Genomic DNA, 144,179 nt, shown 5'->3' with positions numbered 1-144,179 from the left:
TTGTATGCTAAATAAAGGAAATTATTTGTGTTTCCGACTCCCTCCTATATCTTTACAAATAGCACAAACCGGCTAATGTGTGCTATAGTTGGCAGTAAATGTGGAGTCTAACACGCATCAATTCACCGTCATATCTGCATTAGAAACAGAGATACATTGATTTGTATGTTTAAGCCTGAATATGCAAATTTGCAACTACACAGAATTTGATCGGGTCCAGAGTTGACATGGCACAAACCGGCTGATTTGACAGCATATGTGGAGTATTATGCGCATCTAATAGTCGACATATCTGCAACAGTAATTGAAATACGTTGACTTGAATACTTAAGGCAGAATATGAAAAACTGCAATTACACTGGATTTCTCTATGACTAGAGATGACATAGCATAGATGGTATGATGTGCGCTGTATTTGGCAGCTCATGCGAAGTATAACGCTGCTTTAATCGTATACATATCAGCAATAGAAATGGAGATACGTTGCTTTGAATATTCAAGCATGAATATGCAATGCTGAAATTACGTTGGATTTGAATATTTCAGCCTGAATATGCAAAGCTGAAACTACGTTGGATTTATCGGAGACCAGAGATGACATAGCTCAAAGCAGCTGATGTGGGCTGTATTTGGCAGCAACTGTGGAGTATATAAGATGCATCGAGTTCTCGGAATGTGTGCTTTAAAAGCGGAGAAACGTTGATTCTGTGGCGGCACTCGAAAAGCCAAATACCACCATTCGACACTAACTAGTGTCGAACGACGGCAGCGCAGTGGTTAACGTCTTAGGTTGCGAACGTTCGGAACCGGGGTTCGAATCCCGGCGACCGGAGTCCGATTTTACTTCTTACGCACCAAAAAACGGAGGAAGAATCAGCAGTACCCCGGCAGCGACATCTACAGCCCCTAGTGACAATTACACCGGACGAGGCCCAACTACTACAACTATCACACTCGTCCAAAATATATATATATATGTCGGAGATGAAAGAACACCGGAACTCCTCCTTGGATTCGCGGGAATACCGCAACTCTGTAACTTAGATTAAACAAATGCCGCACCGATTATTCGAGATTTATGATCATGAGCTTGGGCTCGAGGCGACAATTAGTCGCCGACCGTAGCCGCGGTCAAAGGGATGAACGTTTTATCTAACAAAGGCACAGAGTAACTCTATACCTCTCCTTAAAAGAAATAGTCGTAGCGACACGTGGCAGTAAATACTTCAATAGTTTCTATCCTGCGGCCCGCCACAGGCAGATTTTGTCCTCCGGGTAAGATGATCGCCGGGTGTCGGCATGCCTTTGTGGCGTATGTTTAGCTAACGTGAGGACCCGCTATAGATCTTAAGATTTAGTCAAGCGAAGTCCGTCAAATAGACTTTGTTGCAACTACGGGAAGATAGGAGAAACCTATCATCCACGAGCGTTGCCCCCCGTCAACAACCTCCCCTCAATGGCGGCCAGCATCTCTTTCAAAACGCCGATATGGAGATCGACCAATTAGCAACAGCGCTAATTTCCCTCTCCTTTGGAACGAAAGCTTTCTTTGACGAATCCGAGGATCTCATATCCTTAGACCCACCCAATATAGTTTTCCTCGACGACATCGTCGAGACGGAGAGTCATTCTTTCGTACGATCTCATCGACGAATGACAGTGCCACCTTACAACCAGTGAATACCTCACATCTAGTTAACAAAGAGTTAGACTTGAACTGTGCGAGAACATACGTTTACCATCCCGTGACCGCGGATTCGTTTCGAACCTAAGGTCATTATCACTAGTGCTACGAGTGCTTAATCTTGTTAATAAGCCCGTGCTAATCAATTCTCCGTTGTATCACGACAATGGCTAATTCTAATGAAAATTCATTAAACGCCCATCTCCATAATCCTGACTTCAATCCGACATATATATATCACGCACCACACAGCCACCTCAATTCAAATATCTGAGACCGAATATGTAAAACAGCAATTACGATGGATGTCACACGGTCCAGAGTTGACACAGCGCAATCCAGTTAATGCGCCCTGTATTCGGCAGCAAATGTGGTATATAACGCGCATCGTATGGCCAATGTTTCTGCAAAGCAAGCAGAGATACCTTGATTAAAATATGTAAGGATTAATATCCAAAACTGCAGTCACGCTGGAATTCACCGAGTCCAGTCTTGACAATGTGCAAACGGACTGATGTGTGCTGTATTTGGCAGCAAATGTGCAGTAATACGTGCATCCTATTGTCGACATACCTGCAATGGATACGGAGATACTTTCACTTGAATATTTAGGCTTGAATATGCAAAACCACAAATACGCTGGATTCGACTCGGTCCGGATTTAACACGGCTTAAACCAGATGAAGCGCTCTGTATACGGCAGTCTATGTGGAATATAGCACGCATCGTATTGTCGACATATCTGCAATAGAAACTGAGTCACGTTGATCTGAATATTAAATCCTGATCATGCATTGCTGCATTTACTCTTGATTTCACAGGTACCGGATTTGAAATAGCGCAAACCAGATGATGTGAGCTATTTTTAGTAGCAACTACGGAGTATAACGCGCATTGAATTCTCGACATATCTGCAATCGAAACGGAGTTCCGTTGATTTAAATAATGAGGTGTAAAAATGCAAAACTGTAGTTGCGTTGGGTTTGACCGGACCAGAGTGGACATAGCGCTAATTGGATGATGTTGGCTTAATTTGCAAGAAATGTGGAGTACATGGCACATCGTATTGTCGACACATTTCCAACAGTAACTGAGATGCGTGGATTTGAATATTTAATAATGTATGTGAAAAACTGCAATTACGCTGGATTTGTAGGTAATCGGAAATGACATAGTTTAAATCGAATGATGTGCACTGTATTCGGCAGCAAATGTGAAGTATAATCTGAATCGAATTGTCGGTATATCTGTAACAGAATCGTAGATACGTTGATTTGAATATTTGAGCCTGAACATGCAAAACTGCAATCATGCTGAATTTGACAGATACCAGTGTCGACATAACGCTGACCAGCTGATGTGGTCTCTACTTGGCAGCAAATATGGATTGGTTGTCGGTATATGTGCTATAAAGGCGGAGACACATTGATCTGAATGTTTATTCCTGAGTATGCAAAACTTGATTACGCTGCACCTCACAGGGTACAGAGTCGACATTGCGCAAAGCTGCTGATGTGTCCTGTATTTGGCTGCAAATGGGGAGTATAACGAGCATCTAATTATTGCCATATGTGCCATAGAAACGGAGATTCGTTGATTTGAATATTTAAGTCTGAATATATGTTGCGTTTGACCGGACCGGAGTGTACATAGCTCTAATTGGATGATGTTGGTTTAATTTGCAGGAATTGTGGAGTACAAGGCACATCGTATTGTTGACACATTTCCAACAGTAACGATGATGCGTGGATTTGAATATTTAATAATGTATATTAAAAATTGCAATTAGCTGGATTTGAATCGATACTGATTTTATATAGCGTAATTCGTATGATCTGCACTGTATTTATCAGCAAATATGGAGTATATCGCGCATCCAGTTGTCGACATATCTGCAATAGAAACAGCGATACGTTGATCTGAATGTTCAGGCATGAATATGCGAAACTGCAATTACACTGGATTTGACAGGGTTCAGACTTGACGTAGCTCTAACTAGCAGATGTGAATTGTATTTGGCAGGAAATGTGGAGAGCAAGGCACATCGTATTGTCTGCATATCTGCATTAGAAACGGAGATAGGTTGGTTTGAATATTTAAGTCTGAAAATGTAAAAATGGAGGATTTACGCCTGGATTTGACATGGGCCAGAGTTGATATCAATTTGTCCAACCGTGGGGAGATTTGATCGAGAGGAGGCGTGTCAACGGGAGTCGCAAATTCCCGTTACGATTCTAAGAATCGACACCGCGTATTGATCGATCCCCTGATTTCCGTTAAGATAATAGGGGTGGTTGCGGTGGTATAACTCTGCGACCAACAGTGTTATTGATGAGAATTGTGGATCTCGATGGCCGAAATATTGTTTTGGAAACATTAAATTTACGATGGGCATTACTATTAACGTAGACACATATTTATTTTATAAACGATTTCTAGAATATTTATCGTTACACACTTGCACGCGTCTCAGGACTTTCTTCCATACCCGACATTTTGTAGACTGTTAATCAACCGAACTGTTTACATTCGTCTGTTTCTCAGTAACCGCGCACACACATATCTCCACTCACTGATATCCTCATACAAACATCTCCGCTACGTACTCGACCTATTCCAGCACAAAAATTATACATATCTCTATAGTTATAAAATATGTATTTCCAACAACTTTGTAGAACTACACAAGTTAGTAACTTGTTGTTGTTTGAGATATAGGTTGCTGTTTAAGATATAGGTGTCGAAGAATTGGATTCATCAGATATGAGAGAATCCGGGTAGATATGTTGACTGATCTGAAGTCCTAGATTGAGTACGTATAGATAGGTGGTCTTCGAAGAAGCCTTGGGTGTTGAGAGTATTCGAACCGACATATAACTGGCCTTCCCCCCTTATTTACTTACGGAGGAAAGCTCGGTATGTAGGTAATTTTTGAACGAATAAAGCTGATTCGTTATTCAGTCTTTCCGTTATGAAATGGGAGGACGTGGATCCGCGACACCCTTTGGGTATGACCAGTGTTGATGAATAAAGATAGGAGGAGTAGGCATCCTACCAACGTGGCTCATGGGTGACCTTGTTCAAGGGAAAGTCCTGGTATTTCCATTAGGTCAATGACCCGTTTAATATTATGTAATTACCGTTTATCCCATTATATAACTACCAGCTTTTCCGTAATTTCTAAGAGCGTAGAATAAACATAAGGTCTTTTCTAAGGATTACACATCAATCGAAAACATTTAAGAAATTGGACGTGCAAGATGTAAAGCACCATTTAGAATTACTTAAAAAGTCTAAGATTATGGTGGGTCCTTAGGTTTGTTGAGGGTCATATAAATAACGGTCAGCGGACCCTTATCGGCTAAATACCGAGGGATGTCGCACGGTTCCTATCACGCAACGTAATAGTTGATATAGTGAAAAAACGGCTGGTATGCACTATATTTGGCAGCAAATGTGAAGTATAACCCGCATCGAATTGTTGGTATATCTGTAACAGAAACGGAGATATGTTAATTTGAATATTTGAGCTGAATTTAACAGGGACCAGAGTGGAGTTTTCCTAGAAGAGGTGACCACTTCAACACCCTCCCTGAAACTCTACATCCCTACAAACAATTATATCTTAATATTTTTCTAACTCTTGTCGTAAATATCTGAACCTTGATTTTGTCAATGTCTTCACAAATACATTTGCCAGCTGCCTTTCTCTTTTCCATTCAAATTAATTTATTACTAAATACAAACTACAAGAAGACTAAACAGATCATGTAGAGTTTTTTTTTTAGAAGTGATAGTCACTTCGACACCCTCCCTAAAAACTCTACATCTGTATAAACAATTACCTCTTAACATCTTTTTTATTTGTCAAACCTAACTTTTGTCTTAAATATTCAAATCTTGGTTTTGGCAACGCCTTTGTACATATATCTGCCAGTTGCTCTTCGCTTGTTACATATGTTACATCAATTTCGCCTCTATTGTATAAATCTCGCAAAAAATGGTATCTTACATCAATATGCTTACTTCTTTGATGGAATTCAGGATTCTTAATTAATTTTACAGCACTAGTATTGTCTACACAAAGCATATACTTAAATATCTCTATTTTGCATTCAAGAAATATTTTCTTTAGCCACATAATTTCTTTCGCTCCTGAGGCTGCACTGACATACTCAGCTTCTGTCGTAGATAGAGCTATACATTGTTGTCGCTTACATTGCCATGTGATGGCCGCATTCGCATACTTACATACAAAGCCTGATGTCGACTTTCTTGTTTCTTTGTCACCTGCATAGTCAGCAACACTGAAGGTTTCGAGATTGCCTGCTTTTGTATATAAGTGTCCCATGTCTGCGGTCCCTTTTATGTAGCGCAAAATTCGTTTGACTAGTTTCCACTGATACTCGTTTGGGTTCTCTAAATGTCTCGACGCTATATTTATTGCAAAACTGATACCTGGCCTACTTACGGTTTGTAAAAATATTAAGTTTCCTACCGCTTCTCTGTATGGTGCATTACAATCATTATTGTCTATGTTACTTTCGCTCCAATTAGTCTCGATAGGTGTAGAAACACTGTTTGCCCCATTCATATTAAATTTTTCTAATATTCTTTCGATATACCTGCTCTGATGAATGAATATTGAACCATCTTGTAATCTATTAATTTCAAGTCCAAGAAAACTCTTTACTTCTTTCGAACTCGTAATTTTAGAATTCTTTGTTTAAATCACTGAGAAATTTATCGATTAGAGATTCGTCTGAAGCTACTACCAGTCCATCGTCTACGTATGTGGTCATCAACATTAATTTGTCATCTTCTGTATAAAAATAAAAACAAGGATCTGCGTTACTCTGATAGAATTTTAGATTTAAAATAAATTTTGTGAAACGTTCCGTCCAACGTCTTGGAGACTGCTTTAAGCCATATAGGCTTTTTAGCAATTTACAAACGCGATTCGTACCATCATCATAACCTTGAGGTAGTTTCATATAGATATCTTCTTGCAGACTTCCATATAAAAATGCGGTTTTAATGTCAAACTGTCCAAGGTGTAAATTATTTTTAACAGCAATACTGAGCATTAATCTAATTGTATCAAACCGAGCAACGGGACTATAGGTTTCTTTATAATCTATGCCTTCTTTCTGCGAACACCCTTTTATTACAAGTCGCGCTTTGTATCGTTCCGAATTTCCGGATTTAGCTTTACCGTTAAAACCCACCTATTACTGAGTATCTTTTGATCTCTTCGTTTTTCCACAAGAATCCACGTCTTATTTTCATAGTGCGATTTCATTTCATCATTCATAGCCTTTTTCCATAACTCTATCTTTTCGGATCTCATCGCTTCGTTAAAATCCACTGGTAATTTTTCCGCTACGTACGTTACTGGGCTACCATAAAAATCGGTTCGCTTGATCTTACCTCTATCTCTCAATTGTCTCACATTCTCGCTAGTTATAAAAGGTTGTTTTTCAGTATCACTCTCTGCACTTTCATACGTACATACTCTATCGCTCTGTGCACGAACATATTCGCGCTCGACAATTTTCGGTAAACTTAAATTAACGAATTTTTCAGTTTCTAGTTCGGGCTTAAATATTACGTCACGACTCAATATTACGTTTCTTACGGTCGGCACGTACACTCGATACCCTCGTCCGTCATCTAGATAGCCTACCAAATATCCTTCATTAGCCTTTCTGTCCAATTTCCTTCTCTTTTTCGAAGGTATGTGTGCAAAGCATTTAGTACCGAAAACTCTAAACTTTTCTACATCTGGCGATTTCCCGTACCACAGTTCATATGGTGTTTTCTTGTCTTGTCTTGTCTTGTCGGCCCGATCTTATTTATGACATGCACTGTAGTGTTCATGGCTTCTGCCCATAAAAACAGCGGTAGATTAGATTTCGAATATAACATCGACCGTCCTGCTTCTACTATTGTTCTATTTTCTCTTTCTGCGACGCCATTCTCTTCAGGAGTGTATGGGACGTTAATCGTGTGCTTAATTCCCTGACTTCTTAAAAATTCTTTAACCTCTTTATTTTTGAATTCTTTCCCTCCATCATTATGAATTTGTTTGATCTTATCATTGAATTGATTTTCGACTTCTAGGCAAAAAGTTTATAACTTTTCGATTACTTCTGACTTATGTCGTAAGAAGTAAATCTTTCTTTCTTGCCTAATGACTCGACTTCCATAGGTCCACATACATCCGTATAAATAATTTCGCGAGGTTTAGTCGCACGCTTGGTTTTCTCGTGAAAACTCGATCTATGATGTTTCCCGAACGCGCAACCTTCATAGAAAAAGTTACTATCCTCTACAACTTTTATATTTGAATTCTTCAAAAATTCCTTAACGTGTCTGATGTTTTGATGATATAGCCGTTCGTGCCATAACTGCAGTGTGTCCGCGCTTGACTCCGCTCTATTGCTAAGATTACAAACTGACGGTATGATAACTCGCATATCGACCTTATATAAATTTCCAATAACAGAACCACTTCCTATTATTTTCTGATTTTGTAAAAACATGCAGTTTTTCCCTTCCCTTAGAATACAGAAATTTATACCTCTTCTTGCAACGGATCTAATGGAAAATAGATTTCTTTTCATACCTGGTACATACAAGACATCGTTCATTGTACATGCTACCCATTTGCCGTCCACAAAAGTCTTTACCTTGATTTTTCCTTTGCCGTACGCATCCATGAACGTACCATCGCCGATTTCTATCTTCATCGTGTTATCGAATTTTTCGAAGACGCTGAACCATTCTTGTCGTCCTGTCATGTGATCCGTAGCTCCTGAGTCGATTATCCAAGCATCGTGGTTTGCCACTTGTATCGTTGAGTTGCTTCCTAATAGACCAATTCCGCTGTGATCTCGATTTTCATTTCTGGGTTCCTGGTTGTCTCTCATGTTGTTTTCTTTCTTATTTTTGAAGCAATTTTTGCTGGTGTGGCCTTTCCTTTTGCATGTAAAGCATCTAAAGCAATCCTTCCTTAGATGGCCCACTTTTCCACAGTTGAAACAGCTTGGTCCTTGTTTCTCGTATTCGCGTTTGCTTGACTGCTTCTGCTGTTCCCTTTTATAATTGTTGCCTTTTCTTACCAGCGCCACCGATGTTTCCTGGTCGTCTTTCTTCCATCTGATTTCTTCCGCCATCAACCTGGTACTAAGGCTGTCTAAGGTCTTCTTTTCTTCTTCCACCGAATCCCACGCACTGCGAAAATGGTCAAAGTTGTTCGGTAACACCGATAAAATGCGTGTTATCAGCATTCTCTTGCGAATTTCATTCCCAAGAGCTTTCATCTTCTCCGCTATCAATTCCAACTTTGATAAGTTGTAAGATACATCTTCAGATTCTTCCCATTTAAAATTGAAGAACTGCTTCTGGACCATACTTAGATCCTCATCCGACTTCATGTCATATACTGTATTCAACTTTTTCCACATTTCATGTGCTGTTGTACAACATAAAAGAAGATCCAACGGTTTCCTTCCTATTGAGGTCACAATTAATTTTCTCGCTAACCGATCTGCCTTCAAAAATTTTTTACGGGCGATTTATTTTTCCGCACTATTCCCTGGATGACACAGATTCCCTTCACACACGTTGATCAGCTCGTCATCTTCCTCCAAAAGTGTACGCATGACAAAACGCCACTGGAGCCAGTTTTCTTCGCCACGTAATATCTCGATCTTTGCACTTGCTGATTCCATTTTAGCAATATCACTTACTTTACTAAGTACAATACTTTGACAATTTATTCACTTCGCGTTGCTATCTTATACTTTACAGCCCTGGGCCCATAACCTGTTCAGGTTATTCTGTGTATATAGAGAGAAAGACGAGTGGATATAGTGTAAAGAACAAAATATATATTTGATTTAATAGTGAAATACAGGAATACAATTTGAGCTGGTCCAGATGCGCACGCTAGGAGTGTTACCTTATAACTGAAAAACCCCGAAGCCAAAGTCGCCTGTCTACTGTTTATGGTCTGCCGCCCTGCCATTCTTTTGTCTATATGCTGTCGATGGCTTCAGCGCTTGAGAAGGCTAAAAAGACCAGACGTGGAGTTTTCCTAGAAGTGGTGACCACTTCAACAGATGCCATCACGCAGGTCATGAAGTTTGCCAACATCTGCAAACAGAAGAAGGTAATATGCGTGATGATCGCCCTGGACATTAGCAATGCCTTCAATTTGCTCAGCTGGAAGAGCATATACGAAAAATTTGACAGGAGGAAGCGGCCATGGAAGGTCAAAAGGCTAATTGGCAGTTACCTATCTGGAAGGAAGATCATCGTGAGCAACCAGCACGGTACGGTGGAGCACGCGGTGGCGGCGGGAGTTCCGCAGGGATCCATCCTCGGACCATTCCTGTAGAACTTGGTATACGACCGGTTGCTCGAGAGACTCGACAACATGCCAATGGTCAGAGCAACCGCCTTCGCAGACGATCTGGCCATCACGTGTTCCGTCGGGAAGAACGAAGAGGCCTCCGCCTAGTTCAATACGATGCTAAGGATTGCCAACGATTGGTGCACGAGTGTCGGGCCCACACTGGCGAGAGAAAAGACGGAAGTCATGCTCATCACCAGGTTGCAAGTGCCGAGAGTGGTGAAACACAAGTTGGGCTCTTCGGACATCGAAACGCTCGACCGCATCCAGTATCTCGGAGTTATCATCGACACCAGTCGGAGGTTCGGTGCGCATATCGAGATGGTGCGTAATAGAGCCGACAAGTTAATACGAGCCCTCAGGGGAATACTACCTAACATCAACGGGCCGCCCAGCTTGGCTCGTAGGCTCTACTACAATGTGTGGGAGTCCATCGTAACTTACGGAGCACCGGTGTGGGCTAGAGCAGCGAATACCGACAAGAACAGGAAAAAGCTGAAACGGGCACAACGAACGGCCCTGTGCATAACAACGACGGCATACGGTACAGTCTCCCACGCGGCACTTTGCGTGTTCATCGGGAATCTCCCGATTTACATAAAAATAAAGATGCTCCGAGAGACTTACGAGAGGAACAAGATCCATAAGACCAGAATCGGCGCGGATGACGGCAGCAAGCTGAAGGAGGAAATGGAGGCGATTCGCAAGAAGGTCCAAGAGGAATGGCAGAAGGAGTGGAAAAACTACAAAAACGAGAATGTCACAAAGAACCTAATACCGAGTGCGCTGCTATTTACCAAAAAGAAGATGGACATCGATCATCACAATATGTAGCTGTTAACCGGGCATGGCAACTTCGGTGTCTACAGGAAGAGGATTGGCAAGGACAGCGACAGCAACTGTCTCGACTGTGGAGACCCTAACGACGATGCGGAGCACGCCCTCTTCGCATGCCCGAAGTGGACGGACACAAGGATTGAGATGGAGAATGCTCTTGGCGAGAAGATAGACGTGGACAACCTGATCGCCACGGTGACCGCCAAGAACGAGAGCTGGGATAAATTCAGGCAATTCTGCAAGACCGTCATGTGTCACAGGAGGGTGACAGCGAGGGCCTGGGAAGAGGCAAGGAGGAGAACGAGAGCAACAACAACTACGCGGAGCAGTGAAGGCAAGAATAAAAAACAACAAAAAACCGCAGAAGGAGATCAGCCCAGTATTCTGAACTGGCTGAGAAGATGACATGAGCAGTAACCGCCCGAAGAAGTAGATACAACGGGGCACGAAAGGACAACCCTGATGACTGCAGACAGGTTTTGCCGGGGTTGTCTGCCCTCAAAGCGGAGGAAGAAGGAGGAGGGATTTTTAGTGGGTATGGCAACGACATCCGACCGACTCCCACATAACCCAGTGATGCGGGTCACTGGGCATGCGTAATAGCATTTTCCCCTCCCCACGCAAAAAAAAAAAATTTGGAGTATAACGAGCCTCTAATTGTAGCCATATGTGCCATAGAATCGGAGATACGTCGGTTTGAATACTTAATCCTGAATATACGAAACTGCAACTACGCTGGATCTGGCTGGGTCCAGATTTTACATAGCGTAAACCGGATGATGTGCACTGTACTTGGCATCAGATGTGGAATATAACGCGCATCGTATGGCCAATGTTTCTGCAAAACAAGCGGAGATACCTTGATTCGAATATGTAAGCATTAATATCCAAAACTGCAATCACGCTGGATTTCACCGAGTCCAGTCTTGACAATATGCAAACTGTCTGATGTGTGCTGTATTTGGCAGCAAATGTGGAGTATAACATGCATCCTATTGTGAACATACTTACTATGAAAACGGAGATACATTCACTTGAATATTTAGGCTTGAATGTGCAAAACTACAAATACGCTGGATTTGACTCGTTCCGTATTTAACATGGCTTAAACCAGATGAAGCGCCCAGTGGATGGCTGTCTATGTGGAATATAACGCGCACCGTTTTGTCGACATATCTGCAATAGGAACTGAGTCACGTCGATCTGAATATTGAACTCTGATCATGCATTACTGCATTTACACTTGATTTCACAGGGTTCGGATTTGACATAGCGCGAACCAGATGATGTGAGCTGTATTTAGTAACAATTACGGAGTATAACGCGCATCGAATTGTCGACATATCTGCAATCGAAACGGAGATTCGTTGACTTGAGTATTTCGGTGTAAAAATGCAAAACTGCAGTTACGTTGTGTTTGACCGGACCACAGTGGACATAGCGCTAATTGGATGTTGTTGTTTTAATTCGGACGAAATGTGGAGTACAAGGCATATCGTACTGTGACACATTTCCAACAGTAACGGAGATGCGTGGATTTGAATATATAATAATGTATATGAAAAACTGCAATTACGCTGGATTTGTCGGTGATCGGAGATGACATAGTTTAAATCGAATGATGTGCACTGTATTGGCAGCAAATGTGAAGTATAACCTGAGTCGAATTGTCGGCATATCTGTAACAGAATCGTAGATACGTTGATTTGAATATTTATGCACGAATTTGCAAAACTGCAATTACGCGGGTTTGACACGGGTCAGAGTTGACATAGCGCCAGCCCACTAATGTGCGCTGTATTTGGCAGCAAATATGGAGTGGATGTCGGCACATATGCTATAGAGGCGGAGACACATTGATCTGAACGTTTATTCCTGAGTATGCAAAACTACAATTACGCTGCACTTCACAGGGTCCAGAATCGACATAGCCCAAAGCGGCTGATGTGTGCTGTATTTGGCAACAATTTTGGCGAATAACACGCTTTACGTTGTCGGCATATCTGCAATGGAAGCGGAGATACGTTGATTAGAATATTTCAGCCTGAATATGCAAAGCTGAAACTACGTTGGATTTATCGGAGACCAGAGATGACATAGCTCAAAGCAGCTGATGTGGGCTGTATTTGGCAGCAACTGTGGAGTATATAAGATGCATCGAGTTCTCAGCATGTGTGCTATAAAAGAGGAGAAAAGTTGATTCAAATATCTGTGACCGAATATGTAAAACAGCAATTGCGCTGGATGTACAAGGTCCAGAGTTGACACAGCACAAACCAGTTAATTCGCCCTGTATTCGGCAGCAAATGTGGAGTATAACGCGTATCGAATTGTCTGCATATGAGCAACAGAAACGGAGATACGTCGGTTTGAATGCATGATACAGAATATACAAAACTGAAAATACGCTGGATCTGGCTAGGTCTAGATTTTGCATAGCTCAAACCGGATTGTGTTCATTGTATCTGGCAGCAAATGTGGAGTGTAGCGTGCATCGTATTTCCGACATACATAATATGTATACAGCTAATAACAGCGCAATTTTTTCTAATGGAGGATTCAGCCTATGTAAGCAAAACTGCAATTACATTGGATTTCACAGGATACACAGATGACATATCACAAACCCTCCGATGTGAGCTAAATTTGGGAGCCAATGTGGAGTATAACACACATAAATTCATCGTCATATCTGCATTAGAAACAGGGATACGTAGATTTGAATATTTAAGCCTGAATATGCAAAACTGCAATTTCGCTTGATTTCACACGGTCCAAAGTTGACTTAGCGCCAGCCCACTGATGTGCGCTCTATTTGACAGCAAATGTGAAGCTACCGCGCATAGCATTTTCGACATATATCCAATACCAGTGCAGCAGTTGAAAAGTCGCATCCCGGATGATGCGCGCTGTATTTGGTAGTAAATGTGGAATACAACTTGCATAATATTGTCGACATATCTGTAATAGGAACGAAGATACCTTCATTTGAATATTTAAGCCTGAATATGCAAAACTACAATTACGCTTGATATGTCAAGGACCAGAGATGATATAGTAGCTCGAGCCAGCTGAAGTGCGCTGTATTTGGCAGCCAATGAGGAGTATATCTCGCACCTAATTGACGACAAATCTGCAATTGCAGCGGTGATACATTGTAGTTAATATTCAATAATGGGCCTGTTACGATACCGATAGTATTATCGTGACTGAAACACATTGCCGTCTCAGTAAAAGCATTTTATTTCAAGCTTCACTCTACAGTTCTGAATCAGGACAGGACCGTTTCAATTTCTCGCGAAAGCAAGCAGTCATATTGCGGTACATAGATGAGTTAGAGTCTAATACATTTTACTGGTCCAACATCGATGGAGCGATCTCGCATCGAAATTTTCGGAGGACCGCGTAACCTTCCAAAGACGACCGCCGTACGAGCAGCGGATAAGCATATTTCGTGCCTTAGGCTGCCCTCACCACGTCCTCTACTTCTTGATTCTTGGTTGGTAGCTTTAGCGGCTGCAGGTCCGAGAAATTGCATCTTGACCCGCTTTCTCGTATGTCTCATGTGACGTCTCGCTTTCCGCCGTAGACACTTGTCGGATCTACATACGTTGAACCATTTGCGCGAGACAAGCGCGGCGCTCTGCAGTGTCGAGGAATCCAATTTTCGATGTATCAAGTGCAAAACCTCCAGTGGTAGTTCGGAAATGATATCTACCTTACTTGGCACGAACAAACCATCGACGCGTAGCAGAGATCTAAAGAAACTCCATGTTGCTTCTATTGTGGCGCGAGCACGACTGAAGGTCTGGCTGAGAATGAATTCTTATATATGTGCTGTTCGTCACGGTGCACTGCGAGTTCCGGCTCCGGTGAGAGTCCTGAGCAGTCAGAATCGATCGCATGTGCATGTATCTTCATATAGATCGGGATCACATTATGATTAGTGTTAGATGCGTGAAACGAATCTTCATTTGGATTAGACGTTGTTGTTATGCAATAGAGCAGATACTCACTAGTGCGAATTTGATTTGAGGTGTATGGTAGCGATTTAGGTTTAAAAGCACAAGAGTATATTTAACTATGTAGTTTATTAAAATATACCCTACGTGTACACTAGTCGTATAATACACTTGTTGTCTTGATTCGTGATTACGAATAGATTGGCGCAAAGAAGTATAGACTTAGCTGCTACTGCTCGTGTCACCCTCTCTCGCTACCCTACTCGCTATCTTCATATGTGTTGGAGTTGACAAAAGGCGTTGGGATTTGAATTTTGAAGATGTTCTCGAAAAATCCCAACTGGCGCTGAACTCTCGACCTTGTTTACAAATGTTGAATTTTCGGGTAGTTGACTCGAGGGCATATGATCACGACAAAATCTATGGATTTTGATTAACCTTCGGTAACCGCCTAAGGTTGTCGGATCTATAATAAACTCATCTTTCAGTAAACACGATTTTTTGTGTAGCGGGTTCACTGGACCGAAACCGTTATGAATTTTACCGACGAGTGCCGCTACAGTACCCGCCTGCCAGTGTTAACGTTACTTCTTTTTATGTTTGTTTACCTATGTTAGCGCGGTGCCCTTGCTAAGCGCTTAATTCAAACCCGTTTGAAAGCGGTCAGGAGAACGAACTCTCCTGCCCGAACGCGTGGTATAATTGGTTCTTGCGTCTACGTCGCTTTGTTGCGCTTGCTCGCTGCCTTGCGGTCTGAAGATTTTCCCAGGTAAAAATACGTCGTAGGTTTCTGCGCTCCTTTTCAGATGCTCAATATCTTCCGACACGATGAAGGCGGGTTTTAGACGATCTACGGAGACTTTCACGCTTTTGTCCTTCATCCGTATGGTAATGGTTTTCATCTCACGCTGTGTAACCTGATAGGGGCCATCGTATGGTGGTTGCAGTGGACCTCCGATTGCATCGTGGCGTACGAAAACGCGCGGCGACGTTTCTAAATCGCGGAACATGAACGTTTTCTTTTCGCCGTGTCGTGAAGTCGGCAGAGGTCTAATATCGCTCATTCGCTCCCGCAGACAGTTTGCGAATTTCGCGTTGGCCGGTTGTTTTGCTGGTACAAAGAATCCTGCTGGCAATCGTATGTCCGTACTAGAAATCATTTCGGCTGCCGTTGCGCTTAGGTCCTCCTTGATAGCGGTTCTAATGCCTAAAAGAACTAAGGGAAGGCTTTCAACCGAGTTGCTCGAATTATGGCATTTGATTGCGGCCTTAAGCTGCCTGTGAAAGCGCTCTACCATCCCGTTGGACGCGAGGTGGTAGGCTGTGGTACGCAAATGCTCAATGCCGAGCATCCGGCATAGTTCGTTGAAAAGACTGGATTCGAATTGGCATCCTTGATCGGTTGTTATTTTTGCTGGGACGCCAAAACGCGCTATCCATGTGGAAAGAAGAGCCGAGGCAACGGTCGTCGCTTCCATTTCTGGTATTGGAATCGCTTCGGGCCAACGTGAAAAACGGTCGATACATGTTAGACAATATTGGTAGCCTTGTGAATATTGCATGACGATGATGTCTAAATGTATATGCTCGAATCGTCCTGCGAGCTCTCCGAATGTTCCGGTCGGCGTTGATACGTGTCTCGTTACTTTACATTGTTGACACGGGATGCATTGCCGCGTCCATTTTGGCAATCTTTGTTTACCGCCGGCCAAACTATACGCGATTTTAGGAATTTTTGGGTCGCGCGTATCCCTAGATGGGAAAGTCCGTGGAGCGAATTGAATACGTCGCGCCGCAAGGGTTTCGGTACGTACGGTCCTACGATGTCGCCTGATACGTCGCAGTATATTTCCGCGTCGTAATCCGGAAAACGAATTTTCTTAAGCTGCAACGCGGATATATCGGAGTTGATGATGTCGCGGAGCTCCTTGTCGTTTTCTTGCGCGGCGGCGAGAGTTTTGTGATCCACGGATTTTCCTATGGCTTCGATGCAAGATAGGGCGTCAGCTGCATTGTTATTTAGCCCTTTTATATGCCTTATATCGGTCGTGAACTGCCCGATATAATCTAGTTGACGGAATTGTCTCGGCGAACACTTGTCGGGATTTTGACTGAACGCATAGGTGTGGGGTTTGTGATCTATGAAAATAATGAAATTCCTCCCCTCTACGGCGTGTCTAAATCGCTTGACCGCGGTATACATAGCGAGTAATTCGCCATCGTACGCGCTATATTTTCGCTGCGCGAAATTTAAGGGTTTAGTTAAGAAACCCAACGGTTGCCAAGTGTCATTCGTGCGTTGCTGCAACACAGCCCCTATTGCAAAGTCGGACGCGTCTACTGCGAGGCTGATGGGCGCGCCAGGTATAGGATGCGCTAACATCGTAGCGTTAGCTAGGGCGCGTTTTGACTCGCTAAAGCTCGTTTTGGTTTCCTCCGACTAAATAATGGGCATGTCGCCCTTTTTCGCCCCTTGTAACAAATCGTTGAGGGGTTGCAAAATTTTAGCTGCCCCCGGTATGAAACGTTGGTAAAAGTTAATCATACCGAGGTATCCGCGTAGTGCCTTGATGTTCGCGGGGAGCGGTGCTTCATTTATGGCTCTAACGCGATCGGCGAGCGGTTTTATTCCGTGCGCGTTTACCGTATGGCCTAGGAAGGCTATTTCATTAATGCCGAACTCGCACTTTGCGAGGTTGATTACTACGCCGTACTGGTTTAGACGTTCGAACAAGATCCGCAAGTGCCCGCGGTGCTGCTCCTCGGTTTCCGAAGCTACCAAGAAGTCATCTATGTACGCGTAAACGAAATCTAAGCCTCGCGTGATTACGTCGACAAATCTTTGACACGTTTGCGCGGCGTTTCGAAGCCCAAACATCATGTTGTTTGCCTCGAAAAGGCCGAATGGTGTCGAAATCGCGGTTTTTGTAACGTCCTCAGGCGCGATTGAGATTTGATGGTAGGCGCGCACTAAACCAATTTTTGAGAATATTCGCCGACCGTGTAAATGCTGCGCGAAGTCTTGTATGTGCGGTGGAGAGTACCTGTCGGGTACAGTGCGGGCGTTTAGCGCCCTGTAGTCACCGCAATGTCGCAGACTTCCATCCTTCTTTGGGACGACGTGTAGTCGAGATGCCCGGGAACTCTTCGATGGGCGCATGACTCCTTGCTCGATAAGTGTTGCAAATTCCGCCTTGATTGGCTTGAGACGGTCCGGTGCGAGAGGGCGGGGTTTGCAATATACGGGCGGGCGGGGTGTGGTTTCGATGTGGTGCTCCACACTGTGCCGTATTTTCTCTCATCCAAAGGCCGGTGGGCGCGTTAGATCTGCACATTTCGCCAACAATTGGTGGTAGACCAAATCCCCGTTTACGGTCTTAATCATAAGCTGTTCGCAGTTGGCGGCGTATCCCCTGGTCGATAGCTGGTTTGTTGTGTCGAGAAGTCGTCTTTTTCTTGGATCCACAAGCAACCCGTAATGACTTAGGAAGTCTAGGCCGATGATGGGGGTTCGCACATCGGCGACAGTGAAGTGCCATTTGAAGGCACGTCTACGGGACAGGTTCAGCTCCATCGCTATAGTGCCGTACGTTGCGATGTGCGTCCCATTGGCAGCGAATAGTTCATACGTTGTTTTCTTTACGTCCCTAGATAGCCTGCTTCGGGGATGAACGCCGATATCAGCACCGGTGTCAACTAAGAACGAAGTCTTCGTTCTCTGGTCCAAAATAAAGATGCGGCGAGATCCCAAGCCGTCGCCGTCCACCGCTTTTACGGACGGCTGGGGTCGTTTCCCGACTTCCACTTACAAGCGTGGCGCGATCACCAACCTCGCATGATAGAAGAAAATTCCGTCCTGGCGCGGATAGTCTCGCGAACGCGAACGGCGGCGGAATCGAGTGAGAGAATTCGAACGTCTTCGTGGTCGATGATACCCGCCGATTCCCATAGCCTTAATCTGTTCTCGCAGTCTGCTGACCTCGGCGGCCAGTGCGTCGTTTTTGCCTTCGTGTGATGCCGGTGGCTCGATTGTGACTACCTTGTGAGCGCGCTGCCCGTTACGATTATACGCCTCATCGATTTTATCCGCTGTCCTGGTCAGTTTCTCGATACTCGTATCGTCCACTCCAGCCAGGACTTCCCTTATGCGATCAGGGAGGCGATTCCTCCACAAGATGTGGATGAATTCATCGGAAGCGAGGGGGCTGGCTAATTTTTTAAGTCATTATAAAACTGTAAGGGTTTTCTGTCGCCCATCTCTTCACGTTCGACTAACTTTTCGAACTTGGCGCTGTCCGATTCGGTCAGGGCGCGGATCAGCTCGCTCTTCAATTTATCGCACTGGCCTGTGGCGGGGAGGTTGGTCACTGTATCCTCAATCTTCGCGAGGTAATGTGGGTCGAGGAATCCCATGAGGGCTAAGGATTCTTCATCGTCGTGGAAGATGCCGGCTACCCCGAAATACTTCTCTAAAATGGAAAACCAAATCCTGGTCATCGTGGGCATAAAGGGCGGCACGCGGAACGATGAGCCGGCTGGAGTTCGTTTGCTCTCCTTTTCCATTGTGTGAGTTGCGGACTATGATATTCAAACTGCGACTAGCCTATCGCTGTCACCTCTTACACAAAAATCACGTCGGTGTCACCAGTTTGAGATGTATGGTAGCGATTTAGGCTTAAAAACACAAGAGTATATTTAACTGTGTAGTTTATTAAAATATACCCTACGTGTACACTAGACGTATAATACACTTGTTGTCTTGATTCGTGATTACGAATAGATCGGCGCAAAGAAGTATCGACTTAACTGCTACTGCTCGTGTCATTCGATAACAAAGAATGCCTCGCTACCCTGTTCGCTATATTTATATGCGTCGGAGTTGACAAAAGGCGTTGGGATTTAAATTTCCAAGATGTTCTCGAAAAATCACAACGGACGCTGAACTCTCGACCTTGTTTACAAATGTTGACATTTCGGGTAGTTGACTCGAGGGCATATGATCACGACAAAAACGACGGAATTTGATTAACCTTCGGTAACCGCCTAAGGTTGTCGGATCTATAATAAACTCATCTTTCAGTAAACACGATTTCTTGTGTAGCGGGTTCACTCGACCGAAACCGTTATGAATTTTACCGACGAATGCCGCTATAGGTGTATAATGAATCCTCAGGCTAGCTAAACATATACTGTGGAGATGCGTTGACATCTGGCAATCATCTCATCCGAAGCATAGAGTCTGCGTGCGGCAAGACACGGGACAGAAACCGTTGGAATGTTTACTGTCACGTGCCGCTACGACTATTTCATTTAAGGACAGCTATAGAATTACTCCATGCCTTTATTAGACAAAGCGTTCTTCCCTTGACCGCGGCTACGTTCGGTGACTGGTTGTCGCCTCGAGGCCAAGTGCAGTATCACAAGTTTCGAACAATTACAATCGGACTGGATGGCTACAATTGTTGAATTACAGCTATGGTAGAATCTAGATTACGATGTTACGGGATTTTCCCAAAATTCCAAACGAAAGGTTCCCGTGTTCTTTCATCTCCGATTTATATTTATGCTTGATCTGTCTGGGACAAGTGTGGATATAGCGCAAACTGGCTGGTAAGCGATGTATTTGGCAAGAAATGTGGAGTACCAGGCACATCGAATTGTCCACATATCAGCAACAGCAACGGAGATACGTGGAGTTGAATATTTGAATCTGAATCTGCAAAACAACAATTACACTGCATATAACAGAGACCAGACTCGATGTTCTGCCGCGCAACACATCTGCACTCCATCCCGCGCGGCTTGACAGCCAACGGTCCACGTGCCATCCTTCGAATCCTCCATAGGCCCAAGGACCCATCATAAAGCTGAAATCCTAACTGCATTGTGCGCACATATGGTCTAAGTCAATCTATTTGCCCGAAAAGACTTTCTAATTCTAGAAGTGTTTTCGGTCGGTTTTTAGAAAGGTCCTTGGGTTTAATACGCGCTCTTAAGAATTACGGAGAAAGCGGGTAGTGGCCTAACGAAAAAAGCGGACATCTACCTAACGGAAAATCTGAGTTTTCCCATAAACAATGTCGCCTAGGACCCACGTTGGTAGGAGGCTTCTTCCTCCTCTCTTCCTTCCTAACATTAGTCATAACCAATCGGCATCGCGGATCATTGCCCTCACTTTCCTAACTAACAATTTAAGCAACGAATCCGCGTTCCTCGTTCAAAGGGCACACCCATACCGAGCTTCGTACTCACATCAGAATAAACTTTAGAGTTACATCATCTCTCACGGTGACTAGAGTTCCTGCAATCCCTATAACTCTCGCCGTTCCTATATCTCTCAGAGTTCCATCGTCTCTCACGGTGACTAAAGTTCCTGCAATCTCTATAACTCTCACCGTTCCTATATCTCTAAGAGCCTCCTATTTCTCTCACAGTATCCAGAAGTCCGACAGCTCCTACAGCTCTCACGGACCTAGAGCTCCTATAGCTCACACTCTCATCTAAGAATAATATTTCTCTTCGTTATCTGTATCTTAAGCAACGGCGTTCTTACTCAGTGTGTTGTATAAATCGTTATAAATACATATATTTTGTATAACTCTGTGACTCCCAGTGTTATACCACAACAACTACATCTATTATCCTAAGCGAAATACGGGGATCGAACTATTCGTGGTATCGATTATTCTAATCGTAACGGGAATTTACGACTCCTATTGACGCGTATTCAAACGACCGCGTCTCCCCGCGATAGCTCGAAAATACAGTCGACATAGCGCAAACCGGATAAGTACTGTATTTGGCTGTAATTGTGGAGTATAGCGCGCATCGCATTTGCGACATGTATCCAATAGCAGCGCTGATACTTTGGTTTGAACATTTAGGCATGATTATGCTAAACAGCAATTACGCTGAATCTGTCAGTGAGCAGAGAAGACATAAGACAGAAGAGAAGATAGAATCGGAAGATGTGCTCTGTGCTCACCAGCAAATCAGGAGCATAACGCTCACCGAATTGTCGTCATATCTGCCATAGAAACGAAGATACGTTGCTTTCGATATTCAAGCATGAATATGCTAAACTGCAATTATGGTGTATTTGACAGGGAAAAGAGTGAACATAACGCTAACCTACTGATGTGCGCTGTATATGACATCAGTTGTCAAATATAACGCGCACCGAATTGTCTGTAAGTGTGCCATAGAAACGGAGATTCGTTGGTTGGAATATTTAATACTGAATCTGTAAAGCTGCAAATATGCAGGGTTCGGCTGGGTCCCGATTTTACATGCATCAAATGGAATAACGTGCACTGTGTTTGGCAGCAAATTTGGAGTATAACGAGCCTCTAATTGTAGCCATATGTGCCATAGAATCGGAGATACGTCGGTTTGAATACTTAATCCTGAATATACGAAACTGCAACTACGCTGGATCTGGCTGGGTCCAGATTTTACATAGCGTAAACCGGATGATGTGCACTGTACTTGGCATCAGATGTGGAATATAACGCGCATCGTATGGCCAATGTTTCTGCAAAACAAGCGGAGATACCTTGATTCGAATATGTAAGCATTAATATCCAAAACTGCAGTCACGCTGGATTTCACTGAGTCCAGATTTGACATTGTGCAAACGATCTGACGCGTGCTGTTTTTACAGCAAGTGTGGAGTATAACATGCATGCTATAGTCAACGTACCTACAATGAAAACGCAGATACTTTCACTTGAATATTTAGGCTTGAATATGCAAAACTACAAATACGCTGGATTGGACTCGGACCGTATTTAACATGGCTTAAACCAGATGAAGCGCACAGTATATGGCAGTCAATGTGGAATATAACGCGCATCGTGTTGTCGACATATCTGCAATAGAAACTGAGTCACGTTGATCTGAATATTGAATCCTGATCATGCATTGCTGCATTTACACTTGATTTCACAGGGTCCAGATTTGACATAGTGCGAACCAGATGATGTGAGCTGTATTTAGTAACAATTACGGAGTATAACGCGCATCGAATTGTCGACATATCTGCAATCGAAACGGAGATTCGTTGATTTGAGTATTTCGGTGTAAAAATGCAAAACTGCAGCTACGTTGTGTTTGACCGTGCCACAGTGGACATAGCGCTAATTGGATGTTGTTGTTTTAATTCGGACGAAATGTGGAGTACAAGGCACATCGTGCTGTGACACATTTCCAACAGTAATGGAGATGCGTGGCTTTGAATACTTCATAATGTATATGAAAAACTGCAATTACGCTGGATTTGTCGGTGATCGAAGATGGCATTTGTCGGCATATCTGTAGCAGCAACGGAGAACACGTACATTTGAATATTTTACCTGTATATGCAAAACTACAATTACACTGGATTTGTCAGAGTTTAGTCTTGATGTAGCTCTAACTAGCAGATGTGAACTGTATTGTATGGAACTGTAACTGTAACTGTATTTGGCAGGAAATGTGGAGAACAAGGCACATCGTATTGTCTGCATATCTGCATTAGAAACGGAGATAGGTTGGTTTGAATATTTAAGTCTGAAAATGTGTAGCGGTACTCGTCGACAAAAGTCATCATAGTTTTTGCCCAGCAAATCCGCTACACAAGAAACCGTGTTTACTCAAACACGAGCTAATTATAGATCTATCGACCTTAGGCGGTTCCGATCATTAGGCCAAAGCCATCGTTTTTGCCGTGACCATAGGCTCGTGAGTCAGCTACCCAAAAAACCAACAATTGTAAACAGGTCGCGAGCTCGGCGCCCGTTGGGACGTTTCGAGAACATTCTCGAAATTCAAATCCCAACGCCTATCGTCAACTCCGGTGGATATAAATATAGCGGACAGGGTAGCGACGCTTCCTTAGTTACCGAGGGATTCGAGCAGCGACAATCTAGCCGACACTTCTTTGCGCCGATCGATTAGCGACCGCGAAACGAAGCCGCAAGTACATTGTACGACTAGTGTAAGCATCGTGTATATTCTAATAAACTTCGTAGTTAGATATATTCCGGTTTTTGTGTGAATTAATCGACACCTTATCACCTCAAATGTAAAAATGGAGGGTTTACGCCTGGATTTGACATCGGCCAAAGTTGATGTCAATTTGTCCAACCGTGGGGAGATCTGATCGCGAGGAAGAGCGTCAACGGGAGTCGCAAATTCCCGTTACAATTCTAAGAAGCGACGCCGCGTATTCATCGATCCCCTGATTTACGTTAAGATAATAGGGTGGTTGCGGTGGTATAACTCTGCGACCAACAATGTTATTGGTGAGAATTGTGGATCTTGATGGGCGAAATATTGTTTTGGAAACATTAAATTTACGCTGGGCATTACTATTAACGTAGATACATATTCATTTTATAAACGATTTCTAGAATATTTATCGATATACACTTGCACGCGTCTCAGCACTTTCATTCATACCCGACCTTTTGAAGGCTGTTAACCTATAGAACTGTTTACGTTCGTCTGTTTCTCAGTCGCCGCGCACACACATATCACCACACAGTGATATCCCGTTACAAAGATCTCCACTACGCACTGGACCTAGTCCAGCACAAAATTATACATATTTCAATATTTATGAAGTATGTATTTCCAACAACATTGTACAACAACACAAGTTAGTAACTCCGCCGATTAAGGCATAGGTGACGAAGAAATGGATTGATCTGATATGAGAGAATCCGGGTAGATATATTGACTGATCTGAAAACCTAGATTGAGTATGCATAGATAGGTGGTTTTCGAAGAAGTCATGAGTGTAGAGAGTATTCGAACCGAGATATAACTCGAATTCCCCTCTTATATACTTACGGAGGAAAGCTCGGTATGTAGGTAATTTTTGAACAAGGGAAGCTGACTCGATGTTCCCTCTTTTTGTTATGAAAAGGGAGGACAAGGATTCGCGATACCGATTGGGTATGATCAGCGTTAATGAATGAAGATAGGAGGAGTAAGCATCCTACCAACGTGGCTCATGGATGACCTTGTTCATGGGAAAATCCACACATTTTCATCAGATAAATGTCCGGTTTAATATTATATAATTACCGGTTTTCCCATTATATAACTACCAGCTTTTCCGTAGTTTCTAAGAGCGTAGAATAAACATAAGGTCTTTTCTAAGGAATACACATCAATCGAAAACATTTAAGAAATTGGACGTGCAAGATGAAAGGGACCATCTAGAATTACTTAAAAAGTCTAAGTTTATGGTGGGTCCTTAGGTTTGATGAGGGTGTAAATAACGGTCAGCGGCCCCATAGCGGCTAAATATCGAGGGACGTCGCACAGTTCCTATCACGCAAGGTAACAGTTGATATAGTGAAAAAATGGCTGGTGTACACTATATTTGGCAGCAAATGTGCAGTATAAGGCACATCGAATTGTCGACATATTTGCAACAGAAACGGAGATACGTGGGTATGAATATTTTACCCTGATTATGCAAAACTGCAATTACGCTTGATTCGTCTGGGACAATTCGTGTGGATATAGCGCAAACTGGCTGATGAGCGCTGTATGTGGCAAGAAATGTGGAGTACCAGCCACATCGAATTGTCGACATACCAGCAACAGCAACGGAGATACGTTTAGTTGAATATTTGAGTCTGAATCTGCAGAACTATAATTACACTACATATATCAGGGACCAGAGTCGACATAACGCTGAGCAGCTGATGTGCTCTGTATTTGGCAGCAAATGTGGATTGGTTGTCGGCATATTTGCTATAGAGGCGAAGACACATTGATCTGAATGTATATTCCTGAATACGCAATACTTCATTTACGCTGCACTTCACAAGGTCCAGAGAGGACGTGGCGCAAAGCGGCTGGTGTGTTCTGTATTTGCCTGCAAATCTGGAGTATAACGCGAATCGAAATGTCGGCATATCTGCGATAGAAGCGAGAGATACGTTGATTTGAATATTTAAGCATGACTATGCGAAACTGCAATTACATTGCATTTGACAGTAACCAAATATAAAATAGTGTTAGGAAGATGATACACTTGAACTGTACATGTGAATGTGTGTGTAGGCGTCAGAGAGTGTCCAGGCCTTAGTTGGGCCAAAGGGCAATTGGCAGCCGTTAGAAACATTTTAAAGGGTCGGTTGACAACAAACGTGCGTGCGACTAGGTTTTCGATGTCTTCAGAGTATAAGATATATTTGTCGGGTCAACGTCAGGATTAGGAGTGGGGGTGTTCGATGAATCTTCGTTGAAATTAGCCATTGGTGCGGTGTAACAATAGTTGAGTTTATTGACACAAATTAGAAAGATTACAGCGTCGATATGTAATCGCAATGTTTCGACACTCGCGGTACTATGACAATGGTCTCGGCTCCGGCAACGTTTCCGCGGTCAACGGATGCTGAGCTCTACCCTACGTTAGCGTCTAAGTTGCACTACATGTTAGAGCAAGGAGCAATTACTACGTATAGAAATACAGGTCGATTTCTGATGAGCTCGCACTAGAGAGTGTCTCTCCATCACGGCGACGCTGTCGAGGAAAACTATGATGGGTGTGTCTAAGGGCACGAGATCATCGGATTCGTGGAGAAAAGTCTTCGTTCAGAAAGTGAGGGAAATTGACGTTACTGTTAATTGGTCAATTTCCATGTTGGTGGTTAGAGAAGGGTGCTTACCGTCCTTGGGGAGAGTTGCCAGTGGGAAGCGTTCGTAGAAGGATAGATTTCTCTTATCTTCCGTAGTTGGGGCACAGGCTATTTGTCTATATGAAATACTTTGTATAATTGAAACTTAATATTCGTAGCAGGCCCTCGGCCAGCTAAACATATATTCTGAGGATGCGTCGACATCTGGCAATCATCTTATCCGAAGGATCAAGTCTGCGTGTGGCGAGCCACGGGAAAGAAATCGTTGAAATTTTTACCGTCGTGCCCCGTCCCAAGTATTTCTTTTAAGGAGAGCTATAGAGTTACTTCATGCCTTTCTTAGACAATACGTTCATCCCTTGACCGCGACTACTTTCGGCGACTGGTTGTCGCCTCGAGCCCGAGCTCACTATCATAAATCTCGAATAAGTACAGCCGGATCGAATGACAACAGTTTCTTAGTGCGGTTATGGTGAAATCTGGATTACAGCACTAAGGGGTCCTCCCAACGCTCCAAAGTGGAGGCTCCGGTGTTCTTTCATCTCCGACATATTTAGAACTGTTGTGTGCTAAATAAAGAAAATTATTTGTATTTCCGACTCCCTCCTATATCTTTACAAATAGCACAAACCGGCTAATGTGTGCTCCAGTTGGCAGCCAATGTAGAGTCTAACACGCATCAATTCACCGTCATATCTGCATTAGAAACAGAGATACATTGATTTGAATATTTAAGCCTGAATATGCAAATCTGCAACTACACAGAATTTGGTCGGATCCAGAGTTGACATGGCACAAACTAGCTGATTTGGCAGCATATGTGGAGTATTCTGCGCATCGAATAGGCGACATAGAAACCAAGATACGTTCATTTGAATATGTAATATTTGAATATTTCGCCTGAAAATGCATAATTGCAAATACGCTGAGTTTGGCTGCGCACACACGTTACATAACTCAAACCAGATAATGTGCATTGTATTTGGCAACAAAAGTGGCGTATATCGCGCGTACAATTGTCGGCATATCTGCAATGCAAACGGCGATACAGTGATTTGAATAATTAATCATGAATATGTAAAGCAGCAATTTCGCTAGGTTTGACAGAGACCGGAGTTGACGTGGTACAAACCAGCAGATGTGCGGTGCACATAACACCGGATGTGAAATGTAAAGGGCATCGCTTTGTCGCCATATGTGCAATGGAAACGGAGATACATTCATTTGAATATGTTAACCTTAACTTGTAAAACTGCAATTACGCTTGATATGTCGAGGACCAGAGATGATATAATAGCACGAGCCAGCTGATGTGAGCTGTATTTGGCAGGCAATGAGGAGTACATCTCGCATCTAATTGACGGCAAATCTCCAATCGCAGCGGTGATACGTTTTATTTAATATTCCATAATGGGCCTGTTACGATACCGATAGTATTAGCGTGACTGAAACACATTGCCGTCTCAGTAAAACCATTTTATTTCAAGCTTCACGCTACAGTTCTGAATCCGGACAAGACCGTTTCAAGTTCTCGCAAGAGCAAGCAGTCAAATTAAGGTACTTACACGAGTTAGAGTCTAATACATTTTATTGGTCCAACATCGATGGGGCGATCTCGCATCGAAATTTTCGGAGGACCGCGTAACCTTCCAACGACGACCGCCGTACGAGCAGCGGATAAACTTATTTCGTGCCTTAGGTTGCCCTCACCACGTCCTCTACTTCTTGATTCTTGGTTGGTAGCTTTAGCGGCTGCAGGTCCGAGAAATTGCATCTTGACCCGCTTTCTCGTATTTCGCATGTGACGTCTCGCTTTCCGCCGTAGACACTTGTCGGATCTACATACGTTGAACCAGTGCCGCTATAGGTGTATAATGAATCCACAGGCTAGCTAAACATATACTGTGGAGATGCGTTGACATCTGGCAATCATCTCATCCGAAGGATAGAGTCTGCGTGCGGCGAGACACGGGACAGAAACCGTTGGAATGTTTACTGTCACGTGCCGCTACGACTATTTCATTTAAGGACAGCTATAGAATTACTCCATGCCTTTATTAGACAAAACGACCATCCCTTGACCGCGGCTACGTTCGGTGAATGGTTGTCGCCTCGAGGCCAAGTGGAGTATCACAAGTTTCGAACAATTACAATCGGACTGGATGGCTACAACTGTTGAATTACAGCTATGGTAGAATCTAGATTACAATGTTACGGGATTTTCCCAAACGGAAATGTTGCGGTGTTCTTTCATCTCCCACTTATATTTATGTCGCTGGTAGTTCTTACGCATTAGCTTATCGACGGCCTGGCTGGGAACGATCAGAGAAGCGAACTTTTCTGCCCGCGCGCCTGGAGTGATGAATTCCTGAGTCTTCTTCGTTTTGCTCGTTTCACACATCAGGTGATATTACTACTTCGCGATTTTCGCTGTAATGGTGTTCAATGTTATCGTGCAATAAAAATTCACGCGTTTCGGACGGTCTAAGGGTACGATTACGTTCTTGTTGCTAACTTCGATCGTAATGGTCTTTTTTGCTCTCGATATCAATTGATGCGGTCCGCCGTAGGGTGGTTGTAACAGGTTTTCCGATGGCATCGTGACGTAGAAATACGTAAGACGATGTTTCGAGTGGAACACGGAGGTTTCTTTTTCGCCGTGTCGCGTAATCGGGTGAGGCCTGATCTTTTCTATTCGTAGTTTTAGACGGGTTCCGTATTTCGACTTGGCCTGTTGCTTCGTTGGTACACAGCATTCTGCCGGCAATCGTATGCCGGTGCCATAAACCATTTCGGCTGTCGTCGCTTTCACGTCCGTAATAGCTGTTCGTATGCCTAATAGAACTATTGGCAAGATTTCTACACAGTTGCTCGTATGGTGGCATTTGATTGCTGCTTTTAGTTGTCGGGGCAGGCGCTCTATCATCCCGTTGGTCGCGGGGTGAGAGGCTGTCGTTCGTAAATGCCTAATGCTGAGGAACAGGCATAATTCGTTAAATAAGTTTGATTCGAACTAGCGTCCTTGTTCGGTCCTTATCCTTAAAGGTACGTCGAAACGGAATATCCACGTGGAAAGGAGGGCTGAAGCAACGGTTGCCGCCTCCATGTCGGCGATGGGAACGGCTTCGGTCTAACGCGAAAAACGATCGATTTTCGCCAGGCAATGTCGGTAGCCTAGCGTCCCGTGTCTGGGGGGATTTGTCATAAGGTCTTCGACGTCCTGTAGCTGTTGATCGCTGAGGCATTTGCCTAGCGTCACGTTCCTAATTATGCTCTAGCAGTTTATATTTCTCTAGTCAAGTTGTTTGAATGAACTGTAATTTATACCTGTTAAATCAGTGTATACTCAATTGAACCACCCCGATTATCCTAACAGAAATAAGGTTATCGATCTGTTCGTGGCTGTTAGGAACATGATACATTTACACTGTATATGTGAATGTTTGTGTAAGCGTCAGAGGACGTCCAGGACTTAGTTGGGACAAAAGACAAGAGTCAGTCGTTAGAAGTATCTGGAAGAGTCGGTTGACAACAAGCGTGCATGCGAGTAGGGTTTCGAGGTCTTTAGAGTATAAGATATATGTATAACTGTTGTGAGCTAAATAAAGGGAATTATTTGTATTTCCGAATCCATTCTATATCTTTACATGGTAGCAGAGCGTGGTTCATAGTTTTGCCAGTTATTTTAATGCATGGTTTTCGATATTGCGAGTTAGATCGAGTGAGTATTCAGTAAGGAAAGAAACGTTCAAAGGTTACAAAGAGGAAAAATACACGTCGAGCACGTAGGAACGCTTGAGTAAGGGATAAGGAATCTTTTAAAATGGAGAGATTGGAAATCATGATACCTATTTTCGATGGATATTTACGGTATGTGGAAGCAAAGAATAACGATGTTTCTCAAGTATGGAGAATGCGAGGTTGTCACAACTAGGGTGAAGACAGAAACAGACAGTGAAGACTGGGACGAAAAGGATCCGAAGGCAATAAATATAATTTATAGTGCCATCACAAACAGACAATTGGAATATATTAGAGAAGAAAAAACGGCGTATGAGATAGTAAAAAAGTTTGATGAAATGTACTTGAAAGAGTCGACGGCACTACAGGTCGTATGCAGAAGGAGATTGGAAAAGATAAAACTTGAGAACTATAGTGATTCAGCATCGTTCTTTAGCGATTTCGAAAAATTAATAAACGAATTAAAATGTGCAGGTGCACAAGTGAGTGAGAGGGAAAAACTAACTTACATGCTGAATACTTTACCCGAAGAATACAGCTAGATAGCGGATATAGTAGATGCACTGAAAGCCGAAAATCAAACGCTAGCGTATGTAAAGAATAAAATTGAAATAGCGGAGAAGAAAAATAAGTCCAATCGAGGAGAAATGCAAACCAACGCCTTTTCTGCAAAAAAGGAAGGATGCTTCAGATGTGGAAGAGTAGGACATTTTGCGAGAGAGTGTCAAAATGGCGTCGAAGCGGGAAGCAGTAACAGTTTTTGGCTTGGGTCAACATGTGGTCGCAGCAGAGGAAGAGGAAACAAAGGAAATACGAGCAGGGGACGTGGAAATTTCCATCGTCAATCAACAACCGGCGATCTTTAAATCGCTCGAGATTACTCTAAATATATTTTGACATAGTAAAAATAAATTTTAATTCAAATTTCCCGCATAACACCACTTTTTTAATTGCTAGTTTCCAGCTGAACACAGAAGATGGTAGGACAGTTCCTAATCAATACAAATTGATTGTTTGTTGCGTATGAAGCTGTTTTACCTTTCCCTACGCTAGTGGCGCTGCGTAATATTCTCAATGTTATCATTCATCATATCGATATAATATGGCGTTTTCACTTTGGAAACTTTTTGAAGCGACTATGTTGTGTTTGAATGCGATCTGCGTTTTAAACGAAGAAAGATTTCTTGCAAAAGGCACACAATATCATCATATTTTTGTTTGTATTATTCTTTTATACTGAACTTTTTCCCTGCATAGAAATGAAGAATTTGTAGGTTATGTTATCTATTGTATTTACATATATCGCGTAGTATGATAAATATATAAATCATATGTATATGTTTTTACTTGTATATTGGAATATATTACTTAATTTTTGTTTAAACATTGTTACAGTTGGTTGGGCGTCGTGGCAAAATGTTCAAGGCTTCGGAGAACCTCCTACAGTAAAGTTACAAATTTTGAACCTTATTAGGTCCATACGAACGGTTGCATGAAGTAATTACAAACAAATTATTTTAATTCGGTCTAAAATCGAATTAGAAGATTCGAGAAAATTCCTTTGATCTCGTTCGAATCGCGAATGCATCGCACCACCGGTTTCCTAAATAATGTAATTTCTGAAAGCTTTTCATAGACCAGTTCGATGTTAAATTAATCGAAAGTGCTTCTGAGAGAGAACGAGTCGGTTTCTCACGCGTTGTCTGAATGCATCACGGAATTCTTCGTCGGTGCTGGCAACCTTTGTGTTACGTAATTCGTCGTCCGTCTTTGCAACCTTTGTGTTACATTTTCATCGATTCGACGCCGTAAATGTGGCGATCGGGTGCAGAATGCCGGAAAGAAACGGGAAATTGGTCGTAAAAGGTGCGCGATCCGATAACGCGAGATGGGGACGCATAAAAATACGAATTAATCTAACCTTAAGCATCGCGACGATCCAAATATTGATCGTCACGGAAGCAAGGAGGCCAAACACGATAATAAGTCATGGAGAATCATTCCCCCGTGGAACGTTCAATTATGAAAATAACCGGAATGTTAAAATATCGTTAGAGGCGTTCTATCGATCGAGGTTCAACGATCAAGACGGTAGGAAAATGCCATGGACGAAACCTTTACGTAGGAATTTTCTATTTAACATAAAACAGATCTCTATCAAAAGAACAAATCTTTGTTTGTTTCTCTGCACAAAATTAGCGTAGTAATTCACAATGAAAATAGATCAAAATTCAACGAAAAGCATAAGTTCTAAAGGAAAGGCGAGTTTCCTTTAAGTAAACTTTTCAGATTGAAAAGCATATAAATTTTTCACCACAAGAATGCAAGTTAGAAAATTTCCTATTCAACGTGTCACAATTCTATTTCGAAAGAACAATCCTAATTTGTTATTGAATCTGTCAAACAGATAACACGGTAGACTCGTATAGAAATATTCTAATGAAAATCTTAATCGAAACAAGATTAAGACAAATATAATGAACAAAATTTAAAAACATGAATAAAGATATAAATTTCCATATATTAAGTTATACCGGATAAATGCAAATTACAAAATACCCCTACGTACTCTAACACGTAACAGTCCTCGACAAAATAATTCTGATTTGTTTCTCTCTAGGAAATTGCCACTTGTAATGTTAATTAATCAGAATTTCTCGACTAATAGCTTTGGTAGAAATGTCTACCTACGCTCTGCTATCCCCGACACGGCGTTCTTTGAATTTATTAATTGTAGCGTTAATGTATGAGTTAGGATAAATATTACATTGTAAATAGTTTAAAGGACTACAGCTTCTGTTTAGTTTTAAAATCAGCAGACAACAACGAGATGGTACAGTTCTTACGAGACACGTAGGCTTAGGTTAAGATATGTGCATGTGTGTACAGCTAGTGCCTGCGTGAGTGTAAGGGAGTGTTCGCCAGTGAATGTTTCTTTTTATCTAGCGATAAAATAATAATTCAATTTCCAGAAATAGACATCCGTTCTATCATCCTTAGATAGTTCAGCTTCTGTCTAGTTATATTAGTTAGAAAATGCAAAGCAAACTGCAAATTCCTAACCTCTTGTGTGCGATTCAAAGTTCGTGTCGTTGAATTTTCACGTTGATATCGAACATAGATGTCGTGATCCGCGCAGTAACTTCGTCGGAGCGATAACTATCCAACGCGTATTTGCATACAATTTGAATAAAACGAAGGAGACATCATTGAGTGTCGAACAAGAAGATTAGTGGCGAGACTTGGCATGACAGTTACTCGTTAAATTACGTGCACAATTTCGTGCGCGTAATTAAAATAGATCGTTTAACCGACGAGGGGGGCGTGTAATGCAATGACGTGACTATAGACATCGCATTGTTAGATGCTGCGGTCTGGTCTCACGCGACGAAAAACTGTGGTTTAATCTAAATAGACTCTATGGAACAGATTGCCCATAGGCAATAAAATCGATGAAAAGCACGCACCGTTTTTACAAAAACATCATTTACGCGATACATGCAAGTTTATCGATTAAAATGTACACTTTGTGCAACGTAACTGCGTCGGAACGTTAGGAGTTGATCGACTGTATTACCAATCGAACGTGCAGCTTTTATTTTTGAATTGGGCCCCAGAAATTCCACACATACCTAGAAATAACAATAGAGCAGAGTATCGTTACACAAACTTACCCTCACTTTTACGTTAATCTATGCTTGATTTCCAATCCAATTTCCAAGTCTTCATCGAATTGCGTACTGACAAAAGTTTACAGTTTATCAATAGTTTTACATAAATAGTAATATTTCCACATAGTACAGTGCACCGGGAGGTCCGAAATCGCTGACAAAATTAGGCAATAACAGGAACATGCAAGGCAATATAATGTATATGTAGAGCTTGGAAATTGTAATCGTTGCTCGCTTGCTCCGCTCGTTCGTAAAAATCTAGTCCAACCTCACAACCGATCCGACAGGTTCGAAAATTTGAAATAAGTCGCCTCCTTAACGAATAACGAACGCAAGTGGGCTTGGTATTAGGTTAGGCTATAGTTTTCGAGCGAGCGCAGCGAGCGCGGGACGCGTAAAGGTGTGTCACAAACCAACGGTTGGGCACGTAGGGACATTGAAATATTCGCACCAGCCTGAGGAGCCGCAAGTCTTTATCGAACTGCGTACTGACAAAAGATTACAGTTTATCAATAGTTTTACATAAATAGTAATATCTCCACACAGTACCCTGCAACGTGTGATCCGAAATCGCTGACAAAATTAGGCAATAACAGGAAATACATGCAAGGCAATATAAGGTATATGTATAGAGTGGAAATTGTAATCGCTGCTCGCTCGAACCGCTCGCTCGTAAAAATCTAGTCCAACTTCACAACCGATCGGACACGTTAGCAAATTTGAACTAAGTCGCCTCCTTATCGAATAACGAACGCAAGAGTACTTGGTATTAGGTTAGGCTATAGTTTTCGAGCGAGCGCAGCGAGCGCGGGACGCGTAAAGGTGTGTCACAAACCAACGGTTTGGCACATAGGTACATTGAAATTTTCGCTCCAGCCCGAGGAGCCGCAAGTCTTTATCGGACTGCGTACTGACAAAAGTTTACAGTTTATCAATAGTATAACATAAATAGTAATATTTAAACATAGTACCATGCAACGTGAGGTCCGAAATCGCTGACAAAATTAGGCAATAACAGGAGATACATGGAAGGCAATATAAGGTATCTGTATAGAGTGGAAATTGTAATCGCTGCTCCTTCGTACCGCTCGCTCGTAAAAATCTAGTCCAACCTCACAACCGATCCGACACGTTAGCAAATTTGAAATAAGTCGCATCCTTATCCAATAACGAACGCAAGAGGGCTTGGTATTAGGTTAGGCTATAGTTTTCGAGCGAGCGCAGCGAGCGAGGGACGCGTAAAGGTGTGTCACAATCCATCGGTTTGCCACACAGGGACATTGAAATATTCGCACCAGCCCGAGGAGTCGCAAGTCTTTATCGAATTGCGTACTCACAAAAGTTTACAGTTTATCAATAGTTTTACATAAATAGTGATATTTCCACATAGAACAGTGCAACGTGAGGTCCGATATCGCTGACAAAATCAGGCAATAACAGGAATTACATGCAAGGCAATATAAGGTATATGTATAGAGTGGAAATTGTAACCGCTGCTCGCTCGTACCGCTCGCTCGTAAAAATCTAGTCCAACCTCACAACCGATGCGACACGTTCGAAAATTTAAAATAAGTCGCCTCCTTATCGAATAACGAACGCAAGAGGGATTGGTTTTAGGTTAGGCTATAGTTTTCGAGCGAGCGCAGCGAGCGAGGGACGCGTAAAGTTGTGTCACAATCCAACGGTTTGGCACATAGGGACATTGAAATATTCGCACCAGCCCGAGGAGTCGCTAGTCTTTATCGAATTGCGTACTGACAAAAGTTTACAGTTTATCAATAGTTTTACATAAATAGTAATATTTCCACATAGTACAGTGCAACGTGAGGTCCGAAATCGCCGACAAAATTAGGCAATAACAGGAAATACATGCAAGGCAATATAAGGTAAATGTATAGAGTGGAAATTGTAATCGCTGCTCGCTCGTACCGCTCGCCCGTAAAAATCTAGTCCAACCTCAGAACCGATCCGACACGTTAGCAAATTTGAAGTAAGTCGCCTCCTTATCGAATAACGAGCGCAAGAATGCTTGGTTTTAGGTCAGGCTATAGTTTTCGAGCGAGCGCAGCGAGCGAGGGGCGCTTAAACGTGTGTCACAAACCAACGGTTTGGCACATAGGGACATTGAAATATTCGCAACAGCCCGAGGAGCCGGAATTCTTTATCGAACTGCGTACTGACAAAAGTTTACAGTTTATCAATAGTTTTACATAAATAGTAATATTTCCACATAGTACAGTGCAACGTGAGGTCCGAAATCGCTGACAAAATTAGGCAATAACAGGAGATACATGGAAGGCAATATAAGGTATCTATATAGAGTGGAAATTGTAATCGCTGCTCCTTCGTACCGCTCGCTCGTAAAAATCTAGTCCAACCTCACAACCGATCCGACACGTTAGCAAATTTGAAATAAGTCGCATCCTTATCCAATAACGAACGCAAGAGGGCTTGGTATTAGGTTAGGCTATAGTTTTCGAGCGAGCGCAGCGAGCGAGGGACGCGTAAAGGTGTGTCACAATCCATCGGTTTGCCACACAGGGACATTGAAATATTCGCACCAGCCCGAGGAGTCGCAAGTCTTTATCGAATTGCGTACTCACAAAAGTTTACAGTTTATCAATAGTTTTACATAAATAGTAATATTTCCACATAGAACAGTGCAACGTGAGGTCCGATATAGCTGACAAAATCAGGCAATAACAGGAAATACATGCAAGGCAATATAAGGAATATGTATAGCGTGGAAATTGTAATCGTTGCTCGCTCGCTCCGCTCGCACGTAAAAATCTAGTCCAACATCACAACCGATCCGACACGATCGCAAATTTGAAATAAGTCGCCTCCTTATCGAATAACGAACGCAAGAGGGCTTGGTATTAGGTTAGGCTATAGTTTTCGAGCGAGCGAAGCGAGCGAGGGACGCGTATAGGTGTATCACAATCCAACGGTTTGGCACATAGGGACATTGAAATATTCGCACCAGCCCGAGGAGCCGCAATTCTTTATCGAATTGCGTACTGACAAAAGTTTACAGTTTATCAATAATTTAACATATATAGTAATATTTCCACATAGTACAGTGCAAGGTGAGGTCCGAAATCGCTGACAAAAATAGGCAATAACAGGAAATACATGCAAGGCAATATAAGGTATATGTATAGAGTGGAAATTGTAATCGCAGCTCGCGCGTACCTCTCGCTCGTAAAAATCTAGTTCAACCTCACAACCGATCCGACACGTTAGCAAATTTGAAGTATGTCGCCTCCTTATCGAATAACGAACGCAAGAGGGTTTTGTTTTAGGATAGGCTATTGTTTTCGAGCGAGCGCAGCGAGCGCAGCACGCGTAACGGTGTGTCACAAACCAACGGTTTGGCACATAAGGGCATTGAAATATTCGCACCAGCCCGAGGAGCCGCAAGCCTTTATCGAACTGCGTACTGAAAAAAGTTTACAGTTTATCAATAGTTTTACATAAATAGTAATATTTCCACATAGTACAGTGCAACGTGAGGTCCGAAATCGCTGACAAGATTACGCAATTAAAGGAAATACATGCAAGGCAATATAAGGTATATGTATAGCGTGGAAATTGTAATCTTTGCTCGCTCGTACCGCTCGCTCGTAAAAATCTAGTCCAACCTCACAACCGATCCGACACGTTCGCAAATTTGAAATAAGTCGCCTCCGTATCGAATAACGAACGCAAGAGGGCTTGGTATTAGGTTAGGCTATAGTTTTCGAGAGAGCGAAGCGAGCGAGGGACGCGTATAGGTGTATCACAATCCAACGGTTTGGCACATAGGGACATTGAAATATTCGCACCAGCCCGAGGAGCAGCAATTCTTTATCGAATTGCGTACTGACAAAAGTTTACAGTTTATTAATTGTTTAACATATATAGTAATAGTTCCACATAGTACAGTGCAACGTGAGGTCCGAAATCGCTGACAAAAATAGGCAATAACAGGAAATACATGCAAGGCAATATAAGGTATATGTATAGCTTGGAAATTGTAATCGTTGCTCGCTCGTACCGCTCGCTCGGAAAAATCTAGTCTAACCTCACAACCGATCCGACACGTTCGCAAATTTGAAATAAGTCGCCTCCTTATCGAATAACGAACGCAAGAGGGTTTTGTTTTAGGTTAGGCTATAGTTTTCGAGCGAGCGCAGCGAGCGCGGCACGCGTAACGGTGTGTCACAAACCAACTGTTTGGCAGATAGGGACATTGAAATATTCGCAAGAGCCCGAGGAGACGCAAGTCTTTATCGAATTGCGTACTGACAAAAGTTTACAGTTTATCAATAGTTTTACATAAATAGTAATATTTCCACATAGTACCGTGCAACGTGTGGTCCCAAATCGCTGACAAAATTAGGCAATAACAGGAAATACATGCAAGGCAATATCAGGAATATGTATAGCGTGGAAATTGTAATCGTTGCTCGCTCGTACCGCTCGCTCGTAAAAATCTAGTCCATCCTCACAACCGATCCGACACGGTAGCAAAGTTGAAGTAAGTCGCCTCCTTATCGAATAACGAACGCAAGAGGGATTGGTTTTAGGTTAGGCAATAGTTATCGAGCGAGCGCAGCGAGCTAGGGACGCGTAAATTGTGTGTCACAAACCAACTGTTTGGCACATAGGGACATTGAAATATTCGCACCAGCCCGAGGAGCCGCAAGTCTTTATCGAATTGCGTACTGACAAAAGTTTACAGTTTATCAGTAGTTTTACAGAAATAGTAATATTTCCACATAGTACAGTGCAACGTGAGGTCCGAAATCGCCGACAAAATTAGGCAATAACAGGAAATACATGCAAGGCTATATAAGGTATATGTATAGAGTGGAAATTGTAACCGCTGCTCGCTAGTACAGCTCGCTCTTAAAAATCTAGTCCAACCTCACAACTGATCCGACACGTTAGCAAATTTTAAATATGTCGTCTCCTTATCGAATAACGAACGCAAGAGGGCTTGGTATTAGGTTAGGCTATAGTTTTCGAGCGAGCGCAGCGAGCGAGGGACGCGTAAATGTGTGTCACAAACCAACGGTTTGGCACACAGGGACATTGAAATATTCGCACCAGCCCGAGGAGCCGCAATTCTTTGTCGAATTGCGTACTGACAAAAGTTTACAGTTTATCAATAGTTTAACATATATAGTAATATTTCCACATAGTACAGTGCAACGTGAGGTCCGAAATCGCTGATAAAATTAGGCAATAACTGGAAATACATGCAAGGCAATATAAGGTATATGTATAGCGTGGAAATTGTAATCGCTGCTCGCTCGTACCGCTCGCTCGTGAAAATCTGGTCCAACCTCTCAACCGATCCGACACGTTAGCAAATTTGACATAAGTCGCCTCCTTATCGAATAACGAACGCAAGAGGGCTTGGTATTAGGTTAGGCTATAGTTCTCGAGCGAGCGCAGCGAGCGAGGGACGCGTAAAGGTGTGTCACAAACCAACGGTTTGGCACACAGGGACATTGAAATATTCGCACCAGCCCGAGGAGCCGCAATTCTTTGTCGAATTGCGTACTGACAAAAGTTTACAGTTTATCAATAGTTTAACATATATAGTAATATTTCCACATAGTACAGTGCAACGTGAGGTCCGAAATCGCTGATAAAATTAGGCAATAACAGGAAATACATGCAAGGCAATATAAGGTATATGTATAGCTTGGAAATTGTAATCGTTGCTCGCTCGTACCGCTCGCTCGGATAAATCTAGTTTAACCTCACAACCGTTCCGACACGTTCGCAAATTTGAAATAAGTCGCCTCCTTATCGAATAACGAACGCAAGAGGGCTTTGTTTTAGGTTAGGCTATAGTTTTCGAGCGAGCGCAGCGAGCGCGGGACGCGTAAAGGTGTGTCACAAACCAACGGTTTGGCACATAGGGACATTGAAATATTCGCACCTGCCCGAGGAGACGCAAGTCTTTATCGAATTGCGTACTGACAAAAGTTTACAGTTTATCAATAATTTTACATAACTAGTAAGATTTCCACATAGTACAGTGCAACGTGAAGTCTGAAATCGCTGACAAAATTAGGCAATAACAGGAAATACATGCAAGGCAATATAAGGTATATGTATAGAGTGGAAATTGTAATCGCAGCTCGCTCGTACCTCTCGCTCGTAAAAATCTAGACCAACCTCACAACCGATCCGACACGTTAGCAAATTTGAAGTAAGTCGCCTCCTTATCGAATAACGAACGCAAGAGGCCTTGGTATTAGGTTAGGCTATAGTTTTCGAGCGAGCGCAGCGAGCGCAGGACGCCTAAAGGTGTGTCACAAACCAACGGTTTGGCACATAGGGACATTGAAATATTCGCACCATCCTGAGGAGCCGCAAGCCTTTATCGAACTGCGTACAGACAAAAGTTTACAGTTTATCAATAGTTTAACATAAATAGTAATATTTCCACATAGTAGCGTGCAACGTGTGGTCCCACATCACTGACAAAATTAGGCAATAACAGGAAATACATGCAAGGCAATATAAGGAATATGTATAGCGTGGAAATTGTAATCGTTGCTCGCTCGTACCGCTGGCTCGTAAAAATCTAGTCCATCCTCACAACCGATCCGACACGGTAGCAAATTTGAAGTAAGTCGCCTCCTTATCGAATAACGAACGCAGGAGGGATTGGTTTTAGGTTAGGCTATAGTTATCGAGCGAGCGCAGCGAGCTAGGGACGCGTAAATGTGTGTCACAAACCAACGGTTTGGCACATAGGGACATTGAAATATTCGCACCAGCCCGAGGAGCCGCAATTATTTATCGAATTGCGTACTGACAAAAGTTTACAGTTTATCAATAGGTTTCCATAAAAAGTAATATTTCCACATAGTACAGTGCAACGTGAGGTCCGAAATCGCCGACAAAATTAGGCAATAACAGGAAATACATGCAAGGCAATATAAGGTATATGTATAGAGTGGAAATTGTAATCGCAGCTCGCTCGTACCTCTCGCTCGTAAAAATCTAGTCCAATCTCACAACCGATCCGACACGTTAGCAAATTTGAAGTAAGTCGCCTCCTTATCGAATAACGAACGCAAGAGGCCTTGGTATTAGGTTAGGCTATAGTTTTCGAGCGAGCGCAGCGAGCGCGGGTCGCGTAAAGGTGTGTCACAAACCAACGGTTTGGCACATAGGGACATTGAAATATTCGCACCATCCTGAGGAGCCGCAAGCCTTTATCGAACTGCGTACTGACAAAAGTTTACAGTTTATCAATAGTTTTACATAAATAGTAATATTTCCACATAGTACCGTGCAACGTGAGGTCCGAAATCGCTGTCAAAATTAGGCAATGACAGGAAATACATGCAAGGCAATATAAGGTATAGGTATAGCTTGGAAATTGTAATCGTTGCTCGCTCGTACCGCTCGCTCGGAAAAATCTAGTCTAACCTCACAACCGATCCGACACGTTCGCAAATTTGAAATAAGTCGCCTCCTTATCGAATAATGAACGCAAGGGGGCTTGGTTTTAGGTTAGGCTATAGTTTTCGAGCGTGCGCAGCGAGCGCGGGACGCGTAACGGTGTGTCACAAACCAACGGTTTGGCAGATAGGGACATTGAAATATTCGCACCAGCCCGAGGAGACGCAAGTCTTTATCGAATTGCGTACAGACAAAAGTTTACAGTTTATCAATAGTTTAACATATATAGTAATATTTCCACATAGTACAGAGCAACGTGAGGTCCGAAATCGCTGATAAAATTAGGCAATAACAGGAAATACATGCAAGGCAATATAAGGTATATGTATATCTTGGAAATTGTAATCGTTGCTCGCTCGTGCCGCTCGCTCGGAAAAATCTAGTCTAACCTCACAACCGATCCGACACGTTCGCAAATTTGAAATAAGTCGCCTCCTTATCGAATAACGAACGCAAGAGGGCTTTGTTTTAGGTTAGGCTATAGTTTTCGAGCGAGCGCAGCGAGCGCGGGACGCGTAACGGTGTGTCACAAACCAACGGGTTGGCCTATAAGGACATTGAAATATTCGCACCAGCCCGAGGAGCCGCAAGTCTTCATCGAACTACGTCCTGAAAAAAGTTTACAGTTTATCAATAGTTTTACATAAATAGTAATATTTCCACATAGTACAGTGCAACGTGAGGTCCGAAATCGCTGACAAGATTAGGCAATAACAGGAAATACATGCAACGCAATATAAGGTATATGTATAGAGTGGAAATTGTAATCGCCGCTCGCTCGTACCGCTCGCTCGTAGAAATCTAGTCCAACATCACAACCGATCCGACACGTTAGCAAATTTGAAATAAATCGCCTCCTTATCGAATAACGAACGCAAGAGGGCTTGGTTTTAGGTTAGGTTATAGTATTCGAGCGAGCGCAGCGAGCGTTGGACGCGTAAAGGTGTGTCACAAACCAACGGTTTGGCACATAGGGACATTGAAATATTCGCACCAGCCCGGGGAGCCGCAAGTCTTTATCGAATTGCGTACTGACAAAAGTTTACAGTTTATCAGTAGTTTTACATAAATAGTAATATTTCCACATAGTACAGTGCAACGTGAGGTCCGAAATCGCTGACAAAATTAGGCAATACCAGGAAATACATGCAACGCAATATAAGGTATATGTATAGAGTGGAAATTGTAATCGCAGCTCGCTCATACCTCTCGCTCGTAAAAATCTAGTCCAACCTCACAACCGTTGCGACACGTTCGCATATTTGAAGTAAGTCGCCTCCTTATCGAATAACGAATGGAAGCGGGCTTGGTTTTAGGCTAGGCTATAGTTTTCGAGCGAGCGCAGTGAGCGAGGGACGCGTAAAGTTGTGTCACAAACCAACGGTTTGGCACATAGTGACATTGAAATATTCGCACCAGCCCAAGGAGCCGCAAGCCTTTATCGTACTACGTACTGACAAAAGTTTACAGTTTATCAATAGTTTTACATAAATAGCAATATTTCCACATAGTACAGTGGAACGTGAGGTCCGAAATCGCTGACAAGATTAGGCAATAACAGGAAATACATGCAAGGCAATATAAGGTATATGTATAGCGTGGAAATTGTAATCGTTGCTCGCTCGTACCGCTCGCTCGTAAAAATCTAGTCCAACCTCACAACCGATCCGACACGTTCGCAAATTTGAAATAAGTCGCCTCCTTATCGAATAACGAACGCAAGAGGGCTTTGTTTTAGGTTAGGCTGTAGTTTTCGAGCGAGCGCAGCGAGCGCGGGACGCGTAAAGGTGTGTCACAAACCAACGGTTTGGCACATAGGGACATTGAAATATTCGCACCAGCCCGAGGAGCCGCAAGTCTTTATCGAATTGCGTACTGACAAAAGTTTACAGTTTATCAGTAGTTTTACATAAATAGTAATATTTCCACATAGTACAGTGCAACGTGAGATCCGAAATCGCTGACAAAATTAGGCAATAACAGGAAATACATGCAAGGCAATATAAGGTATATGTATAGAGTGGAAATTGTAATCGCTGCTCGCTCGTACCGCTCGCTCGTAAAAATCTAGTTCAACCTTACAGCCGATCCGACACGTTCGCATATTTGAAGTAAGTCGCCTCCATATCGAATAACGAATGCAAGCGGGCTTGGTTTTAGGTTAGGCTACAGTTTTCGAGCGAGCGCAGCGAGCGCGGGACGCGTAACGGTGTGTCACAAACCAACGGTTTGCAACATAGGGACATTGAAATATTCGCACCAGCCGGAGGAGCCGCAAGCCTTTATCGTACTACGTACTGACAAAAGTTTAAAGTTTATCAATAGTTTTACATAAATAGTAATATTTCCACATAGTACAGTGCAACGTGAGGTCCGAAATCGCTGACAAGATTAGGCAATAACAGGAAATACATGCAAGGCAATATAAGGTATATGTATAGCGTGGAAATTGTAATCGTTGCTCGCTCGTACCGCTCGCTCGTAAAAATCTAGTCCAACCTCACAACCGATCCGACACGTTCGCAAATTTGAAATAAGTCGCCACCTTATCGAATAACGAACGCAAGAGGGCTTTGTTTTATGTTAGGCTGTAGTTTTCGAGCGAGCGCAGCGAGCGCGGGACGCGTAAAGGTGTGTCACAAACCAACGGTTTGGCACATAGGGACATTGAAATATTCGCACCAGCCCGAGGAGCCGCAAGTCTTTATCGAATTGCGTACTGAGAAAAGTTTACAGTTTATCAGTAGTTTTACATAAATAGTAATATTTCCACATAGTACAGTGCAACGTGAGGTCCGAAATCGCCGACAAAATTAGGCAATAACAGGAAATACATGCAAGGCAATATAAGGTATATGTATAGAGTGGAAATTGTAATCGCAGCTCGCTCGTACCTCTCGCTCGTAAAAATCTAGTCCAATCTCACAACCGATCCGACACGTTAGCAAATTTGAAGTAAGTCGCCTCCTTATCGAATAACGAACGCAAGAGGCCTTGGTATTAGGTTAGGCTATAGTTTTCGAGCGAGCGCAGCGAGCGCGGGACGCGTAAAGGTGTGTCACAAACCAACGGTTTGGCACATAGGGACATTGAAATATTCGCACCATCCTGAGGAGCCGCAAGCCTTTATCGAACTGCGTACTGACAAAAGTTTACAGTTTATCAATAGTTTTACATAAATAGTAATATTTCCACATAGTACCGTGCAACGTGAGGTCCGAAATCGCTGTCAAAATTAGGCAATGACAGGAAATACATGCAAGGCAATATAAGGTATAGGTATAGCTTGGAAATTGTAATCGTTGCTCGCTCGTACCGCTCGCTCGGAAAAATCTAGTCTAACCTCACAACCGATCCGACACGTTCGCAAATTTGAAATAAGTCGCCTCCTTATCGAATAACGAACGCAAGAGGGCTTTGTTTTAGGTTAGGCTATAGTTTTCGAGCGAGCGCAGCGAGCGCGGGACGCGTAACGGTGTGTCACAAACCAACGGGTTGGCCTATAAGGACATTGAAATATTCGCACCAGCCCGAGGAGCCGCAAGTCTTCATCGAACTACGTCCTGAAAAAAGTTTACAGTTTATCAATAGTTTTACATAAATAGTAATATTTCCACATAGTACAGTGCAACGTGAGGTCCGAAATCGCTGACAAGATTAGGCAATAACAGGAAATACATGCAACGCAATATAAGGTATATGTATAGAGTGGAAATTGTAATCGCCGCTCGCTCGTACCGCTCGCTCGTAGAAATCTAGTCCAACATCACAACCGATCCGACACGTTAGCAAATTTGAAATGAATCGCCTCCTTATCGAATAACGAACGCAAGAGGGCTTGGTTTTAGGTTAGGTTATAGTATTCGAGCGAGCGCAGCGAGCGTTGGACGCGTAAAGGTGTGTCACAAACCAACGGTTTGGCACATAGGGACATTGAAATATTCGCACCAGCCCGGGGAGCCGCAAGTCTTTATCGAATTGCGTACTGACAAAAGTTTACAGTTTATCAGTAGTTTTACATAAATAGTAATATTTCCACATAGTACAGTGCAACGTGAGGTCCGAAATCGCTGACAAAATTAGGCAATACCAGGAAATACATGCAACGCAATATAAGGTATATGTATAGAGTGGAAATTGTAATCGCAGCTCGCTCATACCTCTCGCTCGTAAAAATCTAGTCCAACCTCACAACCGTTGCGACACGTTAGCAAATTTGAAGTAAGTCGCCTCCTTATCGAATAACGAACGCAAGAGGCCTTGGTATTAGGTTAGGCTATAGTTTTCGAGCGAGCGCAGCGAGCGCGGGACGCGAAAAGGTGTGTCACAATCCAACGGTTTGGCACATAGGGACATTGAAATATTCGCACCAGCCCGAGGAGCAGCAAGTCTTTATCGAACTGCGTATTAAAAAAGTTTACAGTTTATCAATAGTTTTACATATATAGTAATATTTCCACATAGTACAGTGCAAAGTGAGGTCCGAAATCGCTGACAAAATTAGGCAATAACAGGAAATACATGCAAGGCAAAATAAGGTATATGTATAGAGTGGAAATTGTATTCGATGCTCGCTCGCTCCGCTCGCTCGTAAAAATCTAGTCCAACCTCACAGCCGATCCGACACGTTCGCATATTTGAAGTAAGTCGCCTCCTTATCGAATAACGAATGGAAGCGGGCTTGGTTTTAGGCTAGGCTATAGTTTTCGAGCGAGCGCAGTGAGCGAGGGACGCGTAAAGTTGTGTCACAAACCAACGGTTTGGCACATAGTGACATTGAAATATTCGCACCAGCCCAAGGAGCCGCAAGCCTTTATCGTACTACGTACTGACAAAAGTTTACAGTTTATCAATAGTTTTACATAAATAGCAATATTTCCACATAGTACAGTGGAACGTGAGGTCCGAAATCGCTGACAAGATTAGGCAATAACAGGAAATACATGCAAGGCAATATAAGGTATATGTATAGCGTGGAAATTGTAATCGTTGCTCGCTCGTACCGCTCGCTCGTAAAAATCTAGTCCAACCTCACAACCGATCCGACACGTTCGCAAATTTGAAATAAGTCGCCACCTTATCGAATAACGAACGCAAGAGGGCTTTGTTTTATGTTAGGCTGTAGTTTTCGAGCGAGCGCAGCGAGCGCGGGACGCGTAAAGGTGTGTCACAAACCAACGGTTTGGCACATAGGGACATTGAAATATTCGCACCAGCCCGAGGAGCCGCAAGTCTTTATCGAATTGCGTACTGAGAAAAGTTTACAGTTTATCAGTAGTTTTACATAAATAGTAATATTTCCACATAGTACAGTGCAACGTGAGGTCCGAAATCGCTGACAAAATTAGGCAATAACAGGAAATACATGCAACGCAATATAAGGTATATGTATAGAGTGGAAATTGTAATCGCAGCTCGCTCGTACCTCTCGCTCGTAAAAATCTAGTCCAACCTCACAACCGTTGCGACACGTTAGCAAATTTGAAGTAAGTCGCCTCCTTATCGAATAACGAACGCAAGAGGCCTTGGTATTAGGTTAGGCTATAGTTTTCGAGCGAGCGCAGCGAGCGCGGGACGCGAAAAGGTGTGTCACAATCCAACGGTTTGGCACATACGGACATTGAAATATTCGCACCAGCCCGAGGAGCCGCAAGTCTTTATCGAACTGCGTATTAAAAAAGTTTACAGTTTATCAATAGTTTTACATATATAGTAATATTTCCACATAGTACAGTGCAAAGTGAGGTCCGAAATCGCTGACAAAATTAGGCAATAACAGGAAATACATGCAAGGCAAAATAAGGTATATGTATAGAGTAGAAATTGTAATCGCTGCTCGCTCGTACCGCTCGCTCGTAAAAATCTAGTTCAACCTTACAGCCGATCCGACACGTTCGCATATTTGAAGTAAGTCGCCTCCATATCGAATAACGAATGCAAGCGGGCTTGGTTTTAGGTTAGGCTACAGTTTTCGAGCGAGCGCAGCGAGCGCGGGACGCGTAACGGTGTGTCACAAACCAACGGTTTGCAACATAGGGACATTGAAATATTCGCACCAGCCCGAGGAGCCGCAAGCCTTTATCGTACTACGTACTGACAAAAGTTTACAGTTTATCAATAGTTTTACATAAATAGTAATATTTCCACATAGTACAGTGCAACGTGAGGTCCGAAATCGCTGACAAGATTAGGCAATAACAGGAAATACATGCAAGGCAATATAAGATATATGTATAGAGTGGAAATTGTAATCGCTGCTCGCTCGTACCGCTCGCTCGTAAAAATCTAGTTCAACCTTCCAGCCGATCCGACACGTTCGCCTATTTGAAGTAAGTCGCCTCCATATCGAATAACGAATGCAAGCGGGCTTGGTTTTAGGTTAGGCTATAGTTTTCGAGCGAGCGCAGCGAGCGCAGGACGCGTAAAGGTGTGTCACAAACCAACGGTTTGGCACATAGGGACATTGAAATATTCGCACCGTCCTGAGGAGCCGCAAGCCTTTATCGAACTGCGTACAGACAAAAGTTTACAGTTTATCAATAGTTTAACATAATTAGTAATATTTCCACATAGTACCGTGCAACGTGTGGTCCCACATCACTGACAAAATTAGGCATTAACAGGAAATACATGCAAGGCAATATAAGGAATATGTATAGCGTGAAAATTGTAATCGTTGCTCGCTCGTACCGCTCGCTCGTAAAAATCTAGTCCATCCTCACAACCGATCCGACACGGTAGCAAATTTGAAGTAAGTCGTCTCCTTATCGAATAACGAACGCAAGAGGGATTGGTTTTAGGTTACGCTATAGTTATCGAGCGAGCGCAGCGAGCTAGGGACGCGTACATGTGTGTCACAAACCAACGGTTTGGCACATAGGGACATTGAAATATTTGCACCAGCCCGAGGAGCCGCAATTATTTATCGAATTGCGTACTGACAAAAGTTTACAGTTTATCAATAGGTTTCCATAAATAGTAATATTTCCACATAGTACAGTGCAACGTGAGGTCCGAAATCGCTGACAAAATTAGGCAATAACAGGAAATACATGCAAGGCAATATAAGGTATATGTATAGAGTGGAAATTGTAATCTTTGCTCGCTCGTACCGCTCGCTCGTAAAAATCTAGTCCAACCTCACAACCGATCCGACACGTTCGCAAATTTGAAATAAGTCGCCTCCGTATCGAATAACGAACGCAAGAGGGCTTGGTATTAGGTTAGGCTATAGTTTTCGAGAGAGCGAAGCGAGCGAGGGACGCGTATAGGTGTATCACAATCCAACGGTTTGGCACATAGGGACATTGAAATATTCGCACCAGCCCGAGGAGCAGCAATTCTTTATCGAATTGCGTACTGACAAAAGTTTACAGTTTATCAATTGTTTAACATATATAGTAATAGTTCCACATAGTACAGTGCAACGTGAGGTCCGAAATCGCTGACAAAAATAGGCAATAACAGGAAATACATGCAAGGCAATATAAGGTATATGTATAGCTTGGAAATTGTAATCGTTGCTCGCTCGTACCGCTCGCTCGGAAAAATCTAGTCTAACCTCACAACCGATCCGACACGTTCGCAAATTTGAAATAAGTCGCCTCCTTATCGAATAACGAACGCAAGAGGGTTTTGTTTTAGGTTAGGCTATAGTTTTCGAGCGAGCGCAGCGAGCGCGGCACGCGTAACGGTGTGTCACAAACCAACTGTTTGGCAGATAGGGACATTGAAATATTCGCAAGAGCCCGAGGAGACGCAAGTCTTTATCGAATTGCGTACTGACAAAAGTTTACAGTTTATCAATAGTTTTACATAAATAGTAATATTTCCACATAGTACCGTGCAACGTGTGGTCCCAAATCGCTGACAAAATTAGGCAATAACAGGAAATACATGCAAGGCAATATCAGGAATATGTATAGCGTGGAAATTGTAATCGTTGCTCGCTCGTACCGCTCGCTCGTAAAAATCTAGTCCATCCTCACAACCGATCCGACACGGTAGCAAAGTTGAAGTAAGTCGCCTCCTTATCGAATAACGAACGCAAGAGGGATTGGTTTTAGGTTAGGCAATAGTTATCGAGCGAGCGCAGCGAGCTAGGGACGCGTAAATTGTGTGTCACAAACCAACTGTTTGGCACATAGGGACATTGAAATATTCGCACCAGCCCGAGGAGCCGCAAGTCTTTATCGAATTGCGTACTGACAAAAGTTTACAGTTTATCAGTAGTTTTACAGAAATAGTAATATTTCCACATAGTACAGTGCAACGTGAGGTCCGAAATCGCCGACAAAATTAGGCAATAACAGGAAATACATGCAAGGCTATATAAGGTATATGTATAGAGTGGAAATTGTAACCGCTGCTCGCTAGTACAGCTCGCTCTTAAAAATCTAGTCCAACCTCACAACTGATCCGACACGTTAGCAAATTTTAAATATGTCGTCTCCTTATCGAATAACGAACGCAAGAGGGCTTGGTATTAGGTTAGGCTATAGTTTTCGAGCGAGCGCAGCGAGCGAGGGACGCGTAAATGTGTGTCACAAACCAACGGTTTGGCACACAGGGACATTGAAATATTCGCACCAGCCCGAGGAGCCGCAATTCTTTGTCGAATTGCGTACTGACAAAAGTTTACAGTTTATCAATAGTTTAACATATATAGTAATATTTCCACATAGTACAGTGCAACGTGAGGTCCGAAATCGCTGATAAAATTAGGCAATAACTGGAAATACATGCAAGGCAATATAAGGTATATGTATAGCGTGGAAATTGTAATCGCTGCTCGCTCGTACCGCTCGCTCGTGAAAATCTGGTCCAACCTCTCAACCGATCCGACACGTTAGCAAATTTGACATAAGTCGCCTCCTTATCGAATAACGAACGCAAGAGGGCTTGGTATTAGGTTAGGCTATAGTTCTCGAGCGAGCGCAGCGAGCGAGGGACGCGTAAAGGTGTGTCACAAACCAACGGTTTGGCACACAGGGACATTGAAATATTCGCACCAGCCCGAGGAGCCGCAATTCTTTGTCGAATTGCGTACTGACAAAAGTTTACAGTTTATCAATAGTTTAACATATATAGTAATATTTCCACATAGTACAGTGCAACGTGAGGTCCGAAATCGCTGATAAAATTAGGCAATAACAGGAAATACATGCAAGGCAATATAAGGTATATGTATAGCTTGGAAATTGTAATCGTTGCTCGCTCGTACCGCTCGCTCGGATAAATCTAGTTTAACCTCACAACCGTTCCGACACGTTCGCAAATTTGAAATAAGTCGCCTCCTTATCGAATAACGAACGCAAGAGGGCTTTGTTTTAGGTTAGGCTATAGTTTTCGAGCGAGCGCAGCGAGCGCGGGACGCGTAAAGGTGTGTCACAAACCAACGGTTTGGCACATAGGGACATTGAAATATTCGCACCTGCCCGAGGAGACGCAAGTCTTTATCGAATTGCGTACTGACAAAAGTTTACAGTTTATCAATAATTTTACATAACTAGTAAGATTTCCACATAGTACAGTGCAACGTGAAGTCTGAAATCGCTGACAAAATTAGGCAATAACAGGAAATACATGCAAGGCAATATAAGGTATATGTATAGAGTGGAAATTGTAATCGCAGCTCGCTCGTACCTCTCGCTCGTAAAAATCTAGACCAACCTCACAACCGATCCGACACGTTAGCAAATTTGAAGTAAGTCGCCTCCTTATCGAATAACGAACGCAAGAGGCCTTGGTATTAGGTTAGGCTATAGTTTTCGAGCGAGCGCAGCGTGCGCAGGACGCCTAAAGGTGTGTCACAAACCAACGGTTTGGCACATAGGGACATTGAAATATTCGCACCATCCTGAGGAGCCGCAAGCCTTTATCGAACTGCGTACAGACAAAAGTTTACAGTTTATCAATAGTTTAACATAAATAGTAATATTTCCACATAGTAGCGTGCAACGTGTGGTCCCACATCACTGACAAAATTAGGCATTAACAGGAAATACATGCAAGGCAATATAAGGAATATGTATAGCGTGGAAATTGTAATCGTTGCTCGCTCGTACCGCTGGCTCGTAAAAATCTAGTCCATCCTCACAACCGATCCGACACGGTAGCAAATTTGAAGTAAGTCGCCTCCTTATCGAATAACGAACGCAGGAGGGATTGGTTTTAGGTTAGGCTATAGTTATCGAGCGAGCGCAGCGAGCTAGGGACGCGTAAATGTGTGTCACAAACCAACGGTTTGGCACATAGGGACATTGAAATATTCGCACCAGCCCGAGGAGCCGCAATTATTTATCGAATTGCGTACTGACAAAAGTTTACAGTTTATCAATAGGTTTCCATAAAAAGTAATATTTCCACATAGTACAGTGCAACGTGAGGTCCAAAATCGCTGACAAGATTAGGCAATAACAGGAAATACATGCAAGGCAATATAAGGTATATGTATAGAGTGGAAATTGTAATCGCAGCTCGCTCGTACCTCTCGCTCGTAAAAATCTAGTCCAATCTCACAACCGATCCGACACGTTAGCAAATTTGAAGTAAGTCGCCTCCTTATCGAATAACGAACGCAAGAGGCCTTGGTATTAGGTTAGGCTATAGTTTTCGAGCGAGCGCAGCGAGCGCGGGACGCGTAAAGGTGTGTCACAAACCAACGGTTTGGCACATAGGGACATTGAAATATTCGCACCATCCTGAGGAGCCGCAAGCCTTTATCGAACTGCGTACTGACAAAAGTTTACAGTTTATCAATAGTTTTACATAAATAGTAATATTTCCACATAGTACCGTGCAACGTGAGGTCCGAAATCGCTGTCAAAATTAGGCAATGACAGGAAATACATGCAAGGCAATATAAGGTATAGGTATAGCTTGGAAATTGTAATCGTTGCTCGCTCGTACCGCTCGCTCGGAAAAATCTAGTCTAACCTCACAACCGATCCGACACGTTCGCAAATTTGAAATAAGTCGACTCCTTATCGAATAATGAACGCAAGGGGGCTTGGTTTTAGGTTAGGCTATAGTTTTCGAGCGTGCGCAGCGAGCGCGGGACGCGTAACGGTGTGTCACAAACCAACGGTTTGGCAGATAGGGACATTGAAATATTCGCACCAGCCCGAGGAGACGCAAGTCTTTATCGAATTGCGTACTGACAAAAGTTTACAGTTTATCAATAGTTTAACATATATAGTAATATTTCCACATAGTACAGAGCAACGTGAGGTCCGAAATCGCTGATAAAATTAGGCAATAACAGGAAATACATGCAAGGCAATATAAGGTATATGTATATCTTGGAAATTGTAATCGTTGCTCGCTCGTACCGCTCGCTCGGAAAAATCTAGTCTAACCTCACAACCGATCCGACACGTTCGCAAATTTGAAATAAGTCGCCTCCTTATCGAATAACGAACGCAAGAGGGCTTTGTTTTAGGTTAGGCTATAGTTTTCGAGCGAGCGCAGCGAGCGCGGGACGCGTAACGGTGTGTCACAAACCAACGGGTTGGCCTATAAGGACATTGAAATATTCGCACCAGCCCGAGGAGCCGCAAGTCTTCATCGAACTACGTCCTGAAAAAAGTTTACAGTTTATCAATAGTTTTACATAAATAGTAATATTTCCACATAGTACAGTGCAACGTGAGGTCCGAAATCGCTGACAAGATTAGGCAATAACAGGAAATACATGCAACGCAATATAAGGTATATGTATAGAGTGGAAATTGTAATCGCCGCTCGCTCGTACCGCTCGCTCGTAGAAATCTAGTCCAACATCACAACCGATCCGACACGTTAGCAAATTTGAAATAAATCGCCTCCTTATCGAATAACGAACGCAAGAGGGCTTGGTTTTAGGTTAGGTTATAGTATTCGAGCGAGCGCAGCGAGCGTTGGACGCGTAAAGGTGTGTCACAAACCAACGGTTTGGCACATAGGGACATTGAAATATTCGCACCAGCCCGGGGAGCCGCAAGTCTTTATCGAATTGCGTACTGACAAAAGTTTACAGTTTATCAGTAGTTTTACATAAATAGTAATATTTCCACATAGTACAGTGCAACGTGAGGTCCGAAATCGCTGACAAAATTAGGCAATACCAGGAAATACATGCAACGCAATATAAGGTATATGTATAGAGTGGAAATTGTAATCGCAGCTCGCTCGTACCTCTCGCTCGTAAAAATCTAGTCCAACCTCACAACCGTTGCGACACGTTCGCATATTTGAAGTAAGTCGCCTCCTTATCGAATAACGAATGGAAGCGGGCTTGGTTTTAGGCTAGGCTATAGTTTTCGAGCGAGCGCAGTGAGCGAGGGACGCGTAAAGTTGTGTCACAAACCAACGGTTTGGCACATAGTGACATTGAAATATTCGCACCAGCCCAAGGAGCCGCAAGCCTTTATCGTACTACGTACTGACAAAAGTTTACAGTTTATCAATAGTTTTACATAAATAGCAATATTTCCACATAGTACAGTGGAACGTGAGGTCCGAAATCGCTGACAAGATTAGGCAATAACAGGAAATACATGCAAGGCAATATAAGGTATATGTATAGCGTGGAAATTGTAATCGTTGCTCGCTCGTACCGCTCGCTCGTAAAAATCTAGTCCAACCTCACAACCGATCCGACACGTTCGCAAATTTGAAATAAGTCGCCTCCTTATCGAATAACGAACGCAAGAGGGCTTTGTTTTAGGTTAGGCTGTAGTTTTCGAGCGAGCGCAGCGAGCGCGGGACGCGTAAAGGTGTGTCACAAACCAACGGTTTGGCACATAGGGACATTGAAATATTCGCACCAGCCCGAGGAGCCGCAAGTCTTTATCGAATTGCGTACTGACAAAAGTTTACAGATTATCAGTAGTTTTACATAAATAGTAATATTTCCACATAGTACAGTGCAACGTGAGATCCGAAATCGCTGACAAAATTAGGCAATAACAGGAAATACATGCAAGGCAATATAAGGTATATGTATAGAGTGGAAATTGTAATCGCTGCTCGCTCGTACCGCTCGCTCGTAAAAATCTAGTTCAACCTTACAGCCGATCCGACACGTTCGCATATTTGAAGTAAGTCGCCTCCATATCGAATAACGAATGCAAGCGGGCTTGGTTTTAGGTTAGGCTACAGTTTTCGAGCGAGCGCAGCGAGCGCGGGACGCGTAACGGTGTGTCACAAACCAACGGTTTGCAACATAGGGACATTGAAATATTCGCACCAGCCCGAGGAGCCGCAAGCCTTTATCGTACTACGTACTGACAAAAGTTTACAGTTTATCAATAGTTTTACATAAATAGCAATATTTCCACATAGTACAGTGGAACGTGAGGTCCGAAATCGCTGACAAGATTAGGCAATAACAGGAAATACATGCAAGGCAATATAAGGTATATGTATAGCGTGGAAATTGTAATCGTTGCTCGCTCGTACCGCTCGCTCGTAAAAATCTAGTCCAACCTCACAACCGATCCGACACGTTCGCAAATTTGAAATAAGTCGCCACCTTATCGAATAACGAACGCAAGAGGGCTTTGTTTTATGTTAGGCTGTAGTTTTCGAGCGAGCGCAGCGAGCGCGGGACGCGTAAAGGTGTGTCACAAACCAACGGTTTGGCACATAGGGACATTGAAATATTCGCACCATCCTGAGGAGCCGCAAGCCTTTATCGAACTGCGTACTGACAAAAGTTTACAGTTTATCAATAGTTTTACATAAATAGTAATATTTCCACATAGTACCGTGCAACGTGAGGTCCGAAATCGCTGTCAAAATTAGGCAATGACAGGAAATACATGCAAGGCAATATAAGGTATAGGTATAGCTTGGAAATTGTAATCGTTGCTCGCTCGTACCGCTCGCTCGGAAAAATCTAGTCTAACCTCACAACCGATCCGACACGTTCGCAAATTTGAAATAAGTCGCCTCCTTATCGAATAACGAACGCAAGAGGGCTTTGTTTTAGGTTAGGCTATAGTTTTCGAGCGAGCGCAGCGAGCGCGGGACGCGTAACGGTGTGTCACAAACCAACGGGTTGGCCTATAAGGACATTGAAATATTCGCACCAGCCCGAGGAGCCGCAAGTCTTCATCGAACTACGTCCTGAAAAAAGTTTACAGTTTATCAATAGTTTTACATAAATAGTAATATTTCCACATAGTACAGTGCAACGTGAGGTCCGAAATCGCTGACAAGATTAGGCAATAACAGGAAATACATGCAACGCAATATAAGGTATATGTATAGAGTGGAAATTGTAATCGCCGCTCGCTCGTACCGCTCGCTCGTAGAAATCTAGTCCAACATCACAACCGATCCGACACGTTAGCAAATTTGAAATAAATCGCCTCCTTATCGAATAACGAACGCAAGAGGGCTTGGTTTTAGGTTAGGTTATAGTATTCGAGCGAGCGCAGCGAGCGTTGGACGCGTAAAGGTGTGTCACAAACCAACGGTTTGGCACATAGGGACATTGAAATATTCGCACCAGCCCGGGGAGCCGCAAGTCTTTATCGAATTGCGTACTGACAAAAGTTTACAGTTTATCAGTAGTTTTACATAAATAGTAATATTTCCACATAGTACAGTGCAACGTGAGGTCCGAAATCGCTGACAAAATTAGGCAATACCAGGAAATACATGCAACGCAATATAAGGTATATGTATAGAGTGGAAATTGTAATCGCAGCTCGCTCATACCTCTCGCTCGTAAAAATCTAGTCCAACCTCACAACCGTTGCGACACGTTAGCAAATTTGAAGTAAGTCGCCTCCTTATCGAATAACGAACGCAAGAGGCCTTGGTATTAGGTTAGGCTATAGTTTTCGAGCGAGCGCAGCGAGCGCGGGACGCGAAAAGGTGTGTCACAATCCAACGGTTTGGCACATAGGGACATTGAAATATTCGCACCAGCCCGAGGAGCAGCAAGTCTTTATCGAACTGCGTATTAAAAAAGTTTACAGTTTATCAATAGTTTTACATATATAGTAATATTTCCACATAGTACAGTGCAAAGTGAGGTCCGAAATCGCTGACAAAATTAGGCAATAACAGGAAATACATGCAAGGCAAAATAAGGTATATGTATAGAGTGGAAATTGTATTCGATGCTCGCTCGCTCCGCTCGCTCGTAAAAATCTAGTCCAACCTCACAGCCGATCCGACACGTTCGCATATTTGAAGTAAGTCGCCTCCTTATCGAATAACGAATGGAAGCGGGCTTGGTTTTAGGCTAGGCTATAGTTTTCGAGCGAGCGCAGTGAGCGAGGGACGCGTAAAGTTGTGTCACAAACCAACGGTTTGGCACATAGTGACATTGAAATATTCGCACCAGCCCAAGGAGCCGCAAGCCTTTATCGTACTACGTACTGACAAAAGTTTACAGTTTATCAATAGTTTTACATAAATAGCAATATTTCCACATAGTACAGTGGAACGTGAGGTCCGAAATCGCTGACAAGATTAGGCAATAACAGGAAATACATGCAAGGCAATATAAGGTATATGTATAGCGTGGAAATTGTAATCGTTGCTCGCTCGTACCGCTCGCTCGTAAAAATCTAGTCCAACCTCACAACCGATCCGACACGTTCGCAAATTTGAAATAAGTCGCCACCTTATCGAATAACGAACGCAAGAGGGCTTTGTTTTATGTTAGGCTGTAGTTTTCGAGCGAGCGCAGCGAGCGCGGGACGCGTAAAGGTGTGTCACAAACCAACGGTTTGGCACATAGGGACATTGAAATATTCGCACCAGCCCGAGGAGCCGCAAGTCTTTATCGAATTGCGTACTGAGAAAAGTTTACAGTTTATCAGTAGTTTTACATAAATAGTAATATTTCCACATAGTACAGTGCAACGTGAGGTCCGAAATCGCTGACAAAATTAGGCAATAACAGGAAATACATGCAACGCAATATAAGGTATATGTATAGAGTGGAAATTGTAATCGCAGCTCGCTCGTACCTCTCGCTCGTAAAAATCTAGTCCAACCTCACAACCGTTGCGACACGTTAGCAAATTTGAAGTAAGTCGCCTCCTTATCGAATAACGAACGCAAGAGGCCTTGGTATTAGGTTAGGCTATAGTTTTCGAGCGAGCGCAGCGAGCGCGGGACGCGAAAAGGTGTGTCACAATCCAACGGTTTGGCACATACGGACATTGAAATATTCGCACCAGCCCGAGGAGCCGCAAGTCTTTATCGAACTGCGTATTAAAAAAGTTTACAGTTTATCAATAGTTTTACATAAATAGTAATATTTCCACATAGTACAGTGCAACGTGAGGTCCGAAATCGCTGACAAGATTAGGCAATAACAGGAAATACATGCAAGGCAATATAAGGTATATGTATAGCGTGGAAATTGTAATCGTTGCTCGCTCGTACCGCTCGCTCGTAAAAATCTAGTCCAACCTCACAACCGATCCGACACGTTCGCAAATTTGAAGTAAGTCGCCTCCTTATCGAATAACGAACGCAAGAGGGCTTTGTTTTAGGTTAGGCTATAGTTTTCGAGCGAGCGCAGCGAGCGCGGGACGCGTAAAGGTGTGTCACGAACCAACGGTTTGGCACATAGGGACATTGAAATATTCGCACCAGCCCGAGGAGCCGCAAGTCTTTATCGAATTGCGTACTGACAAAAGTTTACAGTTTATCAGTAGTTTTACATAAATAGTAATATTTCCACATAGTACAGTGCAACGTGAGATCCGAAATCGCTGACAAAATTAGGCAATAACAGGAAATACCTGCAAGGCAATATAAGGTATATGTATAGAGTGGAAATTGTAATCGCTGCTCGCTCGTACCGCTCGCTCGTAAATATCTAGTTCAACCTCACAACCGATCCGACACGGTAGCAAATTTGAAATAAGTCTTCTCCTTATCGAATAACGAACGCAAGAGGCCTTGGTATTGGGTTAGGCTATAGTTTTCGAGCGAGCGCAGCGAGCGCCGGACGCGAAAAGTTGTGTCACAATCCAACGGTTTGGCACATAGGGACATTGAAATATTCGCACCAGCCCGAGGAGCCGCAAGTCTTTATCGAACTGCGTACTAAAAAAGTTTACAGTTTATCAATAGTTTTACATATATAGTAATATTTCCACATAGTACAGTGCAAAGTGAGGTCCGAAATCGCTGACAAAATTAGGCAATAACAGGAAATACATGCAAGGCAAAATAAGGTATATGTATAGAGTGGAAATTGTAATCGATGTTCGCTCGCTCCGCTCGCTCGTAAAAATCTAGTCCAACCTCACAACCGATCCGACACGTTAGCAAATTTGAAATAAGTCGTCTCCTTATGGAATAACGAACGCAAGGGGGCTTGGTTTTAGGTTAGGCTATAGTTTTCGAGCGAGCGCAGCGAGCGCGGGACGCGAAAAGGTGTGTCACAATCCAACGGTTTGGCACATAGGGACATTGAAATATTCGCACCAGCCCGAGGAGCCGCAAGTCTTTATCGAACTGCGTACTAATAAAGTTTACAGTTTATCAATAGTTTTACATATATAGTAATATTTCCACATAGTACAGTGCAAAGTGAGGTCCGAAATCGCTGACAAAATTAGGCAATAACAGGAAATACATGCAAGGCAATATAAGGTATATGTATAGAGTGGAAATTGTAATCGCTGCTTGCTCGTACCGCACGCGCGTAAAAATCTAGTCCAACCTCACAACCGATCCGACACGGTAGCAAATTTGAAATAAGTCTTCTCCTTATCGAATAACGAACGCAAGAGGGCTTGGTATTAGGCTAGGCTATAGCTTTCGAGCGAGCGCAGCGAGCGAGGGACACGTAAAGGTGTGTCACAAACCAACGGTTTGGCACATAGGGACATTGAAATATTCGCACCAGCTCGAGGACCCGCAAGTCTCTATCGAATTGCGTACTGACAAAAGTTTACAGTTTATCAATAGTTTTACATAAATAGTAATATTTCCACATAGTACAGTGCAACGTGAGGACCGAAATCGCTGACAAAATTAGGCAATAACAGGAAATACATGCAAAGAAATATAAGGTATATGTATAGAGTGGAAATTGTAATCGCTGCTCGCTCGTACCGCTCCCTCGTAAAAATCTAGTCCAACCTCACAACCGATCCGACACTTTAGCAAATTTGAAATAAGTCGCCCCCTTATCGAATAACGAACGCAAGAGGGCTTGGTATTAGGTTAGGCTATAGTTTTCGAGCGAGCGCAGCGAGCGAGGGACGCGTAAAGGTGTGTCACAATCCAACGGTTTGGCACATAGGGACATTGAAATATTCGCACCAGCCCGAGCTGCCGCAATTATTTATCGAATTGCGTACTGACAAAAGTTTACAGTTTATCAATAGTTTTACATATATAGTAACATTTCCACATAGTACAGTGCAACGTGGGGTCCGAAATCGCTGACAAAATTAGGCAATAACAGGAAATACATGCAAGGCAATATATGGTATATGTATAGATTGGAAATTGTAATCGCTGCTCTCTCGTACCGCTCGCTCGTAAAAATCTAGTCCAACCTCACAACCGATCCGACACGTTAGCGAATTTGAAATAAGTCGTCTCCTTATCGAATAACGAACGCAAGGGGGCTTGGGTTTAGGTTAGGCTGTAGTTTTCGAGCGAGCGGAGCGAGCGCGGGACGCGGAAAGTTGTGTCACAATCCAACGGTTTGGCACATAGGAACATTGAAATATTCGCACCAGCCCGAGGAGCCGCAAGTCTTTATCGAATTGCGTACTGACAAAAGTTTACAGTTTATCAGTAGTTTTACATAAATAGTAATATTTCCACATAGTACAGTGCAACGTGAGATCCGAAATCGCTGACAAAATTAGGCAATAACAGGAAATACATGCAAGGCAATATAAGGTATATGTATAGAGTGGAAATTGTAATCGCTGCTCGCTCGTACCGCTCGCTCGTAAAAATCTAGTTCAACCTCTCAACCGATCCGACACGTTAGCAAATTTGAAATAAGTCGTCTCCTTATGGAATAACGAACGCAAGGGGGCTTGGTTTTAGGTTAGGCTATAGTTTTCGAGCGAGCGCAGCGAGCGCGGGACGCGAAAAGGTGTGTCACAATCCAACGGTTTGGCACATAGGGACATTAAAATATTCGCACCAGCCCGAGGAGCCGCAAGTCTTTATCGAACTGCGTACTAATAAAGTTTACAGTTTATCAATAGTTTTACATATATAGTAATATTTCCACATAGTACAGTGCAAAGTGAGGTCCGAAATCGCTGACAAAATTAGGCAATAACAGAAAATACATGCAAGGCAATATAAGGTATATGTATAGAGTGGAAATTGTAATCGCTGCTTGCTTGTACCGCACGCGCGTAAAAATCTAGTCCAACCTCACAACCGATCCGACACGGTAGCAAATTTGAAATAAGTCTTCTCCTTATCGAATAACGAACGCAAGAGGGCTTGGTATTAGGCTAGGCTATAGCTTTCGAGCGAGCGCAGCGAGCGAGGGACACGTAAAGGTGTGTCACAAACCAACGGTTTGGCACATAGGGACATTGAAATATTCGCACCAGCTCGAGGACCCGCAAGTCTCTATCGAATTGCGTACTGGCAAAAGTTTACAGTTTATCAATAGTTTTACATAAATAGTAATATTTCCACATAGTACAGTGCAACGTGAGGACCGAAATCGCTGACAAAATTAGGCAATAACAGGAATTACATGCAAAGAAATATAAGGTATATGTATAGAGTGGAAATTGTAATCGCTGCTCGCTCGTACCGCTCCCTCGTAAAAATCTAGTCCAACCTCACAACCGATCCGACACTTTAGCAAATTTGAAATAAGTCGCCCCCTTATCGAATAACGAACGCAAGAGGGCTTGGTATTAGGTTAGGCTATAGTTTTCGAGCGAGCGCAGCGAGCGAGGGACGCGTAAAGGTGTGTCACAATCCAACGGTTTGGCACATAGGGACATTGAAATATTCGCACCAGCCCGAGCAGCCGCAATTATTTATCGAATTGCGTACTGACAAAAGTTTACAGTTTATCAATAGTTTTACATATATAGTAACATTTCCACATAGTACAGTGCAACGTGGGGTCCGAAATCGCTGACAAAATTAGGCAATAACAGGAAATACATGCAAGGCAATATATAGTATATGTATAGATTGGAAATTGTAATCGCTGCTCTCTCGTACCGCTCGCTCGTAAAAATCTAGTCCAACCTCACAACCGATCCGACACGTTAGCGAATTTGAAATAAGTCGTCTCCTTATCGAATAACGAACGCAAGGGTGCTTGGGTTTAGGTTAGGCTGTAGTTTTCGAGCGAGCGGAGAGAGCGCGGGACGCGGAAAGTTGTGTCACAATCCAACGGTTTGGCACATAGGAACATTGAAATATTCGCACCAGCCCGAGGAGCCGCAAGTCTTTATCGAATTGCGTACTGACAAAAGTTTACAGTTTATCAGTAGTTTTACATAAATAGTAATATTTCCACATAGTACAGTGCAACGTGAGATCCGAAATCGCTGACAAAATTAGGCAATAACAGGAAATACATGCAAGGCAATATAAGGTATATGTATAGAGTGGAAATTGTAATCGCTGCTCGCTCGTACCGCTCGCTCGTAAAAATCTAGTTCAACCTCACAACCGATCCGACACGTTAGCAAATTTGAAATAAGTCGTCTCCTTATGGAATAACGAACGCAAGGGGGCTTGGTTTTAGGTTAGGCTACAGTTTTCGAGCGAGCGCAGCGAGCGCGGGACGCGAAAAGGTGTGTCACAATCCAACGGTTTGGCACATAGGGACATTGAAATATTCGCACCAGCCCGAGGAGCCGCAAGTCTTTATCGAACTGCGTACTAATAAAGTTTACAGTTTATCAATAGTTTTACATATATAGTAATATTTCCACATAGTACAGTGCAAAGTGAGGTCCGAAATCGCTGACAAAATTAGGCAATAACAGGAAATACATGCAAGGCAATATAAGGTATATGTATAGAGTGGAAATTGTAATCGCTGCTTGCTCGTACCGCACGCGCGTAAAAATCTAGTCCAACCTCACAACCGATCCGACACGGTAGCAAATTTGAAATAAGTCTTCTCCTTATCGAATAACGAACGCAAGAGGGCTTGGTATTAGGCTAGGCTATAGCTTTCGAGCGAGCGCAGCGAGCGAGGGACTCGTAAAGGTGTGTCACAAACCAACGGTTTGGCACATAGGGACATTGAAATATTCGCACCAGCTCGAGGACCCGCAAGTCTCTATCGAATTGCGTACTGACAAACGTTTACAGTTTATCAATAGTTTTACATAAATAGTAATATTTCCACATAGTACAGTGCAACGTGAGGACCGAAATCGCTGACAAAATTAGGCAATAACAGGAATTACATGCAAAGAAATATAAGGTATATGTATAGAGTGGAAATTGTAATCGCTGCTCGCTCGTACCGCTCCCTCGTAAAAATCTAGTCCAACCTCACAACCGATCCGACACTTTAGCAAATTTGAAATAAGTCGCCCCCTTATCGAATAACGAACGCAAGAGGGCTTGGTATTAGGTTAGGCTATAGTTTTCGAGCGAGCGCAGCGAGCGAGGGACGCGTAAAGGTGTGTCACAATCCAACGGTTTGGCACATAGGGACATTGAAATATTCGCACAAGCCCGAGCAGCCGCAATTATTTATCGAATTGCGTACTGACAAAAGTTTACAGTTTATCAATAGTTTTACATATATAGTAACATTTCCACATAGTACAGTGCAACGTGGGGTCCGAAATCGCAGACAAAATTAGGCAATAACAGGAAATACATGCAAGGCAATATATGGTATATGTATAGATTGGAAATTGTAATCGCTGCTCTCTCGTACCGCTCGCTCGTAAAAATCTAGTCCAACCTCACAACCGATCCGACACGTTAGCGAATTTGAAATAAGTCGTCTCCTTATCGAATAACGAACGCAAGGGGGCTTGGGTTTAGGTTAGGCTGTAGTTTTCGAGCGAGCGGAGCGAGCGCGGGACGCGGAAAGTTGTGTCACAATCCAACGGTTTGGCACATAGGGACATTGAAATATTCGCACCAGCCCGAGGAGCCGCAAGTCTTTATCGAATTGCGTACTGACAAAAGTTTACAGTTTATCAGTAGTTTTACATTAATAGTAATATTTCCACATAGTACAGTGCAACGTGAGATCCGAAATCGCTGACAAAATTCGGCAATAACAGGAAATACATGCAAGGCAATATAAGGTATATGTATAGAGTGGAAATTGTAATCGCTGCTCGCTCGTACCGCTCCCTCGTAAAAATCTAGTCCAACCTCACAACCGATCCGACACGATAGCAAATTTGAAATAAGTCGTCTCCTTATCGAATAACGAACGCATGAGGGCTTGGTATTAGGTTAGGCTATAGTTTTCAAGCGAGCGCAGCGAGCGAGGGACGCGTAAAGGTGTGTCACAAACCAACGGTTTGGCACATAGGGACATTGAAATATTCGCACCAGCCCGAGCACCCGCAAGTCTCTATCGAATTGCGTACTGGCAAAAGTTTACAGTTTATCAATAGTTTTACATAAATTGTAATATTTCCACATAGTACAGTGCAACGTGAGGTCCGAAATCGCTGACAAAATTAGGCAATAACAGGAAATACATGCAAGGCAAAATAAGATATATGTATAGAGTGGAAATTGTAATCGCTGCTCGCTCGTACCGCACGCTCCTATAAATCTAGTCCAACCTCACAACCGATCCGACACGTTAGCAAATTTGAAATAAGTCTTCTCCTTATCGAATAACGAACGCATGAGGGCTTGGTATTAGGTTAGGCTATAGTTTTCAAGCGAGCGCAGCGAGCGAGGGACGCGTAAAGGTGTCTCACAAACCAACGGTTTGGCACATAGGGACATTGAAATATTCCCACCAGCCCGAGGACCCGCAAGTCTCTATCGAATTGCGTACTGACAAAATTTTACAGTTTATCAATAGTTTTACATAAATAGTAATATTTCCACATGGTACAGTGCAACGTGAGGACCGAAATCGCTGACAAAATTAGGCAGTAACAGCAAATGCATGCAAGGAAATATGAGGTATACGTATAGAGTGGAAATTGTAATCGCTGCTCGCTCGAACCGCTCGCTCGTAAAAATCTAGTCCAACCTCACAACCGATCCGACACGTTAGCGAATTTGAAATAAGTCGCCTCCTTATCGAATAACGAACGCAAGAGGGCTTGGTATTAGGTTAGGCTATAGCTTTCGAGCGAGCGCAGCGAGCGAGGGTCGCGTAATGGTGTGTCACAAACCAACGGTTTGGCACATAGGGACATTGAAATATTCGCACCAGCCCGAGGAGCCGTAAGTCTTTATCGAATTGCGTACTGACAAAAGTTTACAGTTTATCAATAGTTTTACATAAAGAGTAATATTTCCACATGGTACAGTGCAACGTGAGGTCCGAAATCGCTGACAAAATTACGCAATAACAGGAAATGCATGCAAGGCAATATAAGGTATATGTATAGAGTGGAAATTGTAATCGCTGCTCGCTCGTACCGCCCGCTCGTAAAAATCTAGTCCAACCTCACAATCTATCCGACACGTTAGCAAATTTGAAATAAGTCGCCTCCTTATCGAATAACGAACGCAAGAGGGCTTGGTATTAGGTTAGGCTATAGTTTTCGAGCGAGCGCAGCGAGCGAAGGACGCTTAAGGGTGTGTCACAATCCAACGGTTTGGCACATAGGGACATTGAAATATTCGCACCAGCCCGAGGAGCGGCAATTATTTATCGAATTGCGTACTGACAAAAGTTTACAGTTTATTAATAGTTTTACATATATAGTAACATTTCCACATAGTACAGTGCAACGTGGGGTCCGAAATCCCTGTCAAAGTTAGGCAATAACAGGAAATACATGCAAGGCAATATAAGGTATATGTATAGAGTGGAAATTGTAAACGCTGCTCGCTCGTACCGCTCGCTCGAAAAAATCTAGTCCAACCTCACAACCGATCCGACACGTTAGCAAATTTGAAATAAGTCTTCTCCTTATCGAATAACGAACGCAAGAGGGCTTGGTATTAGGTTAGGCTATAGCTTTCGAGCGAGCGCAGCGAGCGAGGGACGCGTAAAGTTGTGTCACAAACCAACGGTTTGGCACATAGGGACATTGAAATATTCGCACCAGCCCGAGGACCCGCAAGTCTCTATCGAATTGCGTACTGACAAAAGTTTACAGTTTATCAATAGTATTACATATATAGTAATATTTCCACATAGTACAGTGCAACGTGAGCTGCGAAATCGCTGACTAAATTAGTCAATAACAGGAAATACATGCAAGGGAATATAAGGTATATGTATAGAGTGGAAATTGTAATCGCTTCTCGCTCGTACCGCTCGCTCGTAAAAATCTAGTCCAACCTCACAACCGATCCGGCACTTTAGCAAATTTGAAATAAGTCGCCTCCTTATCGAATAACGAACGCAAGAGGGCTTGGTATTAGGTTAGGCTATAGTTTTCGAGCGAGCGCAGCGAGCGCGGGACGCGTAAAGGTGTGTCACAATCTAACGGTTTGGCACATAGGCACTTTGAAATATTCGCACCAGCCCGAGGAGCCGCAAATCTATATCGAATTTCGTACTGACCAATGTTTACAGTTTATCAATTGTTTTACATATATAGTAATATTTCCACATAGAACAGTGCAACGTGAGGTCCGAAATCGCTGACAAAATTAAGCAATAACAGGAAATATATGCAAGGCAATATAAGGTATGTGTATAGAGTGGAAATTGTAATCGCTGCTCGCTCGTACCGCTCGCTCGTAAAAATCAAGTCCAACCTCACAACCGATCCGACACGTTAGCAAATTTGAAATAAGTCTTCTCCTTATCGAATAACGAACGCATGAGGGCTTGGTATTAGGTTAGGCTATAGTTTTCAAGCGAGCGCAGCGAGCGAGGGACGCGTAAAGGTGTCTCACAAACCAACGGTTTGGCACATAGGGACATTGAAATATTCCCACCAGCCCGAGGACCCGCAAGTCTCTATCGAATTGCGTACTGACAAAAGTTTACAGTTTATCAATAGTTTTACATAAATAGTAATATTTCCACATGGTACAGTGCAACGTGAGGACCGAAATCGCTGACAAAATTAGGCAGTAACAGCAAATGCATGCAAGGAAATATGAGGTATATGTATAGAGTGGAAATTGTAATCGCTGCTCGCTCGAACCGCTCGCTCGTAAAAATCTAGTCCAACCTCACAACCGATCCGACACGTTAGCGAATTTGAAATAAGTCGCCTCCTTATCGAATAACGAACGCAAGAGGGCTTGGTATTAGGTTAGGCTATAGCTTTCGAGCGAGCGCAGCGAGCGAGGGACGCGTAATGGTGTGTCACAAACCAACGGTTTGGCACATAGGGACATTGAAATATTCGCACCAGCCCGAGGAGCCGTAAGTCTTTATCGAATTGCGTACTGACAAAAGTTTACAGTTTATCAATAGTTTTACATAAATAGTAATATTTCCACATAGTACAGTGCAACGTGAGGACCGAAATCGCTGACAAAATTAGGCAATAACAGGAATTACATGCAAAGAAATATAAGGTATATGTATAGAGTGGAAATTGTAATCGCTGCTCGCTCGTACCGCTCCCTCGTAAAAATCTAGTCCAACCTCACAACCGATCCGACACTTTAGCAAATTTGAAATAAGTCGCCCCCTTATCGAATAACGAACGCAAGAGGGCTTGGTATTAGGTTAGGCTATAGTTTTCGAGCGAGCGCAGCGAGCGAGGGACGCGTAAAGGTGTGTCACAATCCAACGGTTTGGCACATAGGGACATTGAAATATTCGCACCAGCCCGAGCAGCCGCAATTATTTATCGAATTGCGTACTGACAAAAGTTTACAGTTTATCAATAGTTTTACATATATAGTAACATTTCCACATAGTACAGTGCAACGTGGGGTCCGAAATCGCAGACAAAATTAGGCAATAACAGGAAATACATGCAAGGCAATATATGGTATATGTATAGATTGGAAATTGTAATCGCTGCTCTCTCGTACCGCTCGCTCGTAAAAATCTAGTCCAACCTCACAACCGATCCGACACGTTAGCAAATTTGAAATAAGTCGTCTCCTTATCGAATAACGAACGCAAGGGGGCTTGGGTTTAGGTTAGGCTGTAGTTTTCGAGCGAGCGGAGCGAGCGCGGGACGCGGAAAGTTGTGTCACAATCCAACGGTTTGGCACATAGGGACATTGAAATTTTCGCACCAGCCCGAGGAGCCGCAAGTCTTTATCGAATTGCGTACTGACAAATGTTTACAGTTTATCAGTAGTTTTACATTAATAGTAATATTTCCACATAGTACAGTGCAACGTGAGATCCGAAATCGCTGACAAAATTCGGCAATAACAGGAAATACATGCAAGGCAATATAAGGTATATGTATAGAGTGGAAATTGTAATCGCTGCTCGCTCGTACCGCTCCCTCGTAAAAATCTAGTCCAACCTCACAACCGATCCGACACGATAGCAAATTTGAAATAAGTCGTCTCCTTATCGAATAACGAACGCATGAGGGCTTGGTATTAGGTTAGGCTATAGTTTTCAAGCGAGCGCAGCGAGCGAGGGACGCGTAAAGGTGTGTCACAAACCAACGGTTTGGCACATAGGGACATTGAAATATTCGCACCAGCCCGAGCACCCGCAAGTCTCTATCGAATTGCGTACTGGCAAAAGTTTACAGTTTATCAATAGTTTTACATAAATTGTAATATTTCCACATAGTACAGTGCAACGTGAGGTCCGAAATCGCTGACAAAATTAGGCAATAACAGGAAATACATGCAAGGCAAAATAAGATATATGTATAGAGTGGAAATTGTAATCGCTGCTCGCTCGTACCGCACGCTCCTATAAATCTAGTCCAACCTCACAACCGATCCGACACGTTAGCAAATTTGAAATAAGTCTTCTCCTTATCGAATAACGAACGCATGAGGGCTTGGTATTAGGTTAGGCTATAGTTTTCAAGCGAGCGCAGCGAGCGAGGGACGCGTAAAGGTGTCTCACAAACCAACGGTTTGGCACATAGGGACATTGAAATATTCCCACCAGCCCGAGGACCCGCAAGTCTCTATCGAATTGCGTACTGACAAAATTTTACAGTTTATCAATAGTTTTACATAAATAGTAATATTTCCACATGGTACAGTGCAACGTGAGGACCGAAATCGCTGACAAAATTAGGCAGTAACAGCAAATGCATGCAAGGAAATATGAGGTATATGTATAGAGTGGAAATTGTAATCGCTGCTCGCTCGAACCGCTCGCTCGTAAAAATCTAGTCCAACCTCACAACCGATCCGACACGTTAGCGAATTTGAAATAAGTCGCCTCCTTATCGAATAACGAACGCAAGAGGGCTTGGTATTAGGTTAGGCTATAGCTTTCGAGCGAGCGCAGCGAGCGAGGGACGCGTAATGGTGTGTCACAAACCAACGGTTTGGCACATAGGGACATTGAAATATTCGCACCAGCCCGAGGAGCCGTAAGTCTTTATCGAATTGCGTACTGACAAAAGTTTACAGTTTATCAATAGTTTTACATAAATAGTAATATTTCCACATAGTACAGTGCAACGTGAGGTCCGAAATCGCTGACAAAATTACGCAATAACAGGAAATGCATGCAAGGCAATATAAGGTATATGTATAGAGTGGAAATTGTAATCGCTGCTCGCTCGTACCGCCCGCTCGTAAAAATCTAGTCCAACCTCACAATCTATCCGACACGTTAGCAAATTTGAAATAAGTCGCCTCCTTATCGAATAACGAACGCAAGAGGGCTTGGTATTAGGTTAGGCTATAGTTTTCGAGCGAGCGCAGCGAGCGAAGGACGCTTAAGGGTGTGTCACAATCCAACGGTTTGGCACATAGGGACATTGAAATATTCGCACCAGCCCGAGGAGCGGCAATTATTTATCGAATTGCGTACTGACAAAAGTTTACAGTTTATTAATAGTTTTACATATATAGTAACATTTCCACATAGTACAGTGCAACGTGGGGTCCGAAATCCCTGTCAAAGTTAGGCAATAACAGGAAATACATGCAAGGCAATATAAGGTATATGTATAGAGTGGAAATTGTAAACGCTGCTCGCTCGTACCGCTCGCTCGAAAAAATCTAGACCAACCTCACAACCGATCCGACACGTTAGCAAATTTGAAATAAGTCTTCTCCTTATCGAATAACGAACGCAAGAGGGCTTGGTATTAGGTTAGGCTATAGCTTTCGAGCGAGCGCAGCGAGCGAGGGACGCGTAAAGTTGTGTCACAAACCAACGGTTTGGCACATAGGGACATTGAAATATTCGCACCAGCCCGAGGACCCGCAAGTCTCTATCGAATTGCGTACTGACAAAAGTTTACAGTTTATCAATAGTATTACATATATAGTAATATTTCCACATAGTACAGTGCAACGTGAGCTGCGAAATCGCTGACTAAATTAGTCAATAACAGGAAATACATGCAAGGGAATATAAGGTATATGTATAGAGTGGAAATTGTAATCGCTTCTCGCTCGTACCGCTCGCTCGTAAAAATCTAGTCCAACCTCACAACCGATCCGGCACTTTAGCAAATTTGAAATAAGTCGCCTCCTTATCGAATAACGAACGCAAGAGGGCTTGGTATTAGGTTAGGCTATAGTTTTCGAGCGAGCGCAGCGAGCGCGGGACGCGTAAAGGTGTGTCACAATCTAACGGTTTGGCACATAGGCACTTTGAAATATTCGCACCAGCCCGAGGAGCCGCAAATCTATATCGAATTTCGTACTGACCAATGTTTACAGTTTATCAATTGTTTTACATATATAGTAATATTTCCACATAGAACAGTGCAACGTGAGGTCCGAAATCGCTGACAAAATTAAGCAATAACAGGAAATACATGCAAGGCAATATAAGGTATGTGTATAGAGTGGAAATTGTAATCGCTGCTCGCTCGTACCGCTCGCTCGTAAAAATCAAGTCCAACCTCACAACCGATCCGACACGTTAGCAAATTTGAAATAAGTCTTCTCCTTATCGAATAACGAACGCATGAGGGCTTGGTATTAGGTTAGGCTATAGTTTTCAAGCGAGCGCAGCGAGCGAGGGACGCGTAAAGGTGTCTCACAAACCAACGGTTTGGCACATAGGGACATTGAAATATTACCACCAGCCCGAGGACCCGCAAGTCTCTATCGAATTGCGTACTGACAAAAGTTTACAGTTTATCAATAGTTTTACATAAATAGTAATATTTCCACATGGTACAGTGCAACGTGAGGACCGAAATCGCTGACAAAATTAGGCAGTAACAGCAAATGCATGCAAGGAAATATGAGGTATATGTATAGAGTGGAAATTGTAATCGCTGCTCGCTCGAACCGCTCGCTCGTAAAAATCTAGTCCAACCTCACAACCGATCCGACACGTTAGCGAATTTGAAATAAGTCGCCTCCTTATCGAATAACGAACGCAAGAGGGCTTGGTATTAGGTTAGGCTATAGCTTTCGAGCGAGCGCAGCGAGCGAGGGACGCGTAATGGTGTGTCACAAACCAACGGTTTGGCACATAGGGACATTGAAATATTCGCACCAGCCCGAGGAGCCGTAAGTCTTTATCGAATTGCGTACTGACAAAAGTTTACAGTTTATCAATAGTTTTACATAAATAGTAATATTTCCACATAGTACAGTGCAACGTGAGGTCCGAAATCGCTGACAAAATTACGCAATAACAGGAAATACATGCAAGGCAATATAAGGTATGTGTATAGAGTGGAAATTGTAATCGCTGCTCGCTCGTACCGCTCGCTCGTAAAAATCAAGTCCAACCTCACAACCGATCCAACACGTTAGCAAATTTGAAATAAGTCGCCTCCTTATCGAATAACGAACGCAAGAGGGCTTGGTATTAGGTTAGGCTATAGTTTTCGAGCGAGCGCAGCGAGCGAGGGACGCGTAAAGGTGTGTCACAAACCAACGGTTTGGCACATAGGGACATTGAAAAATACGCACCATCCCGAGGAGCCGCAATTCTTTATCGAATTGCGTACTGACAAAAGTTTACAGTTTATCAATAGTTTTACATAAATAGTAATATTTCCACGTAGTACAGTGCAACGTGAGGTCCGAAATCGCTGACAAAATTAGGCAATAACAGGAAATACATGCAAGGCAATATAAGGTATATGTATAGAGTGGAAATAGTAATCGCTTCTCGCTCGTACCGCTCGCCCGTAAAAATCTACTCCAACCTCACAACCGATCCCGCACGTTAGCATATTTGAAATAAGTCGACTCCTTATCGAATAACGAACGCTAGAGGGCTTGGTATTAGTTTAGGCTATAGTTTTCGAGCGAGCGCAGCGAGCGAGGGACGCGTAAAGGTGTGTCACAATCCAACGGTTTGGCACATAGGGACATTGAAATATTCGCACCAGCCCGGGGAGCCGCAATTCTTTATCGAATTGCGTACTGACAAAAGTTTACAGTTTATCAATTGCTTTACATATATAGTAATATTTCCACATAGAACAGTGCAACGTGAGGTCCGAAATCGCTGACAAAATTAGGCAATAACAGGAAATACATGCAAGGCAATATAAGGTATATGTAGAGAGTGGAAATTGTAATCGCTGCCCGCTCGTACCGCTCGCTCGTAAAAATCTAGTCCAACCTCACAACCGATCCGACACGTTAGCAAATTTGAAATGTGTCGCCTCCTTATCGAATAACGAACGGAAGAGGGCTTGGTTTTAGGTTAGGCTATAGTTTTCGAGCGAGCGCAGCGAGCGTTGGACGCGAAAAGGTGTGTCACAATCCAACGGTTTGGCACATAGGGACATTGAAATATTCGCACCAGCCCGAGGAGCCGCAAGTCTTTATCGAACTGCGTACTAATAAAGTTTACAGTTTATCAATAGTTTTACATATATAGTAATATTTCCACATAGTACAGTGCAAAGTGAGGTCCGAAATCGCTGATAAAATTAGGCAATAACAGGAAATACATGCAAGGCAATATAAGGTATATGTATAGAGTGGAAATTGTAATCGCTGCTTGCTCGTACCGCACGCGCGTAAAAATCTAGTCCAACCTCACAACCGATCCGACACGGTAGCAAATTTGAAATAAGTCTTCTCCTTATCGAATAACGAACGCAAGAGGGCTTGGTATTAGGCTAGGCTATAGCTTTCGAGCGAGCGCAGCGAGCGAGGGACACGTAAAGGTGTGTCACAAACCAACGGTTTGGCACATAGGGACATTGAAATATTCGCACCAGCTCGAGGACCCGCAAGTCTCTATCGAATTGCGTACTGACAAAAGTTTACAGTTTATCAATAGTTTTACATATATAGTAATATTTCCACATAGTACAGTGCAACGTGAGGTCCGAAATCGCTGACAAAATTAGGCAATAACAGGAAATACATGCAAGGCAAAATAAGATATATGTATAGAGTGGAAATTGTAATCGCTGCTCGCTCGTACCGCACGCTCCTAAAAATCTAGTCCAACCTCACAACCGATCCGACACGTTAGCAAATTTGAAATAAGTCTTCTCCTTATCGAATAACGAACGCATGAGGGCTTGGTATTAGGTTAGGCTATAGTTTTCAAGCGAGCGCAGCGAGCGAGGGACGCGTAAAGGTGTCTCACAAACCAACGGTTTGGCACATAGGGACATTGAAATATTCCCACCAGCCCGAGGACCCGCAAGTCTCTATCGAATTGCGTACTGACAAAAGTTTACAGTTTATCAATAGTTTTACATAAATAGTAATATTTCCACATGGTACAGTGCAACGTGAGGACCGAAATCGCTGACAAAATTAGGCAGTAACAGCAAATACATGCAAGGAAATATGAGGTATATGTATAGAGTGGAAATTGTAATCGTTGCTCGCTCGTACCGCTCGCTCGTAAAAATCTAGTCCAACCTCACAACCGATCAGACACGTTCTCAAATTTGAAATAAGTCGCCTCCTTATCGAATAACGAACGCAAGAGGGCTTGGTATTAGGTTAGGCTATTTTTTCGAGCGAGCGCAGCGAGCGCGGGACGCGTAAAGGTGTGTCACAATCTAACGGTTTGGCACATAGGCACTTTGAAATATTCGCACCAGCCCGAGGAGCCGCAAATCTATATCGAATTTCGTACTGACCAATGTTTACAGTTTATCAATTGTTTTACATATATAGTAATATTTCCACATAGAACAGTGCAACGTGAGGTCCGAAATCGCTGACAAAATTAAGCAATAACAGGAAATACATGCAAGGCAATATAAGGTATGTGTATAGAGTGGAAATTGTAATCGCTGCTCGCTCGTACCGCTCGCTCGTAAAAATCAAGTCCAACCTCACAACCGATCCAACACGTTAGCAAATTTGAAATAAGTCGCCTCCTTATCGAATAACGAACGCAAGAGGGCTTGGTATTAGGTTAGGCTATAGTTTTCGAGCGAGCGCAGCGAGCGCGGGACGCGTAAAGGTGCGTCACAAACCAACGGTTTGGCACATAGGGACATTGAAATATTCGCACCAGGCCGAGGAGCCGGAAGTCTTTATCGAACTGCGTTCTGTCAAAAGTTTACAGTTTATCAATAGTTTTACATAAATAGTGATATTTCCACATAGTAAAGTGCAACGTGAGGTCCGAAATCGCTGACAAGATTAGGCAATTACAGGCAATACATGCAAGGCAATGTAAGGTATATGTATAGCGTGGAAATTGTAATCGTTGCTCGCTCGTACCGCTCGCTCGTAAAAATCTAGTCCAACCTCACAACCGATCCGACACGTTCGCAAATTTGAAATAAGTCGCCTCCTTATCGAATAACGAACGCAAGAGGGATTGGTTTTAGGTTAGGCTATAGTTTTCGAGCGAGCGCAGCGAGCGCGGGACGCGTCAAGGTATGTCACAAACCAACGGTTTGGCACATAGGGACATTGAAATATTCGCACCAGCCCGAGGAGCCGCAAATCTTTATGGAATTTCCTACTGACAAAAGTTTACAGTTTATCAATAGTTTTACATGAATAGTGATATTTCCATATAGTACAGTGCAACGTGAGGTCCGAAATCGCTGACAAAATTAGGCAATAACAGGAAATACATGCAAGGCAATATAAGGTATATGTATAGAGTGAAAATTCTAATCGCTGCTCTCTCGTACCCCTCGCTCGTAAAAATCTAGTCCAACCTCACAACCGATCCGGCACGTTAGCAAATTTGAAATAAGTCGACTCCTTATCGAATAACGAACGCAAGCAGGCTTGGTATTAGGTTAGGCTAAAGTTTGCGAGCGAGCGCAGCGAGCGCGGGACGCGTAAAGGTGTGTCACAGACCAACGGTTTGGCACATAGGGACATTGAAATATTCTCACCAGCCCGAGGAGCCGCAATTCTTTATCGAATTGCGTATTGACAAAAGTTTACAGTTTATCAATAGTTTTACATAAATAGTAATATTTCCACATAGTACAGTGCAACGTGAGGTCCGAAATCGCTGACAAAATTAGGCAATAACAGGAAATACATGCAAGGCAATATAAGGTATATGTATAGAGTGGAAATTGTAATCGCTGCTCGCTTGTACCGCTCGCACGTAGAAATCTAGTCCAACCTCACAACCGATCCGACACGTTAGCAAATTTGAAATAAATCGCCTCCTTATCGAATAACGACCGCAAGAGGGCTTGGTTTTAGGTTAGGCTATAGTTTTCGAGCGAGCGCAGCGAGCGCGGGACGCGTAAAGGTGTGTCACAATCCAACGGTTTGGCACATAGGGACATTGAAATATTCGCACCAGCCCGAGGAGCCGCAACACTTTATCGAAGTGCGTACTGACAAAAGTTTACAGTTTATCAATAGTTTTACATAAATAGTAATATTTCCACATAGTACAGTGCAACGTGAGGTCCTAAATCGCTGACAAAATTAGGCAATAACAGGAAATACATGCAAGGCAATATAAGGTATATGTATAAAGTGGAAATTGTAATCTCTGCTCGCTCGTACCGCTCGCTCGTAAAAATCTAGTCCAACCTCACAACCGATCCGACACGTTAGCAAATTTGAAATGTGTCGCCTCCTTATCGAATAACGAACGGAAGAGGGCTTGGTTTTAGGTTAGGCTATAGATTTCGAGCGAGCGCAGCGAGCGTTGGACGCGTAACGGTGTGTCACAAACCAACGGTTTGGCACATAGTGACATTGAAATATTCGCACCAGCCCGAGGAGCCGCAAGTCTTTATCGAATTGCGTACTGACAAAAGTTTACAGTTTATCAGTAGTTTTACATAAATAGTAATATTTCCACATAGTACAGTGCAACGTGAGATCCGAAATCGCTGACAAAATTAGGCAATAACAGGAAATACATGCAAGGCAATATAAGGTATATGTATAGAGTGGAAATTGTAATCGCTGCCCGCTCGTACCACTCGCTCGTAAAAATCTTGTCCAACCTCACAACCGATCCGTCACGTTCGCAAATTTGAAATAAGTCGCCTCCTTATCGAATAACGAACGCAAGCGGGCTTGGTATTAGGTTAGGCTAAAGTTTGCGAGCGAGCGCAGCGAGCGCGGGACGCGTAAAGGTGTGTCACAGACCAACGGTTTGGCACATAGGGACATTGAAATATTCTCACCAGCCCGAGGAGCCGCAATTCTTTATCGAATTGCGTATTGACAAAAGTTTACAGTTTATCAATAGTTTTACATAAATAGTAATATTTCCACATAGTACAGTGCAACGTGAGGTCCGAAATCGCTGACAAAATTAGGCAATAACAGGAAATACATGCAAGGCAATATAAGGTATATGTATAGAGTGGAAATTGTAATCGCTGCTCGCTTGTACCGCTCGCACGTAGAAATCTAGTCCAACCTCACAACCGATCCGACACGTTAGCAAATTTGAAATAAATCGCCTCCTTATCGAATAACGACCGCAAGAGGGCTTGGTTTTAGGTTAGGCTATGGTTTTCGAGCGAGCGCAGCGAGCGCGGGACGCGTAAAGGTGTGTCACAATCCAACGGTTTGGCACATAGGGACATTGAAATATTCGCACCAGCCCGAGGAGCCGCAACACTTTATCGAAGTGCGTACTGACAAAAGTTTACAGTTTATCAATAGTTTTACATAAATAGTAATATTTCCACATAGTACAGTGCAACGTGAGGTCCTAAATCGCTGACAAAATTAGGCAATAACAGGAAATACATGCAAGGCAATATAAGGTATATGTATAAAGTGGAAATTGTAATCTCTGCTCGCTCGTACCGCTCGCTCGTAAAAATCTAGTCCAACCTCACAACCGATCCGACACGTTAGCAAATTTGAAATGTGTCGCCTCCTTATCGAATAACGAACGGAAGAGGGCTTGGTTTTAGGTTAGGCTATAGTTTTCGAGCGAGCGCAGCGAGCGTTGGACGCGTAACGGTGTGTCACAAACCAACGGTTTGGCACATAGTGACATTGAAATATTCGCACCAGCCCGAGGAGCCGCAAGTCTTTATCGAATTGCGTACTGACAAAAGTTTACAGTTTATCAGTAGTTTTACATAAATAGTAATATTTCCACATAGTACAGTGCAACGTGAGATCCGATATCGCTGACAAAATTCGGCAATAACAGGAAATACATGCAAGGCAATATAAGGTATATGTATAGAGTGGAAATTGTAATCGCTGCCCGCTCGTACCGCTCGCTCGTAAAAATCTAGTCCAACCTCACAACCGATCCGACACGTTAGGAAATTTGAAATATGTCGTCTCCTTATCGAATAACGAACGCAAGAGGGCTTGGTATTAGGTTAGGCTATAGTTTTCGAGCGAGCGCAGCGAGCGAGGGACGCGTAATGGTGTGTCACAATCCAACGGTTTGGCACACAGGGACATTGAAATATTGGCACCAGCCCGAGGAGTCGCAAGTCTATATCGAATTGCGTACTCACAAAAGTTTACAGTTTATCAATAGTTTTACATAAATAGTAATATTTCCACATAGTACAGTGCAACGTGAGGTCCGAAATCGCAGACAAAATTAGGCAATAACAGGAAATACATGCAAGGCAATATAAGGTATATGTATAGCTTGGAAATTGTAATCGTTGCTCGCTCGTGCCGCTCGCTCGGAAAAATCTAGTCCAACCTCACAACCGATCCGACACGTTAGCAAATTTGAAATAAGTCGCCTCCTTATCCAATAACGAACGCAAGAGGGCTTGGTATTAGGTTAAGCTATAGTTTTCGAGCGAGCGAAGCGAGCGAGGGCCGCGTATCGGTGTATCACAATCCAACGGTTTGGCACATAGGGACATTGAAATATTCGCACCAGCCCGAGGAGCCGCAATTCTTTATCGAATTGCGTACTGACAAAAGTATACAGTTTATCAATAGTTTTACATATATAGTAATGTTTCCACATAGTACAGTGCAACGTGAGGTCCGAAATCGCTGACAAAATTAGGCAATAACAGGAAATACATGCAAGGCAATATAAGGTATATGTATAGAGTGGAAATTGTAATCGCTGCTCTTTCGTACTGCTCGCTCGTAAAAATCTAGTCCAACCTCACAACCGATCCGACACGTTAGCAAATTTGAAATAAGTCGCCTCCTTATCCAATAACGAACGCAAGAGGGCTTGGTATTAGGTTAGGCTATAGTTTTCGAGCGAGCGCAGCGAGCGCGGGACGCGTAAAGGTGCGTCACAAACCAACGGTTTGGCACATAGGGACATTGAAATATTCGCACCAGCCCGAGGACCCGCAAGTCTCTATCGAATTGCGTACTGACAAAAGTTTACAGTTTATCAATAGTATTACATAAATAGTAATATTTCCACATAGTACAGTGCAACGTGAGCTGCGAAATCGCTGACTAAATTAGTCAATAACAGGAAATACATGCAAGGGAATATAAGGTATATGTATAGAGTGGAAATTGTAATCGCTTCTCGCTCGTACCGCTCGCTCGTAAAAATCTAGTCCAACCTCACAACCGATCCGGCACTTTAGCAAATTTGAAATAAGTCGCCTCCTTATCGAATAACGAACGCAAGAGGGCTTGGTATTAGGTTAGGCTATAGTTTTCGAGCGAGCGCAGCGAGCGCGGGACGCGTAAAGGTGTGTCACAATCTAACGGTTTGGCACATAGGCACTTTGAAATATTCGCACCAGCCCGAGGAGCCGCAAATCTATTCGAATTTCGTACTGACCAATGTTTACAGTTTATCAATTGTTTTACATATATAGTAATATTTCCACATAGAACAGTGCAACGTGAGGTCCGAAATCGCTGACAAAATTAAGCAATAACAGGAAATACATGCAAGGCAATATAAGGTATGTGTATAGAGTGGAAATTGTAATCGCTGCTCGCTCGTACCGCTCGCTCGTAAAAATCAAGTCCAACCTCACAACCGATCCAACACGTTAGCAAATTTGAAATAAGTCGCCTCCTTATCGAATAACGAACGCAAGAGGGCTTGGTATTAGGTTAGGCTATAGTTTTCGAGCGAGCGCAGCGAGCGAGGGACGCGTAAAGGTGTGTCACAATCCAACGGTTTGGCACATAGGGACATTGAAATATTCGCACCAGCCCGGGGAGCCGCAATTCTTTATCGAATTGCGTACTGACAAAAGTTTACAGTTTATCAATTGCTTTACATATATAGTAATATTTCCACATAGAACAGTGCAACGTGAGGTCCGAAATCGCTGACAAAATTAGGCAATAACAGGAAATACATGCAAGGCAATATAAGGTATATGTAGAGAGTGGAAATTGTAATCGCTGCCCGCTCGTACCGCTCGCTCGTAAAAATCTAGTCCAACCTCACAACCGATCCGACACGTTAGCAAATTTGAAATGTGTCGCCTCCTTATCGAATAACGAACGGAAGAGGGCTTGGTTTTAGGTTAGGCTATAGTTTTCGAGCGAGCGCAGCGAGCGTTGGACGCGTAAAGGTGCGTCACAAACCAACGGTTTGGCACATAGTGACATTGAAATATTCGCACCAGCCCGAGGAGCCGCAAGTCTTTATCGAATTACGTACTGACAAAAGTTTACAGTTTATCAGTAGTTTTACATAAATAGTAATATTTCCACATAGTACAGTGCAACGTGAGATCCGAAATCGCTGACAAAATTCGGCAATAACAGGAAATACATGCAAGGCAATATAAGGTATATGTATAGAGTGGAAATTGTAATCGCTGCCCGCTCGTACCGCTCGCTCGTAAAAATCTAGTCTAACCTCACAACCGATCCGGCACGTTAGGAAATTTGAAATATGTCGTCTCCTTATCGAATAACGAACGCAAGAGGGCTTGGTATTAGGTTAGGCTATAGTTTTCGAGCGAGCGCAGCGAGCGAGGGACGCGTAATGGTGTGTCACAATCCAACGGTTTGGCACACAGGGACATTGAAATATTCGCACCAGCCCGGGGAGCCGCAATTCTTTATCGAATTGCGCACTGACAAAAGTTTACAGTTTATCAATTGCTTTACATATATAGTAATATTTCCACATAGAACAGTGCAACGTGAGGTCCGAAATCGCTGACAAAATTAGGCAATAACAGGAAATACATGCAAGGCAATATAAGGTATATGTAGAGAGTGGAAATTGTAATCGCTGCCCGCTCGTACCGCTCGCTCGTAAAAATCTAGTCCAACCTCACAACCGATCCGACACGTTAGCAAATTTGAAATGTGTCGCCTCCTTATCGAATAACGAACGGAAGAGGGCTTGGTTTTAGGTTAGGCTATAGTTTTCGAGCGAGCGCAGCGAGCGTTGGACGCGTAAAGGTGCGTCACAAACCAACGGTTTGGCACATAGGGACATTGAAATATTCGCACCAGGCCGAGGAGCCGGAAGTCTTTATCGAACTGCGTTCTGTCAAAAGTTTACAGTTTATCAATAGTTTTACATAAATAGTGATATTTCCACATAGTAAAGTGCAACGTGAGGTCTGAAATCGCTGACAAGATTAGGCAATTACAGGAAATACATGCAAGGCAATATAAGGTATATGTATAGCGTGGAAATTGTAATCGCTGCTCGCTCGTACCGCTCGCTCGTAAAAATCTAGTTCAACCTCACAACCGATCCGACACGTTAGCAAATTTGAAATAAGTCGCCTCCGTATCGAATAACGAACGCAAGAGGGCTTGGCATTAGGTTAGGCTATAGTTTTCGAGCGAGCGAAGCGAGCGAGGGCCGCGTATAGGTGTGTCACAAACCAACGGTGTGGCACATAGGGACATTGAAATATTCGCACCAGCCCGATGACACGCAAGTCTCTATCGAATTGCGTACTGACAAAAGTTTACAGTTTATCAGTAGTTTTACATAAATAGTAATATTTCCACATAGTACAGTGCAACGTGAGATCCGAAATCGCTGACAAAATTAGGCAATAACAGGAAATACATGCAAGGCAATATAAGGTGTATGTATAGAGTGGAAATTGTAATGGCTGCCCGCTCGTACCGCTCGCTCGTAAAAATCTAGTCCAACCTCACAACCGATCCGACACGTTAGGAAATTTGAAATATGTCGTCTCCTTATCGAATAACGAACGCAAGAAGGCTTGGTATTAGGTTAGGCTATAGTTTTCGAGCGAGCGCAGCGAGCGAGGGACGCGTAATGGTGTGTCACAATCCAACGGTTTGGCACACAGGGACATTGAAATATTCGCACCAGCCCGAGGAGTCGCAAGTCTATATCGAATTGCGTACTCACAAAAGTTTACAGTTTATCAATAGTTTTACATAAATAGTAATATTTCCACATAGTACAGTGCAACGTGAGGTCCGAAATGGCAGACAAAATTAGGCAATAACAGGAAATACATGCAATGCAATATAAGGTATATGTATAGCTTGGAAATTGTAATCGTTGCTCGCTCGTGCCGCTCGCTCGGAAAAATCTAGTTCAACCTCACAACCGATCCGACACGTTAGCAAATTTGAAATAAGTCGCCTCCTTATCCAATAACGAACGCAAGAGGGCTTGGTATTAGGTTAGGCTATAGTTTTCGAGCGAGCGCAGCGAGCGCGGGACGCGTAAAGGTGCGTCACAAACCAACGGTTTGGCACATAGGGACATTGAAATATTCGCACCAGGCCGAGGAGCCGGAAGTCTTTATCGAACTGCGTTCTGTCAAAAGTTTACAGTTTATCAATAGTTTTACATAAATAGTGATATTTCCACATAGTAAAGTGCAACGTGAGGTCCGAAATCGCTGACAAGATTAGGCAATTACAGGCAATACATGCAAGGCAATGTAAGGTATATGTATAGCGTGGAAATTGTAATCGTTGCTCGCTCGTACCGCTCGCTCGTAAAAATCTAGTCCAACCTCACAACCGATCCGACACGTTCGCAAATTTGAAATAAGTCGCCTCCGTATCGAATAACGAACGCAAGAGGGCTTGGTATTAGGTTAAGCTATAGTTTTCGAGCGAGCGAAGCGAGCGAGGGCCGCGTATAGGTGTATCACAATCCAACGGTTTGGCACATAGGGACATTGAAATATTCGCACCAGCCCGAGGAGCCGCAATTCTTTATCGAATTGCGTACTGACAAAAGTATACAGTTTATCAATAGTTTTACATATATAGTAATATTTCCACATAGTACAGTGCAACGTGAGATCCGAAATCGCTGACAAAATTAGGCAATAACAGGAAATACATGCAAGGCAATATAAGGTATATGTATAGAGTGGAAATTGTAATCGCTGCCCGCTCGTACCACTCGCTCGTAAAAATCTAATCCAACCTCACAACCGATCCGACACGTTAGCAAATTTGAAATGTGTCGCCTCCTTATCGAATAACGAACGGAAGAGGGCTTGGTTTTAGGTTAGGCTATAGTTTTCGAGCGAGCGCAGCGAGCGTTGGACGCGTAAAGGTGTGTCACAAACCAACGGTTTGGCACATAGTGACATTGAAATATTCGCACCAGCCCGAGGAGCCGCAAGTCTTTATCGAATTGCGTACTGACAAAAGTTTACAGTTTATCAGTAGTTTTACATAAATAGTAATATTTCCACATAGTACAGTGCAACGTGAGATCCGATATCGCTGACAAAATTCGGCAATAACAGGAAATACATGCAAGGCAATATAAGGTATATGCATAGAGTGGAAATTGTAATCGCTGCCCGCTCGTACCGCTCGCTCGTAAAAATCTAGTCCAACCTCACAACCGATCCGACACGTTAGGAAATTTGAAATATGTCGTCTCCTTATCGAATAACGAACGCAAGAGGGCTTGGTATTAGGTTAGGCTATAGTTTTCGAGCGAGCGCAGCGAGCGAGGGACGCGTAATGGTGTGTCACAATCCAACGGTTTGGCACACAGGGACATTGAAATATTGGCACCAGCCCGAGGAGTCGCAAGTCTATATCGAATTGCGTACTCACAAAAGTTTACAGTTTATCAATAGTTTTACATAAATAGTAATATTTCCACATAGTACAGTGCAACGTGAGGTCCGAAATCGCAGACAAAATTAGGCAATAACAGGAAATACATGCAAGGCAATATAAGGTATATTTATAGCTTGGAAATTGTAATCGTTGCTCGCTCGTGCCGCTCGCTCGGAAAAATCTAGTCCAACCTCACAACCGATCCGACACGTTAGCAAATTTGAAATAAGTCGCCTCCTTATCCAATAACGAACGCAAGAGGGCTTGGTATTAGGTTAAGCTATAGTTTTCGAGCGAGCGAAGCGAGCGATTGCCGCGTATAGGTGTATCACAATCCAACGGTTTGGCACATAGGGACATTGAAATATTCGCACCAGCCCGAGGAGCCGCAATTCTTTATCGTATTGCGTACTGACAAAAGTATACAGTTTATCAATAGTTTTACATATATAGTAATGTTTCCACATAGTACAGTGCAACGTGAGGTCCGAAATCGCTGACAAAATTAGGCAATAACAGGAAATACATGCAAGGCAATATAAGGTATATGTATAGAGTGGAAATTGTAATCGCTGCTCGCTCGTACCGCTCGCTCGTAAAAATCTTGTCCAACCTCACAACCGATCCGTCACGTTCGCAAATTTGAAATAAGTCGCCTCCTTATCGAATAACGAACGCAAGAGGGCTTGGTTTTAGGTTAGGCTATAGTTTTCGAGCGAGCGCAGCGAGCGCGGGACGCGTAAAGGTGTGTCACAATCCAACGGTTTGGCACATAGGGACATTGAAATATTCGCACCAGCCCGAGGAGCCGCAATACTTTATCGAAGTGCGTACTGACAAAAGTTTACAGTTTATCAATAGTTTTACATAAATAGTGATATTTCCACATAGTACAGTGCAACGTGAGGTCCGAAATCGCTGACAAAATTAGGCAATTACAGGAAATACATGCAAGGCAATATAAGGTATATGTATAGAGTGAAAATTCTAATCGCTGCTCTCTCGTACCCCTCGCTCGTAAAAATCTAGTCCAACCTCACAACCGATCCGGCACGTTAGCAAATTTGAAATAAATCGCCTCCTTATCGAATAACGACCGCAAGAGGGCTTGGTTTTAGGTTAGGCTATAGTTTTCGAGCGAGCGCAGCGAGCGCGGGACGCGTAAAGGTGTGTCACTAACCAACGGTTTGGCACATATGGACATTGAAATATTCGCACCAGCCCGAGGAGCCGCAAGTCTTTATCGAATTGCGTAATGACAAAAGTTTACAGTTTATCAATAGTTTTGCATAAATAGTAATATTTCCACATAGTACAGTGCAACGTGAGGTCCGAATTCGCTGACAAGATTAGGCAATTACAGGAAATACATGCAAGGCAATATAAGGTATATGTATAGCGTGGAAATTGGAATCGCTGCTCGCTCGTACCGCTCCCTCGTAAAAATCAAGTCCAACCTCACAACCGATCCATCACGTTAGCAAATATGAAATAAGTCGCCTCCTTATCGAATAACGAACGCAAGAGGGCTTGGTATTAGGTTAGGCTATAGTATTCGAGCGAGCGCAGCGAGCGAGGGACGCGTAAAGGTGTGTCACAAACCAACGGTTTGGCACATAGGGACACTGAAATATACGCACCATCGCGAGGAGCCGCAATTCTTTATCGAATTGCGTACTGACAAAAGTGTACAGTTTATCAATAGTTTTACATATATAGTAATATTTCCACATAGAACAGTGCAACTTGAGGTCCGAAATCGCTGACAAAATTAGGCAATAACAGGAAATACATGCAAGGCAATATAAGGTATATGTATAGAGTGGAAATTGTAATCGCTGCTCGCTCGTACCGCTCGCTCGTAAAAATCTTGTCCAACCTCACAACCGATCCGTCACGTTCGCAAATTTGAAATAAGTCGCCTCCTTATCGAATAACGAACGCAAGAGGGCTTGGTTTTAGGTTAGGCTATAGTTTTCGAGCGAGCGCAGCGAGCGCGGGACGCGTAAAGGTGTGTCACAATCCAACGGCTTGGCACATAGGGACATTGAAATATTCGCACCAGCCCGAGGAGCCGCAACACTTTATCGAAGTGCGTACTGACAAAAGTTTACAGTTTATCAATAGTTTTACATAAATAGTAATATTTCCACATAGTACAGTGCAACGTGAGGTCCTAAATCGCTGACAAAATTAGGCAATAACAGGAAATACATGCAAGGCAATATAAGGTATATGTATAGAGTGGAAATTGTAATCTCTGCTCGCTCGTACCGCTCGCTCGTAAAAATCTAGTCCAACCTCACAACCGATCCGACACGTTAGCAAATTTGAAATGTGTCGCCTCCTTATCGAATAACGAACGGAAGAGGGCTTGGTTTTAGGTTAGGCTATAGTTTTCGAGCGAGCGCAGCGAGCGTTGGACGCGTAACGGTGTGTCACAAACCAACGGTTTGGCACATAGTGACATTGAAATATTCGCACCAGCCCGAGGAGCCGCAAGTCTTTATCGAATTGCGTACTGACAAAAGTTTACAGTTTATCAGTAGTTTTACATAAATAGTAATATTTCCACATAGTACAGTGCAACGTGAGATCCGAAATCGCCGACAAAATTAGGCAATAACAGGAAATACGTGCAAGGCAATATAAGGTATATGTATAGATTGGAAATTGTAATCGCTGCCCGCTCGTACCACTCGCTCGTAAAAATCTAGTCCAACCTCACAACCGATCCGACACGTTAGCAAATTTGAAATGTGTCGCCTCCTTATCGAATAACGAACGGAAGAGGGCTTGGTTTTAGGTTAGGCTATAGTTTTCGAGCGAGCGCAGCGAGCGTTGGACGCGTAAAGGTGTGTCACAAACCAACGGTTTGGCACATAGTGACATTGAAATATTCGCACCAGCCCGAGGAGCCGCAAGTCTTTATCGAATTGCGTACTGACAAAAGTTTACAGTTTATCAGTAGTTTTACATAAATAGTAATATTTCCACATAGTACAGTGCAACGTGAGATCCGAAATCGCTGACAAAATTCGGCAATAACAGGAAATACATGCAAGGCAATATAAGGTATATGTATAGAGTGGAAATTGTAATCGCTGCCCGCTCGTACCGCTCGGTCGTAAAAATCTAGTGCAACCTCACAACCGATCCGACACGTTAGGAAATTTGAAATATGTCGTCTCCTTATCGAATAACGAACGCAAGAGGGCTTGGTATTAGGTTAGGCTATAGTTTTCGAGCGAGCGCAGCGAGCGAGGGACGCGTAATGGTGTGTCACAATCCAACGGTTTGGCACACAGGGACATTGAAATATTGGCACCAGCCCGAGGAGTCGCAAGTCTATATCGAATTGCGTACTCACAAAAGTGTACAGTTTATCAATAGTTTTACATAAATAGTAATATTTCCACATAGTACAGTGCAACGTGAGGTCCGAAATCGCAGACAAAATTAGGCAATAACAGGAAATACATGCAAGGCAATATAAGGTATATGTATAACTTGGAAATTGTAATCGTTGCTCGCTCGTGCCGCTCGCTCGGAAAAATCTAGTCCAACCTCACAACCGATCCGACACGTTAGCAAATTTGAAATAAGTCGCCTCCTTATCCAATAACGAACGCAAGAGCGCTTGGTATTAGGTTAGGCTATAGTTTTCGAGCGAGCGCAGCGAGCGCGGGACGCGTAAAGGTGCGTCACAAACCAACGGTTTGGCACAAAGGGACATTGAAATATTCGCACCAGCCCGATGACACGCAAGTCTCTATCGAATTGCGTACTGACAAAAGTTTACAGTTTATCAGTAGTTTTACATAAATAGTAATATTTCCACATAGTACAGTGCAACGTGAGATCCGAAATCGCTGACAAAATTAGGCAATAACAGGAAATACATGCAAGGCAATATAAGGTATATGTATAGAGTGGAAATTGTAATCGCTGCCCGCTCGTACCGCTCGCTCGTAAAAATCTAGTCCAACCTCACAACCGATCCGACACGTTAGGAAATTTGAAATATGTCGTCTCCTTATCGAATAACGAACGCAAGGGGGCTTGGTATTAGGTTAGGCTATAGTTTTAGAGCGAGCGCAGCGAGCGAGGTACGCGTAATGGTGTGTCACAATCCAACGGTTTGGCACACAGGGACATTGAAATATTCGCACCAGCCCGAGGAGTCGCAAGTCTATATCGAATTGCGTACTCACAAAAGTTTACAGTTTATCAATAGTTTTACATAAATAGTAATATTTCCACATAGTACAGTGCAACGTGAGGTCCGAAATCGCAGACAAAATTAGGCAATAACAGGAAATACATGCAAGGCAATATACGGTATATGTATAGCTTGGAAATTGTAATCGTTGCTCGCTCGTGCCGCTCGCTCGGAAAAATCTAGTCCAACCTCACAACCGATCCGACACGTTAGCAAATTTGAAATAAGTCGCCTCCGTATCGAATAACGAACGCAAGAGGGCTTGGTATTAGGTTAGGCTATAGTTTTCGAGCGAGCGCAGCGAGCGCGGGACGCGTAAAGGAGCGTCACAAACCAACGGTTTGGCACATAGGGACATTGAAATATTCGCACCAGGCCGAGGAGCCGGAAGTCTTTATCGAACTGCGTTCTGTCAAAAGTTTACAGTTTATCAATAGTTTTACATAAATAGTGATATTTCCACATAGTAAAGTGCAACGTGAGGTCCGAAATCGCTGACAAGATTGGGCAATTACAGGAAATACATGCAAGGCAATATAAGGTATATGTATAGCGTGGAAATTGTAATCGTTGCTCGCTCGTACCGCTCGCTCGTAAAAATCTAGTCCAACCTCACAACCGATCCGACACGTTCGCAAATTTGAAATAAGTCGCCTCCGTATCGAATAACGAACGCAAGAGGGCTTGGTATTAGGTTTGGCTATAGTTTTCGAGCGAGCGAAGCGAGCGAGGGCCGCGTATAGGTGTATCACAATCCAACGGTTTGGCACATAGGGACATTGAAATATTCGCACCAGCCCGAGGAGCCGCAATTCTTTATCGAATTGCGTACTAACAAAAGTATACAGTTTATCAATAGTTTTACATATATAGTAATATTTCCACATAGGACAGTGCAACGTGAGGTCCGAAATCGCTGACAAAATTAGGCAAAAACAGGAAATACATGCAAGGCAATATAAGGTATGTGTATAGAGTGAAAATTCTAATCGCTGCTCTCTCGTACCCCTCGCTCGTAAAAATCTAGTCCAACCTCACAACCGAACCGGCACGTTAGCAAATTTGAAATAAGTCGACTCCTTATCGAATAACGAACGCAAGCGGGCTTGGTATTAGGTTAGGCTAAAGTTTGCGAGCGAGCGCAGCTAGCGCGGGACGCGTAAAGGTGTGTCACAGACCAACGGTTTGCACATAGGGACATTGAAATATTCTCACCAGCCCGAGGAGCCGCAATTCTTTATCGAATTGCGTATTGACAAAAGTTTACAGTTTATCAATAGTTTTACATAAATAGTAATATTTCCACATAGTACAGTGCAACGTGAGGTCCGAAATCGCTGACAAAATTAGGCAATAACAGGAAATACATGCAAGGCAATATAAGGTATATGTATAGAGTGGAAATTGTAATCGCTGCTCGCTCGTACCGCTCGCTCGTAAAAATCTAGTCCAACCTCACAACCGATCCGACACGTTAGCAAATTTGAAATAAGTCGCCTCCTTATCGAATAACGAATGCATGAGGGATGGTTTTAGGTTAGGCTACAGTTTTCGAGCGAGCGCAGCGAGCGAGGGACGCGTAAAGGTGTGTCACAAACCAACGGTGTGGCACATAGGGACATTGAAATATTCGCACCAGCCCGATGACACGCAAGTATCTATCGAATTGCGTACTGACAAAAGTTTACAGTTTATCAGTAGTTTCACATAAATAGTAATATTTCCACATAGTACAGTGCAACGTGAGATCCGAAATCGCTGACAAAATTAGGCAATAACAGGAAATACATGCAAGGCAATATAAGGTATATGTATAGAGTGGAAATTGTAATCGCTGCCCGCTCGTACCGCTCGCTCGTAAAAATCTAGTCCAACCTCACAACCGATCCGACACGTTAGCAAATTTGAAATAAATCGCCTCCTTATCGAATAACGACCGCAAGAGGGCTTGGTTTTAGGTTAGGCTATAGTTTTCGAGCGAGCGCAGCGAGCGCGGGACGCGTAAAGGTGTGTCACTAACCAACGGTTTGGCACATAGGGACATTGAAATATACGCACCATCGCGAGGAGCCGCAATTCTTTATCGAATTGCGTACTGACAAAAGTGTACAGTTTATCAATAGTTTTACATATATAGTAATATTTCCACATAGTACAGTGCAACGTGAGGTCCGAAATCGCTGACTAAATTAGGCAATAACAGGAAATACATGCAAGGCAATATACGGTATATGTATAGAGTGGAAATTGTAATCGCTGCTCGCTCGTACCGCTCGCTCGTAAAAATCAAGTCCAACCTCACAACCGATCCAACATGTTACTAAATTTGAAATAAGTCGCCTCCTTATCGAATAACGAACGCAAGAGGGCTTGGTATTAGGTTAGGCTATAGTTTTCGAGCGAGCGCAGCGAGCGAGGGACGCGTAAAGGTGTGTCACAAACCAACGGTTTGGCACATAGGGACATTGAAATATACGCACCATCCCGAGGAGCCGCAATTCTTTATCGAATTGCGTACTGACAAAAGTTTACAGTTTATCAATTGTTTTTCATATACAGTAATATTTCCACATAGTACAGTGCAACGTGAGGTCCGAAATCGCTGACAAAATTAGGCAATAACAGGAAATACATGCACGGCAATATAAGGTATATGTATAGAGTGGAAATTGTAATCGCTGCTCGCTCGTACCGCTCGCTCGTAAAAATCTAGTCCAACCTCACAACCGATCCGACACGTTAGGAAATTTGAAATATGTCGTCTCCTTATCGAATAACGAACGCAAGAGGGCTTGGTATTAGGTTAGGCTATAGTTTTCGAGCGAGCGCAGAGAGCGAGGGACGCGTAATGGTGTGTCACAATCCAACGGTTTGGCACACAGGGACATTGAAATATTCGCACCAGCCCGAGGAGTCGCAAGTCTATATCGAATTGCGTACTCACAAAAGTTTACAGTTTATCAATAGTTTTACATAAATAGTAATATTTCCACATAGTACAGTGCAACGTGAGGTCCGAAATCGCAGACAAAATTAGGCAATAACAGGAAATACATGCAAGGCAATATAAGGTATATGTATAGCTTGGAAATTGTAATCGTTGCTCGCTCGTGCCGCTCGCTCGTAAAAATCTAGTCCAACCTCACAACCGATCCGACACGTTCGCAAATTTGAAATAAGTCGCCTCCGTATCGAATAACGAACGCAAGAGGGCTTGGTATTAGGTTAGGCTATAGTTTTCGAGCGAGCGAAGCGTGCGAAGACCGCGTATAGGTGTATCACAATCCAACGGTTTGGCACATAGGGACATTGAAATATTCGCACCAGCCCGAGGAGCCGCAATTCTTTATCGAATTGCGTACTGACAAAAGTATACAGTTTATCAATAGTTTTACATATATAGTAATATTTCCACATAGTACAGTGCAACGTGAGGTCCGAAATCGCTGACAAAATTAGGCAATAACAGGAAATACATGCAAGGCAATATAAGGTATATGTATAGAGTGGAAATTGTAATCGCTGCTCGCTCGTACCGCTCGCTCGTAAAAATCTTGTCCAACCTCACAACCGATCCGTCACGTTAGCAAATTTGAAATAAGTCTTCTCCTTATCGAATAACGAACGCAAGAGGGCTTGGTTTTAGGATAGGCTATAGTTTTCGAGCGAGCGCAGCGAGCGCGGGACGCGTAAAGGTGTGTCACAATCCAACGGTTTGGCACATAGGGACATTGAAATATTCGCACCAGCCCGAGGAGCCGCAATACTTTATCGAAGTGCGTACTGACAAAAGTTTACAGTTTATCAATAGTTTTACATAAATAGTAATATTTCCACATAGTACAGTGCAACGTGAGGTCCGAAATCGCTGACAAAATTAGGCAATAACAGGAAATACATGCAAGGCAATATAAGGTATATGTATAGAGTGAAAATTCTAATCACTGCTCTCTCGTACCCCTCGCTCGTAAAAATCTAGTCCAACCTCACAACCGATCCGGCACGTTAGCAAATTTGAAATAAGTCGACTCCTTATCGAATGACGAACGCAAGCGGGCTTGGTATTAGGTTAGGCTAAAGTTTGCGAGCGAGCGCAGCGAGCGCGGGACGCGTAAAGGTGTGTCACAGACCAACGGTTTGGCACATAGGGACATTGAAATATCTCACCAGCCCGAGGAGCCGCAATTCTTTATCGAATTGCGTATTGACAAAAGTTTACAGTTTATCAATAGTTTTACATTAAATAGTAATATTTCCACATAGTACAGTGCAACGTGAGGTCCGAAGTCGCTGACAAAACTAGGCAATAACAGGAAATACATGCAAGGCAATATAAGGAATATGTATAGCGTGGAAATTGTAATCGTTGCTCGCTCGCTCCGCTCGCACGTAAAAATCTAGTCCAACATCACAACCGATCCGACACGTTAGCAAATTTGAAATAAGTCGCCTCCTTATCCAATAACGAACGCAAGAGGGCTTGGTATTAGGTTAGGCTATAGTTTTCGAGCGAGCGCAGCGAGCGCGGGACGCGTAAAGGTGCGTCACAAACCAACGGATTGGCACATAGGGACATTGAAAAATTCGCACCAGGCCGAGGAGCCGGAAGTCTTTATCGAACTGCGTTCTGTCAAGAGTTTACAGTTTATCAATAGTTTTACATAAATAGTGATATTTCCACATAGTAAAGTGCAACGTGTGGTCCGAAATCGCTCACAAAATTAGGCAATAACAGGAAATACATGCAAGGCAATATAAGGAATATGTATAGCTTGGAAATTGTAATCGTTGTTCGCTCGCTCCGCTCGCTCGTAAAAGTCTAGTCCAACCTCACAACCGATCCGACAGGTTAGCAAATTTGAGAGAAGTCGCCTCCTTATCGAAAAACGAACGCAAGCGGGCTTGGTTTTAGGTTAGGCTATAGTTTTCGAGCGAGCGCAGCGAGCGTTGTACGCGTAAAGGTGTGTCACAAACCAACGGTTTGGCACATAGGGACATTGAAATATTCGCAAAAGCCCGAGGAGCCGCAAGTCTTTATCGAATTGCGTACTGACAAAAGTTTACAGTTCATCAGTAGTTTTACATAAATAGTAATATTTCCACATAGTACAGTGCAACGTGAGATCCGAAATCGCTGACAAAATTAGGCAATAACAGGAAATACATGCAAGGCAATATACGGTATATGTATAGAGTGGAAATTGTAATCGCTGCTCGCTCGTACCGCTCGCTCGTAAAAATCAAGTCCAACCTCACAACCGATCCAACATGTTAGTAAATTTGAAATAAGTCGCCTCCTTATCGAATAACGAACGCAAGAGGGCTTGGTATTAGGTTAGGCTATAGTTTTCGAGCGAGCGCAGCGAGCGAGGGACGCGTAAAGGTGTGTCACAAACCAACGGTTTGGCACATAGGGACATTGAAATATACGCACCATCCCGAGGAGCCGCAATTCTTTATGGAATTGCGTACTGACAAAAGTTTACAGTTTATCAATTGTTTTTCATATACAGTAATATTTCCACATAGTACAGTGCAACGTGAGGTCCGAAATCGCTGACAAAATTAGGCAATAACAGGGAATACATGCAAGGCAATATAAGGTATATGAATAGAGTGGAAATTGTAATCGCTGCTCGCTCGTACCGCTCGCTCGTAAAAATCTAGTCCAACCTCACAACCGATCCGACACGTTAGCAAATTTGAAATAAGTCGCCTCCTTATCGAATAACGAATGCATGAGGGATGGTTTTAGGTTAGGCTACAGTTTTCGAGCGAGCGCAGCGAGCGAGGGACGCGTAAAGGTGTGTCACAAACCAACGGTGTGGCACATAGGGACATTGAAATATTCGCACCAGCCCGATGACACGCAAGTCTCTATCGAATTGCGTACTGACAAAAGTTTACAGTTTATCAATAGTATTACATAAATAGTAATATTTCCACATAGTACAGTGCAACGTGAGGTCCGAAATCGCTGACAAAATTAGGCAATAACAGGAAATACACGCAAGGCAATATAAGGTATATGTATAGAGTGGAAATTGTAATCGCTGCTCGCTCGTACCGCTCGCTCGTAAAAATCTAGTCCAACCTCACAACCCATCCGACACGTTAGCAAATTTTTAAATAAGTCGCCTCCTTATCGAATAACGAACGCAAGAGGGCTTGGTATTAGGTTAGGCTATAGTTTTCGAGCGAGCGCAGCGAGCGAGGGACGCGTAAAGGTGTGTCACAAACCAACGGTTTGGCACATACTGACATTGAAATATTCGCACCAGCCCGAGGAGCCGCAATTCTTTGTCGAATTGCGTACTGACAAGAGTGTACAGTTTATCAATAGTTTTACATAAATAGTAATATTTCCACATAGTACAGTGCAACGTGAGGACCGAAATCGCTGACAAAATTAGGCAATAACAGGAAATACATGCAAAGAAATATAATTTATATGTATAGAGTGGAAATTGTAATCGCTGCTCGCTCGTACCGCTCCCTCGTAAAAATCTAGTCCAACCTCACAACCGATCCGACACTTTAGCAAATTTGAAATAAGTCGCCTCCTTATCGAATAACGAACGCAAGAGGGCTTGGTATTAGGTTAGGCTATAGTTTCCGAGCGAGCGCAGCGAGCGAGGGACGCGTAATGTTGTGTCACAATCCAACGGTTTGGCACATAGGGACATTGAAATATTCGCACCAGCCCGAGGACCCGCAAGTCTCTATCGAATTGCGTACTGACAAAAGTTTACAGTTTCTCAATAGTTTTACATAAATAGTAATATTTCCACATAGTACAGTGCAACGTGGGGTCTGAAATCGCTGACAAAATTAGGCAATAACAGGAAATACATGCAAGGCAATATAAGGTATATGTATAGAGTGGAAATTGTAATCGCTGCTCGCTCGTACCGCACGCTCGTAAAAATCTTGTCCAACCTCACAACCGATCCGACACGTTAGCAAATTTGAAATAAGTCTTCTCCTTATCGAATAACGAACGCAAGAGGGCTTGGTATTAGCTTAGGCTATAGCTTTCGAGCGAGCGCAGCGGGCGAGGGACGCGTAAAGTTGTGTCACAAACCAACGGTTTGGCACATAGGGACATTGAAATATTCGCACCAGCCCGAGGACCCGCAAGTCTCTATCGAATTGCGTACTGACAAAAGTTTGCAGTTTATCAATAGTTTTACATAAATAGTAATATTTCCACATAGTACAGTGCAACGTGGGGTCTGAAATCACTGACAAAATTAGGCAATAACAGGAAATACATGCAAGGCAATATAAGGTATATGTATAGAGTGGAAATTGTAATCGCTGCTCGCTCGTACCGCACGCTCGTAAAAATCTTGTCCAACCTCACAACCGATCCGACACGTTAGCAAATTTGAAATAAGTCTTCTCCTTATCGAATAACGAACGCAAGAGGGCTTGGTATTAGGTTAGGCTATAGCTTTCGAGCGAGCGCAGCGGGCGAGGGACGCGTAAAGTTGTGTCACAAACCAACGGTTTGGCACATAGGGACATTGAAATATTCGCACCAGCCCGAGGACCCGCAAGTCTCTATCGAATTGCGTACTGACAAAAGTTTGCAGTTTATCAATAGTATTACATAAATAGTAATATTTCCACATAGTACAGTGCAACGTGAGGACCGAAATCGCTGACAAAATTAGGCAATAACAGGAAATACATGCAAGGCAATATAAGGTATATGTATAGATTGGAAATTGTAATCGCTGCTCGCTCGTACCGCCCGCTCGTAAAAATCTAGTCCAACCTCACAACCGATCCGACACGTTAGCAAATTTGAAATAAGTCGCCTCCTTATCGAATAACGAACGCAAGAGGGCTTGGTATTAGGTTAGGCTATAGTTTTCGAGCGAGCGCAGCGAGCGAAGGACGCTTAAAGGTGTGTCACATTCCAACGGTTTGGCACATAGGGACATTGAAATATTCGCACCAGCCCGAGGAGCGGCAATTATTTATCGAATTGCGTACTGACAAAAGTTTACAGTTTATTAATAGTTTTACATATATAGTAACATTTCCACATAGTACAGTGCAACGTGGGGTCCGAAATCGCTGACAAAGTTAGGCAATAACAGGAAATACATGCAAGGCAATATAAGGTATATGTATAGAGTGGAAATTGTAATCGCTGCTCGCTCCTACCGCTCGCTCGGAAAAATCTAGTCCAACCTCACAACCGATCCGACACGTTAGCAAATTTGAAATAAGTCGCCTCCTTATCGAATAACGAACGCAAGAGAGCTTGGTATTAGGTTAGGCTATAGTTTTCAAGCGAGCGCAGCGAGCGAGGGACGCGTAATGGTGTGTCACAAACCAACGGTTTGGCACAGGGGGACATTGAAATATTCGCACCAGCCCGAGGACCCGAAAGTCTCTATCGAATTGCGTACTGACAAAAGTTTACAGTTTATCAATAGTATTACATATATAGTAATATTTCCACATAGTACAGTGCAACGTGAGGACCGAAATCGCTGACAAAATTAGGCAATAACAGCAAATACATGCAAGGAAATATGAGGTATATGTATAGAGTGGAAATTGTAATCGCTGCTCGCTCGTACCGCTCGCTCGTAATAATCTACTCCAACCTCACCACCGATCCGGCACGTTAGCAAATTTGAAACAAGTCGCCTCCATATCGAATAACGAACGCAAGAGGGCTTGGTATTAGGTTAGGCTATAGCTTTCGAGCGAGCGCAGCGGGCGAGGGACGCGTAAAGTTGTGTCACAAACCAACGGTTTGGCACATAGGGACATTGAAATATTCGCACCAGCCCGAGGAGCCGTAAGTCTTTATCGAATTGCGTACTGACAAAAGTTTACAGTTTATTAATAGTTTTACATATATAGTAACATTTCCACATAGTACAGTGCAACGTGGGGTCCGAAATCGCTGACAAAGTTAGGCAATAACAGGAAATACATGCAAGGCAATATAAGGTATATGTATAGAGTGGAAATTGTAATCGCTGCTCGCTCCTACCGCTCGCTCGGAAAAATCTAGTCCAACCTCACAACCGATCCGACACGTTAGCAAATTTGAAATAAGTCGCCTCCTTATCGAATAACGAACGCAAGAGAGCTTGGTATTAGGTTAGGCTATAGTTTTCAAGCGAGCGCAGCGAGCGAGGGACGCGTAATGGTGTGTCACAAACCAACGGTTTGGCACAGGGGGACATTGAAATATTCGCACCAGCCCGAGGACCCGAAAGTCTCTATCGAATTGCGTACTGACAAAAGTTTACAGTTTATCAATAGTATTACATATATAGTAATATTTCCACATAGTACAGTGCAACGTGAGGACCGAAATCGCTGACAAAATTAGGCAATAACAGCAAATACATGCAAGGAAATATGAGGTATATGTATAGAGTGGAAATTGTAATCGCTGCTCGCTCGTACCGCTCGCTCGTAATAATCTACTCCAACCTCACCACCGATCCGGCACGTTAGCAAATTTGAAACAAGTCGCCTCCATATCGAATAACGAACGCAAGAGGGCTTGGTATTAGGTTAGGCTATAGCTTTCGAGCGAGCGCAGCGGGCGAGGGACGCGTAAAGTTGTGTCACAAACCAACGGTTTGGCACATAGGGACATTGAAATATTCGCACCAGCCCGAGGAGCCGTAAGTCTTTATCGAATTGCGTACTGACAAAAGTTTACAGTTTATCAATAGTTTTACATAAATAGTGATATTTCCACTTAGTAAAGTGCAACGTGTGGTCCGAAATCGCTCACAAAATTAGGCAATAACAGGAAATACATGCAAGGCAATATAAGGAATATGTATAGTTTGGAAATTGTAATCGTTGCTCGCTCGCTCCGCTCGCTCGTAAAAGTCTAGTCCAACCTCACAACCGATCCGACAGGTTAGCAAATTTGAGAGAAGTCGCCTCCTTATCGAAAAACGAACGCAAGCGGGCTTGGTTTTAGGTTAGGCTATAGTTTTCGAGGGAGCGCTGCGAGCGTTGGACGCGTAAAGGTGTGTCACAAACCAACGGTTTGGCACAAAGGGACATTGAAATATTCGCAAAAGCCCGAGGAGCCGCAAGTCTTTATCGAATTGCGTACTGACAAAAGTTTACAGTTTATCAATTGTTTTTCATATACAGTAATATTTCCACATAGTACAGTGCAACGTGAGGTCCGAAATCGCTGACAAAATTAGGCAATAACAGGAAATACATGCAAGGCAATATAAGGTATATGTATAGAGTGGAAATTGTAATCGCTGCTCGCTCGTACCGCTCGCTCGTAAAAATCTAGTCCAACCTCACAACCCATCCGACACGTTAGCAAATTTTTAAATAAGTCGCCTCCTTATCGAATAACGAACGCAAGAGGGCTTGGTATTAGGTTAGGCTATATTTTTCGAGCGAGCGCAGCGAGCGAGGGACGCGTAAAGGTGTGTCACAAACCAACGGTTTGGCACATACTGACATTGAAATATTCGCACCAGCCCGAGGAGCCGCAATTCTTTGTCGAATTGAGTACTGACAAGAGTGTACAGTTTATCAATAGTTTTACATATATAGTAATATTTCCACATAGTACAGTGCAACGTGAGATCCGAAATCGCTGACAAAATTCGGCAATAACAGGAAATACATGCAAGGCAATATAAGGTATATGTATAGATTGGAAATTGTAATCGCTGCTCGCTCGTACCGCTCACTCGTAAAAATCTAGTCCAACCTCACAACCGATCCGACACGTTAGCAAATTTGAAATAAGTCGTCTCCTTATCGAATAACGAACGCAAGGGGGCTTGGTTTTAGGTTAGGCTGTAGTTTTCGAGCGAGCGCAGCGAGCGCGGGACGCGTAAAGTTGTATCACAATCCAATGGTTTGGCACATAGGGACATTGAAATATTCGCACCAGCCCGAGGACCCGCAAGTCTCTATCGAATTGCGTACTGACAAAAGTTTACAGTTTATCAATAGTTTTACATAAATAGTAATATTTCCACATAGTGCAACGTGAGGACCGAAATCGCTCACAAAATTAGGCAATAACAGGAAATACATGCAAGGCAATATAAGGTATATGTATAGAGTGGAAATTGTAATCGCTGCTCGCTCGTACCGCACGCTCGTAAAAATCTTGTCCAACCTCACAACCGATCCGACACGTTAGCAAATTTGAAATAAGTCTTCTCCTTATCGAATAACGAACGCAAGAGGGCTTGGTATTAGCTTAGGCTATAGCTTTCGAGCGAGCGCAGCGGGCGAGGGACGCGTAAAGTTGTGTCACAAACCAACGGTTTGGCACATAGGGACATTGAAATATTCGCACCAGCCCGAGGACCCGCAAGTCTCTATCGAATTGCGTACTGACAAAAGTTTGCAGTTTATCAATAGTATTACATAAATAGTAATATTTCCACATAGTACAGTGCAACGTGAGGACCGAAATCGCTGACAAAATTAGGCAATAACAGGATGGCAATATAAGGTATATGTATAGAGTGAAAATTGTAATCGCTGCTCGCTCGTACCGCACGCTCGTAAAAATCTTGTCCAACCTCACAACCGATCCGACACGTTAGCAAATTTGAAATAAGCCTTCTCCTTATCGAATAACGAACGCAAGAGGGCTTGCTATTAGGTTAGTCTATAGCTTTCGAGCGAGCGCAGCGAGCGAGGGACGCGTAATGGTGTGTCACAAACCAACGGTTTGGCACATAGGGACATTGAAATATTCGCACCAGCCCGAGGAGCCGGAAGTCTTTATCGAATTGCGTACTGACAAAAGTTTACAGTTTATCAATAGTTTTACAAAAATAGTAATATTTCCACATAGTACAGTGCAACGTGGGGTCTGAAATCGCTGACAAAATTAGGCAATAACAGGAAATACATGCAAGGCAATATAAGGTATATGTATAGAGTGGAAATTGTAATCGCTGCTCGCTCGTACCGCACGCTCGTAAAAATCTTGTCCAACCTCACAACCGATCCGACACGTTAGCAAATTTGAAATAAGTCTTCTCCTTATCGAATAACGAACGCAAGAGGGCTTGGTATTAGGTTAGGCTATAGCTTTCGAGCGAGCGCAGCGAGCGAGGGACGCGTAAAGTTGTGTCACAAACCAACGGTTTGGCACATAGGGACATTGAAATATTCGCACCAGCCCGAGGACCCGCAAGTCTCTATCGAATTGCGTACTGACAAAAGTTTACAGTTTATCAATAGTATTACATAAATAGTAATATTTCCACATAGTACAGTGCAACGTGAGGACCGAAATCGCTGACAAAATTAGGCAATAACAGGAAATACATGCAAGGCAATATAAGGTATATGTATAGATTGGAAATTGTAATCGCTGCTCGCTCGTACCGCCCGCTCGTAAAAATCTAGTCCAACCTCACAACCGATCCGACACGTTAGCAAATTTGAAATAAGTCGCCTCCTTATCGAATAACGAACGCAAGAGGGCTTGGTATTAGGTTAGGCTATAGTTTTCGAGCGAGCGCAGCGAGCGAAGGACGCTTAAAGGTGTGTCACAATCCAACGGTTTGGCACATAGGGACATTGAAATATTCGCACCAGCCCGAGGAGCGGCAATTATTTATCGAATTGCGTACTGACAAAAGTTTACAGTTTATTAATAGTTTTACATATATAGTAACATTTCCACATAGTACAGTGCAACGTGGGGTCCGAAATCGCTGACAAAGTTAGGCAATAACAGGAAGTACATGCAAGGCAATATAAGGTATATGTATAGAGTGGAAATTGTAATCGCTGCTCGCTCCTACCGCTCGCTCGGAAAAATCTAGTCCAACCCCACAACCGATCCGACACGTTAGCAAATTTGAAATAAGTCGCCTCCTTATCGAATAACGAACGCAAGAGAGCTTGGTATTAGGTTAGGCTATAGTTTTCAAGCGAGCGCAGCGAGCGAGGGACGCGTAATGGTGTGTCACAAACCAACGGTTTGGCACATAGGGACATTGAAATATTCGCACCAGCCCGAGGAGCCGTAAGTCTTTATCGAATTGCGTACTGACAAAAGTTTACAGTTTATCAATTGTTTTACATAAATAGTAATATTTCCACATAGTACAGTACAATGCGAGGTCCGAAATCGCTGACAAAATTAGGCAATAACAGGAAATACATGCAAGGCAATATAAGGTATATGTATAGAGTGGAAATTGTAATCGCTGCTCGCTCGTACCGCACGCTCGTAAAAATCTTGTCCAACCTCATAACCGATCCGACACGTTAGCAAATTTGAAATAAGACTTCTCCTTATCGAATAACGAACGCAAGAGGGCTTGGTATTAGGTTAGGCTATAGCTTTCGAGCGAGCGCAGCGAGCGAGGGACGCGTAAAGTTGTGTCACAAACCAACGGTTTGGCACAGAGGGACATTGAAATATTCGCACCAGCCCGAGGACCCGCAAGTCTCTATCGAATTGCGTACTGACAAAAGTTTACAGTTTATCAATAGTATTACATATATAGTAATATTTCCACATAGTACAGTGCAACGTGAGGACCGAAATCGCTGACAAAATTAGGTAATAACAGGGAATATATGCAAGGCAATATAAGGTATGTGTATATAGTGGAAATTGTAATCGCTGCTCGCTCGTACCGCTCGCTCGTAAAAATCAAGTCCAACCTCACAACCGATCCAACACGTTAGCAAATTTGAAATAAGTCGCCTCCTTATCGAATAACGAACGCAAGAGGGCTTGGTATTAGGTTAGGCTATAGTTTTCGAGCGAGGGCAGCGAGCGAGGGACGCGTAAAGGTGTGTCACAAACCAACGGTTTGGCACATAGGGACATTGAAAAATACGCATCATCCCGAGGAGCCGCAATTCTTTATCGAATTGCGTACTGACAAAAGTTTACAGTTTATTAATAGTTTTACATAAATAGTAATATTTCCGCATAGGACAGTGCAACGTGAGGACCGAAATCGCTGACAAAATTAGGCAATAACAGGAAATACATGCAAGGCAATATAAGGTATATGTATAGAGTGGAAATTGTAATCGCTGCTCGCTCGTACCGCTCGCTCGTCAAAATCTAGTCCAATCTCACAACCGATCCGACAAGTTAGCAAATTTGAAATATGTCGCCTCCTTATCGAATAACGAACGCAAGAGGGCTTGGTATTAGGTTAGGCTATAGTTTCCGAGCGAGCGCAGCGAGCGAGGGACGCGTAAAGGTGTGTCACAATCCAACGGTTTGGCACATAGGGACATTGAAATATTCGCACCAGCCCGAGGAGCCGCAATTCTTTGTCGAATTGCGTACTGACAAGAGTGTACAGTTTATCAATAGTTTTACATAAATAGTAATATTTCCACATAGTACAGTGCAACGTGAGGACCGAAATCGCTGACAAAATTAGGCAATAACAGGAAATACATGCAAAGAAATATAATTTATATGTATAGAGTGGAAATTGTAATCGCTGCTCGCTCGTACCGCTCCCTCGTAAAAATCTAGTCCAACCTCACAACCGATCCGACACTTTAGCAAATTTGAAACAAGTCGCCTCCTTATCGAATAACGAACGCAAGAGGGCTTGGTATTAGGTTAGGCTATAGTTTCCGAGCGAGCGCAGCGAGCGAGGGACGCGTAAAGTTGTGTCACAATCCAACGGTTTGGCACATAGGGACATTGAAATATTCGCACCAGCCCCAGGACCCGCAAGTCTCTATCGAATTGCGTACTGACAAAAGTTTACAGTTTCTCAATAGTTTTACATAAATAGTAATATTTCCACATAGTACAGTGCAACGTGGGGTCTGAAATCGCTGACAAAATTAGGCAATAACAGGAAATACATGCAAGGCAATATAAGGTATATGTATAGAGTGGAAATTGTAATCGCTGCTCGCTCGTACCGCACGCTCGTAAAAATCTTGTCCAACCTCACAACCGATCCGACACGTTAGCAAATTTGAAATAAGTCTTCTCCTTATCGAATAACGAACGCAAGAGGGCTTGGTATTAGCTTAGGCTATAGCTTTCGAGCGAGCGCAGCGGGCGAGGGACGCGTAAAGTTGTGTCACAAACCAACGGTTTGGCACATAGGGACATTGAAATATTCGCACCAGCCCGAGGACCCGCAAGTCTCTATCGAATTGCGTACTGACAAAAGTTTGCAGTTTATCAATAGTTTTACATAAATAGTAATATTTCCACATAGTACAGTGCAACGTGGGGTCTGAAATCACTGACAAAATTAGGCAATAACAGGAAATACATGCAAGGCAATATAAGGTATATGTATAGAGTGGAAATTGTAATCGCTGCTCGCTCGTACCGCACGCTCGTAAAAATCTTGTCCAACCTCACAACCGATCCGACACGTTAGCAAATTTGAAATAAGTCTTCTCCTTATCGAATAACGAACGCAAGAGGGCTTGGTATTAGGTTAGGCTATAGCTTTCGAGCGAGCGCAGCGGGCGAGGGACGCGTAAAGTTGTGTCACAAACCAACGGTTTGGCACATAGGGACATTGAAATATTCGCACCAGCCCGAGGACCCGCAAGTCTCTATCGAATTGCGTACTGACAAAAGTTTGCAGTTTATCAATAGTATTACATAAATAGTAATATTTCCACATAGTACAGTGCAACGTGAGGACCGAAATCGCTGACAAAATTAGGCAATAACAGGAAATACATGCAAGGCAATATAAGGTATATGTATAGATTGGAAATTGTAATCGCTGCTCGCTCGTACCGCCCGCTCGTAAAAATCTAGTCCAACCTCACAACCGATCCGACACGTTAGCAAATTTGAAATAAGTCGCCTCCTTATCGAATAACGAACGCAAGAGGGCTTGGTATTAGGTTAGGCTATAGTTTTCGAGCGAGCGCAGCGAGCGAAGGACGCTTAAAGGTGTGTCACAATCCAACGGTTTGGCACATAGGGACATTGAAATATTCGCACCAGCCCGAGGAGCGGCAATTATTTATCGAATTGCGTACTGACAAAAGTTTACAGTTTATTAATAGTTTTACATATATAGTAACATTTCCACATAGTACAGTGCAACGTGGGGTCCGAAATCGCTGACAAAGTTAGGCAATAACAGGAAATACATGCAAGGCAATATAAGGTATATGTATAGAGTGGAAATTGTAATCGCTGCTCGCTCCTACCGCTCGCTCGGAAAAATCTAGTCCAACCTCACAACCGATCCGACACGTTAGCAAATTTGAAATAAGTCGCCTCCTTATCGAATAACGAACGCAAGAGAGCTTGGTATTAGGTTAGGCTATAGTTTTCAAGCGAGCGCAGCGAGCGAGGGACGCGTAATGGTGTGTCACAAACCAACGGTTTGGCACAGGGGGACATTGAAATATTCGCACCAGCCCGAGGACCCGAAAGTCTCTATCGAATTGCGTACTGACAAAAGTTTACAGTTTATCAATAGTATTACATATATAGTAATATTTCCACATAGTACAGTGCAACGTGAGGACCGAAATCGCTGACAAAATTAGGCAATAACAGCAAATACATGCAAGGAAATATGAGGTATATGTATAGAGTGGAAATTGTAATCGCTGCTCGCTCGTACCGCTCGCTCGTAATAATCTACTCCAACCTCACCACCGATCCGGCACGTTAGCAAATTTGAAACAAGTCGCCTCCATATCGAATAACGAACGCAAGAGGGCTTGGTATTAGGTTAGGCTATAGCTTTCGAGCGAGCGCAGCGGGCGAGGGACGCGTAAAGTTGTGTCACAAACCAACGGTTTGGCACATAGGGACATTGAAATATTCGCACCAGCCCGAGGAGCCGTAAGTCTTTATCGAATTGCGTACTGACAAAAGTTTACAGTTTATCAATAGTTTTACATAAATAGTGATATTTCCACATAGTAAAGTGCAACGTGTGGTCCGAAATCGCTCACAAAATTAGGCAATAACAGGAAATACATGCAAGGCAATATAAGGAATATGTATAGTTTGGAAATTGTAATCGTTGCTCGCTCGCTCCGCTCGCTCGTAAAAGTCTAGTCCAACCTCACAACCGATCCGACAGGTTAGCAAATTTGAGAGAAGTCGCCTCCTTATCGAAAAACGAACGCAAGCGGGCTTGGTTTTAGGTTAGGCTATAGTTTTCGAGGGAGCGCTGCGAGCGTTGGACGCGTAAAGGTGTGTCACAAACCAACGGTTTGGCACAAAGGGACATTGAAATATTCGCAAAAGCCCGAGGAGCCGCAAGACTTTATCGAATTGCGTACTGACAAAAGTTTACAGTTTATCAATTGTTTTTCATATACAGTAATATTTCCACATAGTACAGTGCAACGTGAGGTCCGAAATCGCTGACAAAATTAGGCAATAACAGGAAATACATGCAAGGCAATATAAGGTATATGTATAGAGTGGAAATTGTAATCGCTGCTCGCTCGTACCGCTCGCTCGTAAAAATCTAGTCCAACCTCACAACCCATCCGACACGTTAGCAAATTTTTAAATAAGTCGCCTCCTTATCGAATAACGAACGCAAGAGGGCTTGGTATTAGGTTAGGCTATATTTTTCGAGCGAGCGCAGCGAGCGAGGGACGCGTAAAGGTGTGTCACAAACCAACGGTTTGGCACATACTGACATTGAAATATTCGCACCAGCCCGAGGAGCCGCAATTCTTTGTCGAATTGAGTACTGACAAGAGTGTACAGTTTATCAATAGTTTTACATATATAGTAATATTTCCACATAGTACAGTGCAACGTGAGATCCGAAATCGCTGACAAAATTCGGCAATAACAGGAAATACATGCAAGGCAATATAAGGTATATGTATAGATTGGAAATTGTAATCGCTGCTCGCTCGTACCGCTCACTCGTAAAAATCTAGTCCAACCTCACAACCGATCCGACACGTTAGCAAATTTGAAATAAGTCGTCTCCTTATCGAATAACGAACGCAAGGGGGCTTGGTTTTAGGTTAGGCTGTAGTTTTCGAGCGAGCGCAGCGAGCGCGGGACGCGTAAAGTTGTGTCACAATCCAATGGTTTGGCACATAGGGACATTGAAATATTCGCACCAGCCCGAGGACCCGCAAGTCTCTATCGAATTGCGTACTGACAAAAGTTTACAGTTTATCAATAGTTTTACATAAATAGTAATATTTCCACATAGTGCAACGTGAGGACCGAAGTCGCTGACAAAATTAGGCAATAACAGGAAATACATGCAAAGAAATATAATTTATATGTATAGAGTGGAAATTGTAATCGCTGCTCGCTCGTACCGCTCCCTCGTAAAAATCTAGTCCAACCTCACAACCGATCCGACACTTTAGCAAATTTGAAATAAGTCGCCTCCTTATCGAATAACGAACGCAAGAGGGCTTGGTATTAGGTTAGGCTATAGTTTTCGAGCGAGCGCAGCGAGCGAAGGACGCTTAAAGGTGTGTCACAATCCAACGGTTTGGCACATAGGGACATTGAAATATTCGCACCAGCCCGAGGAGCGGCAATTATTTATCGAATTGCGTACTGACAAAAGTTTACAGTTTATTAATAGTTTTACATATATAGTAACATTTCCACATAGTACAGTGCAACGTGGGGTCCGAAATCGCTGACAAAGTTAGGCAATAACAGGAAGTACATGCAAGGCAATACAAGGTATATGTATAGAGTGGAAATTGTAATCGCTGCTCGCTCCTACCGCTCGCTCGGAAAAATCTAGTCCAACCCCACAACCGATCCGACACGTTAGCAAATTTGAAATAAGTCGCCTCCTTATCGAATAACGAACGCAAGAGAGCTTGGTATTAGGTTAGGCTATAGTTTTCAAGCGAGCGCAGCGAGCGAGGGACGCGTAATGGTGTGTCACAAACCAACGGTTTGTCACATAGGGACATTGAAATATTCGCACCAGCCCGAGGAGCCGTAAGTCTTTATCGAATTGCGTACTGACAAAAGTTTACAGTTTATCAATTGTTTTACATAAATAGTAATATTTCCACATAGTACAGTACAATGCGAGGTCCGAAATCGCTGACAAAATTAGGCAATAACAGGAAATACATGCAAGGCAATATAAGGTATATGTATAGAGTGGAAATTGTAATCGCTGCTCGCTCGTACCGCACGCTCGTAAAAATCTTGTCCAACCTCATAACCGATCCGACACGTTAGCAAATTTGAAATAAGACTTCTCCTTATCGAATAACGAACGCAAGAGGGCTTGGTATTAGGTTAGGCTATAGCTTTCGAGCGAGCGCAGCGAGCGAGGGACGCGTAAAGTTGTGTCACAAACCAACGGTTTGGCACAGAGGGACATTGAAATATTCGCACCAGCCCGAGGACCCGCAAGTCTCTATCGAATTGCGTACTGACAAAAGTTTACAGTTTATCAATAGTATTACATATATAGTAATATTTCCACATAGTACAGTGCAACGTGAGGACCGAAATCGCTGACAAAATTAGGTAATAACAGGGAATATATGCAAGGCAATATAAGGTATGTGTATATAGTGGAAATTGTAATCGCTGCTCGCTCGTACCGCTCGCTCGTAAAAATCAAGTCCAACCTCACAACCGATCCAACACGTTAGCAAATTTGAAATAAGTCGCCTCCTTATCGAATAACGAACGCAAGAGGGCTTGGTATTAGGTTAGGCTATAGTTTTCGAGCGAGGGCAGCGAGCGAGGGACGCGTAAAGGTGTGTCACAAACCAACGGTTTGGCACATAGGGACATTGAAAAATACGCATCATCCCGAGGAGCCGCAATTCTTTATCGAATTGCGTACTGACAAAAGTTTACAGTTTATTAATAGTTTTACATAAATAGTAATATTTCCGCATAGGACAGTGCAACGTGAGGACCGAAATCGCTGACAAAATTAGGCAATAACAGGAAATACATGCAAGGCAATATAAGGTATATGTATAGAGTGGAAATTGTAATCGCTGCTCGCTCGTACCGCTCGCTCGTCAAAATCTAGTCCAATCTCACAACCGATCCGACAAGTTAGCAAATTTGAAATATGTCGCCTCCTTATCGAATAACGAACGCAAGAGGGCTTGGTATTAGGTTAGGCTATAGTTTCCGAGCGAGCGCAGCGAGCGAGGGACGCGTAAAGGTGTGTCACAATCCAACGGTTTGGCACATAGGGACATTAAATATTCGCACCAGCCCGAGGAGCCGCAATTATTTATCGAATTGCGTACTGACAAAAGTTTACAATTTATTAATAGTTTTACATATATAGTAACATTTCCACATAGTACAGTGCAACGTGGGGTCTGAAATCGCTGATAAAATTAGGCAATAACAGGAAATACATGCAAGGCAATATTAGGTATATGTATAGAGTGGAAATTGTAATCGCTGCTCGCTCGTACCGCACGCTCGTAAAAATCTTGTCCAACCTCACAACCGATCCGACACGTTAGCAAATTTGAAATAAGTCTTCTCCTTATCGAATAACGAACGCAAGAGGGCTTGGTATTAGGTTAGGCTATAGCTTTCGAGCGAGCGCAGCGAGCGAGGGACGCGTAAAGTTGTGTCACAAACCAACGGTTTGGCACATAGGGACATTGAAATATTCGCACCAGCCCGAGGACCCGCAAGTCTCTATCGAATTGCGTACTGACAAAAGTTTACAGTTTATCAATAGTATTACATAAATAGTAATATTTCCACATAGTACAGTGCAACGTGAGGACCGAAATCGCTGACAAAATTAGGCAATAACAGGAAATACATGCAAGGCAATATAAGGTATATGTATAGATTGGAAATTGTAATCGCTGCTCGCTCGTACCGCCCGCTCGTAAAAATCTAGTCCAACCTCACAACCGATCCGACACGTTAGCAAATTTGAAATAAGTCGCCTCCTTATCGAATAACGAACGCAAGAGGGCTTGGTATTAGGTTAGGCTATAGTTTTCGAGCGAGCGCAGCGAGCGAAGGACGCTTAAAGGTGTGTCACAATCCGACGGTTTGGCACATAGGGACATTGAAATATTCGCACCAGCCCGAGGAGCGGCAATTATTTATCGAATTGCATACTGACAAAAGTTTACAGTTTATTAATAGTTTTACATATATAGTAACATTTCCACATTGTACAGTGCAACGTGGGGTCCGAAATCGCTGACAAAGTTAGGCAATAACAGGAAATACATGCAAGGCAATATAAGGTATATGTATAGCTTGGAAATTGTAATCGTTGCTCGCTCGTACCGCCCGCTCGTAAAAATCTAGTCCAACCTCACAACCGATCCGTCACGTTCGCAAATTTGAAATAAGTCGCCTCCTTATCGAATAACGAACGCAAGAGGGCTTGGTTTTAGGTTAGACTATAGTTTTCGAGCGAGCGCAGCGAGCGCGGGACGCGTAAAGGTGTGTCACAATCCAACGGTTTGGCACATAGGCACTTTGAAATATTCGCACCAGCCCGAGGAGCCGCAAATCTATATCGAATTTCGTACTGACCAATGTTTACAGTTTATCAATTGTTTTACATATATAGTAATATTTCCACATAGAACAGTGCAACGTGAGGTCCGAAATCGCTGACAAAATTAGGCAATAACAGGAAATACATGCAAGGCAATATAAGGTATGTGTATAGAGTGGAAATTGTAATCGCTGCTCACTCGTACCGCTCGCTCGTAAAAATCAAGTCCAACCTCACAACCGATCCAACACGTTAGCAAATTTGAAATAAGTCGCCTCCTTATCGAATAACGAACGCAAGAGGGCTTGGTATTAGGTTAGGCTATAGTTTTCGAGCGAGGGCAGCGAGCGAGGGACGCGTAAAGGTGTGTCACAAACCAACGGTTTGGCACATAGGGACATTGAAAAATACGCATCATCCCGAGGAGCCGCAATTCTTTATCGAATTGCGTACTGACAAAAGTTTACAGTTTATTAATAGTTTTACATAAATAGTAATATTTCCGCATAGGACAGTGCAACGTGAGGACCGAAATCGCTGACAAAATTAGGCAATAACAGGAAATACATGCAAGGCAATATAAGGTATATGTATAGAGTGGAAATTGTAATCGCTGCTCGCTCGTACCGCTCGCTCGTCAAAATCTAGTCCAATCTCACAACCGATCCGACAAGTTAGCAAATTTGAAATATGTCGCCTCCTTATCGAATAACGAACGCAAGAGGGCTTGGTATTAGGTTAGGCTATAATTTCCGAGCGAGCGCAGCGAGCGAGGGACGCGTAAAGGTGTGTCACAATCCAACGGTTTGGCACATAGGGACATTGAAATATACGCACCATCCCGAGGAGCCGCAATTCTTTATCGAATTGCGTACTGACCAAAGTGTACAGTTTATCAATAGTTTTACATATATAGTAATATTTCCACATAGTACAGTGCAACGTGAGGTCCGAAATCGCTGACTAAATTAGGCAATAACAGGAAATACATACAAGGCAGTATAAGGTATATGTATAGAGTGGAAATTGTAATCGCTGCTCGCTCGTACCGCTCGCTCCTAAAAATCTAGTCCAACCTCACAACCGATCCGGCACGTTAGAAAATTTGAAATAAGTCGACTCCTTATCGAATAACGAACGCAAGAGGGCTTGGTATTAGGTTAGGCTAAAGTTTGCGAGCGTGTGCAGCGAGCTAGGGACGCGTAAAGGTTTGTCACAACCCAACGGTTTGGCACATAGGGACATTGAAATATTCGCACCAACCCGAGGAGCCGCAAATCTGTATCGAATAGCGTACTGACAAAAGTTTACAGTTTATCAATACTTTTACATATATAGTAATATTTCCACATAGTACAGTGCAACGTGAGCTGCGAAATCGCTGACAACATTAGGCAATAACAGGAAATACATGCAAGGCAATATAAGGTATATGTATAGAGTGGAAATTGTAATCGCTGCTCGCTCGTACCGCACGCTCGTAAAAATCTTGTCCAACCTCACAACCGATCCGACACGTTAGCAAATTTGAAATAAGTCGCCTCCTTATCGAATAACGAACGCATGAGGGCTTGGTATTAGGTTAGGCTATAGTTTTCGAGCGAGCGCAGCGAGCGAGGGACGCGTAATGGTGTGTCACAAACCAACGGTTTGGCACATAGGGACATTGAAATATTCGCACCAGCCCGAGGAGCCGTAAGTCTTTATCGAATTGCGTACTGACAAAAGTTTACAGTTTATCAATACTATTACATAAATAGTAATATTTCCACATAGTACAGTGCAACGTGAGGTCCGAAATCGCTGACAAAATTAGGCAATAACAGGAAATACATGCAAGGCAATATAAGGTATATGTATAGAGTGGAAATTGTAATCGCTGCTCGCTCATACCACTCGCTCGTAAAAATCTAGTCCAACCTCACAACCGATCCGACACGTTAGCAAATTTGAAATAAGTCGCCTCCTTATCCAATAACGAACGCAAGAGGGCTTGGTATTAGGTTAGGCTATAGTTTTCGAGCGAGCGCAGCGAGCGAGGGACGCGTAATGGTGTGTCACAATCCAAAGGTTTGGCACATAGGGACATTGAAATATTCGCACCAGCCCGAGGAGCCGCAATTATTTATCGAATTCTGTACTGACAAAAGTTTACAGTTTATTAATAGTTTTACATATATAGTAACATTTCCGCATAGTACAGTGCAACGTGGGGTCTGAAATCGCTGACAAAATTAGGCAATAACAGGAAATACATGCAAGGCAATATAAGGTATATGTATAGAGTGGAAATTGTAATCGCTGCTCGCTCGTACCGCTCGCTCGTAAAAATCTAGTCCAACCTCACAACCGATCCGACACGTTAGCAAATTTGAAATAAGTCGCCTCCTTATCGAATAACGAACGCTAGGGGGCTTGGTATTAGGTTATGCTATAGTTTTCGAGCGAGCGCAGTGAGCGAGGGACGCGTAAAGGTGTGTCACAAACCAACGGTTTGGCACATAGGGACATTGAAATATTCGCACCAGCCCGAGGAGCCGCAAGTCTTTATCGAATTTCGTACTGACAAAAGTTTACAGTTTATCAGTAGTTTTACATAAATAGTAACATTTCCACATAGTATAGTGCAACGTGAGGACCGAAATCGCTGACAAAATTAAGCAATAACAGGAAATACATGCATGGAAATATAAGGTATATGTATAGAGTGGAAATTGTAATCGCTGCTCGCTCGTACCGCTCGCTCGTAAAAATCTAGTCCAACCTCACAACCGATCCGACAAGTCAGCAAATTTGAAATAAGTCGCCTCCTTATCGAATAACGAACGCAAGAGGGCTTGGTATTAGGTTAGGCTATAGTTTTCGAGCGAGTGCAGCGAGCGAGGGACGCGTAAAGGTATGTCACAATCCAACGGTTTGGCACATAGGGACATTGAAATATTCGCACCAGCCCGAGAAGCGGCAATTATTTATCGAATTGCGTACTGACAAAAGTTTACAGTTTATTAATAGTTTTACATATATAGTAACATTTCCACATAGTACAGTGCAACGTGGGGTCCGAAATCGCTGACAAAGTTAGGCAATAACAGGAAATACATGCAAGGCAATATAAGGTATATGTATAGAGTGGAAATTGTAATCGCTGCTCGCTCGTACCGCTCGCTCGGAAAAATCTAGTCCAACCTCACAACCGATCCGACACGTTAGCAAATTAGAAATAAGTCGCTTCCTTATCGAATAACGAACGCATGAGGGCTTGGTATTAGGTTAGGCTATAGTTTTCAAGCGAGCGCAGCGAGCGAGGGACGCGTAATGGTGTGTCACAATCCAACGGTTTGGCACATAGGCACTTTGAAATATTCGCACCAGCCCGAGGAGCCGCAAATCTTTATCGAATTTCGTACTTGTTGAAGTGGTCACCACTTCTAGGAAAACTCCACATCTGGTCTTTTTAGCTTTCTCAATCGCTGAAGCCATCGACAGCACATAGACAAAAGAATAGCAGGGAGGCAGACCATAAACTGTAGACAGGCGACGTTGGCTTCGGGGTTTTCAGTCATAAAGTAACACTGCTAGCGTGCGGATCTGGACCAGCTCAAATTGTATTCCTGTATTTCATTATTAAGTCAAATATATACTTTGTATCTTACACTTCATCCACGCGTTTTTCTCTCTTTATATACTGAATAACCTCAACAGGTTATGGGCCCTGGGCTGTAAAGTGTAAGATAGCAACGCGAAGTGAATAAATTGTCAAAGTATTGTGCTTAGTAAAGTAAGTGATAGTGCCAAAATGGAATCTGCAAGTGCGAAGATCGAGATGTTACGTGGCGAAGAAAACTGGCTCCAGTGGCGTTTTGTCATGCGTACACTTTTGGAGGAAGATGACGACCTGATCGACGTGTGTGAAGGGATTCTGTGTCATCCAGGTAACAGTGCGGAGAAAGAAATCGCCCGTAAAAGATTTTTGAAGGCAGATCGGCTAGCGAGAAAATTAATTGTGACCTCAGTAGGAAACCGTTGGATCTTCTTTTATGTTGCACAACAGCACATGAAATGTGGAAAAAGTTGAATACAGTATATGACATGAAGTCGGATGAGAATCTAAGTATGGTCCAGAAGCAGTTCTTCAATTTTAAATGGGAAGAATCTGAAAATGTATCCTACAACTTATCAAAGTTGGAATTGATAGCGGCGAAGATGAAAACTCTTGGGAGTGAAATTGGCGAGAAAATGCTGATAACACGCATTTTATCGGTGTTACCGAACAAATTTGACCATTTTCACAGTGCGTGGGATTCGGTGGAAGAAGAAAAGAAGACCTTAGACAGGCTTAGTACCAGGCTGATGGCGGAAGAAATCAGATGGAAGAAAGACGACCAGGAAACATCGGTGGCGCTGGTAACAAAAGGTAACAATTATAAAAGGGAACAGCAGAAGCAGTCAAGCAAACGTGAATACGAGAAACAAGGACCAAGCTGTTTCAACTGTGGAAAAGTTGGCCATCTAAAGAAAGATTGCTTTAGATGCTTTACATGCAAAAGGAAAGGCCACACCAGCAAAAATTGCTTCAAAAATAAGAAAGGAAACAACAGCAGAGACAACCAGGAACCCAGAAATGAAAATCGAGATCACAGCGGAATTGGTCTATTAGGAAGCACCTCAACGATACAAGTGGCAAACCATGATGCTTGGATAATCGACTCAGGAGCTACGGATCACATGACAGGACGACAAGAATGGTTCAGCGTCTTCGAAAAATTCGATAACACGGTAAAGATAGAAATCGGCAATGGTACGTTCATGGATGCGTACGGCAAAGGAAAAATCAAGGTAGAGACTTTTGTGGACGGCAAATCGGTAGCATGTACAATGAACGATGTCTTGTATGTACCAGGTATGAAAAGAAATCTATTTTCCATTAGATCTGTTGCAAGAAGAGGTATAGATTTCTGTATTCTAAGGGAAGGGAAAAACTGCATGTTTCTACAAAATCAGAAAATAATAGCAAGGGGTTCTGTTATTGGAAATTTATATAAGGTCGACATGCGAGTTATCATACCGTCAGTTTTTTTTTTTTTTTATTTTTTTTTTTTTTATTTATTTATTTAAATTCACTATTTGTCCAATTTGGACATTTGGTGGAATTTTTTAGCGGTTACATTAGCATGTTGGTGGCTACCCCCAGCGGGGTACCATCCTCGTGTTTGTTAGGTTATGTCCTTTATAAGGTCTGCTGGGTGCTTCCTTTTTAGTCTTCTGTCCATATTTGTGATTTTGTATGTTTCCGCAGCTAGCCGGTTTATGTGTGTTGCTATTCTTGATTTGTATTTCTCGGAGTATCTGCTGATTTCTTCCTTGACCGTTGGCATTCCCAGGTCCCTTCGTATATCTTCGTTTCTGACGTACCAAGGTCCGTTTACTATTGTTCTGAGGATTTTAGCCTGTATTACCTCTATTTTGTTTATATGGCTCATTGCTGCCGTCCCCCATAGTGGTATTCCGTACGTCCAGATTGGTTTTATGATCGTTTTATATATTTTTACTTTATTTTCTGTGCTTAGTTTGGATTTTCGGTTTGTTAGCCAATACATTTGTCTCCTTGTTTTCTGTATTTTTTCTACTATTGATTTGATGTGTAGTTTCCAGGTAAGTTTTTGATCTAAGTGGAGTCCTAGGTATTTGACATGCTTTGTTTGCGTTATATGCGTACCGTTCAATAGGATGTTTGGTGGTATCTTTTTCCGTAGCGTGAATGTAATATGGTTGCATTTATTGGGGTTTGCTTTTAATTGTTTTTCTTGTAGCCAATTTTCTATTTTTACGATATGTTCTTGTAGTATTTTGACTGCCGTTTCTGGGTTAGTATGCCTGACTAGTATAGCTGTGTCGTCCGCGAATGTCAATACTGTGCTGTTGGTAGTTGTTGGTATGTTCGCCGTGTATAATGTGTATAGTATTGGGCCTAGGACGCTTCCTTGTGGTACCCCGGCCTTGATGTCTTTAACTTGAGAATGTGTGTCCTTGATTTTTATTACGAAGGTTCTGCTGCTTAGGTAGGATTTTATTAAGTGGTGTATTTGCTCCGGGAATTGTTTCCTAATTGTTTGTAGTAGACTTTCATGGTTAATTTTATCGAATGCTTTCTCTATGTCTATAAAGAGGGCTGTGCAGTATTCCTTGTTTTCTAGTGCTACTATTATTTCGTTTATAAGCCTGTGCATTTGCTCTATCGTGGAGTGTTTGTTTCTGAAACCAAATTGGTGATCCGGTATTAGTTTTTTTGTCTCTATTATTGGTTTTATGCGGTCGTATATTATCTTTTCCAGTATTTTGGAAAATACTGGGAGCAGTGATATTGGTCTGTAAGATGCAGTTTGGTGCGGGTCTTTGCCTGGTTTGTGTAACATTTTGATTTGTGCTAATTTCCATGGTTTGGGGAAGTATTGAATTCTTAGAATTGCATTGAATATTATTGTAATTAGTCTTATTGCTTTTGGCGGAAGGTTTTTCAAGATTTTACCATTGATTAGGTCGATTCCTGGTGCTTTGTTGTTTTTTGTTTTATCAATTATGTTTCTAATTTCTTGTGCCGATGTTTTAGGTATGGTGTATTCCTTGTCGGCTGTGGTAGTAGTGGTTTGTGGATCCTCCTCCGTATGGCTTTTGAGGTTGCTGTTGTTGATAATGTGTGGTGTGAATGTGTTGCAGAGGTGGTTGGAGAATTCTTCGGCTTGTTCTTCGTTGCTTCTTGCCCATGTGTTATCTGCTTTTCTGATTGCCGGGACGGGTATTATTGGCTTCCTTATTTTTTTCGTGGCTTTCCATAGTGAGTAGTTGGTGTTCTCGTGTGTGGAGAGTGTCCCTATGAACTTTGCGAATTCGTTATCGTTGTGCTCCTTTATTTTGTTTTTTATTTCCTTTGCAAGTTTGTTTAAGTGTTTTTTGTTTTCTCGGGTTCTGTATTTTTGCCATTTTGCTTTTGCTTTTCTTTTTTCTTTGATTTTGTCGAGTATTTCTTGCGGGATTGTTATTGTTTGTCTGCTGGTTGGTTCGGGAGTAGTGGTTGTCCTTGCTGCTTCCTGAATAGTTGCTGTCAATGTTGCTACTGCCTGTTCTATGTGTTCAGGAGTTTTTAACGGGATGTTGCAGTTTATTTTGCTTTCTATTATTTCTTTGAAAGTTTGCCATTTGGTGGTTTTGTTGCATAGTGTTTCTGGTTTGCTATAGTGAATTGGTTTGTTTCTGTATTCAATTATTATGGGTGTATGATCGGAGCTGAGCTCGAGGTTGGGTGTTATTTTTAGTTTATTTGTGTTTAGTCCCCTTGTAACTGCAAAGTCCAGAAGATCTGGTTTTTTGTTCAGGTCAGTCGGCCAATGTGTCGGTGTTCCTGTGGATAATATATTGAGGTTATTATTTCTTATGTATTTTTCCAGTGTTCTACATCGAGGTGTAATGTTTCTTGACCCCCAAAGCGTGTGCTTTGAGTTGTAGTCTCCCGCTGCGATGTACTTGTCCCCTAGGTCCTGGAAGTATTCTTCCCACATTTGTGTTGTTATTTTGTGTCGCGGAGGCACATATACTGCTGACAACTGGAAGTAGTTGCTGCTAGTTTGAACTGTAACAGTGGTTGCTTGTAAATATTCTTTGTTAACTTGGCTGTGTAGATAATGTTTGATATCGTTTCTGACTATCACTGCTGTCCCTCCGTGAGCTTTTCCTGAGGGGTGTTTGGTATCATATATGGTGTAGTATGGTATTTTCAAGTAGCTTTTTGTAGTGAAGTGTGTTTCTGAGACAAGTAGTATGTCTATATTGTTATTGTATATGAATGTTTTAATTTCGAGGGCCCGTTGTTGCAGGCCATTTGAGTTCCAGGCTGCTATTTTTAGAGTGTCCGTTTTTATTTTTTGCTTAGCACGTTTGTAATTAGTTGTAGCATGACTGTGATTTGTTGAGTTTGCTGTTTTAGTACTGCATTTTGTTCGCTTATCATTCTGGTTAGCATTTCGGTGTTCTTTATGGATTGTTTGAGTAGTTCTTTGATTTCTGCAGTGTCATTGTTACTATTGCTGTGGTATTGGTTGTGTGTATGTGTTGATTGGCTGGTTATTTGAGCATAGCTTAGACCACCAATGGTGTTGGTGCTGATAGGTTTGGTGTTTGTTGCTTGCTCTGTACTTGGAATTATTTCAGGATTTGTGCTGTCCTGTTGGGCTTGTGTGTTAGTGATTGTTCTGCTTCGTAGGGACGGGAACAGTTTACGTTGTAATTGTTTTCTTACTTCACATCCTTTATAGCTGGCTGGGTGGTTTCCGTTACAGTTGTAGCATTTAACCTCCTCAATTTTTCCCGTGGATGGGCAGTGTGTCGTGAGATGATTTTTTGCGCATTTAACGCATGCCGGGGTTCTATTACAATAGTTTTTGGTGTGTCCGTATTGTTGGCATCTTATGCATTGTGGGATTTCTTTTTTATGTCTGGGTGGCTCCACTTTTACTATTGTGTTTAGTAATTTTTCTATATCGTATATTTCCTTATTGTTGTTTTTAGGTTCTAGTTCAACTAGGAATAGCGGTAGTGGTTGTTTGGTATCGTATTTGTTTATGTTATTTATTGACCTTACTTGGTGTCCGATTTTTGCCAGTTCTTCACTTATTTTTCCAGTATTTGTTTTTGGGTGTAGTCCCCTGATTACTGCTTTGTAGCTTTTGTCTGTTTTGAGCTGAAAAGTGTGATATGCTGCATTTTTTTCCTTTAGTGATCTTGTAATTTTTCTGAATGTTTCTGGGGTGTTGGTTTGTACTTTAACCTGGTCTATTTTTATCTGTTTGATGATGTAGTTGTCTTTCCCTGCGATGTTGTTTAGCAGTTCGATGAGGGGGTCAATTATTTTTGCGTCTACGTATATTGGTGGTGGTTTGGGTGTACGGTTTGTCGGACTTTCATTTGGGTCCGTTGCTGCCTCTTCTGGCAGTGCGCTGAATGGATTGTGCAGTTTGATATCTTGTAGCCATTGTTTTTTTTCATATGTATCAATTTTCCTCGCGTTTGCGAGCGGGGTTACCTTCCGTTTTTTGCTGGAGGTTGCCACCGTCCAGCTTTCTTCCTGGTGTATTGGTATGTTTTGCTCTTCGTCGGATTGTGTTGTTTCCATAATATCATCATTTTTCTCTACATATGTAGAGTCTGTAGCTTTATTTATGAAAAATGTTTCACCGGAGTTAATTATTTTTATTGGTGGAATCTGCATGATTCCACGTTTTGTCTATTTTTGGCTTTAACTTTGTCCCTATCTCTTCTCTCTTGCCGCACTTTCACTGGAGCACTGTTTCGCACGTCCGTTTAGGTCGCCTGCCCAGGCGGAACTGATACCGTCAGTTTGTAATCTTAGCAATAGAGCGGAGTCAAACGCGGACACACTGCAGTTATGGCACGAACGGCTATGTCATCAAAACATCAGACACGTTAAGGAATTTTTAAAGAATTCGAATATAAAAGTTGTAGAGGATAGTAACTTTTTCTGTGAAGGTTGCGCGTACGGGAAACACCATAGATCGAGTTTCCACCAGAAAACCAAGCGTGCGACTAAACCTCGCGAAATTATTTATACGGATGTATGTGGACCCATGGAAGTCGAGTCATTAGGCAAAAAATTGTATTTTCTTGCGTTTAAAGATGATTTTTCCAAATTCACAAAGATTTACTTCTTACGACATAAGTCAGAAGTAATCGAAAAGTTAAAAACTTTTTGCCTAGAAGTCGAAAATCAATTCAATGATAAGATTAAAGAAATTCATAGCGATGGAGGGAAAGAATTCAAAAATAAAGAAGTTAAAGAATTTTTAAGAAGTCAGGGAATTAAGCATACGATTAACGTCCCATACACTCCTGAACAGAATGGCGTCGCAGAAAGAGAAAATAGAACAATAGTAGAAGCAGGAAGGTCGATGTTATATTCGAAATCTAATCTACCGCTGTTTTTATGGGCCGAAGCCATGAACACCGCAGTGCATGTCATAAATAAGACCGGGCCGACAAGACAAGACAAGAAAACACCATATGAACTGTGGTACGGGAAATCGCCAGATGTAGAAAAGTTTAGAGTTTTCGGTACTGAATGCTTTGCACACATACCTGCGGAAAAGAGAAGGAAATTGGACAGAAAGGCTAACAAAGGATATTTGGTAGGCTATCTAGATGACGGACGAGGGTATCGAGTGTACGTGCCGACCGTAAGAAATGTAATATTAAGCCGTGACGTAATATTTAAGCCCGAATTAGAAACTGAAAAATTCGTTAATTTAAGTTTACCGAAAATTGTCGAGCGCGAAGATGTGCGTGCACAGAGCGATAGAGTATGTACGCATGAAAGTGCAAAGAGTGAAACTGAAAAACAACCTTTTATAACTAGCGAGAATGTGAGACAATTGAGAGATAGAGATAAGATCAAGTGAACCGATTTTTATGGTAACCCAGTAACGTACGTAGCGGAAAAATTACCAGTGGATTTTAACGAAGCGATGAGATCCGAAAAGAAAGAAATTATGTGGCTAAAGAAAATATTTCTCGAATGCAAAATAGAGATATTTAAGTATACGCTATGTGTAGATAATACTAGTGCCGTAAAATTATTTAAGAATCCTGAATTCCATCAAAGAAGTAAGCATATTGATGTAAGATACCACTTTTTGCGAGATTTATACAATAGAGGCGAAATTGATGTAACATATGTAACAAGCGAAGAGCAACTGGCAGATATATGTACAAAGGCGTTGCCAAAACCAAGATTTGAATATTTAAGACAAAAGCTAGGTTTGAAAAATAAAAAAGGATGTTAAGAGGTAATTGCTTATAGAGATGTAGAGTTTTTAGGGAGGGTGTCGAAGTGACTATCACTTCTAATATATAAAAAAAAAAAAAAAAAACTCTACATGATCTGTTTAGTCTTCTCGTAGTTTTTTTTAGTAATAAATTAATTTGAATGGAAAAGAGAAAGGCAGCTGGCAAATGTATTTGTGAAGACATTGACAAAATCAAGGTTCAGATATTTACGACGAGAGTTAGAAAATATACAGATATAATTGTTTGTTGGGATGTAGAGTTTTAGGGAGGGTGTTGAAGTGGTCACCACTTCTAGGAAAACTCCACATCTGGTCTTTTTAGCTTTCTCAAGCGCTGAAGCCATCGACAGCACATAGACAAAAGAATAGCAGGGAGGCAGACCATAAACTGTAGACAGGCGACGTTGGCTCCGGGGTTTTCAGTCATAAAGTAACACTGCTAGCGTGCGGATCTGGACTAGCTCAAATTGTATTCCTGTATTTCATTATTAAGTCAAATATATACTTTGTATCTTACACTTCATCCACGCGTTTTTCTCTCTTTATATACTGAATAACCTCAACAGTACTGACCAATGTTTACAGTTTATCAATTGTTTTACATATATAGTAATATTTCCACAGAGAACAGTGCAACGTGAGGTCCGAAATCGCTGACAAAATTTGGCAATAACAGGAAATACATGCAAGGCAATATAAGGTATATGTATAGAGTGGAAATTATAATCGCTGCTCGCTCGTACCGCTCGCTCGTAAAAATCTACTCCAACCTCACCACCGATCCGGCACGTTAGCAAATTTGAAATAAGTCGCCTCCTTATCGAATAACGAAGGCAAGAGGGTTTGGTATTAGGTTAGGCTAAAGTTTGCGAGCGAGTGTAGCGAGCGAGGGTCGCGTAAAGTTGTATCACAAACCAACGGTTTGGCACATAGGGACATTGAAATATTCGCACCAGTCCGAGGAGCCGCAATTCTTTATCGAATTGCGTACTGACAAAAGTTTACAGTTTATCAATAGTTTTACATATATAGTAATATTTCAACATAGTACAGTGCATCGTGAGGTCCGGAATCGCTGACTAAATTAGTCAATAACAGGAAATACATGCAAGGGAATATAAGGTATATGTATAGAGTGGAAATTGTAATCGCTTCTCGCTCGTACCGCTCGCTCGTAAAAATTTAGTCCAACCTCACAACCGATCCGACACGTTAGCAAATTTGAAATAAGTCGCCTCCTTATCGAATAACGAACGCAAGAGGGCTTGGTTTTAGGTTAGGCTATAGTTTTCGAGCGAGCGCAGCGAGCGCGGGACGCGTAAAGGTGTGTCACAATCCAACGGTTTGGCACATAGGCACTTTGAAATATTCGCACCAGCCCGAGGAGCCGCAAATTTTTATCGAATTTCGTACTGACCAATGTTTACAGTTTATCAATTGTTTTACATATATAGTAATACTTCCACATAGAACAGTGCAACTTGAGGTCCGAAATCGCTGACAAAATTAGGCAATAACAGGAAATACATGCAAGGCAATATACGGTATATGTATAGAGTGGAAATTGTAATCGCTGCTCGCTCGTACCGCTCGCTCGTAAAAATCAAGTCCAACCTTACAACCGATCCAACACGTTAGCAAATTTGAAATAAGTCGCCTCCTTATCGAATAACGAACGCACGAGGGCTTGGTATTAGGTTAGGCTATAGTTTTCGAGCGAGCGCAGCGAGCGAGGGACGCGTAAAGGTGTGTCACAAACCAACGGTTTGGCACATAGGGACATTGAAATATACGCACCATCCCGAGGAGCCGCAATTCTTTATCGAATTGCGTACTGACAAAAGTGTACAGTTTATCAATAGTTTTACATATATAGTAACATTTCCACATAGTACAGTGCAACGTGAGGTCCGAAATCGCTGACTAAATTAGGCAATAACAGGAAATACATGCAAGGCAATATAAGGAATATGTATAGAGTGGAAATTGTAATCGCTTCTCGCTCGTACCGCTCGCTCGTAAAAATCTAGTCCAACCTCACAACCGATCCGACACGGTAGCAAATTTGAAGTAAGTCGCCTCCTTATCGAATAACGAACGCAGGAGGGATTGGTTTTAGGTTAGGCTATAGTTATCGAGCGAGCGCAGCGAGCTAGGGACGCGTAAATGTGTGTCACAAACCAACGGTTTGGCACATAGGGACATTGAAATATTCGCACCAGCCCGAGGAGCCGCAAGTCTTTATCGAATTTCGTACTGACAAAAGTTTACAGTTTATCAATACTTTTACATATATAGTAATATTTCCACATAGTACAGTGCAACGTGAGCTGCGAAATCGCTGACAAAATTAGGTAATAACAGGGAATATATGCAAGGCAACATAGGGTATATGTATAGCTTTTAAATTGTAATCGCTGCTCGCTCGTACCGCTCGCTCGTAAAAATCTAGTCCAACCTCACAACCGATCCGTCACGTTCGCAAATTTGAAATAAGTCGCCTCCTTATCGAATAACGAACGCAAGAGGGCTTGGTATTAAGTTAGGCTAAAGTTTGCGAGCGAGCGCAGCGAGCGCGGGACGCGTAAAGGTGTGTCACAGACCAACGGTTTGGCACATAGGGACATTGAAATATTCGCACCAGCCCGAGGAGCCGCAAATCTTTATCGAATTTCGTACTGACAAAAGTTTACAGTTTATCAATAGTTTTACATTTATAGTAATATTTCCACATAGTACAGTGCAACGTGTGGTCCGAAATCGCTGACAAAATTAGGCAATAACAGGAAATACATGCAAGGCAATATAAGGTATATGTATAGAGTGGAAATTGTAATCGCTTCTCGCTCGTACCGCTCGCTCGTAAAAATCTAGTCCAACCTCACAACCGATCCGACACGTTAGCAAATTTGAAATAAGTCGCCTCCTTATCGAATAACGAACGCAAGAGGGCTTGGTTTTAGGTTAGGCTATAGTTTTCGAGCGAGCGCAGCGAGCGCGGGACGCGTAAAGGTGTGTCACAATCCAACGGTTTGGCACATAGGCACTTTGAAATATTCGCACCAGCCCGAGGAGCCGCAAATCTTTATCGAATTTCGTACTGACCAATGTTTACAGTTTATCAATTGTTTTACATATATGAAGACTCGATGATGGCGGCAAGCAGAACGGACACGTGCACGACGCTCCGTAGGCATAACCGAAATATCTGGGTAAATTAAAGAACTCGGGCGGAAAAGTGCACGAAAGTGAAGTTGCTAGTGCTCCGGAATGAGTGGGAATACAAGAAATAAGGGAGCTCGCTGGTATAAAAGCGAGAGAAACGATTGAAAGTGCTGTGTGTGGAAAGTGAGGTTAGGGGCAGAGCGAAGGCCATCTTGGGTCGCGAGACCGAAGCGCCACCGGGCGGGCTACCTGGGTAACCAAGGAGTGGGAGAGCGCCCCCGTGGAGGGCCAGTCAAAACTCCCCGCGTCGAACAGTGATAGGGACACTGCGAGTTTAAGTATCCGGTCATCAGACAGACGACTGGCGACCTTACGACGACATCGGCAAGTATTTAGGACACGAATCGCATACACGCGGAAGGATACACCCCAAACATACATATATATATATGTATATTAAAGTCATAAACACAATATGGACAAGTATTACAAGGTAAGTAAACTTACGGCTCAGGGGGTTTCGGAGCTTCCAGGCCCCGTCGGGGATTCGAGTAGCGTCCCAGGCTCGACCCGACGGTCACCCAACGACTGGACGAACGGCGAGGGGAAGGTCGATCCCAGGGCCTCCCCTCGTTCGGTAAACACGACCTGGGACCAAGAAACACCCGCAGATGTCACAGAGGGAAAGATGTGCAAAAAAGGCACAAGAAGATACCTCGAATTTGATGAAGACATCGCGGGATTCATCGAGGATGTCGAGATGCCAATGCAGGCACTCAAGGATAAGACACCACCCACCGTAAAGGCGACCCGATTCGCAAAGGAAAAAATCCCGAAAGGTGACAAGATCACCAGATATTTGAGAAAGTCCCCAGTGGAGGGGAGCGCGGGCAAGACAACGAGAAGCCTGGCCAGAAGCCAGCCGATGGCAACGAAGGACGAAGCGGCCAGCACCTCGGAGCTAGACACACCGGCGGAAATGTCGGACAGCGGCAGCGAAGCGGCGGCACCAAGGGAAAGTCTCAGGAGGAAGGCCATGGCGAACAGAGCAACGGCCGAGACCGAAAGCAATGACGAGGACAGTATCGTCATCAAAATGAGCGAATGGAAGACGATGACGGAAATCATCACAGAAGTCTTCCGCGAAATCCAATACATAGGTAGCAGACTCTACCTCATGAGCAAAAAGGATACCGACATCAAGAAAAGGAGGGACGCTATCAGTAAAAAAGCGTCCAAGCTCCACTCGATGTTGGACGAGATGAGGCTCAAGAGGAACGCTAGGACAGTCACGGCCACCAGGATGACCACCCCTCCGGGGAGGAGTGAGGAGAAGGAAGGAAAAAGGAAGGAGAGATCGCCCGTCGAGGGGAAGGGCGACACCAAGAGAAAGAGACCAACGACCATGGAGGCCTCCTACGCAGGAGCCTGTGCCGGCAACAGCTCGGCAAATGCGACTACTGACTACACGGACAGCGATGTAAAGGATGACTGGATCCCTGTCCGCGGAAGGAGAGGGAAAAGAACGGACACCCCGACGGTGGTCAGCAAGGCGAACGCAGGAAGGGCGGCATTGGACAAGCCAAAGAGGCCGGAGGGACCGAAGAGGATTCGTAACAGACCCGAAGCCATCCTCGTCAAAGTAGGGCAAGACAAGGAGTGGATCCAGGCTTACAAAGACCTGATGGGGGCAAAGGAGACCCTAAAAGAGAGCTGTGGAATTAGGAGGACCAGAACAGGTGACATTCTAATCGAGCTGAAAGCAGGTAGCAACGCCAAAAAGACCGCGGCGGATATGAACACGTCGCTAAGAGGCAAGGTGAGAGCGCTACCAATGCGCGACAAGACCTCCGTAGAGATCAGGGATATAGACCCGCTCGTAGGCAAGGAAGAACTAGCCAGGGTGATAGGAATGCATCTGGGCATAAGCGACATCACTGAGGTCGAAGTAAAGACCCTAAAAATGGCGCCGTGGGGCACCCAATCGGCAATAGTGACGATGCCGAAAGCCTACCTGGCCAAAGAGGGGGCGAGCCGGAAGATCAGAACCGGCTTGACGATAGCCTCGATAAAGGCACTACCCAATGTAGTAAAGTGCTACAGATGTCACATGTTCGGTCATATCGCGAACAAATGCACGGCGATAAGCCCTGGAAAGGAGATTTGCAGGAAGTGCGGAGCCAAAGACCACACGATAGCTGCCTGCGCCAACGCACCCTGCTGCTCCATCTGCAGCAAGGAGAAAGGTGTGAAATTTGACCACGTAACCGGATCCCTGGCTTGTCCAGAGTATAGAAGGCGGTTGAAAGCGAATAAATGAGGATACTGCAGATAAACCTCAACAGATGCAAGCTGGCGCAGGACATGATGCACCAATGCGCGATCGAACTTAGGCCGGATATAATAGTAATTTCCGAGCCGAACAGGCAGCTACCGCACTGGTTTAATGACACCAAAGGAGACGCCTCGATATGGGCCACACTCCTCAACGGCAAACTGCCTGATGAAACAACAGAGGTCAAGAGCGACGGGATAGTGGGCGTCCGCGTCGGCGACGTCTTCTGCTTCAGCGGATACTGTTCGCCCAACATAAATATGATAGCATACTCCGAATACATAGACACGCTGTCGACTATGACGAAGAGCGCTGCTAGAAGACACGACAAGGTCGTCGTGGCCGGAGACTTCAACGCAAAGTCAACCTGTTGGGGAGGATCGACCACAGACAAGAGAGGGAGAGTCTTAATGGAGGCACTAAGCAGCCACCGGGTGTTTCCACTGAGGCTCAAGGAAAAGTATACCTTTTTCATGGACGGGAAGACGAGCTTCCCTGACATAATAAGCGTATCCAATAAGGTCAGCGAGATACACGCTGGAAGCGCGGTCTTGGACAAATACTCGGCCTCGGACCATCTGTACGTGCTCCACAGGTTTAAGGCGAGGAAGACCCGAACCGTATCGAAGTTCTACAAGTACGTGACCAAGGACATATCGCCGGAGGAGTTCCTGAGCAGATTCGACGACACTCTGAAGAAGGAAGACCTCAACGCGGCTATCGGAGAGGATGGGGCCGAGCCCCTGCAAAAGAGCATCGAAGGTACGTGCGAAGGGATGCTAAGGAAGTCGATCTGTGCGGCGACCCGCAAGTACGCGAACTACTGGTGGAACCCGATGATCGCGGAACTGAGAGCGCAGGCGCACAAAGCGCTCAGGAGGGTGACGAGAGAAAGGAAGAAGAACGCCGGCAACACCGAGCCCCTCGTCAACGCCTACAAGGAGATCCGAAGGCAATTAAAAAAGGAGATCGCCCGCAGCAAAAAAACAGCCTGGGCAGAATACTACAAGATACTGGAGAGCGACCCTTGGGGCAAACCCTATCGCACGGTCATGAAGATATGTAAAAGCAAGGGACCAACCAACGACATGCCGATCGACATGGTGAAGGCAGTCCTACAGAGGCTATTCACCTTGGGACACGGACCCCCCCATTATGAGGGCCGCGAAGAGGCAGAGACCGAAGAAGAAGGAGATATTAGCCTCAGCGTCGCCATCGGCGAAGGCGATGTCGTCGATGCCGCCGGAAGAATGAACACCAAGAAGGCTGCAGGAGTCGATGGCGTGCCGGGCGAGATCGCGAAGCTGGTAGCGAGTCGCAGGAGCGAACTCGTGACAAGGGCGTTCAACGGCATCACTGAATCAGGAAGGATCCCAGTCTGCTGGAAGACGGCCAGAGTAATACTGCTAAGGAAACCGGGTAAGGATCCCAGTCTCCCTAACGCGTACCGGCCGATAAGCATACTCCCAACCATGAGCAAGATCTGGGAAAAATGCTTTAAGAAGATCATCGAGAGATGCATCGGAATGGACCCGTTCCATCGGAGGCAATATGGCTTCAGAAAGAAGAGGAGTACGGTAGACGCCATCACGCAGGTGATGAAGTTTGCCAACATCTGCAGACAGAAGAAGGTAGTATGCGTGATGATCACCCTAGATATTAGCAATGCCCTCAATTCGCTCAGCTGGAAGAGCATATACGAGGAATTTGACAAGAGGAAGCTGCCATGGAAGGTCAAAAGGCTAATCGGCAGTTACCTATCCGGAAGGAGGATCATCGTGAGCAACCAGCACGGCACGGTGGAGCACGAGGTGGCGGCGGGAGTCCCGCAGGGATCCATCCTCGGACCATTCCTGTGGAACTTGGTATACGACCGGTTGCTCGAGAGACTCGACAACATGCCAATGGTCAGAGCAACCGCCTTCGCGGATGATCTGGCCATCACATGCTCCGTCGGGAGGAACGAAGAGGCCTCCGCCAAGGTCAACACGATGCTAAGGATCGCCAACGACTGGTGCACGAGTGTCGGGCTCACCCTGGCGAGAGAAAAGACGGAGGTCATGTTCATCACAAGCTTGCGAGTGCCGAGAGTGGTGAAACTCAGGTTGGGCTCCTCGGACATCGAAACGGTCGATCGCATCAGGTATCTCGGAGTCGTCATTGACTCCAGTCGGAGGTTCGGTGCGCATATCGAGATGGTGTGTAACAGAGCCGACAAGTTAATAGGAGCACTTAGGGGAATTCTACCCAACATCAACGGGCCGCCCAGCTTGGCTCGGAGGCTCTACTACAATGTGTGGGAGTCCATCGTAACTTACGGAGCACCGGTGTGGGCTAGAGCAGCGAATACCGATAAGAACAGGAAAAGCTGAAACGTGCACAACGAACGGCCCTGTGCATAACAACGACGGCATATCGTACCGTCTCCCACGCGGCACTTTGCGTGTTGACCGGGAATCTCCCGATTTACATAAAGATAAAGATGCTCGGAGAGACCTACGAGAGGAACAAGATCCATGGGCCCAGGAGTGGCACGGATGACGACTGCAAGCTGAAGGAGGAACTGGAGGCGATTCGCAAGAAGGCCCAAGAGGACTGGCAGAAGGAGTGGAACAACTACAAAAAAGAAAATATCACAAAGAAGCTAATACCGAGTGCGCTGTTATTTACCAAAAAGAAGATGGACATCGATCACCACACCATGCAGCTGCTAACCGGGCATGGGAGCTTCGGTGTCTATAGGAAAAAGATTGGCAGGGACAGCGACAGCAACTGTCTCGACTGTGGAGACCCGAACGACGATGCAGAGCACGCCCTCTTCGCGTGCCCGAAGTGGACGGACAGAAGGATCGAGCTGGAGAACGCTCTGGGCGGGAAGATAGACGTGGGCAATCTGATCGCCACGGTGACCGCCAAGGACGAGAGCTGGAATAAATTTAGGCAATTCTGCAAGACCGTCATGTGTCACAGGAGGGTGACAGCGAGGGCCTGGGAAGAAGCAAGGAGGAGAACGAGCGAAACAACAACTACGCGGAGCAATGAGGGCAAGAACATGAAACAACGAAAAACCGCAGAAGGAGACCAGCCCAGTATTCTGAACTGGCTGAGAGGACGACATGAGCAGTAACGGCCCGAAGAAGTAGATACTACGGGGCACGAAAGGACACCCTGATGACTGCCGACAGGTTTTACCGGGGTTGTCTGCCCCCCAAGCGGAGGAAGAAGGAGGAGGGGTTTTTAGTGGGTATGGCAACGACATCCGACCGACTCCCACATAACCCAGTGATGCGGGTCACTGGGCATGCGTAATAGCATTTTCCCCTCCCCACGCAAAAAAAAAAAAAAAAAAAAATTGTTTTACATATATAGTAATATTTCCACATAGAACAGTGCAACTTGAGGTCCGAAATCGCTGACGAAATTAAGCAATAACAGGAAATACATGCAAGGCAATATTAGGTATATGTATAGAGTGGAAATTGTAATCGCTGCTCGCTCGTACCGTTCGCTCGTAAAAATCTAGTCCAACCTCACAACTGATCCGGCACGTTAGCAAATTTGAAATAAGTCGCCTCCTTATCGAATAACGAACGCAAGAGGGCTTGGTATTACGTTATGCTATAGTTTTCGAGCTAGCGCAGTGAGCGAGGGACGCGTAAAGGCGTGTCACAAACCAACGGTTTCGCACATAGGGACATTGAAATATTCGTACCAGCCCGAGGAGCCGCAATTCTTTATCGAATTGCGTACTGACAAAAGTTTACAGTTTATCAATAGTTTTACATATATAGTGATATTTCCAATTAGTACAGTGCATCGTGAGGTCCGAAATCGCTGACAAAATTAGGCAATAACAGGAAATACATGCAAGGGAATATAAGGTATATGTATGGAGTGGTAATTGTAATCGCTGCTCGCTCGTACCGCTCGCTCGTAAAAATCTAGTCCAACCTCACCACCGATCCGGCACGTGAGCAAATTTGATATAAGTCGCCTCCTTATCGAATAACGAACGCAAGAGGGCTTGGTATTAGGTTAGGCTATAGTTTTCGAGCGAGCGCAGCGAGCGCGGGACGCAAAAAGGTGTGTCACAAACCAACGGTTTGGCACATAGGGACATTGAAATATTCGCACCAGCCCGAGGGGAGAATCAATTCTTTATCGAATTGCGTACTGACAAAAGTTTACAGTTTATCAATACTTTTACATATATAGTAACTTTTCCACATAGCACAGTGCAACGTGAGGTCCGAATCGCTGACGAAATTGAGCAATAACAGGAAATACATGCAAGGCAATATTAGGTATATGTATAGAGTGGAAATTGTAATCGCTGCTCGCTCGTACCGCTCGCTCGTAAAAATCAAGTCCAACCTCACCACCGATCCGGCACGTTAGCAAATTTGAAATAAGTCGCCTCCTTATCGAATAACGAACGCAAGAGGGCTTGGTATTAGGTTAGGCTATAGTTTTCGAGCTAGCGCAGTGAGCGAGGGACGCGTAAAGGCGTGTCACAAACCAACGGTTTCGCACATAGCGACATTGAAATATTCGTACCAGCCCGAGGGCCCGCATGTCCCTATCGGATTGCGTACTGACAGAAGTTTACAGTTTATCAATAGTTTTACATAAATAGTAATATTTCCACATAGTACAGTGCAACGTGAGGTCCGAAATCGCTGACAAAATTAGGTAATAACAGGAAATACATGCAAGGCAATATAAGGTATATGTATAGAATGGAAATTGTAATCGCTGCTGGCTCGTACCGCTCGATCGTAAACATCCAGTCCAACCTCACAACCGATCCGGCACGTTAGCAAATTTGAAATAAGTCGACTCCTTATCGAATAACGAACGCAAGAGGGCTTGTTATTAGGATAGGCTATAGTTTTCGAGGGAGCGCAGCGAGCAAGGGACGCGTAAAGGTGTGTCGCAAACCAACGGTTTGGCACATAGGGACATTGAAATATTCGCACCAGCCCGAGGACCCGCAAGTCTTTATCGAATTGCGTACTGACAAAAGTTTACTGTTTATCAATAGTTTTACATGAATAGTAATATTTCCACATAGTACAGCGCAACGTGAGGTCGGAAATCGCTGACAAAATTAGGCAATAACAGGAAATACATGCAAGAAAATATAAGGTATATGTATAGAGTGGAAATTGTAATCGCTGATCGCTCGTACCGCTCGCTCGTAAAAATCTAGTCCAACCTCACAACCGATCCGACACGTTAGCAAATTTGAAAGAAGTCGCCTCCTTATCGAATAACGAACGCGAGAGGGCTTGGTATTAGGTTAGGCTATAGTTTTCGAGCGAGCGCAGCGAGCGAGGGACGCGTAAAGGTGTGTCACAAACCAACGGTTTGGCACATAGGGACATTGAAATATTCGCACCAGCCCGAGGACCAGCAAGTCTTTATCGAATTGCGTACTGACAAAAGTTTACTGTTTATCAATAGTTTTACATGAATAGTAATATTTCCACATAGTACAGCGCAACGTGAGGTCGGAAATCGCTGACAAAATTAGGCAATAACAGGAAATACATGCAAGAAAATATAAGGTATATGTATAGAGTGGAAATTGTAATCGCTGATCGCTCGTACCGCTCGCTCGTAAAAATCTAGTCCAACCTCACAACCGATCCGACACGTTAGCAAATTTGAAAGAAGTCGCCTCCTTATCGAATAACGAACGCAAGAGGGCTTGGTATTAGGTTAGGCTATAGTTTTCGAGCGAGCGCAGCGAGCGAGGGACGCGTAAAGGTGTGTCACAAACCAACGGTTTGGCACATAGGGACATTGAAATATTCGCACCAGCCCGAGGAGCCGCAATTCTTTATCGAATTGCGTACTGACAAAAGTGTACAGTTTAGCAATAGTTTTACATATATAGTAATATTTCCACATAGTACAGTGCAACGTGAGGTCCGAAATCGCTGACTAAATTAGGCGATAACAGGAAATACATGCAAGGCAATATAAGGTATATGTATAGAGTGGAAATTGTAATCGCTTCTCGCTCGTACCGCTCGCTCGTAAAAATCTAGTCCAACCTCACAACCGATCCGGCACGTTAGCAAATTTGACACAAGTCGACTCCTTATCGAATAACGAACGCAAGAGGGCTTGGTATTAGGTTAGGCTAAAGTTTGCGAGCGAGGGCAGCGAGCTCGGGACGCGTAAAGGTGTGTCACAAACCAACTGTTTGGCACATAGGGACATTGAAATATTCGCACCAGCCCAAGGAGCCGCAAATCTTTATCGAATTTCGTACTGACAAAAGTTTACCGTTTATCAATACTTTTACATATATAGCAACATTTCCACATAGCACAGTGCAACGTGAGGTCAGAAATCGCTGACGAAATTAAGCAATAACAGGAAATATGTGCAAGGCAGTATACGGTATATGTATAGAGTGGAAATTTTAATCGCTGCTCGCTCGTACCGCTCGCTCGTAAAAATCTAGTCCAACCTCACCACCGATCCGGCACGTTAGCAAATTTGAAATAAGTCGCCTCCTTATCGAATAACGAACGCAAGAGGGCTTGGTATTATGTTTGGCTATAGTTTTCGAGCGAGCGCAGCGAGCGCGGGACGCAAAAAGGTGTGTCACAAACCAACGGTTTGGCACATAGGGACATTGAAATATTCGCACCAGCCCGAGGGGAGAAGCAATTCTTTATCGAATTGCGTACTGACAAAAGTTTACAGTTTATCAATACTTTTACATATATAGTAACTTTTCCACATAGCACAGTGCAACGTGAGGTCCGAATCGCTGACAAAATTAGGCAATAACAGGAAATACATGCAAGGCAATATAAGGTATATGTATAGAGTGGAAATTCTAATCGCTGCTCGCTCGTACCCCTCGCTCGTAAAAATCTAGTCCAACCTCACAAACGAACCAGCACGTTAGCAAATTTGAAATAAGTCGCCTCCTTATCGAATAACGAACGCAAGAGGGCTTGGTATTACGTTATGCTATAGTTTTCGAGCTAGCGCAGTGAGCGCGGGACGCGTAAAGGTGTGTCACAAACCAACGGATTCGCACATAGGGACATTGAAATATTCGCACCAACCAGAGGAGCAGCAATTCTGTATCGAATAGCGTACTGACAAAAGTTTACAGTTTATCAATAGTTTTACATAAAGAGTAATATTTCCACATAGTACAGCGCAACGTGAGGTCCGAAATCGCTGACAAAATTAGGCAATAACAGGAAATACATGCAAGGAAATATAAGGTATATGTATAGAGTGGAAATTCTAATCGCTGATCGCTCGTACCGCTCGCTCGTAAAAATCTAGTCCAACCTCACAACCTTACCGGCACGTTAACAAATTTGAAATCTATCGACTCCATATCGAATAACGAACGCAATAGGGCTTGGTATTAGGTTAGGCTAAAGTTTGCGAGCGAGCGCTGCGAGCGCGGGACGCGTAAAGGTGTGTCACAAACCAACGGTTTGGCACATAGGGACATTGAAATATTCGCACCAGCCCGAGGAGCCGCAAGTCTTTATCGAATTGCGTATTGACAAAAGTTAACAGTTTATCAATAGTTTTACATACATAGTAATATTTCCACATAGTACAGTGCAACGTGATGTCCGAAGTCGCTGACAAAATTAGGTAATAACAGGGAATATATGCAAGGCAACATAAGGTATATGTATAGCATGGAAATTGTAATCGTTGCTCGCTCGTACCGCTCGCTCGTAAAAATCTAGTCCAACCTCACAACAGATCCGACACGTTCGCAAATTTGAAATAAGTCGCCTCCTTATAGAATAACGAACGCAAAGGTCTTGGTTTTAGGTTAGGCTATAGTTTTCTAGCGAGCACAGAGAGCGCGGTACGCGTAATGGTGTGTCACAAACCAACGGTTTGGCATATAGGGACATTGAAATATTCGCACCAGCCCGAGGAGCCGCAATTCTTTAACGAATTGCGTACTGACAAATGTTTACAGTTTATCAATAGTATTACATAAATAGTAATATTTTCACATAGTACAGTGCAACGTGAGGTCCGAAATCGCTGACATAATTGGGCAATAACAGGAAATACATGCAAGGCAATATAAGGTATATGTATAGAGTGGAAATTGTAATCGCTGCACGCTCGTACCGCTCGCTCGTAAAAATCTAGTCCAACCTCACAACCGATCCGGCAAGTTAGCAAATTTGAAAGAAGTCGCCTCCTTATCGAATAATGAACGCAAGATGGATTGGTTTTAGGTTAGGCTATAGTTTTCGAGCTAGCGCAGCGAGCGAGGGACGCGTAAAGGTGTGTCACAAGCCAACGGTTTGGCATATAGGGATATTGAAATATTCGCACCATCCCGGGGAGCCGCAAGTCTATATCGAATTGCGTATTGACAGAAGTTTACAGTTTATCAATAGTTTTACATAAATAGTAATATTTCCACATAGTGCAGTGCAACGTGAGGTCCGAAATCGCTGACAAAATTAGGCAATAACAGGAAATACATGCAAGGCAATATAAGGTATATGTATGGAGTGGAAATTGTAATCGCTGCTCGCTCGTACCGCTCGCTCGTAAAAATCTAGTCCAACCTCACCACCGATCCGGCACGTTAGCAAATTTGAAATAAGTCGCCTCCTTATAGAATAACGAATGCAAGAGGGCTTGGTTTTAGGTTAGGCTATAGTTTTCGAGCGAGCGCAGCGAGCGCGGGACGCGTAAAGGTGTGTCACAAACCAACGGTTTGGCACATAGGGACATTGAAATATTCGCACCAGCCCGAGGAGCCGGAAGTCTATATCGAATTGCGTATTGACAGAAGTTTACAGTTTATCAATAGTTTTACATAAATAGTAATATTTCCACATAGTACAGTGCAACGTGAGGTCCGAAATCGCTGACAAAATTAGGTAATAACAGGGAATATATGCAAGGCAACATAAGGTATATGTATAGCATGGAAATTGTAACCGTTGCTCGCTCGTACCGCTCGCTCGTAAAAATCTAGTCCAACCTCACAACAGATCCGACACGTTCGCAAATTTGAAATAAGTCGCCTCCTTATAGAATAACGAACGCAAAGGTCTTGGTTTTAGGTTAGGCTATAGTTTTCTAGCGAGCGCAGAGAGCGCGGGACGCGTAAAGGTGTGTCACAAACCAACGGTTTGGCACATAGGGACAATGAAATATTCGCACCAGCCCGAGGAGCCGCAATTCTTTATCGAATTGCGTACTGACAAATGTTTACAGTTTATCAATAGTATTACATAAATAGTAATATTTTCACATAGTACAGTGCAACGTGAGGTCCGAAGTCGCTGACAAAATTAGGTAATAACAGGGAATATATGCAAGGCAACATAAGGTATATGTATAGCTTGGAAATTCTAATCGTTGCTCGCTGGTACCGCTCGCTCGTAAAAATCTAGTCCAACCTCACAACAGATCCGACACGTTCGCAAATTTGAAATAAGTCGCCTCCTTGTAGAATAACGAACGCAAAGGTCTTGGTTTTAGGTTAGACTATAGTTTTCTAGCGAGCGCAGAGAGCGCGGGACGCGTAAACGTGTGTCACAAACCAACGGTTTGGCATATAGGGACATTGAAATATTCGCACCAGCCCGGGGAGCCGCAAGTCTTTATCGAATTGCGTATTGACAGATGTTTACAGTTTATCAATAGTTTTACATAAATAGTAATATTTCCACATAGTACAGTGCAACGTGAGGTCCGAAGTCGCTGACAAAATTAGGTAATAACAGGGAATATATGCAAGGCAACATAAGGTGTATGCATAGCATGGAAATTGTAACCGTTGCTCGCTCGTACCGCTCGCTCGTAAAAATCTAGTCCAACCTCACAACAGATCCGACACGTTCGCAAATTTGAAATAAGTCGCCTCCTTATAGAATAACGAACGCAAAGGTCTTGGTTTTAGGTTAGGCTATAGTTTTCTAGCGAGCGCAGAGAGCGCGGGACGCGTAAGCGTGTGTCACAAACCAACGGTTTGGCATATAGGGACATTGAAATATTCGCACCAGCCCGGGGAGCCGCAAGTCTTTATCGAATTGCGTATTGACAGATGTTTACAGTTTATCAATAGTTTTACATAAATAGTATTATTTCTATATAGTACAGTGCAACGTGTGGTCCGAAGTCGCTGACAAAATTAGGTAATAACAGGGAATATATGCAAGGCAACATAAGGTATATGTATAGCATGGAAATTGTAATCGTTGCTCGCTCGTACCGCTCGCTCGTAAAAATCTAGTCCAACCTCACAACAGATCCGACACGTTAGCAAATTTGAAATAAGTCGCCTCCTTATCGAATAACGAACGCAAAGGTCTTGGTTTTAGGTTAGGCTATAGTTTTCTAGCGAGCGAAGAGAGCGCGGGACGCGTAAAGGTGTGTCACAAACCAACGGTTTGGCATATAGGGATATTGAAATATTCGCACCATCCCGGGGAGCCGCAAGTCTATATCGAATTGCGTATTGACAGAAGTTTACAGTTTATCAATAGTTTTACATAAATAGTAATATTTCCACATAGTACAGTGCAACGTGAGGTCCGAAGTCGCTGACATAATTAGGTAATAACAGGGAATATATGCAAGGCAACATATGGTATATGTATAGCTTCGAAATTGTAATCGTTGATAGCTCGTACCGCTCGCTCGTAAAAATCTAGTCCAACCTCAAAACCGAACCGTGACTTTCGCAAATTTGAAATAAGTCGACTCCTTATCGAATAACGAACGCAAGAGGGCTTGGTTTTAGGTTGGGCTATAGTTTTCGAGCGAGCGCAGCGAGCGAGGGACGCGTAAAGGTGTGTCACAAACCAACGGTTTGGCACATAGGGACATTGAAATATTCGCACCAACCAGAGGAGCAGCAATTCTGTATCGAATAGCGTACTGACAAAAGTTTCCAGTTTATCAATAGTTTTACATATATAGTAACATTTCCACATAGCACAGTGCAACGTGTGGTCCGAAATCGCTGTCAGAATTAAGCAATAACAGGAAATACATGCAAGGCAATATAAGGTATATGTATAGAGTGGAAATTGTAATCGCTGCTCGCTCGTACCGCTCGCTCGTAAAAATCAAGTCCAACCTCACAACCGATCCGACACGTTAGCAAATTTGAAATAAGTCGCCTCCTTATTGAATAGCGAACGCAAGAGGGCTCGGTTTTAGGTTAGGCTATAGTTTTCGAGCGAGCGCAGCGAGCGCGGGACGCGTAAAGGTGTGTCACAAACCAACGGTTTGGCACATAGGGACATTGAAATATTCGCACCAGCCCGAGGAGCCGCAATTCTGTATCGAATAGCGTACTGACAAAAGTTTACTGTTTATGAATAGTTTTACATATATAGTAATATTTCCACATAGTACAGTGCAACGTGATGTCCGTAGTCGCTGACAAAATTAGGTAATAACAGGGAATATATGCAAGGCAACATAAGGTATATGTATAGCATGGAAATTGTAATCGTTGCTCGCTCGTACCGCTCGCTCGTAAAAATCTAGTCCAACCTCACAACAGATCCGACACGTTAGCAAATTTGAAATAAGTCGCCTCCTTATCGAATAACGAACGCAAAGGTCTTGGTTTTAGGTTAGGCTATAGTTTTCTAGCGAGCGCAGAGAGCGCGGGACGCGTAAAGGTGTGTCACAAACCAACGGTTTGGCATATAGGGATATTGAAATATTCGCACCATCCCGGGGAGCCGCAAGTCTATATCGAATTGCGTATTGACAGAAGTTTACAGTTTATCAATAGTTTTACATAAATAGTAATATTTCCACATAGTGCAGTGCAACGTGAGGTCCGAAATCGCTGACAAAATTAGGCAATAACAGGAAATACATGCAAGGCAATATAAGGTATATGTATGGAGTGGAAATTGTAATCGCTGCTCGCTCGTACCGCTCGCTCGTAAAAATCCAGTCCAACCTCACCACCGATCCGGCACGTTAGCAAATTTGAAATAAGTCGCCTCCTTATAGAATAACGAATGCAAGAGGGCTTGGTTTTAGGTTAGGCTATAGTTTTCGAGCGAGCGCAGCGAGCGCGGGACGCGTAAAGGTGTGTCACAAACCAACGGTTTGGCACATAGGGACATTGAAATATTCGCACCAGCCCGAGGAGCCGCAAGTCTATATCGAATTGCGTATTGACAGAAGTTTACAGTTTATCAATAGTTTTACATAAATAGTAATATTTCCACAGAGTACAGTGCAACGTGAGGTCCGAAATCGCTGACAAAATTAGGTAATAACAGGGAATATATGCAAGGCAACATAAGGTATATGTATAGCATGGAAATTGTAATCGTTGCTCGCTCGTACCGCTCGCTCGTAAAAATCTAGTCCAACCTCACAACAGATCCGACACGTTCGAAAATTTGAAATAAGTCGCCTCCTTATAGAATAACGAACGCCAATGTCTTGGTTTTAGGTTAGGCTATAGTTTTCTAGCGAGCGCAGAGAGCGCGGGACGCGTAAAGGTGTGTCACAAACCAACGGTTTGGCACATAGGGACAATGAAATATTCGCACCAGCCCGAGGAGCCGCAATTCTTTATCGAATTGCGTACTGACAAATGTTTACAGTTTATCAATAGTATTACATAAATAGTAATATTTTCACATAGTACAGTGCAACGTGAGGTCCGAAGTCGCTGACAAAATTAGGTAATAACAGGGAATATATGCAAGGCAACATAAGGTATATGTATAGCTTGGAAATTGTAATCGTTGCTCGCTGGTACCGCTCGCTCGTAAAAATCTAGTCCAACCTCACAACAGATCAGACACGTTCGCAAATTTGAAATAAGTCGCCTCCATATCGAATAACGAACGCAAGAGGTCTTGGTTTTAGGTTAGGCTATAGTTTTCGAGCGAGCGCAGCGAGCGCGGGACGCGTAAAGGTGTGTCACAAACCAACGGTATGGCACATAGGGACATTGAAATATTCGCACCAGCCCGAGGAGCCGCAATTCTTTATCAAACTGCGTACTGACAAGTTTACAGTTTATGAATAGTTTTACATGCATAGTAATATTTCCACATAGTACAGTGCAACGTGATGTCCGAAGTCGCTGACAAAATTAGGTAATAACAGGGAATATATACAAGGCAACATAAGGTATATGTATAGCATGGAAATTGTAATCGTTGCTCGCTCGTACCGCTCGCTCGTAAAAATCTAGTCCAACCTCACAACAGATCCGACACGTTCGCAAATTTGAAATAAGTCGCCTCCTTATAGAATAACGAACGCAAATGTCTTGGTTTTAGGTTAGGCTATAGTTTTCTAGCGAGCGCAGAGAGCGAGGGACGCGTAAAGGTGTGTCACAAACCAACGGTTTGGCACATAGGGACATTGAAATATTCGCACCAGCCCGAGGAGCCGCAATTCTTTAACGAATTGCGTACTGACAAATGTTTACAGTTTATCAATAGTATTACATAAATAGTAATATTTTCACATAGTACAGTGCAACGTGAGGTCCGAAATCGCTGACATAATTGGGCAATAACAGGAAATACATGCAAGGCAATATAAGGTATATGTATAGAGTGGAAATTGTAATCGCTGCACGCTCGTACCGCTCGCTCGTAAAAATCTAGTCCAACCTCACAACCGATCAGGCAAGTTAGCAAATTTGAAAGAAGTCGCCTCCTTATCGAATAATGAACGCAAGATGGATTGGTTTTAGGTTAGGCTATAGTTTTCGAGCTAGCGCAGCGAGCGAGGGACTCGTAAAGGTGTGTCACAAACCAACGGTTTGGCACATAGGGACATTGAAATATTCGCACCAACCAGAGGAGCCGCAATTCTGTATCGAATAGCGTACTGACAAAAGTTTAAAGTTTATGAATAGTTTAACATACATAGTAATATTTCCACATAGTACAGTGCAACGTGATGTCCGAAGTCGCTGACAAAATTAGGTAATAACAGGGAATATATGCAAGGCAACATAAGGTATATGTATAGCATGGAAATTGTAATCGTTGCTCGCTCGTACCGCTCGCTCGTAAAAATCTAGTCCAACCTCACAACAGATCCGACACGTTAGCAAACTTGAAATAAGTCGCCTCCTTATAGAATAACGAATGCAAGAGGGCTTGGTTTTAGGTTAGGCTATAGTTTTCGAGCGAGCGCAGCGAGCGCGGGACGCGTAAAGGTGTGTCACAAACCAACGGTTTGGCACACAGGGACATTGAAATATTCGCACCAGCCCGAGGAGCCGGAAGTCTATGTCGAATTGCGTATTGACAGAAGTTTACAGTTTATCAATAGTTTTACATAAATAGTAATATTTCCACATAGTACAGTGCAACGTGAGGTCCGAAATCGCTGACAAAATTAGGTAATAACAGGGAATATATGCAAGGCAACATAAGGTATATGTATAGCATGGAAATTGTAACCGTTGCTCGCTCGTACCGCTCGCTCGTAAAAATCTAGTCCAACCTCACAACAGATCCGACACGTTCGCAAATTTGAAATAAGTCGCATCCTTATAGAATAACGAACGCAAAGGTCTTGGTTTTAGGTTAGGCTATAGTTTTCTAGCGAGCGCAGAGAGCGCGGGACGCCTAAACGTGTGTCACAAACCAACGGTTTGGCATATAGGGAAATTGAAATATTCGCACCAGCCCGGGGATCCGCAAGTCTTTATCGAATTGCGTACTGACAAAAGTTTACAGTTTATCAATAGTTTTACATACATAGTAATATTTCCACATAGTACAGTGCAACGTGATGTCCGAAGTCGCTGACAAAATTAGGTAATAACAGGGAATATATGCAAGGCAACATAAGGTATATGTATAGCATGGAAATTGTAATCGTTGCTCGCTCGTACCGCTAGCTCGTAAAAATCTAGTCCAACCTCACAACAGATCCGACACGTTCGAAAATTTGAAATAAGTCGCCTCCTTATAGAATAACGAACGCCAATGTCTTGGTTTTAGGTTAGGCTATAGTTTTCTAGCGAGCGCAGAGAGCGCGGGACGCGTAAAGGTGTGTCACAAACCAACGGTTTGGCACATAGGGACAATGAAATATTCGCACCAGCCCGAGGAGCCGCAATTCTTTATCGAATTGCGTACTGACAAATGTTTACAGTTTAACAATAGTATTACATAAATAGTAATATTTTCACATAGTACAGTGCAACGTGAGGTACGAAATCGCTGACATAATGAGGCAATAACAGGAAATACATGCAAGGCAATATAAGGTATATGTATAGAGTGGAAATTGTAATCGCTGCTCGCTCGTACCGCTCGCTCGTAAAAATCAAGTCCAACCTCACAACCGATCCGACACGTTAGCTAATTTGAAATAAGTCGCCTCCTTATTGAATAGCGAACGCAAGAGGGCTTGGTTTTAGGTTAAGCTATAGTTTTCGAGCGAGCGCAACGAGCGCGGGACGCGGAAAGGTGTGTCACAAACCAACGGTTTGGCACATAGGGACATTGAAATATTCGCACCAGCCCGAGGAGCCGCAATTCATTATCGAACTGCGTACTGACAAAAGTTTACAGTTTATCAATAGTTTTACATATATAGTAATATTTCCACATAGTACAGTGCAACGTGATGTCCGAAGTCGCTGACAAAATTAGGTAATAACAGGGAATATATGCAAGGCAACATAAGGTATATGTATAGCATGGAAATTGTAATCGTTGCTCGCTCGTACCGCTCGCACGTAAAAATCTAGTCCAACCTCACAACAGATCCGACAGGTTCGAAAATTTGAAATAAGTCGCCTCCTTATAGAATAACGAACGCCAATGTCTTGGTTTTAGGTTAGGCTATAGTTTTCTAGCGAGCGCAGAGAGCGCGGGACGCGTAAAGGTGTGTCACAAACCAACGGTTTGGCACATAGGGACAATGAAATATTCGTACCAGCCCGAGGAGCCGCAATTCTTTATCGAGTTGCGTACTGACAAATGTTTACAGTTTATCAATAGTATTACATAAATAGTAATATTTCCACATAGTACAGTGCAACGTGATGTCCGAAGTCGCTGACAAAATTAGGTAATAACAGGGAATATATGCAAGGCAACATAAGGTATATGTATAGCATGGAAATTGTAATCGTTGCTCGCTCGTACCGCACGCTCGTAAAAATCTAGTCCAACCTCACAACAGATCCGACACGTTCGCAAATTTGAAATAAGTCGCCTCCTTATAGAATAACGAACGCAAATGTCTTGGTTTTAGGTTAGGCTATAGTTTTCTAGCGAGCGCAGAGAGCGCGGGACGCGTAAAGGTGTGTCACAAACCAACGGTTTGGCACATAGGGACATTGAAATATTCGCACCAGCCCGAGGAGCCGCAATTCTTTATCGAATTGCGTACTGACAAATGTTTACAGTTTATCAATAGTATTACATAAATAGTAATATTTTCACATAGTACAGTGCAACGTGAGGTCCGAAATCGCTGACATAATTGGGCAATAACAGGAAATACATGCAAGGCAATATAAGGTATATGTATAGAGTGGAAATTGTAATCGCTGCACGCTCGTACCGCTCGCTCGTAAAAATCTAGTCCAACCTCACAACCGATCCGGCAAGTTAGCAAATTTGAAAGAAGTCGCCTCCTTATCGAATAATGAACGCAAGAGTGATTGGTTTTAGGTTAGGCTATAGTTTTCGAGCGAGCGCAGCGAGCGAGGGACGCGTAAAGGTGTGTCACAAACCAACGGTTTGGCACATAGGGACATTGAAATATTCGCACCAACCAGAGGAGCCGCAATTCTGTATCGAATAGCGTACTGAGAAAAGTTTACAGTTTATGAATAGTTTTACATACATAGTAATATTTCCACATAGTACAGTGCAACGTGATGTCCGAAGTCGCTGACAAAATTAGGTAATAACAGGGAATATATGCAAGGCAACATAAGGTATATGTATCGCATGGAAATTGTAATCGTTGCTCGCTCGTACCGCTCGCTCGTAAAAATCTAGTCCAACCTCACAACAGATCCGACACGTTAGCAAACTTGAAATAAGTCGCCTCCTTATCGAATAACGAACGCAAAGGTCTTGGTTTTAGGTTAGGCTATAGTTTTCTAGCGAGCGCAGAGAGCGCGGGACGCGTAAAGGTGTGTCACAAACCAACGGTTTGGCATATAGGGATATTGAAATATTCGCACCAGCCCGGGGATCCGCAAGTCTTTATCGAATTGCGTACTGACAAAAGTTTACAGTTTATCAATAGTTTTACATACATAGTAATATTTCCACATAGTACAGTGCAACGTGATGTCCGAAGTCGCTGACAAAATTAGGTAATAACAGGGAATATATGCAAGGCAACATAAGGTATATGTATAGCATGGAAATTGTAATCGTTGCTCGCTCGTACCGCTAGCTCGTAAAAATCTAGTCCAACCTCACAACAGATCCGACACGTTCGAAAATTTGAAATAAGTCGCCGCCTTATAGAATAATGAACGCCAATGTCTTGGTTTTAGGTTAGGCTATAGTTTTCTAGCGAGCGCGGAGAGCGCGGGTCGCGTAAAGGTGTGTCACAAACCAACGGTTTGGCACATAGGGACAATGAAATATTCGCACCAGCCCGAGGAGCCGCAATTCTTTATCGAATTGCGTACTGACAAATGTTTGCAGTTTATCAATAGTATTACATAAATAGTAATATTTTCACATAGTACAGTGCAACGTGAGGTCCGAAGTCGCTGACAAAATTAGGTAATAACAGGGAATATATGCAAGGCAACATAAGGTATATGTATAGCTTGGAAATTGTAATCGTTGCTCGCTGGTACCGCTCGCTCGTAAAAATCTAGTCCAACCTCACAACCGATCCGACACGTTCGCAAATTTGAAATAAGTCGCCTCCATATCGAATAACGAACGCAAGAGGTCTTGGTTTTAGGTTAGGCTATAGTTTTCGAGCGAGCGCAGCGAGCGCGGGACGCGTAAAGGTGTGTCACAAACCAACGGTATGGCACATAGGGACATTGAAATATTCGCACCAGCCCGAGGAGCCGCAATTCTTTATCGAACTGCGTACTGACAAGTTTACAGTTTATGAATAGTTTTACATACATAGTAATATTTCCACATAGTACAGTGCAACGTGATGTCCGAAGTCGCTGACAAAATTAGGTAATAACAGGGAATATATGCAAGGCAACATAAGGTATATGTATAGCATGGAAATTGTAATCGTTGCTCGCTCGTACCGCTCGCTCGTAAAAATCTAGTCCAACCTCACAACAGAACCGACACGTTCGCAAATTTGAAATAAGTCGCCTCCTTATAGAATAACGAACGCAAATGTCTTGGTTTTAGGTTAGGCTATAGTTTTCTAGCGAGCGCAGAGGGCGCGGGACGCGTAAAGGTGTGTCACAAACCAACGGTTTGGCACATAGGGACATTGAAATATTCGCACCAGCCCGAGGAGCCGCAATTCTTTATCGAATTGCGTACTGACAAATGTTTACAGTTTATCAATAGTATTACATAAATAGTAATATTTTCACATAGTACAGTGCAACGTGAGGTCCGAAATCGCTGACATAATTAGGCAATAACAGGAAATACATGCAAGGCAATATAAGGTATATGTATAGAGTGGAAATTGTAATCGTTGCTCGCTCGTACCGCTCGCTCGTAAAAATCTAGTTCAACCTCACAACAGATCCGGCACGTTCGCAAATTTGAAATAAGTCGCCTCCTTATAGAATAACGAACGCAAAGGTCTTGGTGTTAGGTTAGGCTATAGTGTTCTAGCGAGCGCAGAGAGCGCGGGACGCGTAAAGGTGTGTCACAAACCAACGGTTTGGCATATAGGGACAATGAAATATTCGCACCAGCCCGAGGAGCCGCAAATCTTTATCGAATTTCGTACGGACAAAAGTTTACAGTTTATCAATAGTTTTACATAAATATTAATATTTCCACATAGTACAGTGCACCGTGAGGTCCGAAATCGCCGATAAAATTAGGTAATAACAGGGAATATATGCAGGGCAACATAAGGTATATGTATAGCTTGGAAATTGTAATCGTTGCTCGCTCGTACCGCTCGCTCGTAAAAATCTAGTCCAACCTCACAACCGGTCCGACACGTTAGCAAATTTCAAATAAGTCGCCTCCTTAT

Source organism: Bombus affinis, chromosome 10 (genome assembly GCF_024516045.1).
Source record: "Bombus affinis isolate iyBomAffi1 chromosome 10, iyBomAffi1.2, whole genome shotgun sequence".
Classification (NCBI taxonomy): Eukaryota; Metazoa; Arthropoda; class Insecta; order Hymenoptera; family Apidae; genus Bombus; species Bombus affinis.
Note: the sequence above shows the minus strand (reverse complement) of the source record.